The sequence below is a fragment of the Seriola dumerili genome, unplaced genomic scaffold (assembly GCF_002260705.1).
Source record: "Seriola dumerili isolate Sdu_G_001 unplaced genomic scaffold, Sdu_1.0 BDQW01000110.1, whole genome shotgun sequence".
Taxonomy (NCBI): Eukaryota; Metazoa; Chordata; class Actinopteri; order Carangiformes; family Carangidae; genus Seriola; species Seriola dumerili.
In genome coordinates this window covers 11568706-11712884 of record NW_019174365.1, presented here as the reverse complement: position 1 = coordinate 11712884, position 144179 = coordinate 11568706, and the positions used below count along the sequence as shown (strand labels likewise).

The 144179-nt window shown below is 40.7% G+C and overlaps 5 protein-coding genes across 5 annotated transcripts; 3 read left to right on the top strand and 2 right to left on the bottom strand.

Annotated features, from left to right (window-relative positions):
- The first annotated feature begins 10741 nt into the window (after nucleotides 1–10741).
- On the top strand, nucleotides 10742–31491 carry LOC111223135 (beta/gamma crystallin domain-containing protein 1-like). Its single transcript, XM_022747163.1, has 20 exons — nucleotides 10742–11542; nucleotides 12210–12992; nucleotides 18720–18767; nucleotides 20459–20577; nucleotides 22695–22893; nucleotides 24133–24272; nucleotides 24411–24537; nucleotides 24668–24703; nucleotides 24847–24986; nucleotides 25152–25278; nucleotides 26869–27023; nucleotides 27116–27242; nucleotides 27340–27372; nucleotides 27992–28104; nucleotides 28237–28366; nucleotides 28459–28598; nucleotides 28910–29033; nucleotides 29577–29735; nucleotides 29876–30035; nucleotides 30372–31491. The coding sequence occupies exons 1-20, from the start codon at nucleotides 10742–10744 to the stop codon at nucleotides 30458–30460; spliced, it is 3750 nt and encodes a 1249-aa protein (XP_022602884.1). The 3' UTR covers nucleotides 30461–31491.
- A 1975-nt stretch (nucleotides 31492–33466) lies between these two features.
- LOC111223392 (annexin A2-like) lies at nucleotides 33467–39901 on the top strand. Its single transcript, XM_022747514.1, has 13 exons — nucleotides 33467–33528; nucleotides 33864–33903; nucleotides 34748–34844; nucleotides 35014–35102; nucleotides 36220–36333; nucleotides 36466–36556; nucleotides 36692–36771; nucleotides 37034–37072; nucleotides 37741–37831; nucleotides 37939–38034; nucleotides 38130–38185; nucleotides 38977–39084; nucleotides 39202–39901. Exons 2-13 carry the CDS (start codon nucleotides 33877–33879, stop codon nucleotides 39259–39261), a joined length of 948 nt encoding a protein of 315 aa, XP_022603235.1. The 5' UTR covers nucleotides 33467–33528; nucleotides 33864–33876; the 3' UTR covers nucleotides 39262–39901.
- An 8351-nt stretch (nucleotides 39902–48252) lies between these two features.
- On the bottom strand, nucleotides 48253–51442 carry LOC111223405 (A-agglutinin anchorage subunit-like). The gene is made up of 2 exons (XM_022747532.1): nucleotides 51355–51442; nucleotides 48253–49128 (listed from the first exon to the last, which is right to left on the bottom strand). Exons 1-2 carry the CDS (start codon nucleotides 51418–51420, stop codon nucleotides 48613–48615), a joined length of 582 nt encoding a protein of 193 aa, XP_022603253.1. The 5' UTR covers nucleotides 51421–51442; the 3' UTR covers nucleotides 48253–48612.
- A 4698-nt stretch (nucleotides 51443–56140) lies between these two features.
- LOC111223349 (mediator of RNA polymerase II transcription subunit 30-like) lies at nucleotides 56141–61587 on the top strand. The gene is made up of 5 exons (XM_022747453.1): nucleotides 56141–56284; nucleotides 57395–57631; nucleotides 59153–59311; nucleotides 59558–59647; nucleotides 60560–61587. Exons 2-5 carry the CDS (start codon nucleotides 57407–57409, stop codon nucleotides 60653–60655), a joined length of 570 nt encoding a protein of 189 aa, XP_022603174.1. The 5' UTR covers nucleotides 56141–56284; nucleotides 57395–57406; the 3' UTR covers nucleotides 60656–61587.
- Nucleotides 61588–62763: 1176 nt separating this feature from the next.
- LOC111223271 (exostosin-1c) lies at nucleotides 62764–135209 on the bottom strand. Its single transcript, XM_022747359.1, has 11 exons — nucleotides 134204–135209; nucleotides 77393–77486; nucleotides 73751–73858; nucleotides 71545–71664; nucleotides 67760–67892; nucleotides 67133–67251; nucleotides 66351–66446; nucleotides 65820–65906; nucleotides 65541–65701; nucleotides 63540–63711; nucleotides 62764–63433 (listed from the first exon to the last, which is right to left on the bottom strand). The coding sequence occupies exons 1-11, from the start codon at nucleotides 135148–135150 to the stop codon at nucleotides 63248–63250; spliced, it is 2223 nt and encodes a 740-aa protein (XP_022603080.1). The 5' UTR covers nucleotides 135151–135209; the 3' UTR covers nucleotides 62764–63247.
- Between the last annotated feature and the right edge of the window lie 8970 nt (nucleotides 135210–144179).

Genomic DNA, 144179 nt, shown 5'->3' with positions numbered 1-144179 from the left:
AATTAACTTCCAACTGCCATCTTATTTTTGTATTATGAAATACAAAAGTTGCAATTTAGGAAACAGTTTAAAACCATTTTATTTTGATCAGTGGACAAAAGATTATCGTTATTGATCATCATTAGCAGAATGTTTCAGGATTTCGGAAAATACAAAACAACCTTCTGAGCGTTTCAAACACCAGCAGGGATTTATCTTTCAGAATAACACAATGCTCAGCTCTGTGGCTCAGATGAAATGATAATAAATGGGAGGCACACAGGGGGTAACTTATCTACATCTACAGATGATTATTGCTTCCATTATTGTCTTGACCGCATGTTCTCCATTATTTCATCATCATCTTCTTCTAGACTAATCTGGACCTCAGGCAGATGGAGCTGGATCAGGCCAAGACGAAGACGACGTTCAGTATGTCACAACCGGAGCTTGACACCAGTGACACATTTGACATCCCTTCTCCTCCCGCTGTGGGCAAAAACCAATCAGGATTTTACTTCACTATCCCTAACCAACCAGAGTCATTTGTCACTGTAAACACCCACCCGGAACCAAAGGAGCGTCAAATGAACGGCTCCGAACATTCGGATGTGCAGGAGGAAACGCCAAAGGCACCCATTGCTTCCATTCCAGAGCTCCAGCTGGATGATGAGAAATTCAACACTCCTGTTCATGACAACTCATCCGAAAGTGCTGCCAAATCTCCCGCTCCCATGACTCACACAGAAAGGATCTCTGCTCTTGATACCCAGACTGCACCGAGCCTTCCGGCTAGCCAGCCTCCAATCGTGCCTGACACCTCAGATCACAAAGCAGCAGCACTTGTCGACCCTTCTGGTAATGATATCCCCCGGCAGCCTTACACAATAACAGAGATCTCTCCTACCGAACCAACCAGTGTTACATTATCACATCATCAACCTGACGCCCCTGACATAGCTGACAGCACAGCTCCAAGTGGTGAGCCCTCCCTGACAAGTTTTGACTCCAGAACTGATGCCACAATTACAGAGTCAACCCCCGTTCCTCACAATGACAATGACAATGACATCCCTGCTCGTAGCGCAGACGCTGCCACCATCCACAAAAGGGTCTCAGATTCTCGCACCGTGAAATCTGTTCCCGAAACTGCCAAGGGTGTCACCGCAACCTCGGCTGTTAGCAGTGAAAAGAGTACTCCTCACGGTGAGGATGTAGTTTATGGAGCGTTGTACGAGTCGCTTTTCCCCCAGAGTTTTACCTCTGAGATAATGTCATCCCTCTCAACCCCTCCACCTCAAATCCGCACCGAGGTAAGACATCTGAACACCAAACCGGAGCCTGTTGTGGTTAAAACCCTCGACGAACGTCACGCAGAAACTAACGTTACATACTCTCGCCTGTCGTCCTCACATGACTCTGGCGCTCGCAGAGTGGCTGATGCAGAAAGCAGTTACGCCAACACGCATGCCAACTTCAAGGTCGCCTGGTCGAGTGAGAGATTTACCTCTTACCAAAGTTATACTGCAACTGATCTTCAAACTGATACAGACATCCAGCACAGATGTCTCCCTTCCTCTCTCACTTCAGCTTCTGAAGCAGCTGGTGAAGACATTCCTTATTCAGAGCTGACTCGCTCCCAGTCAGAGGTGAAATCAGGCGGTTTTAGCCTCATTCAAGACACTGTCAGGTCAGTCCCTGTGGTTCAAAACTCTGCCCCTCCCACTTCTGACGATGTAACATCCCGAGGGACGGATACTCGGGTTACTGACTCCAAACAGAGAGTGATCCTGGTCAAAGAGTTAGTGTCTGACGAAGCAAGCGCTGATTCTGGCTGTCCCTCTCCTGTGCCTGATAAAATGAGCTCAGTAAACGGTCTTGAGTTAAAAATCGAAACGAGGGACAGTTTTTACGCTGCGTTTGGTTCTGGACTGACGGAGGGGTGTGAGGGGCCCTTAAGCCCGGTGTATCTGAGCGTGGGATCAGACGATGGCAGTGCCATGGAGATGTACTACAGCGCTGAAGAGGACAACGCAGAGGAGAGTGGGGAGGACGAGATGTACACGATGGATGACAGAGAAGAAATTTGCACGGTAGATGCCATGAAAGAGATGGAGCAGGGGGAGATTGCAGAAAAAGGAAGTAGCAAGACAGATGAGGGAGATTGGAGGGAGGTGACTGTCAAAATACAGACTGAGGGAGGCAATATGGGTAATGAAGAAGAGATGAAAGATAGCCAAACTGAAGTCCAGCAACAACTGAGAGGTCAGAGTGCAGACCCTGGAAAGTCTGAGTTTCTTGTAAGCAGTGATGCAAAGAGTCAGGAGAAAGAAATGGCCACCACAGCGTTGCCACAGATGAAAGAAGAGGAGGAGGAGGAGGACGGGAGAAAAGAGGAGTTACTGGCCACACCGGTTCAGCAGGTGAACACACTGATGGTATGCGAGGTCGCTCCACCCTCCAGTGAGCCACATGTGCCGTGGGAGCGTTCAGAGGGAAACTGGACGGTGGACTTGGAAACAGAAGACCACCTGAATGGAGAGAAGCAACTCCCAAGCCAGGAAATACGATATCCGGCTGACAAAGACATCAGGAGCGCTGAATGTACACATGCTGATTCCAGTAACACTAGAGAGGAAGATGTGATCACACCCACATGTAGAGAGGCGGAGGAGCAAGTTTCACTGACTGCAGACCAGAGAGGAGAAGCCAGCAAAGAAGCCGGCGGTAACGCTACAACAAGCGCAGCCACTGATGCTTCCACTGGAGCGGAGGTTGTCACAGGCGTTTTAACACACTGCACTGAGCTGCAATCAGACGCCACAGAGATCGAACACAATAGGGCTCCGCAGAGTAGTGAGTGGGCGGATACTATTACTCAGAGCACAGAGAGAAAGGGGACGGAGCAAGAACAGGTGGCAGTCGAGCTGTCAAACTCCAGCAACACAGACACACACCCTCCCGATACCGAACCTGCAGAGGCGCTCTCGGAGAGACCCGAGCATCCGGCAGAAGCCCAGCCTGACCTGAATCAGGGGTAAGTGACAAGTCTTACAATGCTGGAAAAAAAGTGTGAGTGTGTGTTTGAGTCCAGGGCTGCAGGTGTACTGGATTCTAAGATCAGCATAAATGGGATAGATAGGTAGGTTCAGGTATGTTAAGTAGCTGTCAAGTCTGTGTATAACAGATGGTTTTCACTCCATAAAATTCAAGTTTAGGGAGCATCAGGGGAAAGTGAAGCAAGTGTGAGTTCAGGTGAGAATGCTGTCATTTAGGAAAATTGCAGCCTCTGTAGCTTCTGTGTAGGCATGTATGACATATCGCCTAAGGGGTTGTTGGACATACATAAGTATTGTTGATATCTTGTTTAAGTGAAGTGATACACACGTGCTTCCTAGACAACAGTTTATACATGGGTAAACTTAACATTCTCGCCTTACCATCTGATAAGGCCCAGAATTGTGTGATGGCTAAACATTTCCTCAGGTAAAAAGGTCAGCGGTGGATTATCTGCCTTGTTTACCAACAGACCTGTCCACATACCTGTGAGGCTTTGAACACACCCTTTTTAATTTACCATATGTTAAGCGTTAATTAAGGTCGCTAATTGTTTTAAACTCTCACTTTCACATACTCTCATCCTGATGAGCCGACTCGGATTGATCAATCCAACGAGCATTTAGTGTCCAGAGATCACATGTCACGATCCGTATACAGTGTTTAGCAAGAAGACAACCAGTCTAGTCCACTCTATGTTTTCAACTCTGAGCCGTCACTCGGTACAATAGGGGTGCAGCATTGATTTATGGGGGCGTAAACAACCTACCAGAGGAGATCAGACTTGAAGAGTCAGTTCCCTGTTTTATTTCACTTTTTAAGACACATTTTGTAAGAGGAGGAAGAAGGACGAAGCCAATATCTCAAAGAGCACGTTTGGCCTTCACAGCCCAGGCATTGAAGAGCAAGCGGAGGTAACATCATTCACTGAGTGTTGTTTTCCTCCAGTAGCTCTGTGATTATATTGTATATTATTCTGAATTATCAATAGCATCGACTTGTGCCCTTGATCATTTTTTGACCCTTTCATACTTAAAAACAAATGTGTATTTTTCCACATTGTACTGATTAAGGAAAAATTTAACTTCCAACTGCCATCTTATTTTTTTCATGTTTTGTATTTGACACATGTGAAGCACTTTTGTTATTTGTATTGAGAAGTGCTATACAAATAAACTATTATTATTATTATTATTATAAAGATACAGACAACTCTGACATTGGCCCTCACATTTCAATTAATCGATTAACCGTTTAGTGTGTATATGTCAAAAAATACTGGCAGATGTCTTCAGGTTTCTTGCTCCGTCTGAATAACAGCTGAAAATTCAAAGATTCATTTTATAACAATATGAAAAATTTGAGAAAATCTTTTAATATAAGGAGCTGGGACCAGCGAATATTTGGCATATTTGAATAATTAATTTATGAATCAATTATCAAAACTGTTGCTGAATAATTTTCCTGTTGATTTGAGTTTGTGACTGCATTTGTCACAGGAGCAGAGCCACACCCCAAAACTCACATATATATATATAAGGACCTAATTCATTTTTTGATCAAAAGAAAAATAATCAGTCAGTGTTTTGATGATCTAATAATAATTAAGATCATTTGTCAAGGTAAGATGCAAAATATTTTGTGATGGCAGCTTCTCATCTCTGTTTTATATGATTGTACATTGAACATCTTTTGGTTTTGGTTGAATACCACACGCCATTTGAAGGCTACTATTTTCTGACGTCATTTAGACTAAACAATTGATCAATGAATCATGAAAAAATTATCAACAGATTAATCCACAATGAAAATAACCATTAGTTGCCGCCCTATTTTTTTTGCACTAAATGGTTAAAGCTTGTCCTTACTCATCAAATCATGATCTATTCTGGTTCCACAACCTGTCCTGTCACATGTCGAACTGGGCCTCATGCCGGAATGTTCATTTGCATATAATGTTTATATGACACAGTTATGTTCTGGTGCTACAGCATCCCATTTTTAGATTTCGCATGACGCTGGCCCTTGATCAAGTATTTTAATTCGCAGGAACAGATAAGGCTGAAGGAAGAGCACGAGTGAGTTTTCAGGTCATGGCCACACCTTGACCTTATGGCTTACAAGAGAAAATAGCTCACAGCAGAATGAGCTCCGGTATTTGAGCATGTGTTATTGGTGTGTGGAGGTGTGTGTTTTCCTGGTCCATCTCTTCCTACTTGACTGTTTGGTTTGTGTTAAAAGTGTCAAACATTTGCAGGCAGAGAACAAGACCTCCCTTCTTTTTCTTTTTTCTTTTTTTTTTTTTTTGCTGTGAGGTGATGGGAGAGGTAGATTTTTTATTCTCAGGAGGACGATATTTTCCTGGACATGATGTGACAGGTGTGGATGTAATGTTGTAGCTACATTAGGTAAAGACGCAGAAAGGGCATGTTTTGGCTATATGTGTATCGCTTGTGTTTTTGATCTCACCGCTTAAACGTTGCTGATTTTTCAGTGTGATTTCCCATTTATTCAAGCTGTGTCAGATTATTGCACATCTATGCTGCTCTATAAAACCACTAGATGGCAGCAGAGACATGTTTTTACTTGGGTGGAGGACGCTGGCTGACAGATTACTACATTACAGAGACACAGAGGATTAGGAGATAAGGAAGGCTCGTCACATATGGCAGAAACGTGCAACTATTGTATATGTAGTATTACAAGAATAACTCAAACAACCCTCAAAACACATATGAATCAGAATGAAGAACCAGGTATAGTTACTTTTATGAAACATGGCCTATAAAAACAAGGTTTTTATATGAGGAACAGTTGTCGCCTTTGGTTAAGATAAATTTTGTGCAACTGTGTACATGTTGAGTCAAAGTGGTGAACTGGAATGTTCTGGTTACATCTTGCCAAACAGTGTCAGACTGATTGGCAGTAAAGAAGGAGTTGTTTTTCCAACAGTGTGTGTGTGTGTGTGTGTGTTTGTGTGTGTGTTTGTGTGTGTGTTTGTGTGTGTGTGTGTGTGTGTGTGTGTGTGTGTGTGTGTGTGTGTGTGTGTGTGTGTGTTTGAAATGCCTATCATTTATAGCTCAAGCTATGTTTTTTTTCCATAACCTGCCAAGAATCAAGTTGTGGCCTCCAACACCAACATTGATTCTGGTGAACAGGCACGCCAATGTTTACTGAAAGATAAGTAAGGCAGACAGGCTTCAGGAGTCAGGAGGAGTAAGACATGCATTTAAACCAAGGTTCCCAAAAGATGCCATTAGAATCACCTTCTTTTTCTTTTTTTTTCACTGTAAAAATGGTTGCAATATCTGCGACATCATTAATGCTTGGTGTTGTAAGTCTCTTAACTTGAAAAAACATCTGAAAGTGTATAGAGATATGTCTGGTAGGATTACAACTGAAGCCAGTTGAGCCACCTGCAGGTCTTTAGACAGAACTTGTGCTTTGTCCTTTGTTTTCCTTCCAAGTGTGACTGACTGGCTGTTGGCTGATAGATTACAGGAGACACAAGTGGAATGACAAACTTCTCTAGAATTCCCCACTGTTGTAAATGACCTTTTATCTGCAAAGCATCTGAAGGAAGTTTAGACCACACCTTAACCTGACTCAAGTCATCTTCAGGAAATCCTACCTCTTAACACCTACTGTTGACAAACCAAGGTCGTAGGCCTAGAGTCTTCTGAGGTGGCTGTTTGTTTGTTTTTTTTACATCATTTATCACTTTGTCACTAATCAGACGGACGTACTCCAGTCTTTCTGTGTCTCACACCAGAGTCATTTTAGGGCTGTTGTTGGAGTCTTGACGTTTGACCACAATTTAGGTGAACTGACGACCCAAATTCTCACTGGATGAATAATATATAACCAAAATAGACTAAAAAACAAATCACTTGCTCCAAGTCCCTGACCTCATTGACAACTGCTACAAACCCATAATTTACACTGTAACTCTATTTCAAATAGTCAGTCTGAATTAGACTAATATGAGCAGCAAGGGAATATTTTAATCTTCAAGAATTGCTGAATTCAATAGGAGAAATCCTACTGTATCATTATTTTATCTCTCATGAGTAGATACATATTGATGGTATGAGGACAATGTTTTACTGGTAGTCTCAAAAATGAAGTTAAACACAGGGCACTGGACTTGTGCATAATTGCCAGTCAGCAACTGAATAGTTGTGATGTTTTGTTGATTGCTGTTACCTTTAACAAAGTGATTGATGATGTGTAAGTTGAGCTTGGTAAAGCTTCAGGGCTTTCTGGTGTTTGACAGCGAGACAGATGGCAGCTCTTTGCAGAAGTGCTCAGCAGTAACACTACTGTAAACTCACTAAACCATCCTTTAATCCCCCTGCAGATGTGTAGAGAGAAGGCAGGCTAAACAAGTAGAACATGCTAATGGGATACACATGCACTCTTTTCTCGACTCGTAGTTTTCTACAAATCATATATTTCAATGGAAAGTTAACCCGATGTGAAAAGTTTCTTCTTCTTTTGTCCTGAAATCACGTTTTGCCCGGTGGCTTCTCATGTGAGCTCCATCTGTTTGCACAGAGCTCTAAGCAAACACTCAAAATCAATATTACGAAAAGGCTCCGCCCTGGATGCACTGTTTCTAGTCTGTGAAGTTTGTGTGTCTTATGTTAAAAGTTAAAAGCATTGTGTTTTGAATTTCCAGCAATGTTACCGTAGAATTTTTTTTTTTGTTGTTTTTTTTTAGGAAAGAGTAAAATATCCTAAACATCCAGCACACACATGGTTGTCATTCTCCAGAGACCACGATGCCTTTTTAAAAGGAATGCTTTTCACTATTGCTTTGCATGTGAGGCTTGGTCCACTATGTGGTGACCAAATTCCAACACATTCTTCACACCTATTATTAACAGCAGAGTATTTTTAAAGATGTTAATCAGTACAGAAAGATTAGTATTTGCTGTTAAAATGGGTTGACCATTTACTAAGAAATGACATGGAGGCAGATACAAATAATTTCATGAATAAACATAATTGTATGGGACGTCTTCCTTTCATGTGACGCTTTAACATTCCCCTAAACTGAAAGTCACTCTGTGTTCAGGTACATAAGGACTGCATGTCCCAGTTGAAGCTGTATGTCCAAGCACATATGTGTGCGTGGATCTTGTTTCACAGGAGTGCCTATGCCTGGAACATGTACATGTGCTGGTGTGTGTGGGTTGTCAATCTGCCCGTACCTGTCTCCTGGTCTTTTTTCTGTGTCAAACGTGACATAATTTAAATATTTCAGCCAACTCTCAGGAGGAGGTTTGGGATCACTGCCAGAATTTTGTGGGTGCCCTCAGGTGAAGGTGTGGTTTTGTGATTAGACCAGCAGTGTACTCACCATGTCCCAGGAGCTCTTTTGGTTGGGAAAAAAAAAAAACGTGCAAACGGCTTAGAGGGAAAAAAAAAGATGATGTCTGCCATTGTGAGATCCAGATTTGTATGAGATGAGATTTCAGCAAGGGGGGGTAGGCTGTATTGTAGAATAAATACAATAAAACGCCACATTAAAGACTGAATCAAACTCTGGTTTGTGGTTTAGCTACTATATAGTATCCTGTTGCAGCGAGAGACAATGAACCGCCATGTTCATCTTAATGTCTCTATTCATGAGCTTTTGGCCGGATCTACAGGAGCAACAGTTTGAGAGTGACTAATCCTGTGTGGTCAGTGTGTGGAGAGTCTGGTCAGGGACACTGATACTCAAATTGTTTGCACCCATTCACTTAATGACGTTTTGCATTGCTATTCACTGCAACTGAGAACATGTTTTTTCTTCTTGTCGGTATTTCACCTTTTTTTTATTTTTTTTTATGTGTGAACAAATATACATTTCTAAATCTAATAATTTTTCCCTAAAAAAAACATTTTAATTACATTGTCCTCATTTCTGTTCTGTGGGTGCAAATGACTATCTGACAAGAAAAAAAAATACCACACAGGTAGTGAGGCATGTCAAGTTTTATTAATTAACTGATATTCCAACTTGTGATGGTAAGCTACATGTTTGCAGGCTTTGTTATTCGCTGCAGGGATATTAGGATCCATTGTGTAAAACCCTTGAAGGGACACTTTGTACCTGTGGCATCAGTATTTTATCCACAAATTCAGCACTCTCTGACCTTTTATTCAATTATACACTGAGGCAATTATTAATGACCTTTGAATAATCCTCCCCTTGGCCTGTACGTTCACGTGTGTGTGTCACCTTGAAACTGTAAAGAGTAATAGCATCTTCTGTGCCAAATAGTTCTGAAGTGTAATGTCAGGGTTGTTGACAGTGAGTCACGATGTACATTCTATTGTCTTGTCTCAAAACTTTTCCACCATGTACTGGTAGTCACAAAGTCTATGAGAACAACACAAAACCTTTTGCCCTTTAAGTCAAAGAAATGTATGTAACTCCTCCTTGAGAGTGAAGAGATCCAAAGATCTATTAAAGGTCAAATGATTCACTGAGGGAGGATAAAGTCAGATTTAATGCTTGAAATTTCCTGGCATTCAGTTTAATAGCTATTACTGGTTCATCAAACAATACTGATGATGAGGAAGAAGTTTTTATTTTTGTTTTAGACACCTCAAATTAATGTAAACCAGATCCTGAATGCAGGGTTTCTGTTTTCAAACAATAATTAAAAACGAATCCACTTTACTTACATAATCAGATGTGCAGACTTTCATGTGTAGAACACAATTCATAAATTCAGTCTTTGCTTTCTTTTCTAGTCATTGAAGAGCTGTAAAAACGTCAATATCAAACAACCGCTGCAATGTGTGATCGTCTCCACCAGAACATTTCTGGATTTTGTGGAGCTATTTGATAAAAATTTTGATTCTTTATTGTAGGATGCGCAACAAAGAAGAACTTACTTCCAATTGTGACTGTGTGTTGACTTTGAGTAACTTCAGTTGTCAGCTGACAGCGTTTTGTTTATGTTGCACTTGATCCTTCCAGTAGAGACTTGTTGGTTTTATGTGTTTGTCTGTAGAATGAATCCAGCTGATTCTCCATTTTCTACTAGAAATTTCTTATTCTTTCAACCATCATACGTCAGAAAGGTAGATAAACTTAATTATGAGGCCTTTGTAAACTATACTTGGCATTGCATGCAAGTGGTAATATTCAAAGTGGCTCTGTGTAATTTGCATTGTTGGCATTATGTGACCATCACACCCTGGAGACACTGCAGCACTTTGTGCATTGTGGAACAGTTGCCATTATTAAATCAGACTCTTGCTTTGTCTTGTCTGTTTTTTAACAGACTTTTTGTCTCTTTTTCTTTTTCTCTAATTGTTCAGGTCTCTGACACTTTCAAGCACCAACGCTGCAGCTTCAGAAGTCTCTGATTCAGAAAGTCAGGAGACAAAAGCCGACCAGGGATCGGTTGACAAAATGAATTCAGGCTACAGCAGCCTGAGCACCAAACTGACCATAAAGAACTTGTCTCCTCCTCGAGAGGATGACTCCAAAAATCGATTCCATAAAGTATCTCTGATCACATACGATGATGGTCTCAGCCAGGATACAGTGGATTTCACTAAAACAATCTCGAGGGAGACTGAGTCAAATGGAACAGATCTCAGCTCAGACTACAGGTGGAGAAATAGATTTGAGGGGGTTTCCCAGTATACACCACACCAACCAGAGGATTCCTCTTTTTCTGACTCTCTGAGTCACAGAATGTCTGACACCTACTCCAGTACCTCTCTCCCGTCCTCCAAGGCTACAACATACAAACCCCACAGCAACACGTTTTCCTCCTCATTCTCCTCCCCCACTCCAGAAGAACACTTTACCCTTGGCAGCAGGCTTAGTGACAGGACCACAGTTTATGCGAGCCATGAGAGCGAGCCAGAGGCAAAACCAAAATATGAGTGGAGGAGGAGCTTGGTGGAGCAGGAGGAGCCTGCTGCACCTGCAGGTGAAAGAGAGGGACAGAGGGAGGGAGAGGCAGAGTCAGAGAGGATAAAGTCAAGCTGGGAGTCACAACAACTCTCTGTGTCCGGCTTCTCCTCGGCACTTCAAACCAGCTGCACCGACAGTTTCCTAGAAGAAAACAACGACGATTCATCTCGATTTACTGGATTGTTCAAGGCCACGCTTGTGGAGCTGGACCCTGGAGCTCCTCACTCCACTCCCCCTGCCTCCCCAGACATAGACTCCCCCAACCAGTTCGACATGGATAGCCTTGTGGATACCCTGAAGAGCATGGGACCTTCCCTGAGGCCCAGGAGCATGGGCCTACGTGCACCGCCCCAGGTCCTTGTCTCCTCTCTGCCTCCCATCGTCGAGGATGCTCCCAGCCCCGTTACCTCTCATACCCCTGCCTACCTCACCAGTCCCACAAAGAAGATGGAAACAATAGGCACCCCTGCCGAGTCCTTCAATGGAGTAAGCCTACTACCTGCTGACCTGGGACTGAAGAGGAGCTCCCCCAGAGACACTCGTTCACCCCTGGAATTGATGAAGCAGAGCCAGCAGGTATAGTACACTGATACCTAAATTAAGTAAATTGTCTTTGGAAACCTTATGTCCATAACTTGAGTTTGTGGTTTTCACAAAACAACAGTGAAATCTCATTCTCACATTTTGAGGTGTACCCTCAGGAAACAATGATACTACTTTACTTTATATACTTTATTTTACTTTATATTATATTGTTATGGTATTATTGTCTAATATAGGAGTTATATGTTTGACTTGTCTTTAAAGGTTCACCCAGATTACAAAAAGGTATATGTTCTACATATTCCTCTGTGGAAACTTGGCTGCTGATGCAGAAAAGAGATGATGATGAAACATTTTTTAAAGACCTCCTTCAATGAAAATCAAGGAGCTGCAAAAAACAAATTCAGACAGGTTTTATACATCAAAAATCTAAGGAACCAATCGCCTTCAACTTGCTTAGGAGGAGCAAAAGGAAAACGAAACCTTATCAGTACAAAAGGGCCAGAGTTTGCATTAGAACAACCACTAAACACTGTGTCAGCCACTACCAGTTACAAGCTAACAAACAACATAAATCATAGCAGAGTATTTTTGAGTATCTTGTAGAGGTACATGATAACATAGTTTTTTTTAGTAACGTGGGTGAACCAACATTTTAACTCATTGCTGTACTTAATGCATTATGTTCAATCACCTGCAGGATCAGCAGCCACAGTCTGGTGCAAGGGGCCTGAACTTGCCCATGAGAGCATCTGCTACCAACAGTATTGTAATTAGAAAATCCTCAGACTCCTCCCCCGACGACTTAAAATCCCCACTGCTTAATGGAAACGGACTATTGCCGTCTTCCAACACAGGCTCTCGCCTGGACAACAGTGTCATCTTTGGAGGCTACAGGTCATCATCCATGGATCAGACAGTGGAAAATGGAAAGTCCCCGCGCCCGCTCTACCGCAGTGGCTCGCTGCCAGAAACGGGGCTAACAGGTGATCGCATGAGCACTGGACTAAAAGAGGTCAGTGAACACAGCCCCGGGAAAGAACCAGTGGGTTCTCGCTTTGAGCGTTTCTCCTTCCTTTTGAATTCCACATCCTCTGCGTCAGGCTCCATGACCGGAGCTGAAGACCCCAACGCTCGTATAAGTCGGCCTCCACCACTTGGCATCAGTTCACCACCCTCCAGCAACAGCCCCACACGCCTCCTCAGCCCCACAGGCTCCATAGACCTTCACAGGCCTTTCACCACCCCAGACTCCCCCTTATCTTTGTTTAGCCAGACACAGGGGATGGGGATGGGGATGGGTGTAGGTACTGGGACACTGGGCACTCCCATCCTGCAGAGGAGCTTCAGTGGTGAGGGCACCATGGGGGTCCAGCAGACTTCATTGTTCAACAGCGTGCATGGAGGGTCTCAGTTCCAGAGCAAAGAACCTGAGCCTGATAGGAATTTAATGTCGAAATACAGAGCCTTCCCTGATGCTTATGTGAGTATTACTAGTATTGTCTATTATTAGTATTACTATATTGTCTACATGATCTACAAAAGCATAACATTGCTGAGGAGAATGAGGATGTTAAAAGATGTCAAAGGACTCTTGCATTTACACCTTTTGGTAAATAGGTTGTAGAACTAATTTATGTAGGAGCAGGCCTCAGGTCAGGGAAAACTCAGCACACTGTGTATGAATAATGCAGTTCCCTGCAGTCCAAGGCAAAGGTAAGTGTGAGAATGCAATTTTAAAGAAGCAGTTTTCTTTTTATTTCACATTTTGTTTAACTTTCCAGGTTTGGTTGCATGCAGTATGCATAGTTTGCAGCCAGTGGAATGATGAGTGAGAGTTGAAATGGTAGCTACATCTATATTAATCCATATTAGCCTTTCTACAGTATTTATATTTATTTATTGTGTAGGCAGCTCTTAGCCTCACTCTGAGATCCATTCCCCTCACTGTTGTAAAACAGACAAACAACAGATCAGTTTACAATAGGTGAGAGATGACTTCATATGTGGTTTGTTGTGCACACAGGAAATGGCCCTGTTTGTCTTTGGGTTTTGTTGGTGACTGCATACCCTCACATACTGTAACATTTACCATTTATGAGCTTCTTAATACAAGTATTAATAGAGCAACATCAGATGTTAAAAGTTGGAAGTGGTGGCTTATGGTTCCAGTAACAACCAGTGCACCACTGCTCTCAAACTGGTACTGCAGTAATCATAGGTTAGCAAAAAATAAAATGGTAGTCAGTGGGATCTCAACTCGTAATCGTTACCTGTCAGGTACATGTTATTCCTACTTAGCATCACAAAGTCACATAGAAAAGGGTGTGTATCCAGACTTATGTGCATGTATGCACTTGTTCTTCCATGCGAGCATTTGTGTGTTCATGCGGAGGTCTTAACTGCTTAGGACATGTCTTAAAATTATTTTTATTGGTAAGGATGAGAACACCTACTCACATGTGCACGCACTGCAGGACACATGCCCTCTGTCTCTCTCTCACACTGTCTCTTGTCTGTTAGTCAACAAACCGAACCTAATTCTGATGACACCACTGCTTTCAGTTGTTCTTCCTGTTTCACACCTCTGTTAAGAAACCATAAAATCTTTTAAGCAATTTTACACTCAAACCATTATAATTAAGCATTAGATGTTTCAGTTATATATGCCAAGAGTTGGAAAGCACAGAAGTGACCCCTGAGGGAAAGTTGGGGTGTTGGTGTGACAAGCAATAAAACCAGATCCCTGCAGTCTCCCGGTGTTCTCAGCAGTGCAGTATTTCATTTTGATGATCATTTTTCTCCATGCATAGGACATGTTAATGGAGTTATCTACTGTATGTCTATGCAAATACAAAAGGAGTGACAGATGCATACTGTAAGTGTAGCTAGTCATTAGTCTTCAGCTGCTTTGTGTAGGTTTTATCCAAATGTTTGCACAGGACAATCATTCACATTCAATCGATTCTAGAGATCTGCGGGGGGAGGGGGGGTCACTGCAGTAGATGTTATTCAGACAGGGGGAGTTTAAAACTGTAGAGAGACAGGTAATGTGACCACACTTGTGTTACAAATATATAGAGTTGCTTTCTGCCTAGACAGCTGATTACCTGCACACTAGTTTGTTTGAACTGAATGTGAGATCAATTTGAGTGAAGCAAAAAAGGCACATTCATTTCTAGCTTGTAGTTTTGATGCTCAAATTGTGCTATAATATAGACTTTTACATTCTATAGAAACTTTCACATATGCAACAGTTTAAAAAAATTTAGTTTAAACTATGCCGTCTATAGATTTTATTTATACAATTACATATATATTTGTATAAACTTGTGCCAAAGGACCAAAGGATGCAATGAACTGGCTCAGTAAAAGTAGCGTGCTAGTGTGCTGTTATGATGTGGGTGTCAACAGTGACATATTTTACATATTTATCCTGCTTCACGTCAGTCAGCTGAAAAAAACAAAAGAAAACTGATGGATTAGGCATTGTCTGTAAAAACGAACAACTACACAGAGACACTTGAACAAAAACACATGACATTCAGGAAGTTTTGAACACGATGCAGACTGATGTGTGCCTCTGTTTGTCCAAGTGTTAATAGGATTACATCCTGCAAACTCCCTCATGCAGTTAAACCATCAGTGACACTTTTGTCAGCAGGTGGGTGTGAGGCCTCTCGATCATTTAATCTTGGCAGAACACTATATGCTCCTCTCTCTTTTTTTTTTTTTTCTTAAGTCTTGACTGGGCTCCGCACCCATCCTAGTTATCTGTCTGTTCCTGCAGACACACAGCCACACCTCACCTTTTGTGTTTATCCTCATATTTCTGTTTGCTTGATATGTGATGAAGAAGAGTTGACAGAGAGAAATAAGCATGTGACAAAATGATTATCTGTTCCCTTCTATGAGTTTTCATTTGTTTTGTCCATCAGCATCCTGTAGCACATGTTCATGCATATTCTGATTATGCGATTTGCTGAAACTGCACATTCCATCTGCTGTACCTACTTTTATGGGAAGGCAGCTCTGGCTGCCAGGAGGGGAGGAAACGCAAGTTTCAATAAGGCATCAAGGCAGCTGTAAACACATCACTGCTCATGAATGATGCAGTTGTTTGACCTTGTTTTCTAGTAAAGGCAAGGAGAAGTTAAGGAAGTTAAAAAAAGAAATATTTAGCCTATGCCCCAAACAGACACCGACTACTTTTTTAAACATAAAAATAACATTTTGAAAGAGTCTGTTTCAAATTGCTAGAAATGCAAGTGTCTCAACAGGTTCTAGAAAGTGAAAGTTTAAGCCAAGCACCAATGATTTCACTAGCATTAACTTTTGCTCAAACAGCTGTGGTGCAGAGAGCTGTGAAAGTTAGGCATCATCAGATATTAAAACATTGTCAGAAATTAGCTACTTTTATAGCTAGTTTTGCTATTGCTACATGGCTAGCCGTCAGCATTAACAGCTGTTTATGTACCAGTCTAGAAGAAGCGTTGTAATGCAGCATGAAACATCATCCCACAAGCAGTAACACCAATGCTAACTCTTGTTTCTGTGGTGTCTTTCCTTCTGCTGAAGTTAGCACGCTAACCAGCTAGCCCCGGCCCGTATCGTCATTGTCTGATAGTGACTCACTGGAGCCTCCAATCTGCCCTAAAAACATAGCGCTGCTCAGAGGGCATATTATAACATCTTGAATTCAAAAGACTACGATGACTGAAGCTCTGGTCAAGCGACAATCACCACCACCCACTCCCAGCAAGAAACCACATTCCACTTTAACTAGAGCAGCTGTTACCAGCAGGCTAAATGTAACAAGATGTTTTGAGTGTCACGATTAAATTTTAATATTAGCTAAAATCAAGTGCCCTACAACAACAGTACTTTTGTATCTGATTGTATTCATGAAGAGGCTGGATTAATTTGTGAATATACTTGGTTAGTGGACAACCAATGAAGGTGTTGAGTTTAATTTATATACATTATATTAATTCAGTTGTGGTGTTCAGTGGTCCTTAGGTGATCTAAAGACGTGGTTTTCTAGCAACAGTTTGAAAAAATAATTTTAATGTTTGGAATTGGATACACATTATTAATTTTATGCTCAATAATTTTCATTACTTTAATCATCTTGCATAACACTTTGATTTCTTCTTTGCATTTAATGTCAGGCCCTTTGCAGCTATAACCATGATTTCAAGGCACTGTCTTATTCTTGCATATTTTACAGCTTCTAAGAGCCAGCAGTGTACTTTAGATCACCTGTGAGCCCAACTCGGGTGTTGCTGTCAGACAGTTTACAATGCCGTGTCAAACAATACTCCTGTATTGCTTAAGCAGTTGTCACTCAGTTTGGATCAGGGCTTTCTGCCATAAAGCATCTACATACAGTACATAACACACATTGCTATGACATGTTGACTTTGTTGATTATGCAATATGGCAGCATGTCCTGTGACAACACTGTTTTGTAGAAACAGTTCCACATATGGTTGCATTAGGACATAAAGATATGTGATTTTACTACATGGGGACCATTAGTAGTTCAGACATAGTGAGTGTTGTCAGGTTTACAGTAATATGCTGCAGGTTAAAGCTGAACTACCAACACAAAATGTTAACCAATGTGCAAAATTGTCTTGAGCAAATTTGGCAGTTCATTAAAACACGCATACACAAAAAGAAACACACAAATACTCCAGTTACTCATAAAATACAATAGACAAAAATTATGAAAAGACCATAACAAAGGGGAAAAAAGACTATTTGACCAAGTGCCTGTGGGATAAACAACCTTTACTATTTTAGGAATTGGTTGCATAAATGAGAATGTGCTCTGCTGGTAAAACTGATTTGTTTCTGTCATACAAGTAAAGCTAATGTTTCTTATGTGAAAAAAGAACTTTACATCTACACAATGTCAAAGCTTCAGCACTCAGAGTGCAAAAAAAAGAGAAATGCAGGAACTTGGCAGAAGGAAGGAAGGTCGAGCTTTTGTACTTGCTCTGTGGTGGGAAGCTGTTTTTGTTGAATGTCTGCGAACAGTAATGAGTCACTCTTTTATTTACTAGGTCAGTGTTGAAAAGGCACCAAAGGGCCTCTCAGCTCCTTGGCTCACTTTCGCTGAAAATGTAAAAAGGTGTTATGTTGCAGTTTAAAAAAAGTACAGCTGCTATTTCAGCCTGTAAGGTTGACTAAATTCAGCTGAGATTGGCTATTTTTTATGGATCTATTTCAAAACCTTTTCCAAATTCAATTAGAGCAGAGAGACCTGCTGAAATAATAGCTTGAGTAGCAGGCCCTCTTTGGTGGGTAACATGATCCAGATGATAACCTGTTTCCTACAGAGCTCCCAGAGACTAAGAGAGGCCAAGTGATACCTGAGACCAAACACACACACACACACACACACACACACACACACACACACACACACACCAATCTCTCTAGTAAATGTATATGCAAATTGCACAGTGCTAACCTGCCAGCACATTCCAAGTCCAACAGGTAAACATACCCAAAATACATCAATATCCAAACCGCGATTTTCACAGCAGGAAATGCATATTGTATTCAAGAAGTGAAACAGTGAGTTCATTCATTAGCTACTGGTTCCACTGGACGGTTTTCTAGAATAATTGTAGAACTGACCTCAGGTGAGCTCATACTGTTGTATTAGGAAGCATCAGGTTAAAAAGATACAAGGGAGGAATGTATTCCCACCTGTGAAAGAGGCACTTGTTCTGTCATGAAGGAAGTCCTCTCTCCTCACTTCTCCTCCCTGACGCCCCCACAACCTGTTGGACAGGGTGACATTAACATTGGATCGTGTGGCATGTGTAAATTCACCGGGTAGAGACTGGGTGTAATCTAAATGATTGCTGGGGTTGTTGCGTAATTACATTCTTACACATGATTCTATTGTATGCACGTTCTCAGTTAAACGGAATAGAGATATCAGGGTTGGATCTAACCTTAAAACTTGTATTGGTGAACTACATTCCTCATTTTCACATGTGTAGATAATGTTAATGACTATTCCTTTAATATTGGTCATATATAAATTTGTATACAACCTTGTGCTTTGTCTTGGCTTTTATCTTGACCTTTTATCGTATTAATGAATTGCTTCTGGATGAAAAGAAATAAAATGTGTTGCCAAATACCATATATTTTAGTTTACTAAAATACATTTTCTCTTTATCCATAGCTGACTAAAGAGAAGGAGCATGGGAAGCTCAATCCTCGTCCCGGAAAGGTGAGTCTTGACAACAAAACACACCCTTGAGTACAAGTAATCTTCAACCACATGCTGCTGAGATATATGTGCAAGTTTACATTCAAAGCTGACAGCTGACAGTAATATAATCACTGTGAAGGCTGTGTTACTGTGGAATTTGCTGCAACACAGGCTAGATAAACAGTCACTTTATTTTCTCGTGCCACAGGCAGCACACATTCATTTAAAGGTCCCATATTGTAAAAGTACAAATGTATTTTTTGATTACAAAGCAGGTCTAGGTTCTATATTAATACTGTGAAAGTATCAAAGTGCTCAGTCCACAGAGACATGCTCAGAGCCTCTCTTCTGATTGGTCCAGAGAGAAGCCTGAGAGAGGAGATGTACAACTACATCTGGATGGTTTTGTTGCTTAAAACCACAGATATATCTTTTCATGGATATCAAGACTTAAACACTGGGAAAGTGTAAAACATGGGACCTTTAAGAGTCTGACGTTAGCATTCAGCTCAAAGTACCGATGTGTCTAAATACAGCCTCAAAGACCCACTTGTGTGACTGCAAAACAATATACTAAAGAATACGAGTGGCACTTTTTAGTCATTATCTTTTACACAAACAGCAGCAGTATATCATAAATGTAGTTGTAAAGTAGTTTATACTAGCAACCTGCAAAGATGTTACCAGAGTTTTGTTGTGAATCTCAGTGTAATCCGACATGCTCTTACCCATCCATGCACAGAATACGTTTACTTAAGGGGGAAAAAGACATTGATACGAAGCTTTCACTTTACTGAGCTTTTCTTCGGGTTAGCACGTGGCCTCTTACATAACTGTGGTTTCATAACCATTTTTCAGTAGAAGTAGGAGACTTGTCTGGTTAAACCCTTTGTTTCCCACCAGATAACCAAAGACGTCACAAGACATTTTCATTAAAATTTCAGGCTGTGATTGATGGCAATAAAACAGCATACCTGCCACGTGTGTCTGTTCCAAGTTGGACACATATATTAACAACAATTAAATGTCAGGCCTGCTCCTGCATGCAGCAGCAGAGCTCTTCATTTTCTCACTGAGGTCGTCCACGAAGGATTTGGAGCACTGGAGGTGGAGCTGACATTTAGGTTTAGCTATTGGGTAATATTCCATGCTGCAGGGCCTCAAACCAGAATAGATGAAACAAATCTGTGCTGTAGATGTGAACAGGTTTCTTAAATAAGATAGTGTACTCAGATTGAACCCTAAGTAACAATGGAATAGTAAATAAAGATATGCTGGTATATATATATATTTTATTGTATTTGTGCAAAATTGACGATATTCAGGTACGAATGCTACTGTGCAATTCTGCTACCTTACCTGTTACCTTGTACTGTTCTTGTCTTTAGGGGATAAGCATTAAATATAAGAGTTATGCTTGAATATGAACCTGGATATATTGTTGTTGGATGATATTCGATCCATTTTTTAATTTCCCATAAAGGGTTTTTCAGTAGCACAGGTTGAGCTCTTGCCTGCTATCGTATCATTCTCACCACCCAAGTAATTGACTTCTTATATTAAGAGTGACTTTCTAATCAACATATTTAATTAGATGAACATTTCCCTTTGCAGACGTTTAGATCTGATGGTCTTAAAGGAATGGAAAATGTGTTATCACACCTGTGTTGTAAATGATCTACGCTGACATCTGTCTGTGTTTTCTTTAGATGTACATTTTTGATCGCCCGGGGATGTGCGGCCAGAGGATCGAGGTGCGCAGTGATGTCATCGATGCTACGCCCTGGGAGCTGCAGGAGACCATCTCCATCAGGGTCATCAGAGGAGGGTGAGTGTTTGACTTGCAAGCCCACTGTCCATGCTTACAACACATTTGCTATTCCAAATCTTCCCTTAAACAGTGTAGCTGTGTCCACACTAATTCAACATTTCATGTGTAAGCAGGAGAAAGCCTTGTTTCTTCTTTCGAAAGTTAGATAGTCTTGCTTCTGACTGTTTTGAGTATAATCACTGCATACTTAAGACCTTACTTAGACTTAGTATGTAATATGCATACACACATCTTGTCTGGAGTCAGTTTTAAGTGTAGCAGCACATTTAGATAATCGTGCTTCATACATGATCCACAACCACAAGCCACAATTAGTCCACAATTACAGATGTGAGGATGTTGAACATAAATTGCAACACAACAAACTGCAGCCTAACTATCTGCAACAACTATTTGTTTGTCACTTGTTTGTTTGTCACTTTCAGCTGGTAGTATGTAGAACTGTCACCATTTATAGCAGTAAACAAACAGGTCTGTTTTCCTCATGCCACCCCCACATACTTGGCACCACATTAAACCTGAAGCCTCCTAAAATCTACGCAATTGCAAAGGTAGATAGAGATAGATGAGATTTCCACACCTTTTCCTTCTAGAAATGTGAGGTGTGTAATTAAACAGTGTTTTTTCCAAATAAACCCCCCCCCTCTCTCTCTCTTGCTCTCGCTCTTGCTCTCTCTCTCTCTCTCTCCCTCTCTCCGGATATACTCGTATGTCGTGAAAACAAAACTGCTATTGATGCCGTGTTGACATGCAAATGCCATCAATAGCTGAAACACCCACTCGCAAGCTTAAACACACTCTTGCTCTCAGATGTGGAATGTTTTACCGAACGCAGCCAACACTGTGAACCAGCAGAGACGCTGATGGCACTGCTCTGACCTGTACACACAGCAGGCTTGACATATTACAATGAGTTAATTATAATGTCAGCTCATGCATCACATATTGAACCACTGCCCAAACCGCAGCTGTAATTAAAGCGTTATGCAAGTGGCATTTGTATCCCATTAATCCTTGATTTAAACTAAGATCTACTTTCTTTTATTAAGAGATTACTTCAGTCAAGCAGCACAACGAGTACTAAGAATGGTTTGAAGGTACTTGTACTTTACATATGAATACTTTCTACTCTGCCACAGTTCAGAATGAAATGTTGTACTTTTAATCCTCTACATTTATTTGACAGCTTCAGTTACTTCACAGGTTACCATTTTACATACAAAACAATGGATCAACTTATAAAATAGAAAGCATTATTAAAGCAAAATAATTCATTTTTTTCACATGAACCCTTAAAAATAATTCAAAAAAAGCATTATTTAGTTTGGGCCCAGTCATGTTCCAGATGTTCATGAGTTGTTAGTTTCATCAAAGAGGGATTTCTCCTGTAAACCTCTTAGATGTACTATCTTGCGGCCACTTTGCTCGCAGCCAAGTGACAGTTATGGGATCATCCTAACAGTTACACAGCTGGAGAAGAGCCACAAAGTCTGAACTAGCTGATGTTACACAACAATATGTGTCTTAAGTTTGCCAACATAAGCTAACCGCAAACTTTTGGTCATACAAGAACAAGTATGGTTACAGCTGCGAAGCCCTTGAGTGCATTGAACTGGTCAGTGGTGTGTTTTATTGTTTAGTAATTTCACTTTTAATTTTTTGAGATGGAGACAGTTTGAGTTTGACTTTAAGTTAATTGTTTGACACCCAATGAAGGAAAAATTTCCCATTTTAGAGATGAAAGGGAAGTCCAAAAAAAGAATACAAATTTGTTACTAGCTCATGTTAATAAGCTTTGACATTATAAATGCGGGAGTTTTACTTGTTACTGTGTCATTTTCAATTGTTGTATTAGTAGTTTTACGTGAGGAAAGGATGTGAGTACTTCCTCCACCCCTCAGCAGCACAAGCATGTTGCTTTGGCTAAGTTTCCTCCCTGTCTTCTGCATCTTTGCATGTGTTCTTTAACCTCCTCTCCTCTCCTCTCCTCTCCTCTCCTTTCCTCTCCTCTCCTCTCATTATTTGCATTGACAGGGTCTATGAATTCTGCATTCAAACACATGCCCAGAGCAATGTAACCTCTGTGTCTCTCATTGTCCTCCTCTCGTCCCTAGATGGGTGCTGTATGAGAAACCCAACTTCAAAGGGGAGAAAATCGCCTTGGATGAGGGAGACATCGAGCTCACCTACCCCTTCAACCCTCCAGAGGAGCAGCTGCAGAACGGACAGGAGGAGGGAGAAACAAAGGATGAGCAGACAGAGACCAAACCAGCTAGGAGGTTCATCATCGGATCTATACGGAGAGCTGTCAGGGTAAGACCAGTTCAGTTCACTCTGTTGTTTTTGGGTGTTGTCCTAAATTGTTGTCACACACTGTGAGCTAAGATCTGAGGGTGATGATAAAATACAGTGGAAATTTTTATTTTTAGGCTCTAGTGTAATGTCCTGGCTGAATAGTTCTCATAGATGTTCTGTATATCGTAGCCCTTCAATGACTGTCTGCTCCTGCACTCAATAGCTCCATCTAGTGTCACAAATAACTACGACAACCTGTTCATCCTTTTTTTTGCAAATGTATACCCAAATATACCCAAATTACCAAACACTAAATGTTCCAGTTGTCCGAAATGGTCAATACCTTTCCATCTACTTCAAAGACATTTGACAGCTCTTATGTATTAATGCAATGCAGAATTGATATATAATGCAAGACCTCTAAGAGCTCATACATTTCAATTAGGCTGCATTCATATGATCTTCAACTTTGGCTGAAATTGAAATGAGAACATTTTTTTGTGCGTTTTTTTTTTTATTTTTTTTTTTATCAAAATTGAATAAACAGATTTATTTCAATACTTTGTTTTACAACTGACGTAATCAGACCATCAGCCAGGGCAGTATACTGGCCAGCATTAGCTTATCGCAGATATGTCAGTAGGAAAACATCAAACACTAAAGTTGTAGACACACTTGAGATAGTTTAGAAATGATGATACCGTTATGTACAAATGTATTTTTTACAGCATACTGAAAAATATATTTTTACATACATATCTTGGTCACAATTCTTTAAAACGCAGAGATCCTAAAAAAAATAATCATGCTTATTTTTTAGTTTACTTGTATCATTTTACGACAAAAAGAAAAACAAACCAACTATTATATATATATATATATATATATCAACATATCTTCTTCTCAGCTCAATACAACAAATATCAGTATCAGCCTCAAAAATCTTGTTTGGGCCGTAGGACAAACTTTTAACAGTATCAGAATACATAATAACTTATTAGATTTAGTTGTTTTCTAAAACTATTCTGTGCATTATGGAGTGTAGTAGCAGGTTTTATTATCTGTTTAGAAATCTTGATGGTGACAGGATCATTTTTGTTCACATTTTTGATTATTATGTGTGGCGTTAACTGGGTATACAGTTCCCTCAGAGGCAGCTGCAGGACATGTTTTCTCAGTTCCTTCAGGACTGCAGCATTACAGCCTGTTGTCTCCTCCACCACATGACATTAATGGATGCTCTCTGTCCTCCCTCAGGACTACAGCGTCCCAGAAATCAGTCTTTTCCCAGAAGAAAACGCTGAGGGGAAGAAGGTCATCTTCAGAGACACTTCTGATGATGCCAGGATTTTTGGCTTCCCCGTTAAGGCCAACTCTATCATCATTAACGCCGGGCTGTGAGTTATGAATTATGAGTTATGCGTTGTGAGGAAATGCTGGCTTTTTCCGCCATTAAATAATTTATTTCAGCTGGTTTGAAAAACTACCTTTAGTCGTTTTCACTCACACATTAACTCTTTTTTTTCACCTCTCAGCTGGCTTGTATACGGACAGCCCTTCTTCCAGGGAGTACCACGTGTCCTGGAGGTGGGGGGGTACTCCAACCCTGCAGCGTGGGGGGTGGAACAAGCCTATGTGGGATCATTGCATCCGCTCAAAGTAGTAAGTGGCACAGCACACTGCGTTGCTTATGAGTATTGACAAGCTTCTCCACTTATGTTCTATGTAAAAAAAACATCACTTTATTGCTAACATTGTATAAATGTATTTGTTTGTTTGTTTTTTACCACAGGGTGAACCAAGAGTGGAAAACGTGAGTGAACCGAAGGTAAGAAAGTGTTGTTACACTATTATTATATATGTTTTCACTTTTATTGAGCTGGCTTATCTGACAGTGATATGAATGACACCTTTGACGCTTGAAAAGGTTATCAGTGTGTCCTGATTGTGATTGCCACTCTGTGTCTGCAGATGGTGATCTACGACAAGCCGTACTTCTCTGGGAAATCAAGGACTATAACGGCTAACATGAAAGACTTCATGACCAGGACAGACAGACAGCAGAGTGTCTTTATGTACAGTGTTGGTTCCCTTAAAGTACTGGGAGGAATGTAAGTGCTGCTTTCTAATGTTTGTATTCACCAGTAAATGAATAAACAACCTAAATAGTACTGATGCGCAATTTAGGTAGGGGCTTATACATGAGGCAGAAAGCTAATGACAACCAGCTCAGATATGAGTGCTTTTTAACCCTTTGCCTGCTTCTGTGACTGCAGCTGGGTGGGCTACGAGAAGGAGGGTTTCCGAGGCCACCAGTACTTGCTAGAGGAAGGAGAGTACCACGACTGGAGGGTGTGGGGCGGCCGTGACGCTGAGCTGCGCTCTGTTAGGGTGATACGAGCAGTAAGTTTGTGTGTTAATAAGTAAAAATCTAATCTTTTTAAATCCTCTATTAAATAGCAAACTACAGGAATAAGAGATTGTTTTGATGAGTCAATGGAGGCTGAATAAGAAACACTCCTGAAACACTAACTAAAACAACAACGCCACTGTTCTATGGGAAGTTGCTAATTTGAATTTGCTCCTGCATATCAGTTATTTTTGGTCAGACCTCTAATCTGATGGCAAAAATCCAACAACATGCCCTGTAACGTCACCCTCAGTCCAGCAAAGAAGTCACCACCTCAACAACTGCAAACTTCCTGGTTGCATGCTAAGCTGAATCTCTTTGTTGCTTAAGTTTTATTTTACTTTGTGAGCTCATGCATAAATTAATTATATTCATTATATTATTAAACTTTTGTTTGTCCTTTAGACTCCTCTCATATTGTATAAAGTGAGATTTCCATGTCTTCTTTGATTAAAAAGAAGTTCTATATTAATACTGTATCAAAGTATCAAAGTGCTCAGTCCACAGAGAAACACACATAGCTCATTTTCAGAAACTGAACCTTAAAACAAATAACTTCTGTTACTTTGTGATGTCACAACAACGCAGCCCCAAGCCCAGCCCACCTGCACCCACCATCCAACCTTTCAGGATTTGGTTTCTCTGAGTGTTTACCGGATATCTGCTATATTTTTATTCAATCACTCAGAAAGCAGTCAGCCAATCAGAAGAGACGCTCAGAGCCTCCTCTCTTCTGATTGCCTCACTGACCTGTTGTTACTAAAGCTCCAGAGAGAGATGTAAAACTACACTGAGATGGTTTTTGGTTCTTAAAACCACAAATATATCTTCTTATGGATATCAAAACTTCAAATAAAACACCAGAAAAGTGTAAAATATGGGACCTTTAATAACCTTGTTGTATAACACACTGGTACGTGCATCATTAAAGTCTTATCTAATCTAAAAAGTGACTTTGTTCTCCCCTCTGATGAATGAATGGCCTTTGTAATTCTGATACTGAGTGCCAGAAGTTTAATCGAGGCAAGCAGCAGATGTCTTTCTGGACGGTATCACAATGATCCCAGGACATCAGAGCATATTTCTAATTCCGATTTATTACCTCAGGACCATTTAAACTTTGCATAATGCAGTAATGAATGAATAATGGCAGGAATGACTTGCAACATCAATTATTTGAAGAAAGTTCAAACATTCTTAAAGAAGGCATCTGATTAATGTGTAAATTCTGTCTTAATATAGAGAATAGAATAGAATAGAATAGCAAAATCACCATACAGTACATATGTGGTTTAAGTAGTATTTTGGTGAGTGCACCCCCCCCCCCTTTCAACATACTTGCAAGTTAACATTGAAACAAAATGAGGCACATAAACACAGATGATTTTGGCATTGTCAAAAATATGACTCTCATCAGAATACATGATCTTACTTCAGCTGGAATTGCTTGGATTTTATTTTCTCCCTCCAGTTGCATTAAAGTTGAGGTAAAAGATAGATGTTCCCACACTGCCCCTTATTTTTCATTTACTGGGGGCTTTAGTGTAATTTGGGTAAACTCACCCATCTTCTTGCTCCTGCAGGACCTGACAGACCCGTTGATGGTGATGTTTGAACAGCTAGAAGAAGATCAAGAGGGAATGCAGGAGAACACATTCGAGGTGACCGAAGCCATTCCCGATGTCGAGCTGTTTGGGTACAAAACCTCCACGCGCTCCATCCACGTACTCAGCGGGGCGTAAGTACACTCCATTCACCACTGTTGTAACATCGGGGATTAAAGTGGCACTGTAATACAATAATCAGCTAACTGTCTGTTTTTCCTTCCAGATGGATAGCCTACTCTCATGTGGACTTCTCCGGGGACCAGTACATCTTAGAGAAAGGGTTTTACAATAACTGTGCTGACTGGGGCTCTCAGGACACTCGCATCTGCTCGGTGCAGCCCATCCTGCTGGTGAGGACCACTGTGAACAGGAGGACGACACAATCCTATCAGCAAGATCCGATGAGCGTTATACGTTACTCACATCCTTGTTTGTGTTTGTTTTTAGGCTCCAGGTGACAACACCAGGTCCAGGAGTGAGGTGAATATATTGTCTTTACATTCCCAGTTTCATGTTGTTTAATGCGCCTCAGTCAAGTTGTCCATTATGCTTTCCATCTAATATACGGTACATCTGATCCACAGTTTTATCTCACTTTTAGATAAGATATTTGGCATGCTGGACTTGTTACTGAGTTCAGAGAAAATGTGACAAGATTAAAGAGAGAAAAAAGGCAGGGTTTGCTAACACAGATACACACACACATCATCCAAAGCCCAAATGTTGAACTTGAAACTGTTGGCTCGAGCTGATTCTTCTGCACTTTCCTCATGAAGGGAAAACCCCATTTGCACAGAACACGTCATGAAACTGGACTTATTGTTTCCACCCGAAAGGGGCCTTAACCAAAGACATGCCAACATTTAACGTGTTATTTTTTCTCCCCTTGTTCCTTTTTTTTTTAATCTTGAATGTGAAATATTAATTAGTAAGTACAGCACACTGCATTGTAAAAAAAAAAGGAAAATAAAAACCCTCTAATCAGCGATTACAAGGCTGCAATAAAAAAATAAAGATAAAAATAGCTGGAAGAATCAAAGCTCTAAGGCATTAAATGTGCTGATCTCTCACTTCACTGTTCTTCCCTTCTTTCTGTCAGATAATACTTTACTCTGAGCCAGATTTTCAGGGCGAGTGCCACATCTTTGACCGCAACCAGGATGAAGTGTCAGAAAAATACATCATCAAGTCCTGCCGAGTGGTGGGAGGAAGGTAAGAAACCATAACCTAAGCGGGGAGACGGGGAATAAAGGGAAAAACAAGTCTGAAATACACAGAGGGATGTGGGAAAAGGTGATTGAATAAAAAACATAATAATAATAATTCAAATTCTCTGTGTTTCAGCTGGGTGGTCTACGACAATCAGCAGTACTCTGGGAACATGTATGTCCTATCTGAAGGGGACTACCCCAATTTAACCAGCATGGGATGCCCCCCCAACTACACTGTCCGTTCTGTCAAGGTCGTACCAACGGTGAGAAAGCTCCCATATACTTCAGAACAACGCTTTGTATTCTCTCCTTTGTCTTGCTCTAAACTTCCGTCTCCCCCTCCTTTCCCGTCTAGACATTCTCAGTTCCCTCCATCTCCCTGTTTGGCCTCGAGTGTCTGGAGGGCCGAGAGATCACCACAGAGAATGAGATCCTCAACATGGCCGAAGAGGGTTTGAACAACCACATCCTGTCTGTCAGAGTCAACAGCGGCTGGTTCGTGTTCGGCTCTTTGTCTCTGTGTGTTTTGGGGAGAGTGTTTGGCAACGTGCTGTTTGTGTGTTTGCATTTGGACAAGTGTATTTGCACTTGTCACACATGTCACAAAGTAACTTGTTTTCCTTATGAGCGGCAACTTTTCATGTTTTTATGACAGTAAGGTCGTTAAAACAAACTACATGGACAGTGGTCAGCTGATCCAACTAAGTTAAACAACACTAAAATGCTTGTTTTGGTCGCCTTCCTGTTTCATGTGACAGTCAAGCCACAAAACACAGTCTTTAAGTTTTGTTTCTCCTCCTTTGCAGTTGGGTGATATGTGAACACAACAACTACAGGGGGCGCCAGTTCCTTCTGGAATCGATTGAAATCACCAACTGGCCAAAGTTCAGCTCACTACAAACTATTGGCTCAATGTATCCAGTCAGACAGGTTTGTTAAGAAGTCTTCTTTACCACTACAGCACACAACTAAAAGGCCTGATTTGAACCATAACACTTGGTTATAACACCACAGTGTGAAATGCCGTCTATAGTAGTACAGCAGTAGATGACACTGAAAACCTGTAGAGTAAATTCTCCTTGTCCTTTTTGGGAGATATTAAGTTTTCTCATATATTTACATGATAGGATGTATCTATGGGTAGGGTGGTCCTGAGTCTCCCCTGGACAGAGTAGGTGGCTGGATAACCAAAAACGAAAGGCCATATCCATCCTTTCATCAGTAGAAAAACCTAATTTATAAACTTAATCAGAAGAGAATTTGTCAGTAAAACAGTGAAGGAGTTATCAGTTTCACACTTTTACAGCACTAAGTTAACATCTCTAAGCAAAACTGACATGATAACTGTACTTGTTTCCATAGCACCGCCTCCTTAAAGGGGTGGAAATGATTTAGATTTATAAAAAAAAAGAAAAAAACTACATTTCAACTACATTGTCTTTAACAACATTGTCGGTACTTTGCCTCCTGCAGAAGCGCCAGTTCTTCCACATCAAGAACAAAGAGAGCGGCCACTTCATGTCCGTGCAGGGCGGTGTGGAGGAGATGAAGTCAGGGCGAGTGGTGGCGACCGCAGAGGTGGAGCCGATGAGCGACATCTGGTTCTATCAGGACGGCCTCATCAAGAACAAGGTAATGCATCATCATCACCATGCAGCTTGTGATGATCTGATCATCATCTTGCAAAACACCAAAAACCTGAACTGGATTTTTCTAAGTCCTCTGGGCTTGTCTGATCATGCTCTGTCTGTGTGTGTGTGTGTCCTCTGTAGTTGTCCCCAACCATGAGTCTTCAGGTGATGGGCAACGTAGAGCCAGCAGCCAAGGTGGTTATGTGGACAGAGACTCGGCAGCCTGTCCAGACCTGGACAGCCAAGATGAGAGGCCTCATCACGAGCCTTACCTTCGCCGGCATGGTCCTGGATGTCAAAGGTATGAACAAGAGGGAGGAAAAATTAATTTTATCGCAGGCTTCCTTAGATATTCTTAATGTGAAAGCAAAGTTGTGAGATTAATTAAGTTGCCTTTTCAGAATAAGAGCTGGTATTTCATAGGTTTCCTCTTGTGAAAAATCTTTGTAGCTGCTCCACATATAGTCTCCTGATTCATGTTAACTGATATATCTTAAACTTGAGACTCTATTAAGATTTTCTTAAAATAATGTTGGGTTTTATGAATATTTATATTGCTTTTACTTCGTTGATGATTGCTGCAATTGTGCCATGATGGCTGTAACTCTTTTAACAACATTATTTTCCTTTTCTTTAGGTGGCAAAACGTACGACAAGGAGCACGTGGTGATAATGCCGGAGAATGACGAGAGGCCAAGCCAGCAGTGGGAGATAACGTTGCTATAAAAATCTCATCTTCTTCTTTACTCAGCTTTCCTAATTAGTAATAATATCCCTTCAACACTCTGAGAACTGCTGCCACTGCCTTATGATGTAACTTATTTCAGTGCCTGTAATATTTTCTCTACTCTGAACTCCATGATCGTATCACTGTAAACATTCAAGGCCTGAAAAAAGCTGCAGCAGACAGTTTGGTGCTTTGCAAACTTTTGTGTTTCTGTTCGTCTGTACTCTTGTAATCAAATGATTCCATTTTCTCCAAGTCAGTGAAAGACTTTATGTCTGCAAGGACTCCAACAAAGAGAACTGTAAGTGCCTTTACCTGCTACAGCGGCTGGTGTCATCACAGGAGTTGGATCACAAGCAAGATTCAATGTATTTCTGAGGATGTACTGAGCTACTGTATACAGTACACGCCCAGCATGGACAGACCCCTTCCATTGTATCCACTGATCAAAGGGATGGTTTGACCTACTCCACGACTTTGACCTTTATCTGACCCCTTGTCAACAATTTGGGTATTCAGACACGAGTTTCCTTGTTTGAATGATTCCAGGCTCATGCAAATTCTCTGACTGTAGAAGCAGCTGTAGTTTTATACCTTTGTTTACAATGGAGCAAACCAAGTTTTAATTGCTTCCTGGAGAGAACATCACATGGCTGCCAGTGCTTTATATAGACAGTGGAAGAATGAAGCCGAAAGAATGTGCAGTATGCAAGAAATGTGCATTATGCTTTTTTTTAGAAAAAATGATATATATATATATATGTATCACCGTTTGTTTTATGGGAAGTGTTGCAGTTGTGTAAACAGTCTATTACATTACATGCTGCAGTGCAATGAAAGGGGTTGTATGTGTACAGTGTCTGTTATGTTACTCTGTCTTGTTGTATTTTTGTTGTCAGAATCTGTTACCTGCATCAGCTGTATGTTTAATATTTGATACTAAAGATATAATGTCTATTGTGATGTAAAAGGGAGTGGTGTTAAGATATCGAAAACAAAAATAAATGATGTTAAATTAAAACAAAGCTTATTGATTGACTGCAAAATAGTCTAAATAATATTTTTGTATCATTATTGGAAAAAGATCTTGTTTCCACTCTTTCGAAAATCCACCCCCCAAAAATCCAACTTCGTGCAAATACAGCATCACAATGTTTCCTCTCAGTGCTGGAAAAAGGACGTGTATGTGTCTGAGTATCAGTTGTTGATGATATTCTGGCTTAAATGGACTATTTTCATCATTTATTTCAAATATTTACTCGGGCTGTGTTTCATTCATACCTCCCCTCACTGCATTCATCCATTCATACTCTCACCCATTCAGTTTCATGACTGTTTTGTTTGTCTTTATGGGCTACACCAAGCCATTTAACAAAGACACAGCATGCAAGATGGAAAACAACCACTCTTACTCTCTTATTTATATTCTTTTCTGTAATCAGAGTTTAAGTTTTCTTTTTTTTTTATCAAGTATCTTTTCAGACCTTCTCAGATTTTTACATCAGTGTGTATTGTTGAACTGGGATGTTCAGCACCTAGAATGGGTGACACCATCACACTGACAGAGATTCATCTGCCTCACTACTCACACTTTTATTTCAAGCACTTTACCTCTCTCGCTATCAGTTCACACTCTTTTTATTCTTCCTTTTTTACTTTGTCACCACACACTGGGCTACGTCCGCAGGCTTTCCCATCATCCAGTGCTTCTCTTAGCTGAAGAACAGGCAAACCATTGTACCTATTTGTGTTTTCTCTCTGCCGTCATTGCAGTCTGTGCTGGTTCACAGCTTCATCTCTTATTCTTCAACTGATGCTTTCACGACATCCACAGCACTTTCACGTTTTTAACTTCATCCAGTACCTGCATTTAAAACTTTTTTTTAGGGCATTTTTGCCTTTATTGTTATAGGACAGTCAGAGAGAGACAGGAAAGTCAGGAAAGACATGGTACTCTTAGTATTTGTGTTTTGTGTTTATAACTGTGACAGTATTTCATGTCAGCGAGCACATGTACTCTAGATTTTCTTCAGAAAATATTTCTTTTTCTAGTTAAAGATTGTATTTGTTGAGCATATAGTGGCAAATCTTAAGTTAATATGACCAAAAGCTAAAAGCTGCAGATCAGCTTTGTTTGTAATAACCACACAGGTCTCATATTTCACTGAGCTCTGCAGGTGAATGGCAGGTAGCAGCTGAGCAGCACAGAGGACAGATCAAAACTATGAGAGGAACATATTTGTTCAGTGGTTTCGTCATGCTCAGTTAGCACTGTGTTTTTTGTCCATCTTAAATTACTTTCTAAACAGATGTCTTGTGCTGTGTGTACTTTCTCTGTCTTTCAGAAAAAGGGCAGATGAGCGTTTTAGGAGTATCAGATTGTTATTGCTGTACAGCCACAAATGCAGGAGCTGAAAAGGCCTTTTGTTAACTCTTGTGACAGAAACTTGTTGGAGCCAAAAAACCATCAGGTTATGCATGAGCGCACCAGCCTCGAGGGAGGGCTATTTTACCCTAAAAAACCCGAGCTCCGCCCTCACCTACTGACAGAGATGACTGGCATGTTGTCTGGTGGGTTTGTTTATCGGATATCTGCCCCATCCGGCTAAAAAAAAGCTGTGAAAAGACAAAGCTGTAACTTGAGAATCTCAATACTAAACATTCTCCAATGACGGGGATAAATTGTCTGACCCAACACAACAGCAACCTCACTGATTATTATTTTTTGGTCAAATCAGCCACTAAATCTACAACTTGTGGTCACTTCACAGCAAAGGTCACCTGTAAACAAACCTGACTGTCTGGATTCCTCCTTTGCAAGGAATGACAGCATTTTACAGGTGGGCTGTCGTAGAGATGACACAGACCAATGGCTGTGAAGATACTGGGCAGTGATTGGTCAGGAGTTTGACTAACAGACAGTCAGGTGTGTGTAGTGGGAACAGGCGTGGCGTAGTAAGGGTGGGACTGAGATACAGTGCTGATTATAGGAAGCTGTAAAAGAAAAAAAAAGAAAAACTCCACTACCTCCACACCTTTCTACAGCTGCCACAGCTTTCTGCTACAGGTAAGAAAAATAAGCATTCCTTTTTTAAAGAAAAATGTAAGAAAATCTTGTATTATTGTGTCATTCTGTGAAGTGTCTGTTTTGGCTTGTTGTCTCTTATAGATAAGGGAATATAACTTAAAGAAATTTAACTGTTTTCTTAAGATAACTGCTGGTTTCATGAATTCATTAAATGATTCACTGAACAAAAAATCAGTTCACCTTTTTCCCTTTCCTACTGTTTACACCACCAAATTGGATTTACTGTACATTAATGTCCTTTACTGTACATGTGTGCTAATAGAGATAAATATTATGAACCATTTATCTCTATCTTCTCACATTCTTTGTTGCAGGTAAAACAAAACCATGGATCCTGATTACTTCAAATCATACGTGAGTAGACTTTTCCCACCCTGTCCTCCCTCTGTCATTGCATTATTTCTCTGTTTACTACGACTCCACATTTGTAGATAACATAGACAGGCGTCTTGCACTCTGATTATCTGCATACCTTCTAACCTTATCTACAAAAGTCACTACATACCTGTTGGAATGCTACAGTGTGATGTCATGTTTCCTTTATGAATTTAATGCAATCAATTCACCTCAGTTCTGCTCTGCCTAATTTTTCAATTCAATTCAATTTTATTTGTATAACCCAGCAATTTTGTCATAACCCAGCAGTGGGGAGGAAAATCTCCCTTTTAACAGGAAGAAAGCTCCAACAGAACCAGGATCAGAGTGGGTTGGGTTGAGAGTAGAAAGGGGGGTGGGGCAGCTGTATATACTGTTGATTGTTATGGTGAAAATAATGATAGCTAATACCATAGGTTTAATGGTGTTATCAATAATATTAGCAGCAATGATAATGTGTCTCCTCCTGGTGATGAGATTCAGTCCTTTTGCTTTCAACCCGCTTTTCCGATTACTTCACCAACCATGTCTATCTCTAACCTCCAGTCACTGTAGGACTAGAGAATATTTAACATTCTTTAAATTCAAGCACGATGAAAACTGACTTGTATCTTTGCTCGTCCTTTGTTGATGCATTCATGGTATGTCTCTCAGTCTATTATGATGTCGTTTCTTCTTCTCTTGTTACGAATTCCACTTGTTTCCTGCCACTCGTTTATCACACTTCTGATAGAATCAGACAGGATCTGTCAGAATTTTAGTTGTGTTTACCTTTACATTATTTATTGGTTTGTCTTTGTGTCTCTTCCTGTTCATCATATAGGAGATGTGTTGGGGTACCCTTGGAACAGTGCGACCATTCTCCAATTTCCACCCTGACAGAGATGCTACGGAGATCCAGGCGGCGTTGGAAAAGAAAGGTAGCCTACCTCTGCTAGTAGAGCAAAGCTGGTTTGGAAAGCCAGAGGAGAAGATTGGTGACGTTGGATAAATGTGTACACAGTCTCACCTCTTAACATTCCTCGCCCAATCGTTAAATACTGAATATTGCATCATAATTGAAATGCAAATATTGTGTCCCTGGCTCAGATGCGGTGACCCTGGTGAGAATCCTAACCAATCGCAGCAACGCTCAGAGACAAGTGATTGCCAGTACCTTTGAAGAGATAACACACAAGGTAAAGAAACAATTGAACAATTGAACATGTTTACAACAGCTGTTTTTAATGGAGAAGAATCTAAACCAGCATTTAGAAGCTAAGACATGAAACTCAGAAGAACTGTTTCAAAGCCACAGCAGCCTCCCACTTTAACATTTCTTAAATAGACAAAGTTATGCAACACAACAAAAATGTCTGTCTGTTTGTTTGCTCATCTGAAACTTCCAAGTGTTTGCTTATGTCAACTAAAGGGTTTGAACACACCTTTGTGTAGAGAGGGAGTTTATCAGCATACACCTATATAATGTAACAGTGTGTCAGGCTGAGGCAGAGCCTGAGTTAATGTGATGCTGAGCTACACACTGTTAAAGTTTTTAATACTTGAGGTATTCTCATTCTCACAAGAAGGTGACGGTGTCTGGCAGACATGTAGGACGGACATGTATCAGAGCATCAAAGTCCACAGAAGAGAAACGGAAGTTCAGTTGTGCTTATCCACTGAGTTTTAACAGGCCAGGTTTCAGGTAGTTTGTTTTAGATATCATTTCACTGAAATGAGTTTTATTTTAATACAGGGCTGCAGTAGTGGCGTAGCAGCTGTTCCATTATTCTCTCAAATCAAGTCATTTTCATTGGCATTAATGTTGATGTACATTACTGCCGAAGCTCAATTTTTGAACAATATTCACGTGGTGGTGGTGTAAAATATTTAAATTATAATAAAAGACCTGATGTTTAAAAAAAAAAAAAACATTCCATTTGTGCTCGTGCCACAGGCTATAAGAGAACTGGTGTAGAAATTGTGACCAATGTGTTTGCTGTTGTAAGGATCATAGGCTAAGTCCGTGAGAGTTAGCTGTTGACCGAACTGTTAGCAAGTAGCAGCTGGAGCATGTTATGTTACCTACAGGTTAAAACACCGTGAGAACTGATTTACAATAGCATAAAGAAATATTGTTTTTCATATCTTATTGCCATGTAAAGTATATTTTAGGATTGATTTTTCCTTTTAAACCCACCAAATAAGACTTAAGGTTTTCGTCTGATGCTCCTTCATCTATGTGCATCTATGTACAGAGACAACCAGAGACAATATCTGAAATATGAGAAAACGTCTTATTCTGTGCTGTCCCAGGACCTGGCAGGTGGTTTGAAGAAAGCTCTGTCTGGAGATCTGGAAGTTCTGCTGCTGGAGCTGCTGATGCCGCCTCTGCAGTATGAGGCTCAGCGCCTGCAGCAGGCCATGTCGGTGAGTGGGTGTTCGTCTGTTTGTTTGTATACATATTTTTGGGCGTGGGGGGTGGGCTTGGGATGGGTTTTCTGTCTGATGTCTATCTGTCATATCTCAGGACACAGTATGTGTGTGCTTGTGTGTGTGCAGGGTATAGGCACGGATGAGGAAACACTAATGGAGATCCTGTGCACACGATCTGGAAAGCAGCTTCAAGAAATCAGTGCCACATACAAACAATGTAAATCACAGAGCTTTACTTGTCTTCTCCCCAAACTTTGTGATTGATTGTTGTGGACATTTAAAATCCATAATCTCTCGTGTCCTGATACTTGCCTTATTATTTTGTTATTATTATTTTTTGTCACTTTTTCAGTGTACAAGAAGGACCTGGAGAAGGAGATGAAAGGAGAAACCAGTGGAGACTTTGCTAAGCTTGTCATGGCTTTGCTAAATGTAATTTTGAGTATTCGCTTCCTTTGGCCTCAGCTTTAATGACATAATTAAAACAACTGGCCTCAAAGCTACACTAAAGCTACAGTGGACATTGTTCCCCCACCATTCTTAATATTAACACATAATATTACCTATGATATGAAATAACAGTGACAGCTTTATCTAAAACACTACAGAATATTAATCATTTGTTCATGCTTTGTGTAGATATGACCTTGAAATTGCAATTAAGTATTTTATTTTTCACTCTCACCCCCAACAGAAAGAAAATGTTGCTGGTGGGGTTCAAAGAGACATTGAGGTATTATTTCCCACAACTTTTTCATGCATAAATTTTGTGATCTAGGTGTGTATGTAGTTTTAATTCTGTATTCAAAACATATGCAATCGCCAATATGGCAGTTAGGATACTAGCTATTGTTCTACATTACTGATGTGTATTAACAAGAAAAGACAGCTTTGAACTTATATTATAGCAAGCAAGAAAACATTTTTCCAATGATTTATTACTAATTCATGACCCTCTCACATATATTATTTATATTCAATATAACTGTGATAAACTTGGGATAAAATAAGGGGCATTACTTGCATTACTGTATGGGGAGATCTTTTATCTAAAGTTTGCAATATGATGCTAAGGTTTGCCAGGGTATCACTCACTGTTGGTGGCACTGCATGCAAAAGTGTGAATACTGCTTTTAAACTTCTAAAGAAGAAGTAATTTCCTATTTAAACCGCTGCTTTCGTGTCACATTGGCACTTTGCTTTCTGTGATTTTGTGGTTCCTAAACTTAGACTGTGTCCAAGGAAGTCTATCTACACAAATTTGTCTCACAGAAGAGGAAAGCTGGCATAATACACTTGTAGCCCGTACATGGAGCATGTAGCAGGTGTAAACAAGAGCTAAGTGAAATTTACCCCCTTTCTGACTGTGTTTTCTTGTTTTTTATTCCTCCATTCTTCCAGTCACTTTCTGCATCACTAAATGGGAAAAAAGCTGATGCAGGACCATGGATTGACATACTGACCTCTAGAGACTCAGACCATCTGAACAAAGGTGGGGCTCCTCTATATGTTTCTTGCATAAGAGTTTCTGTGAGTTAGTCTTCAGTGTTTTAAATGTAAACATGCTCATGCTCCCCTGGTCTTGAATTTTACTGACAGTGCTGATGGGACTGGAGCTGGAGAGCGGACAGATGGTGGGTGAGGCTGTGGAGAAGAAATTCTCAGGAGACATTCGACTGGGTTTGAAAGTCTTAGGTAAATATTGTTTGAGATAGTGCGCACACAGTGATCGGTACACACTGCTCATGTTGATTAGTCACTGACATTTCCTGATATCTGTGTCATGACAGTGCAGTGCATTCAAAGCCCTGACGTCTACCTGGCTAAAAGAATAACGACCATGAAGGTAAGATGCTGTCATCATCAGGTGTTTCTTTTTATCTGCTGATTGATTGTTAAAGTATGGTGACTATACGTATGATGATGTATCAACTGATTGATCATCATTCTTCATTCAGTTCAGTTCAGTTTAGTCCAGTCCAGTTATGGTTTATTAGTCATATATGTAGGTTAACAAAGGGTCAATGGTACATTGAAATGTGTTGGATGTGAAAATGGGTCAGCTCAGCAATAAGAGCATTAGTTGTATAAAATAGAATATATGATAAAAAAAGAAAATAAATATGAGAAGATGGGATGAGATATAAATAAAAAATAACACTATAGTATAGATTACAGTAGTTACTCTAATAATAGTTTGTTTCCAATCCAAACTTTAAATGTCTGAAAATCACTTTGAATGATGCTGCTATATAAATAAATTTGAATTTTGCTACTGCCTACTTCTACTGTATGATCCCAGCCTCTTAATTGGGCCTATAGGCTTAACAAATCATCTTTGTCTATCTGTGTGCTACAATTTTGTATTTACATTATAATGCTCAGTAAATCAGAGGGCAGTATTTTGGAAAGCTACCACCTTACTTGACCTTACTGTCACCATAGCAAAGTGTCATTCAGGTGAATTAGGAGAAAGCAGACAGACATAGGGTCAGACTGACAGATGTGCAAAGATGACTGGTTAAACCTATGTTCCCGTTGTAGGCAAACCTTTTATACATGCAGGAAACCCTCTAGTACCTGAGATCGTTAAATACACACATAACTGTTCACACACAAAACATTTCACTCTTGCAGACACCAGGTGTGCAAGGGATTATGGTGTCTCACTCTGAGGAAGATCTGCTGTGTATCCGAGCTGCCTACATTAAGTTAACAGGCACTTCTCTCTACACTGCTCTACAGGTGGGTGACACACATCATATTGTCATAAATACAACATACACATACTGTTTGCATTCTTTCAAGGGAAATTGCACAGACATTTTTACATGTTGCCTAAATCTCCTCTTTCTCACACAGAAACACTTCAAAGGAGACCATCTACAGGCTCTGCTGGCCATCTGTCGATCTGAAGACTAAACAAAAGCTACAAATTTTATGATGTGCAAAAATAAACTACTTGTCCCATTGCTGCTATTCATATTTTATGGAATCTTATTTAATAGCCTGCTCTGTGTATGCTTGCTTTAAAGACTTCTACAAATACATGCAACTAAATCTAAGAAGTTCTGTTGGATATTTTATGAGTGCAGTTTGTGCATTTGTTTTGATTACTTTTAATATCTACAAGTAATAGTTCCTGATCCTGATGTCATATCTACATACAGTATGTTTTCCAAATGGTGCTTATAAACAGAAAATAATGGCACCCTTTCTTTTAGTGATTTAATATTGAATTATTTTAGAATATTCATCATTTCTCTTTTTCGTTAATGTTATATGTCCAAATATGTAATGTTTATACAAATAGTATAACAATCACAGTTCAAAAATTTTATATGTTAATCTTAGCTAACTCTGGCTAACTTAAATCTCTCCTACTCTTTCAATTATTCCTGATACCACACAGAGTTCAGATCCATTACATACCATGTTTCTTTTAACATGACGATTTAACAAATACCTTAAGTTTATCAACACATTACTGAAGAACAACCAGCAAATGTTTAACACACTTAAAAAGTTCAGTACTTATCCTACTCCATCAGTCCCCTCAGTGGAGCACAACTGCATTCATTCGACTCAAGAACTCACAGAAGAACACAGACTTTTTTTTAAAGTGAGTTTTGCTATTTACTGCTCAGGAATAGAGCTTGTAGAGCAACAGTGGCACTAAAGAAAACAGCAGAGAAGCTTTGACTCTTGAGCCTCCATTTGGCGTTGTGGTGGCTTCAGTGGTTAACGTTGTTCTTGTAGGGGTGGTTGGGGCAACAGTTGTTGTAGTGGTTGGTCTCACAGTTGTAGTGGTGGTTGGGGAAAGAGTTGTTGTAGTGGTTGGTGTTGCAGTTGTAGTGGTGGTTGGGGCAGCAGTTGTTGTAGTGGTTGGTGTTGTAGTGGTTGGTGTCCCAGCTGTAGTGATGGTTGGCGCAACAGTTGTTGCTGTAGTCGGTGTCACAGTTGTCGTAATGGTTGCTGCATCAGTTGTTGTAGTGGTTGGTGTCACAGTTGTAGTGGTTGTCGGTGCACCAGTTGTTATAGTGATTGGTGTCGCAGCTGTAGTGGTGGTTGGCGCAACAGTTGTTGCTGTGGTCGGTGTCACAGTTGTCGTAATAGTTGCTGCATCACTTGTAGTGGTTGATGTCACAGTTGTAGTGGTGGTTGGCCCAACGGTTGTTGTAGTGTTTGGTGTCACAGTTGTCGTGGTAGTTGCTGCATCAGTTGTAGTGTTTGGTGTCGCCGTTGTCGTCGTGGTTGCTGCATCACTTGTTGTAGTGGTTGGTGTTGCAGTTGTCGTCGTGGTTGCTGCATCCCTTGTTGTAGTGTTTGGTGTCACAGTTGTCGTGGTAGTTGCTGCATCAGTTGTAGTGTTTGGTGTCGCCGTTGTCGTCGTGGTTGCTGCATCACTTGTTGTAGTGGTTGGTGTTGCAGTTGTCGTCGTGGTTGCTGCATCCCTTGTTGTAGTGTTTGGTGTCACAGTTGTCGTGGTAGTTGCTGCATCAGTTGTAGTGTTTGGTGTCGCCGTTGTCGTCGTGGTTGCTGCATCACTTGTTGTAGTGGTTGGTGTTGCAGTTGTCGTCGTGGTTGCTGCATCCCTTGTTGTAGTGTTTGGTGTCACAGTTGTCGTGGTAGTTGCTGCATCAGTTGTAGTGTTTGGTGTCGCCGTTGTCGTCGTGGTTGCTGCATCACTTGTTGTAGTGGTTGGTGTTGCAGTTGTCGTCGTGGTTGCTGCATCCCTTGTTGTAGTGTTTGGTGTCACAGTTGTCGTGGTAGTTGCTGCATCAGTTGTAGTGTTTGGTGTCGCCGTTGTCGTCGTGGTTGCTGCATCACTTGTTGTAGTGGTTGGTGTTGCAGTTGTCGTCGTGGTTGCTGCATCCCTTGTTGTAGTGTTTGGTGTCACAGTTGTCGTGGTAGTTGCTGCATCAGTTGTAGTGTTTGGTGTCGCCGTTGTCGTCGTGGTTGCTGCATCACTTGTTGTAGTGGTTGGTGTTGCAGTTGTCGTCGTGGTTGCTGCATCCCTTGTTGTAGTGTTTGGTGTCACAGTTGTCGTGGTAGTTGCTGCATCAGTTGTAGTGTTTGGTGTCGCCGTTGTCGTCGTGGTTGCTGCATCACTTGTTGTAGTGGTTGGTGTTGCAGTTGTCGTCGTGGTTGCTGCATCCCTTGTTGTAGTGTTTGGTGTCACAGTTGTCGTGGTAGTTGCTGCATCAGTTGTAGTGTTTGGTGTCGCCGTTGTCGTCGTGGTTGCTGCATCACTTGTTGTAGTGGTTGGTGTTGCAGTTGTCGTCGTGGTTGCTGCATCAGTTGTTGTTGTGTTTGGTGTAACAGTTGTAGTGGTGGTTGCGGCAGCAGTTGTTGTAGTGTTTGGTGTCGCAGTTGTCGTCGTGGTTGCTGCATCACTTGTTGTAGTAGTTGGTGTTGCAGTTGTAGTGGTGGTTGGAGAAGTAGATATAGTCGTTGCTCCAGGTGTCGTGACAGCAACAGAAGTCTAATTGGGAATAGGGTGGAAAAATCCTTTCAGTCAGTGTAAATCTAGTTCTTTGTTGACCAAAAAATACCATTGCAGCCAAAACTGCTGGATAGTACTGCACTAATGTGTAAAAATGGACAACAAATTGCCTCACCTGCAAGTAAATCCAAACAAATAAGTTTATCGTAAATTGTTGGTCTAGATACCATACCAAGCACAGGAGTCCTGCATTTACAGACTACTATGCACCTGCCAGATATAGTTATGGTTTAGAAATTAACTGCTGCAATAAAAGAAGAGGAACCGCTGGTTGTGATTATGATGTCAGACAAGGGACAAGTACAAAATGTCCCTGTTAACATTTTCATGTATTTGGATGATGATGATCAGAGTACAGAATAAGAAATGATAAAATTAAACTTTCTAAATAGTTCTGTACCTCCCTTGACACAATGTATTAAATCCTTTCCAAATGGCAAAACCAACAATACATATGTTACCGTACTTACCATCCATCTAAGGACATAACTTACTCAAGTCATTGTGGAAGAGAATACCTTTTTTTCCTAGTGTAACAATAGTGCATTGTTTTTTTTACTTTTCAAATGATTAAACATTAGCACTCTTTATATGTTGCAATGTATTAGAGATTCATTTCAGCTCTTTTGCTAACCTGTAATGTATTCCATCTGCACAAAGTGTTGTTACATAAATTAAGTCACAAAGACCAGTTTTAAAAACTGAGCCTTCATGATTATGTATTTATTTACTGAAAATCCTAAACAATTTATGCAGTTACAATAAACATTTTCCTATTTTACTGTTACAGCAATATGATACTGTGATACCATGACTTAAAAAAGAAAGACTTGATGCCTGTTCAAGACCTTTTAAATTACATGAAAAACTCATCTGACCTTTTCAGGACAATGGGGCAAGTCAGCAGACTGACTCAACCGCAATGACATTCCCATCTACAGTATGGTCATTTAAAAGGTTATGAGTATGTTACCTGTGCTAATGTCAGCAGAGCCAGTGTGCAAAATCCTAGAGCCAGTATCTTCATGGTGGAGAGCCAAGAGGAGGCCGAGATGTGCCTGAGATATGAAGGAAGAAGGAAGGCTGATGGGTTCTGTAATCCTGTGAAAGTCCTTCTATTATAATTCACCTCTGGGACCTTCCTCTGGTAGACTGAATGGAAACCTTTTGTTTTCTCTTTTATATGAAACTATGAATATATCAGGAGGGGTAGGTGCTAATTTATGACGTACAGTATGCCATAAAATCTGGATCCAGGTTGGTTGAGGAGGTGTGTAAGAAACATGCATGTGTTAGTATAGGGCATCCTTCTTTGTGAAGTTTCGATAACTCTCACCTTTGTCCTTTGCAGTGATTAGGAACTACTCACACTGACACCTTGTTCCTGTTACTAAAAATATTTAAGTTAAAAATTAATATAGAGTTAAAGTAATCAAATATATAAAGTTTTTATGACACTAGTCAATTATTAGTTGAACAATTCATTTTTATGATATTATAACAATCCCCTAGAGCTAACCCTACAGTGAGTGCTTGTCTTTCTCATCTGCTCACCTTCAATTTCAGGAAACTTTGTAGATTTAATAATTTCTATTTTTTATGGCTTAAACAATGATTGAAATTATTCTACTTTGTAACCATGATGTTGACACCCTGTTTAATTTTTAACGTTAATAAATATATATGGCATTCCATTAAAATTCCCTGCCCTGATGGAGCTGATTGAAAAATAGATGATTGAAAAATAATAAGTGATCTATTAGTAGTAGACAATAGTCACTAGTGCAGTTATGTCCAATGGACTGCGGCATTTAGATTAATCGTAAAGATAAAATGATTAATTTAGCCTTGTTCCTCAAGGTCGATAATTGACAAACAGATACAGGAAAAGGCTTCAATTTTGTTTCCTCATATGAGTTTGAGTCACAGGATAAAGGTCATTTTAATTCTAGAAAAATCCTGAGAGCCTGAATGTAGGTTTTAATCTGAGAAAAAAACATGATACTGGCTTATTATTTCCTGCTCTGATAGTGAGCTGATGATGCCAATAAAGTCTAAGCAACACACTACATACTGATTGAATGTTCACACACACTGGAATCAAGAATGGTTTCCTCATAACCCTACATAACAAGTGCAGCATCTTTGCTGTGGACCTTGTGAGGCTACTTTTCTTATTGGTGGGATTGTAAAAATATCTAGTCAGTTGTTTAGTGTTTATTTGAGAAGTATCATGTTGCTCAGTGAAATGAAAAAAAATGTGTTCACTTTAAAAAACAAAAACACAAAACTGTCTGTGTTTTTACCAACTTATTATTTTTAGTATAAATAAAAATTTGTCAAAAAAACTCTAAGTGTAAAGGTTGAGTACAATTACCATTTATTTATGTAATTTAAGATCTGTGAAGAGAGACAATTTTCAAGATGGCACTGCTGGAGTGGCAGCTAGCTACAGCAGCTTCAGCTTGGTACCAAGCTTTTTTATCCGTTTCTTTTTCTTTTTTTCTGCAACTATTGTGTTCCCTTTGTGTGCATATTTTGTTATTATATTACATCAAACAGACTCAGCAAAATGATCAAACTCATGGCTTGTCTTGCGTTCTGCCATGTAGCCATTGTCTGCAGCAGGGATTAGGATGAGCTGGCGACACCGACTCAACATTAGAGGGATTACTGGGAGTGAAGCAGAGACATGGCTAACCAGGCTAATAGATGTCCAGATCATAGAGGCAGACAAGACAAAGGAGAGTAGTAAGAGGAAAGGTGGGGGGCTAGCTGTGTTAATTATAGAGCCAGCTAGCTCGGAGGGAGGGAGCAGCTGCCTCCCTAGCTAGCTAGCTTGGTACTCAGCGCGCCAACTCATTTTTTAACAGCTACAACAGTGCAGATGTAGAGTTAATGCTCAAAACAGTTAAGAAAAAAAGTTTTGTCGAACTTCAGTCAGACAAAGGTTATTGTGTCAGGTTTACTCATAACTTTCATGTTGCTATAGCGGATTGGGATTTACAGTGATAGGCAACGCGTGAAGCAATGCAGCTTTCTCTGTCTGCACGTACTTCAACTCAGTTACACAACTCACATTTTACAACACATTCAACTTTTTTTACACCACAGTTTTCATTCTTCATCCTTTTTCCCTTTCTAATAACTGCTTCAACTGCTTCTCTATACATTCAAGAAATGCAATTTAGCTTCAGCTTTTGCAGAAGCCAACAATCCCAATGCCTTTTTCTTTTCAGAAATTGCACTTTCTAGTTTACATAATGTCTTTAACATTGCTTGAGGTTTGATTTATTTAAAAATCACCAGATCATTCTATCACAAGAGGGACACGTCATCGTTATGACTAAATCTGCTGACTCACTGAAGGGTCATTGTGCTTGTTTACCTTTTTATCCTGCTCCTCTTTCATGGACTTACTGTAATAGGCCATTCTACCATGTGGTGTGTGGTAATGGTATTTATGTTATGTGAGCTGATTCTGAAACTAGTCCTACAATATTTAAATTTTTATAACCTGAAGAATATAAAATGCATTTCTCATTTTAAGGAAAATATGATAAGAATTGTCATGTTAAAGATTAGCTATATAGTCCAGCATTTGGGTGTTGGCTCAGTATTGATGTCAAATCTTCCTTATACAGTAGCACAACAAAAGCCTCCCTCTTGAATAAGCTCTATCTCTCTGAGGTCTACCTCAGCCATTATTTTACCACACAATACAATACCTTGACTGACTACTGTCTGTAGAGTGTCGTGCCAATAAAAACCTGTTAGACAGAACAGAGGGAGCATATCCATGATTCATATCGGATGTTGAAGCTTTGTTTTTAATCTCTTTGCTTTAAAAAATGTGCAACGTGGAAAAGAAAAAAATGTTTTCGATTTTTATTTTCAAACATAATCATTGCTCTTTTTCATCTTGATAAATATATATTATTAAATAAATAACGACAAATATTACACGTTTGTAATAGAGTAATAACATATTTCACTGTTTATTCAATGTTTATTGTTTTTTTTAATATAACAATATAAAGCAAATACTCACATTACCACTTGTACTACTGTGTATGAATAATTATAGTAAGACACACACACACAAAAACAGTTGCTTCAAAAATCTACACAACTACTATACAGTGTGACATGTAGATAAAAATGACAATATGTTTATTAATTTATATTATATTCATATACTTGAAATATATTTGATTGAATAAATTATTGCACACGACAATTAATAGGCCTACAGTATATATAAAATGTAAATATGGTTAAGATATGTCATTCTCTAATACAAACAAACATGCCTAAACTCATTATGTTTCATGGGCTGCCGCTTTTTCCATCGCATATCAATGCAAGGTCTGATACCGACCTGTCTAAGTTGTTGTCTGTTGGTTAATTAATAAGCTGACTCTGTCACTGTGACTCGTTAATCATTTCATAATCTCGTAAACCACATTTTTTTTAAACACAAAACAACTGAAAATCTATTTCCTCTACAGCAAACACTCTACAGTAACATCAGATTTGCAAGGCAGTGTGAAGCAGGATTGTGCAGTGGAAGACTCACTCCATCTCTGAGCCTCAGGAGGGCGCTCACTGCCAAAGTGCTTGAAGAACAAAAGACCCAAACAGTAGACTGACAGAGGTGAAGACGTGGCTCTGTCCGCTCTTCGTTGTCATGATGGTCATGTAATTTGTGCCGCCATTGCCCGTCATCATTGTGGGTCTGGTCCCGGTCGTGGTGCTGGTGGTGGTATTGGACATGGTGGCATTGGCTCCTGAGGTGTTGCTGGTAGTGTTGTTCTTGTCGTTGTTGTTGTTGTTGTTGTTTGTCTTAGTCTTGGCCATGGGAGTGATGGTGGTGTAATGAGTGATGGATGCCTTTTCTGAGATCTGAGTGCATAAGGAGAGTGAGAGGAGACAGAAAAAGACATTAATGATATAACATTACATTGTAATTGATGCTACAGAGCATAAAATTTTGTATTGTATTGTAAAAATACTAACAAAACCAGGTTTCAGATTCAAAACTGGTAGTGATTTCACAAAAAAACATTATTAATGAATAATAAAAGCACAAAATATTAACTATGATGAATATGTCTTGTGACTTATTGGGGTGAATCTGTTCATTTATTAAAGATATTAGAACTTTTTATGTTACAATTTTTTTTTTTAGCTTCATGTTTATCTCCCTTTCTATCTACACTACATGAGTTTTACCTGTGCGCAGACAAATCCCAGAAGAGTCAGTGAAAACAGCCCAAGGACACTGGATTTCATATTGGATGAAAGATGATTTCCTCTTCAAGATAAACAGAAAGCTGGAGATAGCTTGTTAAAACCTCTTTCAGGTTCAGGCCAGTCATGCACTTGTGTGTCCTTGCTGAGAGTCCTAGTTTTGTAAAATGTGTATTTTTACAGAGGCTGGCCTTTTATAAGGTATTCAGATTATTCACCTGATACCTGTTTTCTTTCAGGAAGTCTGGCCTCAGTCTCCACCCCAGTGATGAACCACAAATGCAAAACCCCCAACTAAGCCAAGTGATATCAATCCAGATATGGATGTAAGAGATACCACTTCTCTGCTGTCTTTTGTTCTGCAAAGCTCCTCCAACTGCTTAACTGCAGCTATTTTTATCCTTTGGTGAATGTAAGATTGAGATCATTTGTTAATACTTCATCTTATTGAATGAGACGCAGTAAAAAGCAGAATTCTTCAGTAATGAGTTGGCTCTCTTTGACGCAGCCTTGTGGATCAGGATCCCAGTGAATTTCTTACTCTGAGGATAATGAAGTTAAATCAGATGGAAGTTAAGTCAAATATACAACTGATATCGATAATTGTGCACTGATTTATCCTCCTGTTACTGCATTTAAACCACACCCTACTCCTTTCATCATAACAATTCCCCTGTTGTTTCAAATCTATTCAACTGTAATACAAAGCCATGTTTAAGTTTGAACTTTTCCAGTAATATAATGCAACAAGACAACCTGAAACCTACATTTTACCAAAATGATTAGCTCATTCTTATTATACTCCACACAGTGCAAAAGTTATACAAATATATTTAAATGAATTGTCGTCATGTCCGAAATACGCTGAGGCAGAGCCATTAGAGAGAAGTGAAACTAAATCTTAAAGGTGGTTCGAACATCCTGAATTTAAATGCGCTGTTTGAATTAAATGGAATTTGTTTTTAATATCAAAGCCTAAATGCAAATGAGGTTGCAGCTGTGATTCTACCATGGCCATCAGTTTTAGTAAAACTGAGGATTAATCCAGTTCTATTGAAATTTTCTGAAAAATGTTTCCATCATTTCCCCCCCAATATGTGTCCTTTTATTTTTTTACTTTGAAGAATACATTTAGAGTCCAATGCCAGTTCAATTACCTTTTTATTTGCCACAAAAATCCAGAGAAGTTTCATAGCCACTGTTTACATTAAGTATTTTGTGAAACATAGTTTTAACATTTGAAGCATGGGGTTACACATCATTTATAGAGACTGTGTGGGGAAGCCTTGGTAAAAGTGGAAAAGAGCTCAGTGCAAACAAAGCACTTCATAGCATTAGTATGCTAAATGTGTGACAGTCATAGTATGAGCCATTAAATAAGAGGCTCCGAGAGTCAAAAATCAAAACATTTATATTGAGGAAAGGTGAATCTGTGAACTTTTCCCTTAATACATAGGAGGATTTATGGATTTAATATAAAGGACAAAAGTCCCTTAGGTGGAGGTTGTACACTTTCAGCCCTCTGCGCTGTAGATGAGAATGGAGATGACAGGCACCAGCAGTTGACTGTAGCACCCGAACAAAGCAGCAGACCCTGCTGTCGGACTTGAAGTTGAATTTGTTGAAGTGTTAGTGCCAACACTCCCAACACTCACAGTTGGAGAATCCTGCGTGGTGGATGATTTGGTTGTAGAGCTTTGAGTTGATCCAGAGGACGTTGTGGTCTGCTTTGACGTAGTAGTGGTAGCTGTGGAGGTTGAGGTGACGGCTAAGGTGGAGGTGGGGGTGGAGGACGAGGATGTGGTGGAGGAGGGGGAGGAGGTGGAGGAGGGAGAGGAGGGGGAGGAGGGGGAGGAGTAGGTGGTGGTGGGAGGTGAGCTTGTGGTTACAGCACTGCTGGTGGAGCTGCTGGAGGTCACATGGGTGGAGGGGCTGCTGGGCAGTAGCGTGGTTGATGTAGGTCTGGTGGTCGTTGAGTTTACTGTTATTGTTGTACTTGAACAGTTGCTGCAAACGGTTGACATGTTTCCCTGTGAAAGAAAACAACAGTTTGCAGTGCAGAAGAGATGCGATAAGTTCAGAGTCATAGTATATACAAACATAATATTTTCTCATGGGCAGGAGACAGATGAGATTTAATGTTTGTGGTTGTCGCAGCAATAAAAAATATATTTAAACATTAAAACAGCATCATGTCTTTCCAGCAACAATGTCCCAGCTTCTCTGGATAATCCACACACCTCATTGTTAGCAGCTTTTTTAATAATGATGAAATTTCAAGTAGTGAGCATTGTTTCTTAAAGGAATATCTCAATGAAGTGAAGCTATTTTTTTTTTTTAGCTCAGCTTAGCATAAAGACTGGAGGCTTGGGAAAACAGCTAAAGCCTGGTTCTGTCCAGAGTTTAAAACCACCCAAACGCTGTCTTGCACAATCTTAATTAGCCCGTAAAGGAGCGTGAATGTGAAAACATCAATATTTATGATTTTTTGAGGGAGTTACATGATGGATCTATTTCTTGACAAACAACAGCGTCAGCGTGGTATTGCTAAATAATCAGTGCACACAGTTTTAGATTTTGGTCTCCGGACAGCAGCGGTGATACCACACCTGGCCACCTGTCTGTGTCTACAAACTTTACGAAGCTGCAGTCACAGTCTATGCGTCCCGCTGGTAGCAACAAAACAGTTTCAGCGTGCAGTTTCCCTTGACATTTTTTTGTCTGTTAACTACTTCAATAAATGAGACACAAGGTGTTAGGGATCTTTAAAGGTGTTGGGGTTTTTTTTCGTTTTTTTTTTTTACTTTGGACAGAGCTAGCTGTTATCCCCCCTTTAAACTATGCTAGGCGAAATATTTCATTTCTCTTTCACAAATCAATTGCTTAACTATCCCCGTGAAAAACAAATGTTTTTAAATGTAGATTTCTTAGTGCTCTTAGCCCACATACGAAATTCCTCCACTGTATGGGGGAGGCAGTGGAAACATCTATCTGCATGGCGAGATACAACTACAAGTGAGTGAGAAAATATGTAATGTGTGTGATCAAGATGATGGTACCAGGCATGATAACTTTATAATAATATTATAACAGTAATGAGGAGATAAAATTAGATTCTTGTCTGTAGTGGCCTACTTATCACATCGCTCTGTTCGCTTCCTCACTCAACACCAGCTTATACTGTCCGCATTTCCTGTCTGTATCATGCTTTCAATCTATGCCACAGATAAAGACCTTCCTGCAGTACAGTGTGTCTCTATGTGACAAATCATTCAGAGCCACATCATGCAAAGGTCAGGCGATTGCTATTCCAGCTGAATACGTGGGTTATGAAGTAATTTACCATACTTTGCATATCAGTGTGTTTGATAGAGGCCTGCGGCGCATGTTTGCCCTGCACTCTTTGGCTTATAATTGTCCCCCTGACTACCTTCATTCTTTGTCGTATTTCATCTCCCCTCCAGTCTAGACCTGTGCTCTGGAAATGGGAGTGCTCCCGACACCAAGTGGCTCCCACCAGCAGCAAAAGAAAGGATTAGTGATGGCTGACAAAGTAAAGTAGGTCTAATATATTCAGTTTCACAGGATTGTAGCAGTGCGGGAACTATAAATAAATTTCCTAGTCATTGATACGCAGATGTGGGACAAGTGAAATAATAATTCAATATTACAAGACTAGCAACACTCAGTTTTCAGAGAAAATGGTAGAAAAGGAAATATGTTGACTAACTACTTTTTATTTTGCTTTTAATTTGTTTTATCCAATTTTATTAATTTTTTTTTTGCTATTGTTAAGGTTAAGAGTGAAAGGAAAGATCATGAGACATACTATTAAATGGACCTTGCGATGACTACTGTTTTTGAGGTCAAGAATTAATTTTCAATTACATTTTTTTTTTTATTCGTGTTCCTATTATTTTACTTTGAGAGAGATGGACTACGAACTTTTGTGTTCAGTAGTAAATACAATCCAAATGGAAAAATTAAAATTTACCTTGACTTTGAGATGCATTTAAATGTTTCATTTACCTCTCTGGCTAATTTGAATGTAACCACACTTAAGATAGAAAAACAAAGGGCAACTGAGCTTTAAGCTCAAAATCCACATAAATTAGCTGTTCAACCGGTGTTCACCAGTCAGAGAGGATGAACTGTTTGCCCGTCAGTGTTCCATCACAGTCCTCTGAATGTGGACTGAAACTCAGGTCATTTGTCCCATAATATGTTTTCCACCAGGTTTCCAAAGTGTCTCTTACCTCAGTGCTGCCCAGTAACATGAAGGTCAAATGCACACAGAGGACAAGCATCCCTGTCTTCTTCATCTTGGTTTTCAGCTATTCCCCTGGAGCTTTATGGCTGTCCCCACCTCTCTGTCTGTCCTTTTATACCTGCCGGCTCTCCATAACACTGATGCTGATAATGGTGTTAGTCTTCAGGGAGGGCTGTGCAGAAAAAAAAAATATCACACACACATCTACTCTGGAGCACTTCCAGCCTGACCTGTGTTAATAATTTTATAAGAGATGTATAAATTAGAATTAGGTGTGGATAAATCTACTCCCTGTATTCTGACTGAATGTCTAAAGCTAGGCTTACACTTACACTGTTTTTACCTTGACAAATACTGACTGGTTCAACCCTGGAGATTAAAGCACACTGCTGTAATTATGCTAGAGAATTTGGACATCCTGAACTTTCTCACATCACAGAGAAGTGCCATATTACAGGATATATTATATTACCACACTTTATTTTGTCTCTGATTGTTAAAATTTATATAAACAGGGCTGGGTGTGTTGTGTGCAACTTTATTTTTCAGTAGTTGTGATTTCCTGAAATATGTGTTATGTTTGTTATATAACTAACAAAATTTCTTCTGTGCCACAAGGTAAAAATAAAAAACACTTGAGAAAAGTCATATTTCAAAGGCAAAAAACGTTGAGTTAAAAGATGTAACTGAACCTTAATAATATGTTGGTACAATTTGCTGGTCTTATAATCAATATTTTATATATCTATTTGTTTATTATCAACAATCTATCTATGGATGACTACTTGAAAGGAGAACTATCACCAACTCTGCAGTTCCACGCAGCTATACAGAACTTTTTCGTGTCTTTCAGCAAATTCTTCTGGGTTTTCCAACCTGTAACTTTCCTTTCTCTGTTGATGCTTCTCACGGCATTTTTAGCCACAGCAGGAATCTGTTTTCAGCACGAAAGCTCTAAACTGTTTTGTTGTGGTCTTAAAACATTTAGTGAAGCGTTTAAGCACCAGATGATTTTCTCAGGGGTTGGTGGAGACCAACACAGGGCTAAAAGGAGAGTGCATATTAGACTTACATTCTCCAGGTGGCTAGAACTGTGACTCAAAATATGTGCTTATGTTGCTCAGTGTCTGCTGAATGTGTAAACAAGCCAATGTTTGCAAACAATTTTGCTATATCAACTAAAAAGTTGATATATACCAGTGTGGTGTTTGCAGCTTGTTTCCATAAAACTAATGTGGCTTGAAGTGGCACTATTATTTGACCTCTATTAGTCAGACTCGAGTCATAACATGATGATTACAGCTTCTACTGTCTTGTTAGTGACTAGAATCTCATCTCTAATAATTATTATACAATTACATAATACTGATCATTTATATTTCCATGTCCTAACAACTTCAAATCCTTATGTTTTGCCAAAAAGAATATAAGCTGGTACTTGTTCAGAGCATTTAAATAGAAATAGGAAGCTAATTTTTTTCCTCTTCATATTCAACTTTTCACTTTCGACCAAGCTCAGATACAGAAGGGAGAAACCTGAGAACAGAAAGTCAGCTAAGGGAAACTTGTGATCTGATAAGGTAATTCCCCTAAAAATGGAATGTAACCACAGAAACCCATCAGTAAAGACTTCCAGGGGTTACGTTGATAATACAAGAATCCTGCTGTATTTACTTTCATCTTTTTCCACTCCAGTGACGATTATTGTGATGGAGACTTGGTGAATAAGGCACGTTTGATTTCACCTTGTCTGTTGACTTGCAGCCAGAGGAGCTGTTAGTGCAACTGAAGCAAGCAGAAAGGAATGTGCCCCTGTGATATTTAGCTTTTGATATCAAGTTTGAACAAATACTTGAGGTAAAACTGGCATCTTATCACTTTATATGAAACAAAGCGATGATGTGAAAGCCTCAGCAGACTAACATTTTGGTTCTGTGAAAAATAATCAATTTTGGAATATCACTAGGTGCAAGTGCTGCAGTTTTAAGCGTAGAAGTGATTCACAAAACATATAGCAGCTTGTACCTTTTATTAGATCAAGTTCATTTTCCCATAAAACTTTGACTTGTGTATTCTTTAGTAAAAGTAAACAGACAGTCCCTCTCATTTTGATTTTATAAGCTTAAAGATGACAGAGGGAGGGGTGTGACAGGACAGCTTCAAGTGATAAGTTGCACAACTCTCACCAGAACTCAAAGTTAAGACTGATACTGTCGCACACAAATGCAACCTACAATCTATACAAAGCAGGTGATTAAAAAAGAGTGTATATGCAGCTATACGTTTTATCGACTTTAATTAAAAACAAAATCAAATCAAAAACCAAAGCACATAAAAAATTACACAGATGCCTTTAGTTTTCTCTCATGATCATCATCACCATCATTGTCATCATCATCATCGTCATCATCATCATCATCATACAATCTCAAGGCTAGAGAGGGAAGCAAACTTGTTCCTGTACCAGGTTCCTCTGGTTGCTACGACATCACAACCAGTCCTTTGTGGTGCTTTATCAGCAGTGTTATCACCATGCTGAATATTTCCTGGTATTGTGCATTTTAATGTCTCTTTTAGATAACCCAGTGCTCCGTGTCATCAGTGCTAAAGTCCTCAGACACTGCTGTAATAGATGCATATTTAGCGTGTGTGTGTGTGTGTGTGTGTTTTCCTACATTTCTGTTTGATGATGGGCTCCAAATGAATACCTGAAGGTCAATAATTAAGCTTTAAACATTGCATCGCACTCTTCCTCATTTTTTTGCTTTTTGTTTGGCATGTTTTATCTGACTTACTGATTGCATTAGGTCATGTTTTACTGTCTTGGCAGGTGCATAGAATTCAACCATAAAGGTGAGAGAATGCAGTTAAAAGGAGGAAGAGGGGTCTTGTAAACATTTCATTTGATGCTCAGAAGATAATCACGTTCATATGTACTCAAAATTGCCTAACTTTGGAGCATATTGTTACAACACTGAACAACCGATGATTTACAAAAGAGACAAATTAGAGCATTAAATGCTTAAGTCATGAAGGACCCATTTTATAAACCATGCCAAATTCCTCATGAATGTGTTGATTCTGAAGACAAAAGGATAAAACACTAAATGCAAATTTTTTACTCTGTAATATAAAAACAAAACAAGAGTAAACAAGTTATACTGGTACCTTTGTTCACCATCAACATCGGTACTCTCATGATATAACATGCAAATGTCTAGCAGGTATAATGTTCACTGTGTTCACAATCTTTGTTTAGCATGTTACCATACTAACATTTGCTGATTAGCACTACACAAAATATGGCTGATGTTGATGGGAACGTCATTAGTTGCAAAGGTATACAGCTATGAACCAAAGTATTGCACAAATTAATATTTTTGACCTGATGATGGTGCGAGAAGAAAAGTCAGGGGCTCACTAAAGTTATTACAATTCATCCTTTAGGTATCATGAACGTCAGTGCAAACTTTGATCATAATCCATCCAATAGCCTTAGTTGTTGTGACATTTCTCTGGCTTACTGGCTATAAATAGACATACTTTCTGTAAAGTAATATCAGTTATTGTCAGCTACAGCTACATAACATGTGATTCGATTTATGTCGACATATACAGTAAATCATGAACAAAATAAACTAAGGATATTCTTTAAGCCATACATACTTTGCAGCATTGTCTTTTGGGACACAAAAAAGTTAATTAACTAAAGTAACTTTACTATAATTTGTACAGTAAATTATGAAAAAAGTTCTCATCAGTTCAGAGTTAAAACAGGATACAAATGACTTACTGTTGTGACACAGAATGTAGGGAGTAAAATAGCTCAGCTTTCGCCTTTTCTTTTTCTTTTTTTTCTGTATACTTGCCAGTTTCTTTGCGCACTTTTTTCTTGGACACTTAGAAATAAAAATGATGAAATAATGAAACATTACTGCCATTTGTTTCATCAAATGCTGATGATATCTATGTGGCCATTACTCATTGTTCACGTTGACAAAGGCCCTATTAAACTCTAAACCACACCACATGAAAAAAACAAAATGCACTTCCTTAAAAATTCTGGACCATCACAATAAATGCAACCTTCAAAGAATGGATAAAGCCTGCTACATTGATTTAGCAAATAGAGAAAGCAGCTGAACACATAACTGACTAATGAATTGCCATCACTCAACCTCATTGGTCTGGCTTGGCTGAAAGGCAAGCAAGACTTATACAACCTTCATTTAACCCACAAATGTCTATTATTGTGTGCTATTTTTGGTTCTATGTGAAGATACCTCAATAAGTTAGTGGTTTTTTAACTGTTTGTGTATAAGCAAAAATGCATTGTCTACTACTGTATAGGACTGAATACATTGAGCAAACAGTATTTCCATAAATGCAGAGAAGTAGGTATATTTCATGTTATGATATCTTTAAATATAAGTAACAATGGCGTGTAACTATGTTCATTTGATAAATTACTGTACTTTGTAACTTGAAAGTAGTTGTACTCCTTTATACTTTTACTCTACTACATTTATCTAGTACTTTACAGCTTATGATTTAATAGTTAAAATTAAACGCCCCAACAGTACTTCACAGCCCCCTTTAAGCCCCAGCTCTTAGTGTAAGGTCAGCTGTGCTGTAGTGAGGTTGGTGTTCACTCCTTTGTGTTCACTATATTTACTCACAAATTACCCTCTCCAACCCATACTTTATGGTCTCCACCTGGTGGTGGGAAATGTGTCTTTCTCTGCCAGGAAGTGACGTCATGAAAACAATAACGCGCTGAGCTTTCTGAAACATCAGTGGAAAGGTCTCATTATGTCTTATTTAAAATAATAGATAAGCAAACGATATTTTTCGCAACAAGCAAGCAAGCTGGATATATTTGCACAGCATCCAGCCAAAGGACGTTATTTAATTAGGTAAGCGGTTTTCTGCACTCGCCACGCAGTTAGCTAGCTAGCGGCTAAGCTTTCCTCTATGGGTTCTTTTTTGTTCAGGCTAGGCTTGGTTAGCTACAAGGATTAGCTTCTGTCTTAGTCATTCAAAACGCTGTTCCATGAGTATCTTAAGTTTAGTGCATACAAGAATTAAATTTTCGGCCTTGTGGCTTTTGTTAACAACTCCAGTTTATGTGATGTAGATAGAGTGGAGTACATCGTATGCTGTATTATGGTTTTAAACACTTTCAGTTGAAAGTGGATAACGAGTTTAACAGTGATAGAATGTTACGAAGTACATTTACTCAAGTACTATAAATATTCATAAATATGCCTATGGTATTGAGGTATTTGCATTTTACTTGAGTATTTCTTTTTCATACTACTTAATTATTCTACCCCACTACATTTCAGAGAGAGATATTGAACGTTTTACTCCACCACAATTATTTGACAGCTTTAGCTAACTTTGCAGATACTTTGCAGTTTCTCAAATGTGACAATTTGCTACTTTGGTCTCAGGTATAATTGTGATGGACGTTTAATGAATTTACAAATCAATCAATCAATCAATCGATTTATCTAGAATGAAAATATTAATTTTGTAGTGTTATATAAAATAATTACAAAATGGCTACACCTCAACAGAAAAATCCCGTTTACACCTTACACATAATTGTATGAGTAATAATAATCCAAAGACAGATGATGCAGAAAAATGGCCTCTGAGTGTTGTACTGTTATTCTATATACATATAAACATATATATATATATATATATATATATATATATATGTATTAATGTATGAATGTGTGTGTGTGTGTGTGTGTGTGTGTGTGTGTTTCTGCATCAAGTACTATTTTCCTGGTTATACTTAAATACTTTATGTAACTAATGTGGACGTTTTACTTATAAGGGTGTATTTTCTAGTGTGATGTTAGTAGTTTAACATAAGTAAAGGATCTGAATACTTCCTCCACCACTGATTAACATGCGAGTAACGCCACTTGTGACATCAATGCAAATAACTCTGTAGATGTGCTTTATTGAGCTATCACCTTTATGTACTCAATCACATCCCTTTCCCACAGATTTGTGTAGTGATGGCAGCTTCCTTACCTCAGAAGCCGGGGATGGCAGGGATGCCTCCTCAGCAGCAGCCCCACCTGCCCCCCAGTGCTGCCTCAGCCCAAGGTCAGCAGCCCATACCCCCTCAGGGAGCCCTGAGAGAGATCTCCCCAGTGTTTCTCTGTCGGATTGGACAGGAGACCGTCCAGGACATTGTTACTCGCACCATGGAGATCTTCCAGATCACACGAGCCACGCAAGTAATGAACATTGCCATGTGTCAGCTAGCTGTAGATACTTCATCTCTAGTTCTGAAGCTTTCAACTATATCACACGATATTCTACTAATGAGTGATACTTGAAAGTATTGATGTTTAAACCTCAGATTCTGAGCACCGCTAGGACTTTTTGTTCATGCTGAATTAGAATTAAACTTAAAAGTAAAAATATTATGTTTTTGAATAAATAAAGAAATAATGATTTAGTTTAGATTATTTTTACAAAATGAAAGTTGTAAATTACTAAAGCCTAAGGTGTTGTTTTGCAGTTGCTTCATTTTTGTCAAAAACAAATTTGAAAAAAAAAAATACGGAACCATTTTTTAATCAAGCATCAAATTGTTGCAATAGAGAAACTGGAACCTTCAAATGTTAGGGTTCACAAATAGTTGACTAACTAGTAAACAATAGTTTTGTCCACCTCTATCTGCACAGATGAGCAGGCCAGAAGATTAAAATGACTTACCAGTTCTTCACTGTCATGATAGATCACAATTTTCATGTACAAAATGTCTTAATTTGCTTTCTGACATATTTTGCAATAGCTACTCAGAGAAAAATGTTAAAATGAGAAAGAGTGTATTTTTTACCGTCTCTTGTCAGAGGATAGAAGAACCCTGTAAGCTCGAAAAGCATCAGCTATTCAGTTAATGTCCACACACACCTGTCAGTATGTATTTGTCCTGTCCTTCCTTTCTGGTGTATCTACTTGGCATGCTTGTCAGCATCTGTCTTACTCATCCTTCCACCTCCACCTGACTGGTGTCTCTAATTGTCTCTTACTGTGTTTCTCAGTTTATCGCTGACCTCTTCCAGCTTGTCCTTGTCCATTAAACTGCGTTTTTTTTTCTGAGCTGAAAACTCAGAGCAAGTGAGCCACATCAGGACCAAGGACTGAATGCCATGAATAGGTGCTCATTTGGGTGCATATTTTCCCTCAGGTTGCTAGTGCTGGAATGGTAGGCTGCATCCCACAATTTTGCCATCTGTGAATCAAAATCCAAAGTATTTCCAAATGGCATTTTTTAAATTGCTCTGAGTGCAACTCACTCTCTCTACTGTAGAGTTGGGTTGAGAACTCTCTGCCATCATTACCAGACGGTTGTTGAATTATTTGCTCCTTTCAGCTTGACCTACATTTCATTTTCAATCAATGAAAATGACGTTGTGTGACTCCTGTTTGTCATGCAGTACATTCAGTGCAGGAGCCAACTGGCAAGCCAGGCAGCCGTGGTAGTTGTGGCTTTTTATTTATTTATTTATTTTTTAATACAGTCAAGTATTTATTTTCACAATCAAATGTCTGTGTTTGTTTTTTTTTTTTCTCACATTTCGATTATTTCACTGAATATAGACTATTCGTTTACAGCTCTAATACCGTCATATTAAAAATATCTCCTGTCTACCGACAACTCCTCTTTCTCTGCTCAATACACAACCATCTGAACCAAAAATGTAACCAAGACTTTAACTGATGAGAGACGTTGTGTGTCTTTGATGTAGCTTCCTAATGGTGTGACTCAGAGCCAGGCGATGTACCAGGACCGCTTTGGGAAGCTCCAGGAACACCTACGGCAGCTCGCCCTGCTCTTCCGAAAGCTTCGGCTCCTCTACGAACGCTGTGTGGAGATGACCACTGACCTGCAGGAGGGGCCAGCAGAGGTTAGGAAGAAGCCCTCATTTTCTGTTTAGATGTCAGTTTACTGTAAAAACTGCAATGGCCATGTAATATAACGCTGAAGATGGACTGTGCTTTTTATTTGGGCTTGATTGAGAACAAACTTGTCAGTGTATTTCTTGTGTATTTCTTATCTTGTCTTTGTTATGTATCAAAACCTGATGCATTCTTACCAAGAAAGAGGAGAGGAACCATTTTAAAACCTCTCCATGTGTCTTCTCTCTCTTCAGCTTGTGCCATATGTTGGAGAGGAGGTGGTTTCTGTCAGAGTGGAGCCCTGCAGTTCTGCTGTCAACCAGGAGAGAAAAGAAGTTCTAGAGGTGTGTTTCTGTTTTCTCTCTGTCTAAAGTCAGACTCGGAAGTGGTGGTTAATTAACAGCCAAATATTTAATATCAATCAATATCAATTTTTGCATCAGGGTAGTGTCATGCCCTACCTTAAGTGCTGTTCTCAGATTATAGAACAGTTAATAATAAGTGATAATTTTAATTTTTTTTTTTTTTACATTGGTGGGAAATTTTTTAAAATCCCAGACATTTTAAGAGCTACTGGATCAATCACAAAGTAAAGGTCCTACACTGCTGCCACTTGTTAAATAACACCAGTAGACTGGTAGACAGGCTGACATTTGTTTTGATATTAAAATTCAAAACAGACTTTGAAAACAAAAAAACCCACTCATTCCACATATTTTTATTAAGATGGAAAAAGGTTTAAATTACCAAATGAGGGAACAGTCAGTCAGCTGTTCTGAACTGAGCAAGAAAAAAAATCCCCTGCAAAAGCCTCTAGGTGGCAGTACTGACATAGGCCTAAGTGCCCACTTGGTACTATGGGAGAAATCCTTTGCAGCTTAAGTAAATTTTCAAACTCAGGGTGTTGTTTTCCTTTTTTTTTTGTTGTTTAGTTTTTTTTAACATTAAACTCAATATTCTGGTGTGATCAATTTTTCAGGCTTTTTCAGGAAACATTTTTTAGAGGAAAGGCTTACCTGAGGTTTGTTTATTTTACCAACAACCTCAGTACCAAGCCAGTTAAAAGTAACTTTTTTTTTACTCCCAAACTCCTCCAGCACATATAATCAAGTCTCAATTACTGATTAAGAAGATCAGTGATGTTTACAGAGAGTACACTAGGTTCTGTCCTGAAAGGATGATAAAATGCTAAAGCTGTGGCTCGTGCACTCTGAAGAGTTTGACTGAATGTCATATGTCTTGTGCTTCACCTGCAGAAGGTGCGGCAGAAGAACCAGGAGATGAAGGTTCTCATGGACCAGATGAGGAACCTGCTGTGGGACGTCAATGCCATGCTGACGCTCAGGAAATGATAATTCTTCACTGGATCCACTTTTTTTTTTTTTTTTTTTTTTTTTGAGAGAGAGCGAGACAAATCCCTCCACAGCTGTACAGACTGCGTTAATGGCAAACACCAGGTGAAATAAGGGAATTTCTGTTGGATTTTGGATGTGGGACTTTCCACTTAGGTGCAACCTCTTCTGTGTTGGCACTTCATCACTGAAACTGACACATTACTCACAACTTCATCCAGCATCTTTTTGGTTTATTATCTGTTCTATTGAAGCTGTTGAGGGGAAAACTGTTAATGAGATAGAATAAGGCTTAAATGAAAAATGATTAGCTTGTTTCAACCTGTAACACTCCAACAACAAGAATTGTTCCCTTTTTTTTGTACAGGGCAGCTGACATCCTATTTTGTGACTTCCAAGTGCTCTATAACTGTTACTTTGTCACGCTGTGTTTATTAAGTTATGGACCTTTGTTTTCGTACTTTTTAAGTAATGAGTTGAAACCTGTATGGCCTCAGGTAAAAACAACAAAAAAAGTTTTCCTAAAACACTACATTCATGGTGTTTTGCTCCCAGGTGCTGACTCAACACCAGACAGACTTGAATTCACTGCAGGTAATTCTTGCAGAAAGCACAGAAGCTGATCTGACAACTGTGTTTACAATAGGAACAATTGCCCTTATTATACTCTGCCGGTTGTAAAAACACTATGGTTCAGAATTCAAATTAGCCCCTTGGCAGCTATTGTATCTCAGGTGCTTTGTACATAAATGTGTGTGTGTGTGTGCATGTGCTTAATGAGATTTGCTTCTTGAGTGCTAGACAGCACACCTGTTTACCCTGAGGGTGTTAAGGCTTGCTTGCCTGTGAATTTATTTTTGTAAACTGTGGGACGAGAGGTAGGCCTACTGGGTCCATTTTGTTTTGTATAAAATAAATTGTTTTTTTTTAAACTACATTTCTAAATATATATACTTTAAAGTCCTGCTACTAAATACAGGACTGGCATACTTTGCTGGATGTGCTTCATTGTGGTAATTCCAACCCTGAGGGCCGATGTGGGAATGCATGTTTTCCGTCACAATTGAGATGATGCATAAGTAAATCAAGGCGTATCCACCGACACATAATGATGCATATTCTGACCCTGACCCTTTGTATTCATCTTTCTTTATACACCAGCAGCTTATCTATGTAGTGCTCCTACACTACAACAAGGCATCAAAGACCAAGAGAATCCCAGAGTCACAAAAACACAGCTTAAATGTAATTGAGTGCTTTGGATTGCTGTAATTATATTTAGGATAATTCATTCTGCCCAGAAAGGTTTCTCCATTTAAATTGCTTGGGAAAAAAGAGGATTTTAAAAGTGCAAGTAAGGGCACGGTACATGCCGAAAATTATCAGTCTAGCCAACAGATAGGAAAATATGCTTGTCTCAGCTGCATGTGTTTACACAATATGAACTGGGATCATGTTAATTGTTGATGAGCTGTGAAAATATGAAGCAGTAGTGCGCTTTGTTGAGAGTAAATTGGGATCTATTAGTCTTGCTGTGTAACTCAGTTTTTGAACAAATTGCAGTTTCTCATAAGTGACTCTCTGGTGGTTTGCTGTGTTTTTTTGTTTTGTTTTTTAAAAATATGATTGAATAGTTGGTCGGTCAAAAACAATTTCAATGTGTCACCTTGGTGAAGGACATTTTTTTTAACCATTTTCTGACATTTTATAGAACAAACGATTGATTGAATAATGAGAAAATAGATTAATTGGTAATGAAAAGTTGTTGGCTGCAGTACTGGTTTTTCACATTTTGAAGATGCAACCAGGATGAAATGCTCCTCTCATTGGAATAGGGACTATTTCCTGTTGCATTCCTTTTAGATGTGAAATTACAGGATACAAATGTGGCTAATAACTATTGGCCTCACTGATATGTTTACTATTTTACCTTGTTTCCTTCATGTCTGCTGAAAATATACATCCTGGACCTGTTTTGATAGATGGTGTGTGCCAAGTGAGGGGGAAACAAACTTGAATGGTCTGCAGCACCATGCCAGAGTTTGCATTTACAAATCATTTTATTGGTTTTACAGTTAGCATTTTGATGTGAAATGATCTGTTTCCTTGGCAACAGTCCCTGCACGGTAACGTTGAGACACATTGACAGCCGGAGTGCATGGCACCAATACCAGTCCCTTGGGTGCTTCTGGCATGAGATAGCTATTCCCGTCTTATTCTCACGACAATAGCACTGACATCAGAAGTGTTCCTTTATTTGCTGTCCAATAGAGATTGTCCTTTCTCAGTGAGAGGCCCAATTACAGGGACTCTTTCAAGGCCCCTGATTTTCCCTCCTTCGTTGTCCTGCCAGACTCGTGGAGGCGGGAGAACCACTTGAAGCTCCCTTCAAACTTTCCTCTTCATATTTATATGTATATAGTCCAGAACAGTCCACCAGGGTCTGTCTGATGATTGTACTTTGTCCATGATGCAAACTGACTTTGTCCACATCCCAGACAGTTGTCGGCTGTCCACCAGTGATTGGTCCAATTGTCTGTCCAAAAGGCCACTAGACCAGACCTGCCAGTTTCCCCAGTCTGGCTGTCAAGTTCATGCCCTCTCCAGGTCTTTGTACTTCTTCCGGAGGACGGACACTTGATCTTTGAAGAGCACAGGGTCCAAGCGGAATTGAGAGTGAACTAGAGGCATGTAGCCAAACCAGCTGGCGAAGGTGTTGACACACTCCTGCCGCTGGTTGAAGTGCTCCGGGTTGGCCCAGGGGACGCTCTTCGTACCCTGGGAGGAAAAAAACAAGACACCCTAATTAATCATCCGGTCCTGTCCTGGCATCTGAGTAAACAGCATCCTCAGAATAAATTGAATAAGACAAATGGCCGCCTACCTGTGGACTGGGCAACTCTTTGTACTGCTTCCTCTGAGCCACTTTGATTGGTGGCAGGTGAGTCACAGCAGAGACCAGGAAGTTCATCAGGATGTCCTCACAGTTGGAGGTGCGATCCACCAGAGTCCGCAGAGACTGGGGCAGGTAGTGGGAGAACAGGTAGTGGTAGTACCTGTGGGACAGGTGGAAGTGACATTTGTATTCTGGATATTCTTAATGAGAGCAAACGGGTTACGATACTCCAGATATAAAAGGAGTACTGATCAGAAATCAATTTCTATAACCAGGACAAAAATCACAGGTTCAATTTACCACAGCTGCTGATGTCAAAAATAAAAATGAAATTATGGGTAAAATATAAATTTTGCTGCCAGCCCGACAGACAAACACTTATCTGTTGAATAGAGAATCATTGATTTTTGCAGCAGACATTTACCAGCCTTTTTAGTGCATTTTCCTGTTTTAACAGCAAGAGAAGAAAACCCACACAAAAGATGCTTTTAAAAAAAAATCATGTTATTACTGTCAAAGGTTAACCTATTGTCTATTATAGTGCCCATGTTCTACCTCCTTTAACACTGATAAACTTTTCCAGAGGTTGAGCGGTGGCGTCTAAAATCAATATACGTTATCAGTCACATTTAGTTCGGAAATGGCTTCTTGGCACCAATTTAAAAATCAATTACAGGATCACTGGACATTTCAGCTGACAACCACATGCCTTGTAAATTCATCCTTATGTAAATACACTCAAAGATAAATTACTGAAATGTGTTTAAAAATAATAATATAGGGTTTGACAAGTTCATAAGCTTCTGTTTTCTCACCTTGCCACCCATTTTCTCTCCATGATACATTATGCAATTATTTCTCTTGCAGGATTATTTTGTCACATCTGTTGCCAGTGTGCAAACCTGATGTTCACTATTATTTGTATTTTATTACAAATTAAGGTTCCTGCACTTGCACTGACAGTAGAATAAATCACTTCAGACAAGCACATCTGCTAAAAAGCCTAAAATATATATATATAAAATGGAATCTCTACATAATTCATCACAGGTGGAGGGGTCAGGCAGCCAGCACCTTTATGGTAACAGGCATGGAAACGTCTCCAGGAAGGAGTAGATGGTGTGCTGTATGTTGATGATATGTATCTGGGACAATTTAACCATTTCACTGCCAGTGGGATTTGATATTTATAGTGCACAACAAACCAAACCCCTGTGGTACAATGCATATGTTTTCTATTCCTTCAGTTTTTAAGACTTGGGAAATTTTAGTGCAATGCTTTCTATTCAGCTGGTAATTTTGCATTACTTTTTTTTTTTTTTTTTTTTTTTTTTGCAAAGCAGTCCTATACTGGAAAAGCCATTTGGTATGCTGTCACATGACTTCACTAATTTTGCGTGTAAAAGACCAAATTAAGGTTCCCAGAATGAGAAAGGTACATTTTAACTCACTTGACTACTTGTTATTTCTCTGTTTAAGTGGTGAGAAAGGGGGTGTTTGAGGTAACGCTGATGAGTCTTAAAAATATCATTGGGCCTGACCAATGAGCTGTGAGGATTCAAATTAGCATGCATGAAATGTGTTTTCATTGAAACTGCTGACAAAAACGACCACATTGTCTTGAAATGTCACAGCTTTTAAAGCACCTTCTCTGTGGAACAGCTTGAAGTAATTCACCCTCTTCTTTTTCTCTCACATAATTATCCTTGATCCTATTTATTTCTGATCCCATATTGCTTCTCAGGTTGATATTCATGTCATTACCCGCCCTGCAAAGCTCTCTGAAAAGCAATCTGTTTTGATCTTCAATGCTTAATCAGTGTTGAGCTGGTATGTCTAAATTTAGGTATGTGCACAGTATATGAGTACATGCTTGTTATAAGTAAATAATGAAAGCATATTATTAAACCTTACAGTCCACTGTTTGTTAACTGTGCACATTAGGAAAGCTCTGAAAGGGTGGAAATGACCTCAACAGTGTTGGTGTACCTGTGGTAGAAGGCAGCTCCAGTCAGGACGATGGAGTAGTCGTTGGTCCATTTAGAGGTGTAGCCCCAGGCGCGCTTTAGGGGATCCCAGAAGTGGCTCCTGGGAGGGTAGCCCACAATCCGCTCAGGGAAGCTCCGCCACACCAAGAAGGCAAAGTTCACCTACAAGTGCAGACATGAGACACTTAGACTTTTTCAGGAGTATTGATTTTTTTTTTTTTTTATGTGTGTGTATGCGCAGGTCTGCTGTATATTTATTACTAAACACAGTGACGCATACCTCACTGGTCAGCAGGACCGTATCCTCGTCCAGACTCAGCACTGCTTCTGTCTCTATGGCAACGTGAGGTAGGAACCGACTGGTAGTCTGAAAGAGGAAAACAGTAATAAATCTTAGTTCTGGTACTGGAGGCTGTGTGTTGTCTGCCATGTGCTTTGAGAGATGATGAGAATGAGTGAGAGATGATCATGTGACAGTAAATCATGTTCAGTGACTGAGATGAGTGAGAATCACTACAGATTTCACCTTGGGAGGGGGTGGAGACAGTGATAGTGAGAGGGAGACTGAGAAGAAACGTTGAGAATAAGTGACATTTATGAAATCAAACGCCACACGGATCGGTGGACATGTCACATATACATGGGCAGGAAGAAGAGACGGAGAGAAACAGGCATCAAGGAGAGGGACCAGTGGAAAAGAGTAAGAGAGATATGGTGAGGAAGAAAGCGAGACACATAAACAAACTGAGCGACAGTTTGTCATGCTGTCACTCAGACGTCAGTGTGAGTTGTGAGTGGCGTTGGGCCTCACCTTCCTCCTGCCGTCTGTCACAGTGAGGGGGACGGGCATGGGAGGCCACTTGCTCCGACTGGGTGGCGGCTTCTCGCTGTTCCAGAGAATGATGATCTGCAGCAGCAGGGGGGAGGAAATTGTACATAACACATACAAAGATAGACGCCTTAGATCAATCAGAAATAACTGCTGACATCAATCAACCAGACGGGCTGGCAGAGGGTTGCTTCATCAAAATACCATACGAAGCTTATTGCTAAATCTTTAGTGTGGAAGACTGCATTTGTGCAGAAACTGTGTTTTCACCTTTTAAAATACACCGTCCCACCTGTGGAACACTTTGGCCTTAGTAGCGCTACTTCAGGTGTGTTTTGTGTGTCTGTACTGGACTCACTCTTCATACAACCTTGACAAATTCTACACTGTTTGAAAGTCTCCCGATTCATCTGTGCAAAGCATGGCTCCAATGTGTTTTCCACACAAAAGGTGCTACTACAGACCATATATTCCCTTTTTTATGGGAGGCAGAAAAACTGAAATTTCTACTGTGATTGTGCCTCTGTAACTTTGATTCACTATCTTTTTTATTCATCCTGACTTTTTGGTTGTAAAATTTAAAGAGTTGCCTTTCAAAAGAGACCAGGGTTACGACTGTAATAAAAAGGGTTAAAGAACAATAACCTTTTTATTTTTGGTTACATTATTTTCAGCCTTGTGGACAAAAACGGGGGTGTCTGCTAACAGTTACCCTTTGTGCTTACATTATATTTCATTTTGTCATAATGTCTTTAATCATTTACCTGCGAGCAGTACTTTGACTTAGAGACCACCTGAAGCAGCTTCATGATTGGCTGAGACTGGGAGACCAATGGGGAGACGGCATGTATGACAGCAGTGAACTCCTGACCCGGACTGACCCCTGAATGAGGTCATAAAAAATAATGAGTAAGAGGTGAATGTATTGTATTAGTCCATCAAGGATCAACAGAACAATTTAAAGCCACCATGTGTATATTTTGAAAATGTACATTTCTGGCACCCTCCAGTGGTGGTGTCAAAAAAGACACTGTGGTAGAAAGCAATACTTACACGCTGCTGAAAGCAACACATCTTACAAGGATTGTCACATTTTTCCCATCAGAATAATATGCAATATTTTATATATTTATATATAAATTATATATCTAATCTACACATAGTGGCTTTTAATAGTTAGAAATAATAACAAACCATATTTGTAACATAATACAAAATTAAAGCCAATACAGTCAAGGACTTTAGGAAATATTTGATTATGATTTGCTGATGGAGCGTCGATTACTCATGTCTGCCACCACAGCTCTGACATAAGAGTCTCATCCCCATTCTAAATGTGCAATCAAAATCTGCATGTTGAGCAGACTCATTTGAATCAAGTGTGTGTTTACCTAAACCCAGGTAGTAGAAAGGGAAATGCGCGAGGTGAGTCGAGTACTCTGGTAGCACCAGCAGACCTCCTGGCAGGGAGTTCCACATGTACTTGTTCCTCGATATGTGAGAAAACACACGGTCCTTAATGATCTGGGAAAAGACAGAAAAAACACAGATGAGCTTGGATGTGGATTGCAATGTGAGAAGTAGAGAGGAACATAGTGAAGTAGCTGTTGTGCTCATCTTGTATAAGCCTGCACTACATTCTTTTTTTCCCTCCCCCTAAGCCGGTGGATGAGAGTCTTGGAGCTTAATGTAAACGCCACTGCAATTCAAGTCCAGACACACTTGTGTTTGCATATTACAGCAATCCCTAATGATATGCTCTGTGTACTTCCCATTTTACACCAACAGGAGGTGTCCACGCACTAGCAACACCGGCATCCACTCTGAAGCCCTGTGCCTCACTGACCTCAGGCTGACTGCACAGCTGGCTCCCATGGGGAGAGGTTCCCCTCTACATGCTGTATGTATATAAGCAGCTTATCACCAACCTCCAGAACCTCTTCTTTATTATCTCTAGCACAAATCCCCAGCAGCAAATACACTAGGGGCTGCCAGACTTGCATTTATAAACATCAGAGTGTAAAGCCTACCACTCACTGGGTGATTTCTTCAGATTGCACTGGGGTTAAATCTGTTGTTTCCCCGCATTTTTTCATGTGCTGAAATTAACATTGGCAGTGTGCGCAAAAACTGCTCATGTAAGGAGGTTATTTTCTTTTCATGCATCGTCTAACCCTTGGGCTAACCTTCAAATGACTTTCTATTAACTGGAGCAGATAACTTTGGAGTACATTTCTTCTCAGCTTGTTCAAAGAAAAGAAAGGTAAAACAAAAGATGAACAGAGAAAGATAGCTGATGAGAGAAATGTGGACGCTAAACCTGTGAAATTTAGCGAAAATAAATCCAAGCAGTTCTCTGTTTCTTCTGTATATTGCAATGACTCTTTTCAAAGATGAATCTTGACCTGTAGCGTTGAAAAAGAGACATTTTCTCACAGTCTGATAATAGTGAGCAGCCGTGAGGCAGAAACTGGCAGGCTGAGACTGATATTTGCAATGTAATGATATATCATTTCTATACATCAGGGGATTTCTCTGAGACTTGAGGCAAATCGGATGTGGACTGCTTTGAAAATGTTCAATAGACATACAGTACAGCACAGAGCTGAGACAGTAAAAGAGTAGAAAGGTAGAGCACGGGCAAAGATCCAACCCCATAATCATAATGATAGAAGGTTGGTTTGACTCAAATGTGAAAACTCTGTTGGAGAGACTTTCTGAAAGGGGACTGATGATAGCACACAGGCGGTAAACTGCAGAGAGGTAGCAACTATGGCTGTGTGCTCAACAGAAAACCTGTGTTTACAGCAGTGGCTTCTTTTTCTAGATGTTTTCACTGGAACGGGCAGGGTGCTGCACATTCCTGAACAGAATTGTATGGTAGTGGAAACACTGAGTATTCAGTGTTATAAAACATTTCAATTAGGTTTTCTCGTCTATACACAGCGGGCCAAAAGCAACATTACCCTTAAGTGTTTGTGGGAGATAGACATAAGTCCTTTTGCTGGTGCTGGGGGTCAAGAAAAAGGAGAATTTTTTTTTTTTTTCCCATTGAGTTCAGCTTTACTGAACAAGCAAATGTTTGACCAATACCGAACCGTCTGAAAGGTGCTGGCCTTGGTGGGAACGGAGAGACAGAAAGTCTGAAATGAAAGAAGCTATTGTAGCTTATCCACTATCCCCGCTATTGTCAGGACATAAACTGCTCGACAACAGAGGAATGGTATTTTAGACAGGACAGGAATCAATGGCACAAATACGCCTATTGACCAAACTGTGTGAACTACACTCAAGTATTTGTATGTCAAGTATTTGGACAGTCCTTCGGGCTCTGAGCTTCAGCACATTGTGTGTGAAAGATGTAGATCTTTTAGCTCATGGGGCTCAATAGTAATTGGACAGATTCGTGTGAAGTCAAACAAAAGTGCAGCCACCTTCAGCTCTTGCTTGTTGTGGGGTCTCTCTGCCTTGAGTCTGCTCTTCATCAAGTGGAACGCAGCTCAGCTGAATTGAGATCAGGTGACTGACTGACGATGATCTTTCATCTCTTCATCCTGAAAAGATTTGGTTGCTCTGTAGCCGTATGTTAAGGGTCATTGTTCTGCTGAATGATGAAATGTCATCCAATGACTGAGGAGTGAATCTGAACACATTGAATGCTCCTGCATTCATCCTGTTGCTCCCATCAGCAGTGAAATAATCAATAAATGCCAGTTCCATTGGAGCCATAACACAGAACCACCACCATGTTTGACAGATGAGGTGGTGGCTTGGGTCATGAGCTGTTCCTTTATTTCTCCACACTTTCTTCTTTCCATCATTTCGATAGAGGTTGATTTTTGTTTCATCAGTCCATAGAGATTTGTTTCAGTACTCTACTGGTTTCTTTTAGTGTGTTGCTGTTGTGAACTGCAGCCTGGCTTTTCTGTCTTTTGAGGCTTACCAGGAGTTTGCATCTTGTGGTGGATCCACTGAGGTCATGGTCAGGAAGTCTTCTTCTTCTTCTTCTTCTTGACAAGAAAATATGTCCGCCTACATCCTGGAGAGCATCCTTCACTTGCTCTGCAGTCATAAAGGAGTTTTTCTTCACCATTATTTTCTGCTCATCCACAAGACTTGTGCTCATCAGTCTACCAGGTTGAAGATTTAGATTTTTGCAAACCAACTACCTTTGATATCTCGCTGATAGAATTTTTTTCTTTTTTTTTTTAAGCCTCATTATTGTCTTCTTCACTTGCATGCCCACCTCTTGACAGACAGCTCCACCTTAATCTAAATGGCAACTCTCAACTCTTAGTCAACTCTGAGCCACATTTGAGCTCTTTATTGTGCATGAACTAACACTGAAAGGACACACAACTGCCCAGAAAACATTTAACACATGTGTCTGTTTAATTTTAAATCATTGCAATTTGGGTGCAATGTGTTACAAGGGCCATATATTCCTCACAGTTCTTTGAATATTTATGTAAACTTTACTTAACTTACAAATTAAAGCTGAGACTTGTAACTTTATTGTAGCATCCATTGTTTTATTTCAAATTCAATGTGCTGAAACACAGAGCCTGAAGAACAAAGAAATGTGTATATGTCCAAATACTTATGGTCTGGAGTGTATGTCCTTTTAGCAACCGAGCTAACGAGTTTACTAAGGGCTGTTCCCTGTTCAGTAATTCTTTATTGAATTACATGACGTACAATCCTAAGAACAAAATGCCAGGTCAGAGTTTGTGGAGCTAATGTGACTGCCTGACTGTGCTAGCATGTTCCCATGTTAGCGCTTAACTCACCAGATGGCCTTGAATTTCACACAATTTAAGTATCCTAATTTAGTTAGTGTTTCGTTAGCAAGTGAAACCAGATACAAACAAGCCCAGTTCCTTTTAAATGAGCCAATCAATTGTATTAAAAGTAATATTTTAGCTTAGAATATATTTAGATGAAGCTGTTAACTCTTCCGTAGTTCTTTACATGAAATGGGAGATATTATAGCTGTCAGATATTGACAATCTCTAACTCAGAATTACAGGAAAGGCAAACATTTTTGCTGACTCAGTTGCTCTTAATTACGGTCTACACTAAATGATGCGAACACAGCACCGCACCAAATGATTTGTACTGTGTCACTTTCTGCTGCGACCGGGCCTTTATTCTGAGTGTGTTGAACCTGACTGACCTCCAGCGTGGTGAGGACTATCTTGTCCACAGAGGAAAAGTAGGCTTCCCACAACATCTGGGTCCTCTGCCGGAGGGCCAGGACTCTCTCATTCCCAACTGCTCTCACTGTGGACGGCACCTAAGGAAAAAAGATGAGAGATAAAAAATCAAAAAGAAAAACACAGAAAAAAAAAAAAACAACAAAAAAAAAAAACAAGTCACAAAGCATTTTTATTTGTGTTGTTTTTGTTAAGCGAATTGTGTCTCTTAAAATAGACTGGAAAAGAGAAAAAGGAGGAAATGGCGTTTAAATTATCAAAACTGCGTAAACCATATTGAGTGGTTGCTTAATCTGCCCCCCCTCCCAAAAAAACAAAAAACATTTGATATAGAGCTGATTTGAGGCCTGTTTTTCAGTTAATTAGACATTAATTAGAAAAGGACTAAATTGAGGGTTTTGAGTGAATCACTAAGATTGATTTAATCACTTAGAGAGTTAAGCTCGGCAGCTCAATCAAAGTAGAAGAAAGCCATGTTGAACTGAGAAAAGCAGGAGCAGTTGACTCCTTTTAGCTGTTCAGTCTTCACACAGCCAACACATTTTCAAAAGCTTTCTGTTTTTTTTTCCAAGTCTTGTGTAAATTGCCTTGTTCTTTCAACCTCTCAGTTTCTCCTTACACACATCGCTTCCTCTACATTTCACTACTTCAACCGCCTTTCTCATTCTCCCTGTCCTTCCTCCTTTCTCCTCTCCATTTTTCTTTCCCCCGACGTACATCTGAAGGACGGCTTCACTATAGAGTCGTCCTCAGTTTGTCTGAAGTGTCTGCCCACACTTTGCCTTTTTCTGTGAAACCCTCAAACTCCTTAACCTGAATATTTGTGTGTGTATTTCAGTGTGAGAGTTTTGCAGGTATGCAGAAACACCGCTGATGAGGTCAGCTCACTCAATCCAATCCTGGCCTAATTTGAAAATGTCTCCCCTTGCCTGAGCTCCCTGGGCTTGTTCCTGTTCATTAGTTGAATGCCAATTCATGTCCTCTATTGATCGGGATCGAAGCGCAGCGATGCAAAGCAAGACATGATGTAATTTGTGTGAGGGAGTGGGATAACTGTTGTAGCTGAAAGTGAGCCGGCTTTGCTTGCTCATTGTGTTTACTTGTGTGAATGTGTACGTGTGTGTGAGAAGAGAGACGGACACAGAGGATGAGTGCTTTTCAACTGAAGCTGGATTAAGGCCTCTCCACGGGCGTTTAATCTCAAAGTGTCCCAACCTGTAACCACACCGTTTGATACAGGTAATGCCCGCTTTGTAGCCCTGCGTGGTCGATGTTTCCCAGTGTCCATGATTATGTTCACCAACTGATCTCTTTGCCTAGCACTACCATAAAGATAATATTATTGGACTCGGAGGGTGTTGGTGGCGGCTGAGGGCTTTGTTGCATATCATACTTGTCCGTCTCTCCTCATGTGCCGTGTCGGTATCTGTACTGTACCACTGTCACAACTAGAATGAATCAATATGCTCACAATCTCCCCTTCTGTTCCTGAGTTACAGCTTTGAATAATGGTCAAAAGTGTCTTCACAGATCGTTATGATGTCACAGTGAAGTCGACCTTTGACTGATTGGATATAAAATAGCATCACTTACTTCATCATTTTGTCCTACTAAACATTGGTGTTAAATTGTGTCATAATTAGCGCATGAATTCTTGAGTTATGAACAAAAATGTCTTTTGAGAGGTTACAGTGACCTTGACCTTTGACCACCAAAATCTAATCAGTTCATCCTCGAGTCCAAGTGAATGTTTGAGCAAAATGAAGCAATTGAATGAATGAATGAATTGAAGCAGTTCCCTCAAGGCGTTGCTGAGATATCGCGTTCAGGAGAATGGGACAGACAGACAACCTGAAAACATAAAGGGAAACATCTCTGCGCTTTGTCCGATGCAAGCTGACCCTGAAGTGGTGAATGGTTTCTTCTCGCAACAGGGAAAAACAATCTTTGGGCATGTCTGTGAAGATTCTTAGTCATCAAGGTCATGGTATATATATTGATCAGAACCGAGGCAGCCTTTTGGATGAGTCCAGCTGCCTTTAGCTTAACCCTTCTGGATACATTTCAGGTATATGGTGACATAAAATCTCAGAGAAAAGTAGTTTAAATCGATCTGTATAAGTGTGTGTGTGTTTGGATGTGTGTGTTAATGCGTATTTGCGTTACCTGCAGCAGTAATCTCTCGTCTCCCTCAATGACCGCCTGGTTCCACTGTATGATGTCAGAAAACGGCAGCTCCCAACCGTTACTCAGCAACACGGGGATACATGCCGCCTGGGAACACGCACACACGCAAACACACACGCGCGCACACGCGCGCGCGCGCACACACACACACACACACACACACACACACACACACACACACACACACACACACACACACACACACACACACACACACACACACAGACTTTAGAGAGATACAGACAGTGATATTGTGCAGAACTTCCATATGCATAACTTAAACTCTGACCAGCTGCAGTTTGACTTCTAACTCAGCTTCTCTTTGGCAGTAAACAACATAACATGACATACTACAGCTGCATGAATATAATACAAGCTGTATGAGTTCAGTCCCAGCTGCTTGGCACTGTGATATCACCAGCTGAGCAGTTAATGTGATCAATGCTCCTGTGTGTAAATGTATGTGCAGCTAAGTGTTTGTGTGTGTGTGTGTGTGTGTGTGTGTGTGTGTGTGTGTGTGTGTGTGTGTGTGTGCGTGCGCGCATGCAAGATCCCTATAGGGTGGTTGGAATGAGCAGTAACTCCTATCTCTCCTTTCCCAGGGAGCCCAGGAGGTTTGTGGAAGATAGTAACTCATATACATGCAAACACAGATGTGGCTGACAGGGGCTGACTATGTGTACTAATTAGGTACAACAACCGAGGGACATGTGCAGGGGAGCAGGTAAACTGGAGGAAAAGAGAGAGGGATGCAGGGATGGGAGGAGAATGAGAAGGAACCGGTTGATACGTGGAGACATCATGCTTTATTGAAGTTGATTTTTGATGTTGCCTTATCCCCTCATTCACTGACAGGTTTTTGATGTTGTTCCACTTTTTTGCTCTCCGAGCCCTCCTTTGGTCTCCCCCCCCGCTCGCTGCGCGTCTATCGGTTTCTCTCTCTGTACTCCTTTTTCCACTTCTCTCCACTGCACTCTCATCCCATCCTGCTCTCTTCCTCTCTCTACTCAGTGTGGTCTGGAGTGTTGATGGGTCTGGGTGTTATCTTTTTTTTTTTTTTTTCTCCCCCTCCACTTTTTTTTTCTAATTAAACCACTAGAGAACAGCAGCAGCAGCCAAAATGGTGGAGATCAAACGTTCTCTCCGGCCCACCGGGGGCTTCCACGCTCCTGCATTTCATCTGAGAACAGACCTGCTGAAGGACACTCCAGCAAATAGGAGGACTTGTATGTGTGTGTGTGTGTGTGTGTGTGTGTGTGTGCGCGCGCGCTTGTGTCAGCCACAGGTTACAACGAGGTCACACGAAGAGTCCCAGAGTGATAATCCAAGGCCTCTAAATTTGAAATGCAGCCCGAGGCCTGGCTGAGTCTTCTTCCCGAGAGATGAGGAACGCTGAGGGTGAGTTTCAAACGTTTCAAGCGCCCCCCCTGCCTGGAGGAAGGGTAACATGAAAGCCTATGTGCTGTATAGTTGTTTTTAGTTTGTTTGCATTGGGAGATGGAGAAGGGGAGGTTTGGGGCGAATGTGTATGTGGAGGAGTGAGCACATGTGTGCCTGTGTGTATACTGGAAAGCTGGCAGTAAGTTTGCCACCACACTGGTAATTGCCAGTTCTTTTGTGGGCTCGGCTGGCATCGAAAAAAAAAAACCCCAAAAAAACATAAACAAGTGAAGAATCTTGAAAAGCGGCTTGAATGGAAAAGAGAGAGGCGAAAGCAGGGAGGAAAAGAGCGAGGGAGGGGAAAGAAAGGACACAGAGAGAAGACAGGAGGAGAAAGGGACCATGACTGCTGCCTGCTGCCAGGCCAAGTGGGTTGTGTGTGGATTTGTCCATTCAGCAGACATCAGCGGTGGGGCAGGCTGCCACTCCTATGGATGCTTCCGGACCATTCATGCACACACACACACACGACTCAGAAACACACACACACACACCACACACACACAGCCCCGGAGAGCAGTGTGGCCAGGGAACGTTGTAGCAGCCAGAGAGTTCAGTGTTCGGCAAATCTAAAAACAGCCACTACTGCTTCCTGCACTGGTGTGAGACTGTCGACTTGGGTGGCAGAGAGAGAGAGAGACAGAGAGAGAGAGAGAGAGAGGAGAGAGAGTTGCAGCAGACTGACTGGTTTAAACTGTTCTCTCACTCCTCTGCCGGCAGTTTCTTCATTGTTTGTGTAGTCGCACATTTCACTGATGGGCTTAAATGAACGATTCCAGAGTTTGCATAAGTGTGTGCGTGTCTCCGCGTGTGTTAATGGACCCATTTTAGTTTAAAAGGCCTAGCAAATAGCAAATAAAGCCTTTATGGCTAGATTTGCACTCGACACAAAACAATGGTCGAGGGAAAACACTTGCAGATGTGACCATTAAGGTGTCAATAACCAAAAGACTACATAAACCACGGCTCTGGAACATAAACATTCTGCATCCTGTGCACTTCCATGTTGACTTAACTGTATATGAGCTGGATCTCATTCAACCAGGGCTGTTTCCTGCGCAAATGTAATTTGGCCACTCTAAGTGTTGTTGTAGAGGGAAATGCTGCAGCTAATGTCTTGATGACTGTTGTGTTGGCATATAGCACGTTGAACGTAGCTGTTTGTTATGTGGGCCTGAATTACTCAGACAGGATGAATGCAGGATGTACAATATAACAGAATTACTTTATGTAGCAGCCTATATCTATGAATAAGGGAATTATTTCAACTTGTAAGCACATGCAGTATCACATAACACTGATGACTGTGTAGAATATGCTGTAGATTCTTTGATGGGTTAGTTAGTGCTGTCAAACTTAAAGCCCCTGAAACAAACATTTAGGTTTCAAAATGCAAAAATAATTTTTCAGGTTGTGGATTTAAAGTTAATCAATAAATGATATACATAATATGCATATATAACAAACACATAAGATTTATTTAAAATATTATATAATATATAATATAATTCATGTAATAATATTAACATTTATCATTACATAAACATTACATGAACATAACATTAACAAGTTTTGTTAAAATCACACACCGCTTGGGTTGTGGTAAAAGATGGGTTGAAATTGTATGTATCTGTGCGAATTGTGTGTGTAGTTTGTGTTTCATACACAATCTGACAACTTGGATAATGTCAGACAAACATACGAAACATATGGATCAGTGTATGATGATTATTATAATAAAGGTTGAGGGTTATGCAAGTTACAGGAGTTTCCCGGGAGAAACAACAAAACGGGAAGGCGCCGGGAGATTAGCTTGAAATACAGGAGTCTCCTGGGAAAAACAAGCGTGCGGGCAGGTGTGCTGAAAACTCAAGGTTAGCTTGATAACATTAAATATTCATGTCAGTTTTGAAGAAGAAAACACAACCTAATTGATGAAGAGTTTAGGTGTTGCTGTGGTTTGCCAAGATTTAACTTTGAGTTGACACAGACAAAAACGCAAATAAAGAAACCTCTCGTGGTATTTCTGCATTCATGTAGAACCCCTAATGCTCATAATAAGAAATTGATGGGCTTTAATGTTAAAGAATGCAGGTGTAAAGAGTGAAAGAAAAGAGTATGGCTAATGAATGATGAATATTGTTGATGGTACATAGTCTACAGAATAATAGAGATTTTTACCTGTAGTGACTCCAGGAAGCGGAAGGAGCCGAGGCGTCGACCTCGAGGCACCAAACAGAAGGTGGAGTTGTGGAGGAGCTCCTGGTAATCAAACCTAACAAAGAGAAGAGCAATTATAACATGTTAATATAATGTGTGTGTGTGTGTGTATATATATATATGCATATTCCATTTTATTTTAGCTTCAATTTATTTTGGCAGGGAGAAGCAAAGCATATATAGGGCAAAAAAAATAAAAAAAATTTTAAGTGAATACTCAATAAAAAATGATGTATACAGAATTCTAGAGGCTGATGTGAGAGTTTGGCTGTTTAAAGGATCTGCTAATTATTACAATTTTGATTCTGAAAGAGGAAATATTTGCCTGCCCAAGAGTTAGGTCCTTGTAAAACACAAAGACAGGAGAGGGTAATTGTCACATGCAAAATAAGATGAGTCCGGGGAGAATGTTTAAGATAAATATTTCAAATTACAGTGATGTCTAACAACTGGTTCAATAAGTGCTGTGGAGATAAGAGACTGAATTAGAGTGTAGAAGGGTTTTTAAAACGTATAACTGCATGAAGATACTCTGCGTGTTACCGTGCAAGACATAACCTGATCTGACTGTAAATATATCGTTCTTTTTTTTTTTTATTCAGCTCTGAAAATGATGAAAAATGAAAAATGCCTGCAGAAAAGTGCAGCTCTTGTTGACTAAAATCACCAAATGATAGCAAAGAAATCTAATAACCGGCCTGCCAGTGCGGCAACGCACACTCCCTCTGATATATGATATTTAACATCTGTCACACATAAAACAAGATTTTTGTGGCTTTTCATTTCTGATGTTTAGTCATAATGGCTCACATTACAGGGAGTCATTAATCTAGTCCCCCCCCCCACCCCCCAGACACGTTGGCACCACTACAGATAGCTACTGTACATTGGAAAATATATCCATCACTGAGCTCATAAATAAATATGCCCTAATCTCTGTTCTGTATTGATTTGTGTTGTAGACAAGATGGCCTGAACTTGTGCCAGAGTAAGAAATTTTGAGTGCGCTACTCCCACTGCCTCCTGCTCTACGTCAACCAGGCGAGCTCCTCCACTTTATTCTCATATTTCATACTTGCACTTTCTATAAAAAAAATAAATAAAAATAAAAAAAACAGCCAAATGGAAACCTCTGCATCAATGCTCTCCTTCATCTGCTGAGTGGAACAACAACGGACAAGTGGTCTAACGGTCTCGTGGTGAAGAACCGCACAGTGGAGTCAGATTAGAAAACAAACAGGCTCTTATGGGAGAGTTCAACTTTCCCCCTTCACTCTTTTCCTCCTCATCCCATCCCTCCACCCCACCTCTTCCTTGAGGTCTTCACCCCCCCTCCCACATTCCTGCATCCAGTTTTCTGCTTGTTTATTTGCAGCGGGAACGTCAGTGTGAAATATGCCTGCCATTAATCTTCTCAGTAGCTTTAGTCATTTATTTAACCCTCCACGAGTGACGAGACGCAGGCCTCCTGGATGAGAAAATTGGAATTTCATTGCTGATGTTGGCATCAATTAACACTGCTACGCTCATGTCCAGATCTGAGTGGAAGTCACTGGGAGTGTTGTATATTCAAAAAAACATGCATACACAAACGTTGGCATCGGTTTACTGAAAGGCAGCCTTGTTTGGCGTCAGCGATGGGCTCTGCTCTAATACCCCCCCCCCCCACCTGTTGATAGAGCTTTGCCATCACTGCTGCTGTGCATCTACATGTGTGCGTGGGCGTGCGATGGATCTTTGTGCATCTGCAGGAGTGTAAATCTCCAGCGTGGAGGGACGATGTACATTTGAGATGAATCTCCATGCGTCACGGCGGTTAAAGAGATTTACACAACGTATTTTCTGAGGGACTTTGTGTTTCAAATCTCGTCCTGAGCCTGGGATTTAGGTAAACACATGTGTTTAGCTATGCATGGGTAAATGAATTTGTAGATTGCATGCGTTAAGTTGTGGAACTCCACTGTGTATTCATGTGTTCAAAAGGGAGTAAATTAATGTGTAACTGAGAGTGTGTGTTGCTTTCAAAAGTAAATATATTTGCTCCTCCTAGAATAAATATTATTACACTTGGAAATACTGGTGTGAGAATATATTCATGTTTCTACTTGTATGTATGTGTGTGGTGTGTGTGGTGTCTGTGTGTGTGTGTGTGTGTGTGTGTGTCTCTCCGTACAAGCTCTACATGTTTATGTGTGTGTTTGCATGTGAAACAGTGGGACCCCTTGTATGTTGCAAATGTGGTGAGACTGAGCTGTCTAGTCTGACCCACTTCTTTCGCTGGGCCTGCTGTTTGTGTGTGTTTGTGCATGTGCATTTGTGTGTGTGTGTTTGATAAAGCATAACTGCAAGTCAGCTTGCGCATGAACTAGTGTATGTGTGTCTGCATGCAAGAGAGTCTGAAAACCCAGCAGTCTGGCTGTCCGGTCTGCCTGCTGCTGCTCTTTAATGAGGGAATGTACTTAAATGCAGGGAACAAGTAAATCATTTAACAGCACTTTGTTTCCAACAACAAACGACCAGTCCTGCTGTATCTCTCCTTCACTCTCCTCCTCTCTCTCTCTCCCTTTCTCCTTATTTTCTCCTCATCTGCCCTTTGTCTCAGCATTTTTCCTTTGAGTATGCAGGTTTGTGTTTATTTGCTCTGTCATACAGAATCCAGAGGAAAACAAAGCTGCACTGTAGGTTTGTGTAATGCACATGGATGTGCTTCAGGGCTGAAACCATTGGTCAGTTAATCGATAAGTCAATCAGAAGAAAATTGAAAACAGTTGAAGTAAGTGCCAAACATTTGCTGGTGAAGATTTCCTGCTTTTCTTGGTATTAATCTGTAGTAAACTAAATATCTTTGCATTTAGAAATGCTGTTCAGACATAACAAGCATCCTAAAGACATCACTTGGGCAATTATATTTTTCTATACGTTGATACAGAAGATTAAATGATTAGTCTTTGGCAGATTAATCTCTAATGAAAACAATCGTCTAGCAGTAACCCTGCAGATCATGTTGGTTTCATTTGTTAAAGTTTTGAGGCTCTCTCTCTTTTTCTGTTTGTTGTTTGCGGGGCTCACAGCTTTTTAAAGCAATTCTACAGACCCAGCTGTGAACTGTTTTCTTCAGGAAAATTTCACCCAAAGTGATATACAATCCAAGCCACAGTACATCAGGGAGAGGCCACTGAGAAAAAGTTGCCACACATTGAAGTAAGAAGGAAGAAAGATAGGCCTTTATATTGTGATGTACAGTAAATGAATGAAGAACCAGCCCTTTAAGTAGCTCTGCTGCTGGTAGACTGGTAGGTAGACCAGGCTAAATAACAATGACTCACTGTGTATTCATGTGTGTGATTGAATGCATGTCATTTCATATTGTGCATGGCAAGTATTGTGCCGCACTAACCCGCCTGCATGTTAATGTGGGTAAGCATGCATACAGTATCTGCAATGTACACGTACGGACGTGCACTTGAAGTATAATACAAAGGGGATTTGAATGACTGCCGTGTGCGCTGGGTGGCAGTTTGTGTGCGATTGTTATCGGGAAGCCCTCATTGTGGATGAGCTCAGATCTGTGTGTGCATGGGGATTACATTAGATTACATTACAAAGTTGATATACTGGTAGATTATTGAAGTGTCAGTGTGCATATTTGTATGAATACAGTGGATTTATGGAGTAAGCATGCAACTAAGAATGCAATATAATATATGTAGGGCTGCAACCAAGAAATATTTACAAGTTAGCTACTACCTGGTAAACACAGTGGAGCATTTAGCAGCTAAAGGCATAAAGCTAGAGAACAAAATGGAGCTGCTTTCAATTCCCATAAGTGGCCCAAAAATTCAGTTAATACATATTTAAGATTAATATATTTGGCATTTTTGCTTAACAAAAGTGTTAAATTCTATTATTCTTTAAAGCTTATAAGTCTGCTATTAATCAACTAATCGTTTCAGTACAGATGTAGTAATGTTTGGGCATGTGTACAGTCTGCAGAAACATGGCGTACTTCACGTCTTGACACTAGGTGTTGTCTGAATACATTTTCATCTCATTTGTATGCTCTTGATTGCACATTGTGTGTTTGAGTTTTCTGATGAAAAGTTCTGATTGTGTGTACACTTATATCTGTAGAAGTGAGCACTTCTCTGTATGCGTGTGCCTGTGTGCGGGGGTGTGTGTATGTGTGTATTTGTGTCTACATACACATTGCTTCCTCCTACCTTTTTTCCAATCTCCCAGTCTCCCGGGAGGACAGATATAGTTAAATATTAAACATCCAATATGGAGCCAATCTATGTAAAAGGATAAGAGAAGATGATTGTGTAGTTACAGCACAAACACACACCCACACACACACATGCATGCACACACAGATTTAGGCCTGATGTCTTCATACTGCTATCACTTTTCGTATTTTTGTCTCAGATAACCACAGTCTCATACAGAGGCATAAATAGAGACACAGGCCAAAGACTTGCTCACACCCACCCAATATCTCCCACAAACACACACACACACAGACACACAATACACAGCAGGCTGTCTCTCTTCATGTCAAGGCATTGGGCTCAGTGTGATACCACTATCATCAAAGCTGTGTTTTCTAAGATGGCACCACTCTGTGTCGCTGACAGTAAGCGCATGTGTGTTTATGTGTGTGTGAGTTTTGTGTTGTCTGATAAGCAAATCTGCCTTTCCTCAGCATCATCCCCTGCTCCCTTTCTCTCACTCATACACCCATCAGCTTTGCCCTCCCTGACTTGTTTCTCTTTCCTTTCACCCTCCATTTTGTCGGAGCCTGATTTTATGTTTTACTGCAATAAACACAACTGCTCTTCACTTAGTCTTTCCATCTTTCCTTTCCGCCTCATCCCGTCATGTACTCTCATCCCTCACGTATACTAAACATTGACTATTTAATGAATATTGACTGAGTGAAAGCGGAGAGGTTAAGGGATGGAGGGAAGCAGGGGTGGGGGTGGAGGCTCTTTGACTGACAGCAGCTTCTGGTCAGTTGATCTCCACTCTGCTTCCTGTAAAGGTCAGGTGTCAATAGAGCACGAGTGTGTTCCAGTATCTGTGTGCATGCATGTGTGTGCCTGTGCGCAAACACAAGTGTGTGGTTGACCAAGGTTATGGATTAGCCGCCACAGCGATAACAGGCCACTGTCAATACTTTTCATTCTCATGTACACCTCAGTGAGCACAATATGACCTGAATGACACAAGTGACTGTCTTGATAATGTCAACACACACACACACACACACACACACACACACACACACACACACACACACACACAAAAAATCAGAAATTATTGCCATAGTAATAATCCTGAACACAAACACACTGTTGTTTGATCACTGCCACTGTACAATGTAAAAAAACAGTTTTGTGCATCATGTGCTTCCATTTCTTTGCTATTAAACCTGTGAATAGAAGAACAGAAGAAGAAGAATAAACTGAAGTAGCTCGCATTAGCTGATTGCAATCAGTTGATTCATTCATGCTTCACAATAGCTGTCTCATTCATAAGCTGTTTGGCTACCAGCTGACTAGTGATGTGCATTGCTCCACCTTCAAATCCTTCTTATGTGCTAAGCTTAAACTATTGTTGTTTTAACTAAGATTTAATATCCTTGGACGTGTTGTTAAAGTGAGATTAGTGAATCTGTATGCTTGCTTGCTGTTAATCCTAAATTCCTTGACATAAATGTTGCTGATTGGAATATTATACAGTAAAAAATAAAGGAAAAAGAAAGGCAGCCTCCATAAGAAAATAAATAAAACATTTTATATAAATAAATTCGAGATTAATTAGAGTTATTTAGGACATTTTAAAGGTCCCATATTAACATACTTTCAGGTGTTTTATTTGCAGTTTTGATGTCCCAAAGAAAATATATTTGTGGTTTTAAGAAACACCATCTCAATGTAGTTTTACATCTCCTCTCTCAGGCTTCTCTCTAGAGCTCTAGTAACAACAGGTCAATGAGCCAATCAGAAGAGAGGAGACCCTGTGCCTCACTTCTGATTGGCTGACTGTTTTCTGAGTGATCTAATAAAAATATAGCAGATTTCAGGTAAACACCCCTGTAAGATTGGAATGGTGGGTCTGGATGGGTGGGGCTTGGTGGGGCGTGGCTGCTTTGTTGTGACATCACAATGTTTCGGAAGTCCTGACAGCTCATTTTAAGGCTCAGTTTCTGAATACAAGCTGTGTGTATTTCTCTGTAGACTGAGAACATTGGTACTTTCACAGTATTAACATAGAACCTAGACCTGCTCTATAATAAAGAAAGACATGAAAATCTACTTTTATACAATATGGGACCTTTAAAGTAGATACTGTATGGAGCGACAAGAACTACCTCCTTCTGAACACCTCCAAAACCAAGGAGATGGTCATCGACTTTCAGAGGTCTAGGCCCACCCTTCAGCCAGTCAACATTTGAGGGAAGGACATTGAGGTGGTGCACACTTATAAATACTTAGGTGTGCACCTGGACAGTAAACTGGACTGGTCCCTGAACATGGATGCCATCTACCGGAAGGGGCAGAGCTGGCTCTTTTTCCTCAGGGAGCTCAGGTCCTTTTACGTCTGCAGTGAAATGCTGCACATTTTATCAGTTAGTGGTGGCCAGCGTACTCTTTTATGCTGCAGTCTGCTGGGGCAGCAGCATGTCAGACACGAACACAAAGAGACTGGATAAACTGGTAAAAAAGGCTGGATCTGTGCTTGGCAGGAATCTGGACTCACTCAGGACTGTTGTGGAGAGATGCATGCAATGTAAGATGGAGGCCATCTTGGACAATACCAACCATCCTCTCCACAACATTCTGGCAGGACAGAGAAGCAGCTACAGCTGCAGCAAACGTCTCATCTCACTGCGCTGCAGAGCAGAGAGGTTCAGGAAATCCTTTGTTCCCACTGCCATCAGGCTATACAACACCTCAGCCAAAGGAAGTGGACTAATCTAATTATCATTGTTTATTTATTATTAACTGTTTTCATTATTATTATTATCATCAACAATGAGCTAATGGACACATGAATTTCCCCTAGGGGATAAATAAAGTATCTATCTATCTATTTATCTATAAGCTCCCCACATTTCCTGTCACCTCTCCATTGACCTCTTTTGAGTGATGGCAAAAATACCCTCAAAGTATACAATAACAGAACAACTTATACTGAGCCAGCACTCTCATACTTTATGCCAAATGTATGATAGCGAGGTAGTCTTATGAGAAGTATAAAATCTCCATATATCGTCCTCAGCTGTACAATAAAGGAACTGTACTGTCTGTATATGATGTGAATGTACACAATGTGTCACTGGACAAACTGTGGGAGGGAGTCATGGTATGTGACACAGTGAGATGGAGGGAGGACAAAGAATATTTGAGAGCAGAAAACGGTGAGGGAGTGAAGGATGGAGGGAGAAAAATCACAAAAAAGGGGGGGAAAGAGAAAGACATTCAGTAGATGAAGAGAAATATGTGTGCAGCCAGCTGCTCCAGCCTCTGGGACTCAGGAGGGTTGGGGGAGAGAAAGTCACAAAACTACAGCTCTGTCTGCAGGCAATGGGTCAGGGACTGGGCAACAACCTACATAAATATGCCACCAGACAGAAGTAGAAGCAGAGGGCTAATAGAAAGAAATTAATGCTGCAACAAGAGAATCATTATTTGGACAACAAACTATTATTCTAAATTGAATTTAGAGCATGAGACAAGTGAAGAATGTGAACAACTAATTGTAAAGATTAGAAAGTATGAAATGTGAAAGGGGAAAAAGATGCTGGGAGATAGAGAAGAGAGACAGACTGAAAGGCAGGAGGGTAAAGACACAGTTCAGGTTTCAGTGTGCAGAGGAATGAGGTCTTCTAGTATCCACTTACATTAAACTGAGAGAGTGCTGGTGCTCATCCTTGTATGGAGGACGTTTGGTGATGTCTTACAGAGGCAGCAAAGCCCATAATCTTCACTTTTTTTTGTCCTCATCATCCCTTCTCTATTTATCTTTTTTCCCTCATGTCAGTAATCAAATAAAGAATCAAATAAAGAATTAACTTAACATAATCTCCATGGCAAGGAAAGAAAATGGAGTGGTGTTTGAGTGTGTGTGTGTGTGTGTGTGTGTGTGTGTGTGTGTGTGTGTGTGTGTGTGAACAAGAGAACATAAAAGAGAAGGTGTATTCAGATGTTAAATCCTATCGTGCAGCTGTTACGTACACGTAAGGAACTGTCTCACACACACACACACACACACACACACACACACACACACACACACACACACGTGGTAGCAGATGGACAGATAAGCCATCTCTCTCAATCACTGCTTCTTATTCATCTTCTATTCTCTCACTCTGCTTCCATTTCTTCATCACCTTGATGGTGATCTATCACAAAAATGGAAATTTAACTGCAGCTTCAGTACTACTGTGAAACTCAGTTCAATTTAGAAACTGACAACACTTTCCAGCAAGCTGAAATGACATCTAAACAGGGCGTAGGATGCTGTTTGCAATAAATTTTAAATAAACTTCAGAGGAATCTGCATGGAGCGAGCTGCAGTCTGGATTTTGCAGCAGAGCCAGCATGAAATTTGGAAACGCTGAGCGGCTCGCCACATCTTGAATTGAATCTAGTGCACCTAAACTGGTAAATGGAATTTATATTTAGAAAGGAACATGGAGCTATGCTGCTTACAGATCCTGCAGAGATTTGAAAGACCATATCACAGGAAACCATAGCGAGACATTTCAGTTAGATCCGTCTGCAGTGCATTGACATGGTATCAGACTTTGAACCCTACCCGTCCTTACGCATGAATTGATACATAAATCTCACTGTCAGTCGTCCTATGAGTCCTTATGAGAAGGTTTCAACCCCTTCTTTGTGTGTTGCTATGGAGATCCGAGCAACATTTGCGCTTCAGGTTTGGTTCTGTCCTGCTCTCCTGAAGTAAAGGAAGCGGTTATACAGATGTCATTGTTGCTATACCGACTTGTGTTGCCTGTGTGTTTTATTGGTTATGATTCTGCTGTAAATACTGACATCTTTAACTGGATTTTTTAGGTAAGTAAAAGTAAGTAATCTATATTTCTATGAAAATAAAAGTCTTTGTTGTGGGGCACATTGGTTGATTAGAGGTTGAAACACCCTAAAGTTATAATCATAGAAGTTATTTTTGGTGAGAAATACATTATTAAACACTCAAAAATGTCTTTACATCTGCTTACAACTACATTATGGTGTGCAATAAACCATTTGTTAAATATTTGCTTATAAATGCTAAATGCAGCTAGTACAGTGTTTACAGAGATTTCATGTGTTTTTGTCTCTTAATAAAAATACCTAAAGATGTTTTCCTAACTTTGATTATTGCTTATTTAGTCATGAATATTTGATGTTATGGAGAAGGAAAAAAGTTTTTACTGGCTTTAAGGCTCAGCTCTCTTCTGTCTTCTGTCTATTGAATGTATAAAATGGCCCTCAACATAATCTATTAAAGAAAAAGTAATTGACAGCCACTGATGACATCAAATGTATCCTAATTTTCAAGTAGCTCTGCTTATCTTAAAAAATAAGATACAATATATTTATATTTGAAGCTAACAGGCGACTTTCAATGGTGGATAAACTGAAGCGATTCAAATATTTTTGGCCAGGGACTGACACTTGCTGGTATTTCTGTCAACACTCTGGTATTTGTGACAAGCGGCTCGGCTGAAATCCTCAATTTTTATTCAGCTGTGTGTCTTCACCCTCTTCCATCCCTGGCCCCTCCCATCATGCCCTGACCCGAGCACACACAGACACATGCACCTTATGGCTCCACAACAGTGTTTCAGATGTAAGTCATCCACCGGGGTTCAGACACACGGGCTAACTTCTGCCAGCCTTCTCAGGCTCTTTCAGAGAAAAAGAAAAAAAAAAAAGACAAGGCAGTTATTTCTGATGCCTCCGGTGCAGCCGGCCTCGCTGTATCAAAAGCCACCATTCCTCCGTGTCGCTTCGCTATCTAGCAGCGGACTCGCTAATGGATTTTCTGCCATGCAGCTTTGTCTTCCTCAGTTACCAAGAGTCATTACAGTTGAAGGCTCGAGTGCTGGGCTAAAAAGGAGTGATTTTTTTTTTTCTCCATTTGCATTTGGATGCAATTGTTTTCTCTATGTGACAGTGCACTGAGAGAGTCATTGTTTACTCAGGAGTGACAATTAAACTCCCCTGTTACAATACAAAATCTGTTTTATTTTCTTTTTCAAACCTGCTTTGAAATATGACATCCAGACTGACAGGGTTCTTCGACACATTTATCCTTAAGACACATGTAAAAACATTTCCTAATGTACATGTCTATTAATGGGAGAGCCATACATAATTCATTAGCAAAGAGCATGCAATTTGCTCATTGCACGTGGCTTTTAACAAGCAGATGGGGTGACATTAATGCAGCAAACCTCATGTGGCTGCCTGGTATAGTACTAACCAGTCAACAGTGTCATTTACGCTGGAATCAATTCGCATTGTCACCTTTTAAATTAACACTAATTACATTGACAGCCTGACACACAGCGCAAACAACACCAGAATCACTGGATGCACACCTGTTACCTGAGGTGAGGTTCATCTTTTGTCACATTAAACTTGAAATAATTTCCTCATAACTTATACCAGTCAGGTCAACATGCTGTGTTATCATCTGAAACTGCAGACTCGCAGCGGGGGTGCGATAAATCTCAGGGGGGGTCACAATGTGATTACAAGGATAGAAAAGAAGGAAGGAAAAAAAGACATTTCAGCAGCACAAGATGAGGTTTAAATCTTTTTTTTTTTTGCAAAATACTTATTTTTCTATGTATGTTTTCTTTCCTCCGGTATCTAAAATGATTTAAATGAAACTATTTGTGAATGTGAAATCACTCTCACTATTTATACCTTGCACTGCATTGTACCTTTTATTCTCCTCTTCAGTCTGTCATTTTTGCATATTTTCATATTCTATATTTTTATACGGCTTTGTGTTTGTAATATCTTGTCTTAATGCCTTTTATGCCTTAAAGCCCTTTGAATGGCCTTGCTGAGTTGAATGGTGTTATACAAGTAAACCTGCCTTTCCTGTTGCTCCATTTTAACGAGAAACTTTTCTTCATCATCATCATTTCATCATCATATAATTTTATCTTGTTACATCATCATTTTTGCGCTTATTACACAAAATCAGTGTATCTCATAAAAGCAAGAGACATTTCTCATTACAACGTGATCATGTGTGTTGTGGAAATGAGCCTCGTGCTGCTGAAATGTGCAACTGCTTGTGTTAAGAAAAGGTTTTGTAAAAAAAAAAGTAAGGCTACAGTAATTCAAAAAAAAAAAAAAAAAAAAGGGGAGTTTTGGTATCTTAATGAAAGTCAGGTTATTTTTCTTTGGGAAATTTTGAAAACAGTACCCAGCTGCCCCGGTTGCTTGTAGACACTGCTCAGGTCAAAGGCCAAAAGACTGGACACCACTGATCTAAAAGAGCAGCTGTTACAGAATAAACCGGGCCTGTCATCTCAAAACCACTGACATTGTACTGTTGTTACCAATGTGTGTGTTTGAGAACATGCAGATTTCTGTTTTTGCTGCATTTAAGGCTTCATACCACTGCATTCCTGCCATATCCTTCCTCTAGTTATTATCCCTGTTGACATTACAGAGGTCCTGAACTCTGGTAGACGAACCACATATCCAGACCAACCCTCTTATATCCTATCTGTTGTTGGTTCTGGACTCGGTGCTCGGCTGCATGTACGCTCATCACGTACACAAATACACTGACCACCGGGCACCCTGTCATTACACACAATCCCTCCTCTGCTGAGTGTGTTCCTGTGTATGTGTGTGTGTGTGTGTGTGTGTGTATGCTGGTTTCTTTTAATACCACTCTCCATACGCACTTACTCCCCTCTTTGCCTCTTTGTCTTTATCTGCTGTCTCTCGTTAATTACACAGAGACGGGAGGACTAAGCTCTCTAATCTGAACGGACATGACCCCACCACCGGCTGATCCCTTAACACTGTTACTTATACCTCAATCCCGCACTCTCACACACACATATGCAAATTCGCACACGAACAGAGCTGCAGCCAAACAGACATATGCATGTAAATATCAAAAATAAATAAAAGGGGGATTTACGTCCTCAATCATGAAGGGCAGAGAGAGTGAAGGTGCCATAACAGGATTCAGAATGTGTGTTTCTTAACTTTCAAGGCCTGTTATAGACTCTGAACTCAAGGATGCTGTAAGTTGTTCAGAGAAGAAAGAACCATGTCACCATTTTCTGCTGTTTTTTTCCTTGAATATAAAGTGAACAATCGGCTGAAACTAAACTGCTGAGACAGGAAAAGCTTTTTATTTTTACCTCAAATTTGTCCCGCATTCATTTAATAACAGAATTGTGGTTTTATGCAGATTAAGGCTACATTAAATACCGTATTTTAAGTAGTTCCAGCTAGGGCTTATCAAAAGTGCTTTTCACTAAATCTATTTAAGGTAGCTTTAATTTTACATAAATCCACGTTTTTCATGTTTAGCTGAAAACGATTAAATAAAAAGCAGCAAAATAAAAATAAATAAATAAATAAAAAAATGCAGGTTTTTAGCAAAAAGCCCCTGAAAATTGAGTACAAAAAGACAGCAGATTAAAATTTGGGTATTAAGGCCTTATCGCTACAAGCCCACATACACATACTCACAAATACAGTTTTCCTTGGGCATTAACACAGTGGTCAGCAACATGTTGTAACCAGAGATAGGGTGTGACAAACTTCATCATATGGGGTTGTTAGTTATATATAGAAATGGGAGCACAGCTGTCTGTCCATTAGGCTAAAAGCACAGCAGCCCAGGAACACGACTGTGAAGTCAGTGGCCTGCTCGTCTCTGTACGACAAGATGGAGACGAGGAGGAGAAAGACAGAAAAAGAGAGATCTCAACATAGCTGCTGAGAGAACTCCAGACTTCGGAGAGGGAGGGAGGGATGGAGGAAAGATGCATTTTAAGGACAGCGGACTGAAACAGGTTTGATTTACAGGATTGTAGGCATCTGTGTAACACGGTAAAGATTAGATGGAATGTAAAGGATCAAAGCGGAAGGGGAACAAAAGAGGGAAATACAACTTGATTCTTCATCAAGTGTTTTTGGCAAAGCTGGAAAACGATCTTCTTACGTGTGCCAAGACAGTGCTATGAAACCAACTCGAGCTGATGCTCTGCCTCTATCTTATCGACAGGACTGGATTAGCATTCAGGCAAAGTGGGGAACCGCAAGTCTCACTGCTTGTCGACTGATTTGTTGGTAATTTGATTAAACTGCTAATTTCTTAGAGAAACTGCACCATTATCAGCTAAGAACAGTGCTGCATCATAACTTAATCCTGTTTTCTAAAGGGGCTCTGTGTCTACATCTAGTTTTAAAAAGGAGCAGTTTGACATTTTTGGGAAACACACTTTCTTGATGAAAGTTAGATGAGTAAACTGATGTTGCATCACTGATTCTGCCAGGACAGTACATATATGTAGCTATAGCCAGCAGCAGGTCAGCTTAGCTAAGCACTTTATACTTGTTTTTGTACTGATTAACCAAACAAGATACAATGGATCAATTAGTGAGCATTAGAGGTGCCGGACGGAGCCAACTAGCTGCTTCTAGCCTTTGTGCTAAGCTAAGCTAACAGGCTGTAGCTTCTTATTTAACAAACTGAAAGTGAATAAGCATATTTCCAAAAATGTCAAAATTTTTCTTTTAAGAGCTTTATTACTTCAGTTGGTTTGCGGTGGGGGTTCAGCGGGGGTCCACCAGCAAAATCTTACCCCTGGGCCTCATGACAGGATGATCCAGCCATGCTTATGGAGTGATTTACTTCTATTATTGAACTCTTCAAAGAAGTGTAAAAATCTGCTGGTGAAGTGAACTTTTTCAGTCTGTTTCCAATGAAAATCAACGTTTCAAGAAGTTTTATAGAAAGAAAGTGTCAGTGTCTTGAAAGGAGACAGAATAAAGGAAATGTCTGTACTGGAGAGAGAAAAATGACAAGAAAATTCTTGAATCAAGTTGATTTGCACAGAAAACTGTCTGAAACTGAAACTGTCTTTTCAAACTTCGTCTATATTTTAAGAAAATAAGATGTAGAACTTAATATAATTGACTATAAGATTTCTGCAGTGAGGGGAAAGTGCACTGATGAGGAACATCAGGAGAGAAGGAGGCACATAAGGACAGAAACAGAGAGAGAGAAAGCAAAGGTATACAGGGAAGAGGAGAAAATAAAACAGCATGCACTCTTTGCAAGAGAGGATGGAAAGAAAGAACGAGAAAAAGCTCACTGTCTGTCTGCCTGCCCACCTCCCCCGGCGTGCAGAAGGTGTCTGCTGCAAGTCTAGCGTGACTGATCTGAAATCAGGTTTTCTGCCTATAAATATAGACCCGAGCAAGGCGAGGACGCTTCCACTTCTCCTGTTTTTTTTCACACCACGCGCACAGCGCGTAGGCCACAACCATGCTTTCATTTTCCATTACGGCCCGGATACTTTATCCAATGTGCCCGTCGCAGAGCGAGGGAGGGAGGACGGATGACGGAGGGTCTCGGAAAACACTGAAAATGAGAGTCTTTCATTACTGTGCTCCATAAGTAATGATGTTGGGAGGGATGGATACAGGAGGGAGGGAAAGAGAGATAGGCGTAAGCTGGAAGCAGGAGCATTGAACACGCGTCAAGACGGTCTTTTGGGCGAGACGAGAGAGGAATTATTTATAGTGAATTTACACATCAATGACAGTTTTTTTCCCCCTTGTGATTTCCCTGCTGCATGCTGAAAATAAAATGTGTTGGGAGCTCGTAGGAATGGCAAGAAACGCTGCGCTTGTGAGCCTGCACATGCGTATGTATGAGAGAGAGGGAGAGACATACGGTTTGTATTCATGTGTCGTTGTGTGTCTTTAATAGTTTAACCACAGGAAAGTGCCAACAAATGCTCTGTTTGTCTACTGCCGGCCTGAGAATTACCAGACTTTGGTTCCTGGTGATGAGACAAGCCTACTGCCAGCACACCGGGTAGTCTAGTAACAACAAAACATGACACACACATACCCAAACCCATATATATATATAGACACGCAGAAGCAGACAAGTCCCATCAGCTGCACCGTCGTCATTGCCGCACCACCTATGGTCCTTTAAGCCAAACAGACAACAACAGCCATTACATCAGGCACAATAGAGCTGCTTTTGAGAACACAGTGTCAAACACAGTCATTAAAGCTATTTTAGCTCTGAACAAATACTGCCACATATAGACAAGCAGCTGTACTAATAGCTATGGCTGAAACGCCCATACACAGGTGGGGCTACAATAGGTATGGCTGTCATGTGGCTGCTCCCTTTGAAGTCAAATGAGAGGGAAAGTTTTGTAGAGACGATGGGATCATTTGTGTGTGTGTATTTGTGTGTTTGTGTGTGTGTGTCTATTCAGCCGTCAGTCACATATAAAAAAACACACTCTCATGCCCTCACAAAGCCTCAAATAGCTCGTCTGTTAACATAAAGGCCACGACACAGTATGTTCTCTGCCCTACAGTGCGTGTGTAATGTTGAAACTCAACCACATAAGTTTCCAGACTCAGGTTAAAAACGATTACCCACTTATTTTCTACCTTAATGGACATTATGCCACAAGAGATTAACTGGCACCCTGTAAAAATAGAGAATGAATCTCATTTTGGACTTCAAATGGCACTGACTTTAGGTTTTATGATGAAACATAAAACAGGGGGCGGCTGCTTGGTTTATGGAGCCATCTCTAAATAGAGCCTCTATTCATAAAGTCTGTCCATTTATCATAAAACTTCACGGTCAAATAAGTGGGATTGACTCTCTCTCTCAGCTGGCCTGGCTAAACTTATGATTGAGCATCAATCGCTGGTGGGTGTCCGGGAAAGAAGTTTTTGTTTTCCAGCAAAAAACTTTTCTCCTACAAACTGAAATTGTCAAATTATTATTTTAGTACTGGAATCTAAACCCAACCCCAAAAATAGTTTAAAGCTGCACTACTCAATATTTTTATATTAACAATGGCTCAATAACTATGTGTAATGTGAGCGAGGTTGCTCTTAATGATGAACTCACACACATCTTCCAGCTCTCCAGTTTCCCACAGCTCGATGAACCTTTAAATTCATTGTTTTGGTTTTATGGTCCACAGCTGTCAACTGTAGTATTGCCATATTATCACCTTCTTTTTTTTCCACTTTATGTTTATTGGGCGAGATTAAACAAACACATTCCCGTTGTTACTTTTTTCCTTTTAAACTCTCATAAACGAAAATCCAAAACTTGCAATCTGTGTAAATTTCCTTCACTTCGCTTTCCTCATTTTCTGACACTTCCCCAACCTCATCAACTATTCCATTCTTTCAACATTTTTTATCATCATCATCTTGACCAACCAGTTTGCATGCCGCCTTCACCTCAACTTTCCCTCCATACACTCATTCTCACACACACACGCACGCACGCACGCACGCACGCACGCACACCTCTACGCATCCACATCTTTACCCTCATCCACTTTCCTGTTATCACCTTCTAAGTTGATATAAGGAAATCATGAGTTCCCAAATTTACAAATCAAGCAGATACAGAGCAACATTAGCATATATACACATGAATGAGCTGAAAGAAGCTGAAATGCTGAGTCATTAAAATGATCTCTGGTTTTATTACTGTCAATGACACCTTTCACATTCAAGTACTCGTGATCCACTCTTAATACAAAAATATTGATTATATCTATTATGTTTGTTTATTTGCTTTTTTTCTCCATTTATTTCATTTTATAAATGAGAAAAAGATTGTATTATTTTTTATTATTTTATTATTATCTATCAATCTAAATTGCTGTTGCTCTCTAAGGAAGTTTTGCATTTGGTTGTACATAGCAGCTAGCATGGATGCGTACCTTCGCTACACATCTTTTTAATATTCATCCTCAGTGATCCTCTAGTTCCAAAACACCAAAATGAAACATATGCACTATAATTGCATGATATTAACCCAGATTGTTGTTGGGGGGGGTGGGGGGGGGAGGGTGTTCGTTGTGCATTGTTGAGTGTGACTGCTAAAGATCGTTGAGGAATATTCTCTGCTGAGACTCCCTGGTGTGAACATAATCTGTCTCCATGATATTTCATCTTCTATTAATAGTTGCAGGGTTTAGGGGGGTTTTGCATATTTCAAGAAGCTGCATCCTGTACCAAATAACATTGAAAAAACTGAGTCATGATCAGGCCCAGCTTAACACCGATCTGTTATTTATATGCAATCTGGCTGACTAATGCATAAGTGTGAAGTCTGGATATAAAAGCATAAAATAACACAATATGTGACAAACCAAGGATGGTGAAAACTTTAAATGACCTTCCCCGGCTACCAAGAGACGTATTTCTGTTGAAAATGAACATTATCGTAGTCACTTTGGACAAAAGTGTCCATCAAATAAGCAAATGTAACGTCAATGTAAATGATATAACACACAAATCTGACAATTTTCTGCCTGGCAGTTTTCACCTGTGGAAGATATTCTCTAGATACACAAAGCCCCTATTTTAGAGAGGGTTTAGAGGATATTGGAGCTTGTGGTGACCCTTTCACCTGTGAAGGATATTGAATGGACAAAAGACAGTCTGAGGCGGGGTCGCTGCAGACGTGTGCAGACAAGTGGAGCAGAGAAGACTAACAACAGTGACACAGACAGTGAGGGCTGGGCAGAGAACAGATGTGTTCCTTCGTAAGGGTCATAAACATGAGTCATTCAACTTTGAAGATGGCTGAAGGGCACAGGCAATCATATAGAAAAGTGTGAAGACTGGAGGTATGGGGGGGGGATCACATCATGGCAACAGGAGGACTGCAAATGCAAAAGAAAAATAAAATGCTGTGCGATAGAGGACGAAAGAGAGCAAGGGAGAAGTGGAAGAATTAAGAGAGCAGGAAGGGAAGAAGAAAGAGGGGTAGGGAGACTAAATGGTCTGTTTTCAGCAGCAAATGTGCCAGCGGAGAAATCCATCACAGGAGGTACGGCTGGCAGCTCATCTACACTGCAGCCTTTGTTTTATGGCGTTGACACCGCCACCGCTGCTGTGTTTTCATCAGTCAGGGCCCTGACACCACCCTGGGGAGTCACACATGAACAGGCATACGTGTGGGCGAGGAGATCAGTGCATCTGCATATATGTGTGTGTGTGTGTGTGTGTGTGTGTGTGTGTGTGTGTGAGAGCTCGCACTTGTTTGTCTGCACCTGTATATCCCGGTGTAGTGAGTGATGCAATGTGTGTCGAGATCATACAGATTAGTGTGTTAGACACTACTGTGGAGAAAAAAAAGCGAGACACCGGAGCATTGTCGGCCCCTGATTAAATCCTTAAAGTACTCAAGTAATCTACATAAGAACCTCAGTGTGAGGCAACTGTGGATTTTTTTTTTTTCTTCTCCAGTGTGGCAGATTATATTTTTCTTTGTGCCGCATGCCTTGCAGCTCCTAGCAGTTTGTATTTCAAACACTAATTCTTCATGCTCTAAGGACAGCAGCAATATTTCCCAAAGAAACTCCCATGGGTGTTTATTTAGGCCGCAAACACAAGTAGTAGGATCAGCAGTTACAAAACTGTAGAGTTACAGTTTAAAAGAAAATGCCTTTCTATCATGTACTCGTGTGAAAAAAACAAATATGGCAACCTTTAATTGTTTGCAACAGCGGTGCCGATAAATCCTGTTGCCATAAAACAATCTCTCTCATGAAGCAGAAGCATGTTTCGGTTACAAGTTTAAAAACTACACATCACTGCTCCACTTTCTCCCCATCTTATTGGTCCAGAAACCTTCCAACAAGCAGTATGAAGGAGAAACATCATAAAATATAGATCCAAAAAAAGTCTGTAAGTTGCTGTATGTGCTCTCAATCCCTAGAAACAAACACAACAAATTCGATTTATATGAGGGCCACTGTTCAAAGTGCCACTGTCACGGTTCATATTCAGCCTCCGACTATGTCTTCCCCCCTTGGCCCTGCATTCATTATGAAACTTTCCAGATCACTGCATACATATATACTACTTGTATACATAATGTACGATGTAGTATAGTATATTCATAGGCTACTATTTCTGCAGTTAGAAGACTGAAAAATCAGCATAGTTTACCATTTTCTTCTAAAAGGAAACGATTCATTACTTAGCAATGACATAGCCGAATAAAGCAAAACATTTGAAATACTAACGTAGTTTTCCCATATGTTTTCACACATCCACAATTTCTTCAAACATTCTGCCCCTGTCCGTAGCTTCTTCATTACTTTGTGTATTGCTTTGTGGGACAGTAATGTACACCAACCACACTTTTTTTTGGAATGCAGTGAGCATGGGTATTCTTCTTTCGGTCACTTTCCCAGTGTGGCCACATACGAGATGGATGAATCTGATGGCAACTCAAGACCGCTGCGCTACTGCAGACCCGTGCGCACGATATAACACTGTATCCATTACATTTGTGCTTAATGATGGCTCACGTGCGGCATCCATGTCTGTTTGGTTTCTCAGGCATTTTGTGTTACTAAGCACCGAGTCAGATATACACTGCATGAGCTTTCATAAAAATCTGTGTGAACGCAAATTACAAGTCAGAAACTGGTAATTATGATACGTCTGATATGGCACCTGTGTATAGACAATATACCTGCAGCTTCCCTACTCTCACTGGCCAGATAGCCTGTGTTGCTTTGTTACCATAGTGTTCACCTGCCTTCCTGTTTTCACCCCCTGGAATTACCCTCCTAATTCTTACAGCTACCACGATTAACCTTAGATTCCAGTAAAGTAAAGCCTTTACTTAAACCCACTTCCTGGGTGACTGCATTTGGCTCTTGTTGCCTTTGGCCATGTGCCTGAATTGTGGCTTCTTCATCTTCGCCTCTTACCGTGTTCCATGTATTTGACACTCTTGCAATGTTAAGCAGAGCACAAATGAACGAAACTTAAATAATTGAAGAGCTCATGTGTGCGTGATCATTAGTCCATGCGTGTGCGTATGCTCACTGTATGCGTGTGCTTTCAGACCCACACAGCAGGTTGTGAGGTGATTACCTGTGGTCTTCAAGGGATGAGGGAGGCCATGGCCTTTAAGGAACGGCTCAGTGTGAGGTGAAGAGGGCTCGCTGACCTTCAGGTTTTTCAATAACTCCGACCGCTGCTGTGGACACTGTGTGTGTATGTGGGGTATGTGCGTGTAGTTCACACAGTGTAGAAGCCATCCAACGATGCGCACTGGTCTGGCACTGCATGCGTTTTTCAATAAAATAGATTTTCAGCAAAGATTAGAGGAATGTTCTGAAAATCTATACATATATTTTGCAGCATTATATATATTTTTTTCTACATTCCTGTCCTAGTGTGTGTTTTGTGACCCCTCTGATTTATCTTGTGACCCCTTAAGGGGGTCCTGACCACAGGCTGGAAACCACCGAACTATTTGATTGTCAGTAAGTGCAGTGAGACCAGTGATGCAGTTAATCTGAAAATCCTGCAGTTTATCTTCAGGCATATTTGTCTCTATGAAATGTAGGCGCTCTTTGGGAAGAGGCAAGGAGAGTCGAAATCCTTGTATGTGTGTGTGTGAGTTTATAAGTCTGTGTGCGCCATGTACAGTACATATGAGCATGAGCATGTGGAGTCTCTGTGACTGCGTGTGTGACACCTGCATAAACACAGATTGTTCAGATAAATAGCAGACACAAGAGGTCATGTCAACGGAGCCAGTTGCATTTTATATGTGTGTGTGTGTGTGTGTGTGTGTGTGTGTGTGTGTGTATCTGTTTTTGTTTGTGTGTGTGTGCTGTAGGGAAACAGTGACAGGTATGTGCATGTGTCTAACGGCACTCAGAATGCTTTACTGCTTCCAGGAACAAACACTATCAACTACAAACTCTTAAGGCGTCAGCAGCTTATCTACATCACAACAAAACACACACACACACACACACACGGAATGCTTTAGGGAATGCTGGGCATTTTGCCTGCAGTCTGCATTTCAGTGTAATTCCTATCAAAGCTCTGTGAATTTGTATGTGTGCATGTGCTTGTGTAGGTTGTGTGTCTGTGTGTGTCTGACACAATTAACACTTATTGTTTTGCGAGAGTTAGATGAGAAAATCGACACCACCCACATGTCTGTGCGATATATTTGAAGCTGGAGTTGGTTAGCTTAGCTTCGTATAAAGACTGGAAGTAGAGGGGAAACAACTAGCCTGCCTCTTCGCAAGGGTAAAACCAACAGGTTGCAGTTTTTACAGTGTTAATAAATAATAAATAAATACAAAGTTAATAAATATATAAAATGGAAAAAAAAGGTTCTGAACATAACTCCCTGTAATGTTTTTTTTCACTCTGGTTTTTGAACAGATTAAAGAAATTATGTTGTTTATTTTGGACAGAGACAGGCTGGCTGTTTCTCCCCATTTCCAGTCTTTATGTTGAGTTAAGCTATGTTAAGTTATTTCCAACTTCAGAGTGGTATCAATCTTCTCATCTAACTCTCTAAATAATATCCAAAATGTCAAACAAGTCCTTTAAACTTTTTTTTTCTGATGCAGACATTGTTCCTCTTCTCCAAAGCTATGTTTTCCCCTCTGTGTTCAAAAGAAGCAAAAAAACATGTATCAACCACAGAACTCAATCACATGGACAGGCATGACGACAATTTACAAAGTTGTGGTGGAGAAAGCACAGCAAGATTTAGTCCTATACTTTGCAAGGGAATGCTGAAATAAAATACACAAATGGATTGAGAAAAAATGTTCTCCCTGGCTCTCCCAAAAAGGCCATCTACTACTACCCTGAGCCAGTGCTTCCCTAAATGGGTCGTAAGATAAATCTGATCCAATAGTTCTGAAGTAGCTTTGCCCTAAGCAGTACCCTTTCTGCCTCCACCTACCCCCAATCATTTTCATGCAGTCCCTGATCTGTCCACACACATAACACATGGAAGATTCTGATACATGCGCTCTTTCCGGTCACATCACTTTCAGCTTAGGGTCACCTTCTGCCACCTGACTGAACGTCTGCTCCAGGGTCCATCTACACCCACGACCTACAGACAAAATCTCTCCTGAACACAGCAACAACGAGCCATCTGTGATCACAGGAGTAATGTAAATTTAATTTTATAATTGGGCTCAAGAATCACAGTCGGCATCAGTAGTCGGTGAGAAACATGCAGCAAAGGTTACGGCTCGTATAAGCTCCCTGGTGCGACACGATCACTCTGCCTTTGAAGTGTTGTACGAGCATGTTGTTCTCCTCGAGGAGAGCAGAAGGTCAGCTCCCTGGACTCTGAGTCTGGTGGCAACACAACCATATGCTCTCATTTCCACCTAAGGACCTCAGAGGGTAGCAACTACATTGGTTTCAAGTACACTCCATAAGTGATTTGTACAGTGCACTGTGTCACATAGAAAACTTAGTACGACTGGTCTGTTTAGAAAAGTTGAGTTCACGTCATGACAACATCTGATGATAATGACACAAATACTCTGCGTAATATTTTAGAAATGAAACATTTTCTGCTTTGAGGATGATGAGGTTCATCCCCGAGGTGGACACGTGTAACTGTAAAGTAAATGGTATTTTTCACATGAAGTTCAACACTAAAGCTGGCTTCTGAAAATCAAAAAAAACAAAACAAAACTCTTGTCACAGTGTAACAATTTGTGCTCCCAAACAGCAGGCCATTGTTTTCACCTGCACTCAAAGCCTGTGTTCATACAGAACATCTGCAGGCTCAGGCAGAGTCAGCCAGCGCTCGCTAAATGATGTCCAGGAATTCACAGGTTGCCAAAAACAGTCTCTACACATCGAGTTACCTCTAACAAGTATTTTCTCGTTATACATTTTGGCGCATGTAGCGGTGCAACTGACCGGACAGAAGTGCTATTACACAAACAGCTGCGTCATCATCCCTATGGTTTAAATATAATGTGTTGGCACTGTTAAGTGTGGACTGATACAAATGTACATACATTTTAAAATTCAAGAATAAAACAGCCTTTGATTCAATCTCATTTGGAATATGGATATGTAAAACTAATATAATTTAAAACTGATTACTTTTCTCACATCACTCTTAAATCACAATTGTGTGGATTCAGAAATATTTTCAATGGCTGTAACACTTCAGTACAACTTCTTTTTAAATTGCAGGGGCCACTTTTCTACATTAACTAATTTCACATTTGATACTTTAAGTACATTTTGCTTCTTTTAACTCAAGTAGCAACTTCAATGCAAGTACTTTTACAGTGTATTCCAACTTTTCTTTAAGTCAAGGATCTGAGTACTTCTTCCTCTAACTGGTAATCACATTCTACATGAACAGACGAGCACACACAATCTTATGACCAGTGGTTTTGAAAGAGCAACGGTTAAGTAAGCATGGACACTTCAGGGGTCCTACACACACACACACACACACACACACACACACACACACTCTCTCTCAGTCTTCCTTATTGGCCGTGCCATCCACAGCTTGAGCAGCTCTCAGTGCAGTGAGATGGGAGACAGTGGGCGCAGTGTGGAGGAACTGGCCTTGCTCCAGAGACTCTCCAGAACATTCCATTGAGAGACTGCTGGCTGGCAGGCTGGATGGTTGCTGGTAAACAAGCTAAACAACAAACAACAACACCGGCTCTATGTAATTCCTACAGAGAGGGAAAAAAAAAATCCATTCTGAAAGGGGATTAACCCATGTCATATTATTCCTGTGATCTCTGACAATTCTGCCTCAATGTGCAAATACAAAAAAAAAAGAAAAAGGCTTGATTATACTATCAGTGAAGAGCTGCTCCGCTGATTGTATTACAGTATTTGGTATCATTTTACAGGCATAAATGCTTATTTTACGGTCCCTGACCAAAAAACATAGTAATGAATGTTATGCCTGTTTCAGTACTGAAACTCTATCTTATGGTAGACTGTCAGTGTAGCAGCACAATATTTGGAAATGCAGAACTTGTCCGACAGCTGTATTCCTGTCAGAAAAGGCTGTTAAACACAGCCACTAACAAAATAAATTATCAGTGTTTTCTGCGAGTGCCAGCTGTTGACCAGACAGCATCCGATTTCGTTCCAGTCGGTTTCTTCTTTAATAGTACGTTTTTTTTGTCTTTTAACACAAGCAATTTTTGAAAATCTGTTTGATAACTTGATGATATAGCAGCAGGGGTTAAATGAGAAATCAGGGTCTGACTGCAGAGTTCACGGGAGTCTGCAGCAGTGACAGCTTTGGTGACAAATGCAGGTTCACACAGCGTTAAAAAGATCTAATGAGCACAACAGTGCAAGAAGACAATTCATTGACTTCAAGAAATAACTTGCCTGGAGTAATTAATGGCCTGTTATTTGCTGTGTAGTCAGCAGATTTGCTCAAAATCTCAATAGATTAGAACTAATCAGTAAACCAAACCCTAACAGGCTGAGACTCGCCCCTTTCATCTCTAGTTTAGCTGACCTCTGCACGGCTGACAGCGCCTGACTGACAGGAGCTGCACACCAACTGCTGCTAGTCCACACACATCAATCACGTCATTATGTGCTGAAAGAGCACAGAGTGGGTGGAGAGTGCTGACACTCATTTCAACCTGAAAAAAGTAATGTGGCTAAATATCTGTGCAGATTAGTAAGAAGCGTGTGGTAAAAGCGTGTTATGGCAAGGGCGGGGTTATACACAATTTCTAACACTGATGCATTGAGATTTTTATTGTTTCCTCATGTTTCCAGCCTATGTGCTAAACTAAGCTAATCTCTTTGCTATAGCTTCACATTTAGCATGCAGACACGAGTGTAGTATCCGTATGAAGATATATTTTTGGTTTTATAATAAATGTAATAAAAATATAGCAGATTTCAGGTCAACACTCAGAGAAACCAAATCCTGTAACTTTGGATGGGTTCGGCTTGGGGCATGGCTGAGAGCAGTGACTGCTTTGTTGTGACATCACAATGTTACGGAAGTCCCGGTGGCTCGTTTTAAGGATCAGTGTCTGAATACAGGCTGTGTGCATGTCTCTGTCGACTGAGTGCTTTGATACTTTCACAGTATTAATATAGAATGTAGATGTGTTCTATAATCAAAAAAGACATGGATATCTCAACTTTATACAATATGGGACCTTTAAGTAAATAAAGAAAAAATTGTCATGATTTCTACATGATTTATGTTTGCAAAGCATTTGTTGTTTTCAGAATGTACACAACTGCAGTAAAACGACTTTATATTGATAATTATAATCCAGAAAAGGCGATGGTAAACTGTGCAGAGTAATGCACATGTAGCTATAAGTGACTGCGTCTTATTGTACTATTTAGACGTGGCAACATGACGTCAGTGTACAGCCAGTATGTCGGGCACAGCTGCCGCAGCAACAGACATCTCCTGCAGAAAACACAGAAAGATTACACATCGACTGAAAGTTAAGAGCAACTGAATCTTACTTTTATTGATTCGCCAGCCTATCAGCAAGAGGAGGAGTGTGGTGCATGTGAATGTGCAGTTCTCTGGGTGTGAGTTTATACGTGTCAATGCATGCTTATATCTGTTGGTGTATGGCTGTATGTTTTTCTGTTGGTTCTTTTAAAGCTTGTGTGTGTTTCTCTTTATTTGTGTTTATATTGCATAAGTCCATATATTTGTGAGTACAAGCGCATGCAAGCGAGTGTGTCTCTTTATTTCTTTGTTTTTCCTGATGAATGCAAATGTGAGAATATGTTTGTATTCCAGTGTGTATCTATTTGAGTGTGTAATCATGTGCTCGTCTTCCTCTGTGTGTGTATTTCTGTCTGTTTTTGCTTGTGTGTGTCCATGAATGTGTGTGTGTGTGTGTGTGTGTGTGTGTGTGTGTGTGTGTGTGTGTGTCGTATGAGGAAGAGTCTGTGTTTGTATTCCCCAAAGTGGTGTTGTTGTAGGCACAAGGTTTGAGGTGAATTCATAATGGACGTGTGATTAATGAGTAAATACACCAGTGACAACAGGAGGCCCTTCAGAATGACTGAACCCCACTGAGTTTGCTGTTGTTAATGTATGGCACCTGTGTGTGTGTCTCAGTTAGTAACACTGTGGATATAATCCTACTCAGCGTGATCCTGCTATCGACCTGCACTGCCGCAAACGCACACACACACACACACACACACACACACACACACACACACACACTGCAATTAACACATTAACACTGCCTTTTTGTTATTGCAGTTGCCACCAAAACATCTGTCCCTGTCTGATGCCGGACAGTTTAGCTGTGACTCCACGATCACATTTGACATATGCACACATATGGGACTGCACATACAGCCAGCTATTATTCCAGAGCGGGTCTTGTTTTTGTAGTTTCACCACTGATTAACGATTATGACAGGGCTGTTAATTGGTGAGATCTGGGAACAGGGTGGTAATGTTAAATATAAGTCATGAAATGGGAGCAGTCAGACAATCAGACAGGTTGTAAACAAGTTTAGCTAGGTTATTTAAACCGCTTTACCAAAACCAAAACCAAAAGTGAGCACACAAAAATAATAATCCTTTATCGCACAAGACCTACAATGCACTGTGGCGTTCAGCAGGTCATACATTGAGCCAAAAAAACTGCTCTGTAGGCAGTCATGGATGTTTAAGTTTTGGAAGTAATTTCACCATTTCTCTTTGTTTTCTCTTCCACATGAGTGTGACTAATCTGAAGGTTTGTTTATAATCTGTTTTGTATTTTTTGCTCTTTGTGACTTTATTTGGACAATGATGCCGCTGTGAGTTAACTGTCGTAAAATACACTAAACACATGGTTCACACAGCTTTCGCCTGTATCCCATAATATCCCTCAGTGAATGAAACCGGCTCCGGTGTCATCACAGTCAATGAATTTGCCCTGATTCACTTCTCCCGACAATCAGAGGAGAAATCTGGTTTGGGACCTTGGTCGGTACCGATGTTCAGCCCAGATTATCTGATAGTGTGAGGGGTTCACAGATCCAGTCTTAAACCTCTCTAACTGCTCACAGACATATCGGAGCCGCCCTGATAACATCAAACATGTTTGATTTTGGGAGTTAAAACCAGAATGAATAATGATCAGTAATTACATTAGCACCAAAAGACCCACAGTAAACATTCTAGCCTTTGTGGTAATGTTAGCTAGCATAGTAGTGGGGGCAGCCATTAAAACTGACAGTTAAAATCTCACCTTAAGTTTTCTCTTAATAATATCCATATATATATATATTTTCAAATGGTGTACTGTGTGTGTGTTTGAGATTAAAGAGAAGAACATTTGTGAAATTTCTCCTTATGTGCGTGATGCAACTCGTTTCCATAATGGGCTGGGATTTCAAAACTCCTATAGTCTGAGACCGGCTTTAAAGCGATGACATGTGGGCAGGTTCAATTCAATCAAAAAGGCTGTGAGATGTGGTTGAAAGCTTAGAGAGTTTAAAATATATATCAGATATCAGTTTCCAAAGACACGAATGAATCTCCACTCTCAGCAACTGACAGTTCGCTAAACAGTCACTTGACACAGCAAAGCCTGTCAAGCTATCTGGCGCTTCTCTGCAGCACAAGAACAATGCTGCTCTTTATTTCAACGTCTAACATGAATCTTCAGTTGGTGAAAATGCTGACTTTTTGCATGGGGCACGCAGTTTTAGCCTCAGTCTTTTAGCAATATATCATGCATGTAGACAAGGCTCTTTTACAGCTAATATGAGTCAGCTGAAAGTTGATGACTGCAATTTCAACCCACTCACATAACATTAGTGTTAACATTAGCTTACATTAGCTAGCTGCGACTGATATAATCAACCAGCACTAGCCCTCATTACTGCTGACAAAATCCACCGTTGTCAGCTTGAAATCTGTGTAAAACTATATCGTTTTAAAAGTTACTAAAAAATTTTGAAAGATAAAAACTGCCACTGTCAGGTATATGTGCCATGCGGGAAGGGAAAGCTTGACAGGCATTGCAGCAGAAACTAAAGGGGGGCTTCGTCAGTGCAATGTTATTACTACTGCTACTGATGAGACCCAACTGGATGTATCCTTTAGCAAAGGTACACACATCTGTATGGCGGAGAAAAAATGATACACACTCACACACAGAGTGACAACAGCTGTCGCCGGTGACTCTCTGCACCGTCACTTTGAGATTTGCATCAGCATCCACGAAAATAACAACTCCTCAATTCCCCTCTCTCCCTCTCTGAACCCAGAGGATCACACAGTCGTCACAGCTCTCTCGCTCCTTTTCCGCTGAATCCTCCGCCTCCCACCTTCTGCGGCAACACCAGGCCAATATTTCAGTCTTCTCTTTAAATATTTCACATTCATTTTAAATAATTCGCTCTCATTTTTAGCGTTGGCAAAAGCCACAATACGCAGCCGAGCCCACACACGCGCATGTCACAAACACACACAAAATGAGGCGTAAAGTTAATTAGACACGGAGCTGAGAGAGAGCGTCTTCCTGCTGTGACACAATCATCTACACTGCACCTCTAGGGGAGAGAAGGGTTGGAGTGTATGTGTGTTTCTGCATTTCATATACACACACATACACCCACGCGCAAGCTTATATACATCTAAACACACACAGAAATGCATGCAGAAGCAGGAAGTATAAATCAGTATACACTCAGACAGATAGACAAACACACACAGAACAAACAGTGATTCACTGCTGTGAAACTACCTAAATTACAGCGACACACAGAGACGAATCATTATCCGACTTCATAAACCGCTCTCAGATAACACATACACAATGCAGGGCAGATAATGTCTTTCATTGAGTCTAGGTGAAGTGAGACTACATCAGCTTTGTCCAACAACTTCCTGGTTCTATCGAAGCACGAACACACACAGCTCCTCAAAAATGTTAGCTAGTCATCTTCCTCTGTTTACCCCGCTCTCCTCAGCTGGGCGCTGGCTTAGCTCAGCCATGCTTTGAATTCATAGCAGCTTCTTTACCTCCACCTACCCTACCTCCACCTACCCTTGTGTGTGTGTGTGTGTGTGTGTGTGTGTGTGTGTGTGTGCGCTCATGTGTGTGTATATTGTATATCCTCACAGTCAAAGAATAAGACAGGGAAATGGTGGTTTAAGGTTCTTCCTGGAGATTTCTGCCTCCACCCCAATATGATGGAGATGAATGGACTCTCGTTTGTGCTGCACATAGCACTGAAAAATTAGATTTTAAAAATTCAACAGCAATATACTGTATCTTTGTATAAACAATGTTGCTGTTACTCAGGATAACCCACAGTCTTCAATGCAATTGGTTTTCATCGTAATAGGTTACCATAGGAATAGTCCCTGAGCAGTTCTTCACTGTTAACTTTAAATCATACAAGTTAACAGTGAGTTCTTTAAAAACTTTACATACACAAAGCAACCTTTGAAAATAAGTGACAAAGTGCTTTACAAGGACACAAAAAGCCAAGAAGTTTAGAGTAGAATGAGGTTAAAAAAATAAATGCACTAAAATACAGACTATTTAAACTTTTCTATTTCTTTTTTCTAATAACAATAGTCTTTTAGCACAGCCTTAGGAGCACCACTTTGCCTTTCACTGTACCTTTTACCTCTGCAGTCCCCAACCAATTACATACTCCTCTTTGACTAATGTTTGCTAAAAAAAAAAAACTACAATATGCAGCTGTTTTAACAAATTGCTTAGCCTTTTTTAAAAGTGAAATTATACATTTGTGACCTATTTTTTCTTTGCGTCAGTGGGGCCAAAATGGCTTTAGGCTGAATTACCACAGACTGGCTGGGGAGGTTGGGAAGGTACTCAGTGACGGACACATGGTTGGGTTTTGGTCTTTTCATGGAATCTGCTGACAATAAAAAAAATATACAATAACGCCAGCCTCAAATTTTACATTTTATAGGCCTCTGACAAAAAAGTGCCATACATTGGAATGGAATGCACATCTAGCACAGGTAAGCACAAAGTCACTTGCAAACTTACATATGAATTTTAGGTTTACCTCACTGACAACAACAGATGTGGTTTATGTAACTACAGTATATAAAATATTTCAGACAAATAATAAAAGAAAGAAAAAACAACTCCAAACACATAAGTTGCCATCTGCTCCTGAGACAATGTTTCTGCTGACAAATCCCTCTCTCCCCTTTTAATCTCTCCGTCTCATACTTCACTCCGTCACTCCTAAAACTCTCCACCTATGTAAGGCTGCATGTTTTCCCTTATTCCACCTCTTTATTTTGTCTTCATCTTGCTCTCTTTGTCTTATACTCAGACAGTGAGGGTCACTGGGAACACTGATTTTAATGGAGACAGAAATGACGTCCTCGTGTGAGGAGAAGGGGAAGAATAAAGCAACGGGGAGGGAGCACAGGAGGGAGATGTCCAAATGTTTGTTTATGCCTAATTGGGCCACAGATGAGCCAGCGGCCATGTCAGATAGCAGTCTGTCCAGAAGGAAGGAGGAGAAATGCATGAAGGAAGGGGAGGAGATAGGGAATAGACATACCGCAGAAGAGAATTGAGGAGCGGTGGTGGGGTTTAAAAGGAGAATAGAGAGAGGAAGCAAAGAAGGGGGGAAGCAAGTGAGGGTGTTTGGCTGTGAGGAGAGAATATCAAGGACAGGACAGAGGAAGAGGGGTGAAAGAAGCAGTGTGAGGAATTAAAGGAGCGGCAGTGGAACCTCAGGGGAAGTGATATCCAGTAATTAAACAACAAGACTTGCGCAGCGTGTGTGGCCGCATTACAAAAGTCCTTATACTGCTCCCCGCTGAGCACATTCAAAACTACACATTGCATCTAATTAGAACAACATATTGGAGCTACCATTCTGAATGAATTTGCCCAGAGGGCTCATAGAGGTGCAGAAGTAATGTACAAGCATACATAAAAGGGCATATCCAACAAATATGCAAATATGTTTTAGTGCAATGCTGGTGAATTGCCCGAAGCAAGAAAGACTGAATGCCAAGATCAAAGTTGGTGATGAAATGGACAAAAAAGAAAAAAAAAAAAAAGAACGAAAAAGCCGACTGAGGAATTTTAAAAAGGAAGTAATAACATGAAATGAACGCATTCATACCCACCCACTGCAGATAAAGTCTGGAATGGAAACACCGCACTGGTCATTGCTGTGCACAGTAAATAAAAGTTATGGGAATGCCTTACTTTTAATGTGACCTCTGTGGTATGATCTCTTGTCCCGGTGACACCTGAATCAGTTTGAAACAGGTCATGTGAGCAAATTACTTTAGGCAAGATAATGAGTGTAAGTGACATTCTGAAATACAGAAGTCTGAATGAGGAAAAGATGTGAGTGGAAAAGAAAATTAAAGCTGCACTGCTCAATATTTTTTATATTTACAATAGATTAAACTATTATGTATAATGTGAAAGGTATCGCTCATGGTGACGTACCTACAAAGAATTATCACCCGACTCCGCAGTTACTCTCTCAGAGTATCTTTCAGCTCATTGTTTCAGTTTTAAGGCCTGCACCTTTAATGTGTAGGTCCAGTCTCACGGCTGTCATCAATGTTGTTTTCAGCCATAGCAGACAGCTCAAATAAACTGTCTGTATACTACCTACCCAGCACCAGAACAGCAGGTAGACAAAGTTAGCAATCAGCTTGTGATCATGGTGGAGCATTTAGCTGCTAAAGACCCAGATATTTCAGTTCATTTTCCGATTCAGCTCAATTCACAGCCTCGTTTTGCTTCAACTCAAAATTACGTAGTGCATCACCTTCATTTAGCTAGCAAAATCATCATTCATCTTCAAGTAAGTGGAAAATCTCCAAAAGAAACAGAAACTTTGAAGGAAAATAAAACATATGAATTACACTTGTCTTGTGCAAGAATTTCTGAGAGCAGCATGAAGTAGAGAAACAGGAAAGTCAAGTGGATTTCAGTTAACTTGTAGACTAACTTTTCTATGTAACCTAAAGGAGAGGGTAAAGACAGACTAGGTCATGAGTCTATAGAGACACAACCGCTGACATCAGTTTCCCTCCTCTTCATTCTATCGGAGAGAAATTCATTACATTCCTCCGTAGCTGTCCGTCAACCACTCCCTTTTAGCAGGGGTGACTTGTATTGCTTCTTTTTTTTTTTTTTACACATTAGCGAAAATTTTTCAATTTCCTGTGGGCGGTTCGCGTCTGCTGGCTGTCGAAGCGGGATGACACTGGGTATTTGATGTCGGCATTGTGTGGTTTGAGTGGGGCGGACTGGGTTGAGGTTTCTCTACAGGGACGCTAAAGCTCTTGGGAAAAAGTAGAGAGAAGAGCGGGAGATTGAAGTCACTCCAGCTCCCGCCTCAGAAGCTGACAGCTGAGAGATTAGTGGTTAATTAAGTCAGACGAGTTGACTGGCGTGCGGGGAACAGCCCTCGAGCCAATCAAAGTTTCTTTTGGTCGGAAAACAAGAGCAGAACTACCGCAGCCTCTGGGGAGAGCTCACTGGAAGAAACTAGACTGGAGCAAAAAGCAGCATGAATACTTCCTGACTCCCCAGTTTCTCATCCCTCTCACACATCTGGAGAGGCTAGATAAGGAACATGTAATGAAAACAAAATGGTGATTGACACCTAGTTTGCTATGTGCATATTTAAAGCCATGCAATTTTACATTTTCAGGTGCAGAAGGATGCAAAAGAAAAAGATAGAGAGGATGAGAAGTGAGGGGAGGAAAGGAAGATACAGTATGTGACACTTAAGAATGCTGAATGAAAGAGAGGACGAAAGACAGACTGAGAGGAAAAGAGATTTGCATGGAGCATTTTTAAAATGTCACGCCTCAGTAGGACCATAAACACCATTCTCCAACCTCGCCACCCAGCCACACACACACACACACACACACAGTGGATGGGGAAAGAAAAAGAAAACGTCAAACCACACACTGACCACTTCACATAAACACTACAGCTTTTCCCTTTGATAGCTCCTTCAAAGAGAACTTTCTGCTTTTGAAAGATGTAAATAGCTCTTTAATAACATCAAACAGGTCATGGAAATCACATCAAAAGCGTGGACAGGTTGAAGGTTCAGCTGGAGCGAGGTCATGGGGATGAAATTATTTTTCCAATTGTTCCATTTTTGTCTTTTCATGTTTTACTTCAAATATACTGAAATATTCTGACATTCATTTGGGGCAATACGATTATGTGCTTTCTTTCTGAAGGTTAGATGATAGGACCAGGATGATAGGATGACAGGCCGCTTTCATGGCTGTACAATAAAGATGTAGGTAACGCCAGCAAACAGTTAGCTTAGCTTCCTCCAAAGACTGAAAGCTGGGGGAAAACAGCTAGCACAGTGCTGTCTGAAGCAAAATTCTGCTTTTGCACTTCAGATTTTGTACAGAATGAACAAATGGGTTATAATGTGTTAACTATGAGCTTTAGAGGTGTTAGCAAGGCAGATTTTGTATGCTAGCTAGACAAGCTGTTTCCTCCTGTCTCCAGTCTTTGTGCTAACCAGCTTCCGGCTGTAGCACAGATACGAGAGTGGTATCAATCTTCTTGTCTAACTCTCGGCAAGAAAGTGAATGTGTATTCCTCAAACTTTTCCTTTCATGTCTTTCTTGAAAGACAGCAGCAGGAGAAAGAATTAAACATTTTCAAGCCATAACTTACTACAGTGATGCACACAAGATAGCCCATGTGCCTTAAATTGATTTTTTTTTCTGGTAAACAAGATCATTTCTTCATTTTGGTTTATTTGTATCCAACTGCTTTGTGTTCACAATTTAATTTTGTTTAAATGCAAATATAAATACACAAACTGGAACCAAACAAAGAATCATTCATACTGATTCATTATCCATACTGCTTGCCCTTATGGGGTCACGGGGGGAGTGGAGCCAATCCCAGCTGACATTGGCAGAGGGTGGGAACACCCTGGACAGTTGCCGGTCTATCACAGGGCTGATATATAGAAACAAAGAACCATTCACACTCACCATGCAAACTCCACACAGAAAGGCCCCAGCCGGCCATCAGGTTCGACACGGCGGCGCGGTGGCTAGCACTGTCGCCTCAAGGCAACTAGGTTCTACAGAGTCACTTCCTTTACATTTGATTAAAAGAATAAAAATGCAGAGCATTCAAGTATAAGTTCCTTTTTTAACACTGTGCCCTTGGCAAAGTTACCACAGGCACAATTCTAATGGGTTTAGTTTAATTGTAGCCACTGTGCTTCAGAGGTTGCCCCACCTGGCAGTGAGATGATGAATGAGGAGAGAAATGAGCATCCTTATGTTGCAGTGAGGGAGCAAGGGACAGGAGACATCTGAGAGGATGACAGAGCATCGTGGCCTAAGGTCTGTGCATGTGTGCGTGTCTGTGTGTTAGCGTGTGAGAGACAGAGATAAAGAAAACTCTTTGCAGAAAACTGCACACACATTCAAACCAGAAAACTAATATTTGACTTCAAAATAAAGGTTTTCCCCCTGTGGAAATTCATTATATCCTTTCTTTTATCTTTGCAGTATATTATTTTTCGTTGTTACTGTTCCTCTCACCCTAGTTATTGTCTAGTTGGCTGTTTTTCCATTTCATTGCGAGTTTCTGGAGCCAAATTTACTTGGCAATAATAACCTCCATTCTCTGCTTCTGTACATTTTCATGATTTGCTGCATCAATCACAGCTTTGTTGCAGCTGAAGGATTCTAATCAAGAGCTACCTATGACTTAATGAGCAGCTTCATGATTGAACCCAGACCTCATTTGATATTTATACGCTTACACAGAATGGTTTCCTGGATGAAAGAGTCTGAGAGTGAGGATGGGGGTACAAAAAAAAAGATGAATTTAGGAGTCATCGTTAAATTTAATTTGTCTGTAGTTTATCATTTCTGAAAGTTATACTGCTGCAGAAGTTTTCTCTACAACTTTCACAATGCACACACACTGCTGAGAGCGCTACTGATCAAATCATCACTTTTACCAACTCAGTTCACTTGGCACTCATACTCTTGGCGCTGTCATCATTAGCACCACTCGCTTGCCGAGCCGGGTCTGCCTCGCCATTAGCCGCCGGCCGCCCTGCAGCGCTGGAAGACTGAAGGGTTAAACATGTCCAGTTGGGACAATGGTTAAGGCTGAGGGAAGCGGAGTGAAAGCTTGGAGAGAAAAGGGAACATTACGGATGAACTAGAGCAATCAGCCCACGGCAGAGCAGAGGCTGAGCAGGGTTCAGTGAATTAGCAGTATCTTTTCCCAGCATAGATCAATGAAGCATTACCGTAAGAAAGAAAGGAAGGAGATGAAGAGAAGGAAGGATGGTGGAACAGAGAACGACAGAAAGGGAGACAGTAACAAACCAATAATTCGCCTCTGCCTTGAGCGCGCCTTCTCTCTCTGTGGTTCTCCCTTTCGAATCCCAGTGAAATCTCCAGTCAAACAGGGAGATCACATATCCAGGATGGCAGGCTTCCAGCCAACAATCAGGGAGCAAAACCATTTCAATACAAATGAAGGCCTGATTATAAGCTTAATAAATTAAGAGGCTACCACTGGCTATTAACACTATTGTACACCCAGTCAAATAGCCCCACATGCACACAAAAGCAAATGGATTTGTATTTCCAATGAAATCCACATATTGATATGGCCAAAAGCCTCTCAGGATATCACTGTTGTTTTACAGCTGAGCTTCAGGCGCATCACTGTACTGGCCTGCAGGTTAATAAAGTGCTAGTGTAACATTTTGAGATTACCAGACACAATTTATCCTTTAGGCTTGCGCCAATTCTGCTCACTTCCTTTCCAGTTTCCAGTTTGTCTGCACACAGTTTAAAACCGCCACTAAGTTTTCATTTTCGTCATTTCAGAATAAGAGGCCTACTGCCGACTTCCAAAATGACCAAGGAGGATAATCCAATACACAACGTATTAATTTGGTTTTTATTATAGCCTCTCTTGTAATTGTTATTCCATTGCACCTAGGATGAGAGGTTTCATATCAATGTGCGAATGTCATTACAGTCATTACTCACTGTCCGTCACTTCACAGCCAGACGGGGGAAATGAAACTTCACCAGACAATAATACCTCAAGAATGATTACAACCTCACAACCTGTCAATGGGTGACAAATTAAAGGAATAGCCTGGCTAAATTAGTGGAGATATATAATAACTGCAGACGCTTAAACACTGCAGGTATTCAAGAGGAAGAGATCTAAAGGGAAAATTGCAACTGGATGGTTTGATGAAAATGATATCAAAACTATGCTCTGGCTTCCACATCTAAGCCCAGTTTAACAGCTAAAGAAGATTTTCGACCTACTTGTCAGAAGGATTTCTCAACCAGCATACACATTCGCAAATGAGAGATAGGGCTGGAGTGGGGATTAAAATCGGGGCAGGACTTTTGACTCACACTGGTTCACCAAAACCCATCTGGAGAAACACCATCACATACGGCCTGTGTCACACTTGTCTCACTTGTCGATGATGATTTTTTATCATTACTGTAGTTTGTGAGGAAACACTGTATGGGAAACACCTCTTCATATCACAATCCAGCAAACAACAAGTAAATACATTCACGAAAATACAGTAACTCCATAACTACAGGTTAGTACAGAGAGAGAGAGAGAGAGAGAGAGAGAGAGAGAGAGAGAGAGAGAGAGACTAGAATTCAAACTGGACAGCACAGCAGTAAATACGGCACCACACATACTTGAATTTTAGTTGCTTTTTCTTCCTGCACTGGATGCTTCTGTAATAAAATTCTGGTGTTTATACCAGACTTACTGGGAGCTGTGGTCCTGAATCCACTCTGTTGCTCTGCTTCTCTTGTCAGTTGTCTGCAGAGCTACTACTGCTATATGCACAACTGTTTGAAGCATCTGGATTTTTAACTTCTCCTGTTTGGAGCATTTCAGTCAGACCTTTATGTTTTTTTTTTTTCGTCTTTGTTATTCATGTGAAACAAGTCGGCATCATCCTCCGCTGCCTCGGTGTTTAAACAATGATAAAGATACAAACACATCGACGGTAAGCGTGGGGGCGGAGCCGCGGCACGGCACGGAAAATAGTGAGACAGACAGTGAGGGAGAGATGACGGCCACAGTGAAGCAGAGCGGGCTGCGCAGCCTGCTCCACTGAGCCGATCACAACACCACAGCCACATGCGTCTCTCTCCCCTCTTGCTCGCTCCCCCGTCCCTCTCTTTCTCTGTGTCTCTCTGATGTTTTATTTTTCTCACATTGAGCCACTGGCCCAATTTGTGCAGGGGCCCATCAGGAAAAGTCCCAGTTCTCCCAATGGCCACTCCGGCATTGATGAAGTACATTTATGGGAAGAGCCCAGTAGAATTCAGAGACATGTTGAATCTATGTTTGAAGCTGTTCTGGAGGCTTGTCGGGGCCTGTACCCTACACTTGTTATTGTATTTGTTTTAATACTGGGCATCTTTGCTTGCTAACACAGCAGTTGTTAAGTTTGACACACATTTCCATTCATTTGAAGTAAAATCTATTCGTATAGCTTCAGTTGCACTTCTTGTATCTTCTACAGTAGATTTTGACAAAACAACCTCCCCAAGGGCCATATCATAGCTCTTCTAGTGCCTGTGATCATATCACATTACAATCATCAACAAATGGAGTTTGCCCAGTCTTCATGAAATGTTAGATATTAACATTTCCATTTTATCTCAGCACTTTAAGGGCTTCCTGTCCTTGCTGTTTTAAAAGTTGAGATTCAAAGTTTGTTCTTAATCTTGGGAGCAGCTGTTGACTAAACAAAACAGATTCTAAATGGACCTTGAAGCGAAACTGCTGTCTCCAAGGTCAAGAATGGACTCTGAAATTCAACTAGTAAGAGCAAAAATGAACCAGTTTCTCATCGAGAAGCTGCGTTGCTTAGCGAATACCAGTTTTATGAACTAAATAGAGGAACACCAAGTGCAGGGTGGCATAGTGGTCACTGCTGTCGCCCTGCTGAGGTGTCGCTGAGCCCCGACACCTGTCCTGTAGCTCCTCCAGACCTCTGAGTGAAGAGAATTGTTTCTACCGGGATCAATGAAGCACCACATGTTTAATCATCATTACATTAACCTAAGAGGCGACGTAGCAGTGAGGGCACTCTCATGGGAAGTTGCATTTTATGGGACACTAACATTGTTACTCTCTCTGGCTCATCTGCCGCAGTAGCCCTGTAGTAAACCGACAGCGGCAACAATGAGGGATCGGAGACTCATTACCTAATCCATTCTCTCTTTTTCTCTCTCTGACTCTGTCGCTTTCACTTAGTGGCTCTTTGTTACGCACACACACAAACATACAGTCAGAAAACTGCTAATGCATGCTCACATACACTAGACCTCCACTAAACCACTGGACCTTGTTCTCCATCGGACACACAAATAAGAAAATGACCACATTCAGACACTCAGCCTACACAGAAAACAGTCCGTGCCCCATGGAGTATGGATTGCATTCCAGGGAGGGTGCCTCAATAGATCACACCATGTTTATTGGCTCCATGGATTCCCCTGAGTTCATTAGGCTCCAGAGGAGGAGGAAGGAGTGCACAGACTGAATATAGATTCACTCTACCACTGTCTGCTGAGCAGGCCCGGCTGCTCCATCAGCCTCTACCCTATTAGAGGCCATGATGGAGTGTGACAGAGTGTGTGTAAGTGCATGTGCATAGTAAGTGGGCAGAGGCTGGGTGGGTGGGTGGGTGCGGGTAAAGGGAGGCGTAATGCGCTGGGAATGTACAAAATATTAGAGACAGCGTTTTGCTGTAACTGCTTCTGTGGAATTTTGAAATTCCTTCACTGGTTATTTCCCCCCTCTAATGATTGGAAATCAATATGGGATAAAGTTGACTGTATCACAAGGTTTAATTTCAGAGGGAAACATTGTACTTTTTGCTCCACAACCTTGATCGGACAGGTGTAGTTACTAGTTGCTTTACAAGAAGATTTTATACAAAACATGTGATAAGCTTATAAAATATAATACAAATTGTGTAGCAGAACTACCTGTGTGCACATTGACTACAACAATAAAAGCCTACTTACTCATTGATGCCTCAGTATCAATAATCTAATAATGTCTTACATAATAATATATCAGTTACATGGTACATTTTTCGGCAGAAAGAGTACTCTTACTTTTGATATTTGAGTAGGATTTTGAATACAGAACCTTTACTCGTAATGAAGTACATCTATATTGTAATACTGGTAGTTTTATTTTTGTAGTGTATCTGAATTCTTCTTCCATTGCTGGATCCTGCCTTTCCTAAAGCAATGGAAGAATTGAGGAGAGGAAGATAGAGGAAATCACATAAGGAAAAGAGAAAAATCAAAGGGGGAAAAGAGAGGAGCAAATAGAAGACACAGACATATTTGAAGTGAATATAACCAAGATTGTTCACACACTCACACACATTGCACCTGATCACATTACATCTTTATGGGCAGAAAGGCAAGGGGGGCTGGGGAAGCAGCAGAATGACAGACAACAGTGGAGCAAAAGAATAAATTCTAGAAATAAAAGTCAAGTAAGCAGAAACAGTAAATCCCTTTTCTGCAAGGATATAAAGCAGACATATAGAGAGTGGCAGGTAACACAACAAAGAGAAGGAAAGAAGGGAAGCATGCAAACCCTCATTTTACAGTAAGAGGGGGAAGGTCACTACACAGAGAAAGGGACAGAGACAGAGTGCTCTGGTTACTGGCAGCCAGTGGACAGAGAGACAAGGAGAGTGATAACCAGGGGACAGCTGGACACATAGAAGCAGGGCTGGGCGTGCAGGGCAGTGCCGGCTGGGCACACAGGGAGAAACATGAGCAGGGTGTGTGTGTGTGTGTGTGTGTGTGTGTGTGTGTGTGTGTGTGTGTGTGTGTGAGTGTGTGACTCCATGCATCTTGTGTTGAGAGAACGATCAAGTGAAAGAAATGGTGGCAGCAGCAGTAAAGACAGGAAAGAAAGAAAGAGTGTGCAAGGGCATAGGAGGGGTATGTATGTGTGTAATCTGGTGCTTGGCATTGGGTGAAAGGTTGGGAGTGACACTGAATGCTTCTACCGGACTGTTAGAGGTCATTATAGTAGATGCCAACAGCAAGCTTATAGTAAGAAAGGAAATAAATACACCAGGGTGAAGACAAACGACTCCAGGACATGCATTTCATTTGAGGTCCATTTCCTTTTTAGCCATATTGGATAAATTACTATGACATTCATGATTCCCGGGACATTCAAAAAAAAGTCGAGCCAGGGACATTGCGGTTATATCAAAATGCACCTCAACCACACAGGATGAAACTCTTCCTATTGTGTGACCATCAAGTCACAATTTTAATTTGTCAAAAATTTGCAAAACTAATAACATTTCCCATCTTCCCAAGCTAATTAGCTAATTAGCTATTTAGCTAATAAACGCCAGTAGTAGCGTTCCATGTGATTCCCAACCTTTCACCCAATGTCAATTAGCTAATAGCTGATTAGCAATGAATAACCTACATGCGAACATAGGATCCTAAACTAGGATGGCTAACATGCTAAACATTGTTCCTGCTACACATCAGCATATTAGCATTGTCCTTTTGAACATGTTAGCATGATAATGTTAGCAATGCTGCCTCACAGAGGTGCTAGCATGGCTGTAGATTGTAGCCTTGTTTAATTTATTTTAAATTCATCTCAATCACCTAAGTCATATTACATTTTTGACACATCCCTACATATGACGAAGCAGTTTTTCCCCCCCCTCTAACCTACTTTGAAGCACCTGCTTGCTGAGGAATGGCGGTGCACACAGATGGCTATGTCATTAAAGGCATGGGACAGCGCAACGGCTGGCTTTGAACTTAATATGCTTAATGGTGTGTATAATGTAAAGGAAATGAGGACTGAAATGAGCGGTGGATTGGAATGAGTCAGGGCCTGCTGTAGTGTGAAGGAGCTCAGTGTGCCGAGGTTTTAATCTACAGGAGAGACTTTTAGGTTGAGCAGGCAGAAGCAACATAAAGCTCATTTTTCACGCGACACGAAGACCTGACAAAGTGTGTGCGTGTATATTCGGTACACTGCCATTTGGAGGAAGGCTGTTGTGTGGTGTGCTGTAGGTGAGTGTTCAGTGTAGTAGGCCATCTGACAAGGAAGTGCAGCAGGCCATACATCATACGCTCTGGTGTGCAACTGTGGCTTGTAGAGTTTGTGTCTATGGTGCAGTTTCCGAGAGACTACAGTGCAAGAGACATTTTGAGAGCAACTGAGGGGAAGTTTTGACTCTCTCTCTCAACTTGTTTCTCATTCATCATAGGTGATGAGGAGGGAGACAGGCGAGAGGTACAGAGCAGTCCCAGCACGGCTATCATTAAATAAGAGTACAACACCAGAACTCATGAGTAATTCATGATCTTATACACATTCTTCATTTGCTAGGTAGCAGAATAAAAGCACTTATCTGGGACACACATACTGTATTGTCTCCTGCTGGGCTTGGCAACAGTAACAGGTACAAACACGCGCTCATGCACGTGTCGTCCAGCTCATGAAAAGTGTATGACATTGCATAAAAAACACAGGTGAGGCTCCTGAAAAGCTTAATTATTATTCCTTCCCTACCATGCACTTTAGAAAAACTCCATGAGAGAACAGTATAATAAGGATCTTATCATTTATAATCATGACTTTGAACAGTTTAAATAGTGGCACCCCCCTTTTATCTAAGCAACAGTGTTAGACAAAGAGGTGTGGGCTAAACAGCAGGAGTGCAGCAGGTCCGGGTTCAAAACCTCTATGACACTGCACAAGTCAAGAAGTTAAAAGAAAGACTGTGTGTACTTGTGCACAGGCTGCAATAAGAACAGATGCCCTTTCCACGCTGTTCACTTACTAATTAAAAAAGAACCCTGTGTACTCCTTTAATACTAGTATAAGAAGTACGATAGGTACTCCTCAGATAATGGCATGGAAGTCAGGTCAAGTTCCAGAAAAGTCTCTGAACAGTGTTATCCACCGCTAATGCCATCTCAAACACCTACAGTGACGATGAAGTGGAATTGAACTATTTGCTGAAGTGCACAGTGTGAGTGAGAAAGCAGAGGAGTCCGCGAGTTGTCAGTCCAAATAGATTCTGAATAAGTACACTATGAACTGAAGAGAAACACAAGCATGTCACTTGATGGGGGAAGAAAAAAAAGTTGAAAATAACTTGGCTTTGCTTACTGTGAGGTAGAGTGCAGAAAGTAGGTTTTGCTGTACAGGTTAGACAAACAGCGCTGCCCACATATACCTTTCCAAAGAGCTTAAGGGATAGTTAAGGAGCACATCTTGTACAGAGAAATTACTGTAAGTAGAAAGAAATACTTTTACTTATTCTGAGAGAACAGTACATTAGGAAAAAAACAGCAAGTTGTGTTGCCTTAACTGCCCACACACAATGATAACCTGTGTGCATCACAGAAAAGTAGCGTAAAACCTAATTGGAGAAAAGTTTTTCAGTGAATATTTGAAGTTTAGTTCTCCCTTACTGATACATCAATTGTAGCCTAAACGCTAATAAAGAGCCAGTTGCTACGAGTTCTCATAACATTATTTGGGTCTCGCCCTAGATCTTATTTCCCATAACGCTAATTCTAGTTAATGGCTCTAGCTTGGGGACTTTTTTGCTCTGTGTTCGTCTTTGCTGTCTTAGCTGATTAGCTAATAGCATACAGGCATTCCTTTCTGCAGATAGCGACAGTTGCTCTGCTAGCCAAAGAATCTCATGCTATTAGCTTGGAAGGGCATGTGTATTCAGAGTGTGTTCTTTAGCCACACTGTACTGAATGTCGCTTAAGAATTATCTCTAGCTAGGTTTCAATAGTTTGGTAGTTACTGCGATAATGAAGTAGTGTATGCTAGTTGCATTGTGGGTAGGTGACGTTAGAATATTGTTGCCTTTGTAGCAGGCTGGGACAGTTTGCAAATGTTAGCTTGCTAATGGTGATGTGCATTTCATGGTAGCACATCTAGCCTGTATGCATATATGCACTGATAGGGGGATAAAATCGTATGTCTCTTTGGTAAATAGTGTTTCATTAGTAGTAAGTTGTGCTTCTGCTGTTGCCCTTATGCAGGCTGTAGGTGTAGCCTATGCAGTATGCAAGCTTGGTCAGATAACTTGACTCTTATTGACGTGCTGAGTTACTGTTAGACTGTACTGTTAGGTGGATTACCACCATTATTGTTTTCTTTTTTGGACCAACTACAAACAACAAGAACGTCTTTGATAAATGCTGTTTGGGCTGGCTGCTCACAGTTGCTCACACAACCAACTGCCAGCCAGCTTTTCACTGTCTTTCCTTATTACTTTATTTTCCACACACACACACACACACTGTAGCCTTAACTGGCCGACTGCCAGTCATTCTTATAAAACTTATACACAACTGTTTCGTATGTTTTATTTAAAGGATTGGTATTTTAAAGCTGATATACTCTACTGTGTTTTGTTCTTCTCAGCCTGCTAGTGTTGTAGTTCTGCTCTCCTTTACTACAGCCTATAGACACATTTAGAGAGTGTGAATGTGGAGTCAAAACCTCCAAGTTAAACGTTCTTTCAGATCATCTCAATAATTTAAGATGATCATTTTAATAGTTTTGACCCAGGACCTCGAGTATTTGGATTAAGTAGCTTTTGAAAAATAAGCTGTGCCAAACCTAGAGGACTACAGCTGTTATTTCAATGTACCAGATACATATTCAATCATTACTGCATATCTGATGCTATGAAAATATAAATATCTGATTGGACTCAGTAATGCCCGATACACTATATTAAAAGGACTAGGATTGGGATCAGTATGAAAAAAAACAAACAAAAAAAAAACGGATTGGGACATCCCTAATAGAAATATGGATAAAAAGTCTTTGCCACACACATGAAAAAACACACATTTATTAAACAAGCAGTGCTGATGTGTGAGTGAAATAATTAAGCAATATACATGGAGGGCTGCTGAGACGCCCCCTCATCCAAATCCCAGTTTAACCCCAATATCCCACTGTGTTATTAAAAAACGGGGTACATAGATCATTTTAATGCTGATAGTGCAGCATATATTAGTGAGTCCTTTGAACCCTCCAGCGTTTGGGATTATCACTATGTATCAGTCATTCATCTCAAGACCAACCAATTGGAGCGCTCCACTCTACATCAAAGAAAGAAAAAAAGAAGCTGCCATTAAAAAGCCTTTTCATCTTATTGCAAACTTACACTACACAATATTTTCTGACCTAATTTTACACCAGACATCTCAGGCAATTTAGGAGTTTTGTGAGGAAGTGCTTGAAAAAAAATCCTTAGAATGAGTTTGGGACAGGCTAATTGCATCAAAATCTGGTGTGAATTGTGTGTCTGTAAGTAATGATTTGGCTGCTGGCTTCTTTCTCACATTGATGGTTTGAGGTTGAGTGGTTTTTACAAACATATTTTAAATGTTAATTTTCCATAAACAAATGTGACATCCTCTTTCCTCTTAAATTCATTATCTATTCTCCCTTGATATCACTGAGTTCCTCAGACATCAAGAAAAACACAGAGGTATTGCTAATCTCTTGTTTTCCTCGCCTCCACAATGATTAAACCGTAGACTCTCACAGCATGTGGTGGTGAGGTCAAAGGTCAAATAGATGCTATCAAAAAAACAAGTGAAATCCAGGGCACTCAGTGGAGGTTCGACTCTTTAACTGCATAAGCAATGAGAAATGTCTTCCTCCATGTCTCTTTCTCTTTTTTTCTCCCCACTGCATTGTCATTGTCAAAGCTCTTACGCTCCAGTTGGCCTGGACAAAAGCGAGCAAGGTTGCCAGAGGCTTTTCCTACTATGATCTCTGTGGTGTTAGCTGGGGTTGATAAAGGGCCCGATTAGGGAGCTGAATGGGTACCCATTAAGAGGACATCCACACTAGTGAGGGAGCCCCAGGGCCAAACGGTCTTCCTTAAGAAAACTGATAGGTACCTGACAGACTGGAGTCGCCCACTTGATAGACTACTATACTTGAGTTTTGAAGGGGAAGCAAAGCATGAGATGCAGTAATTGAGAAATAATGATCTGATAGTGAAAAAGCTGCATACTTTACTCGTTGTCAATATGAAACTCCAGAAAATGATCTCTAGCTCAGTTATTTCCTTGCAGTCTGCAAATAGTACAATACAACCTTATCCAAACCTCAGACACCAAAACAAGCAGACGGAATTACTGAACAATTGTTCATAGCGCAAGGTCTGTAAAATGATGAAAAATAAAGTTGAATACCGCTGGGACTGAAATTTCAGTCAAGACAGAAGCAGTACAGTGAAACAGAATACTATCCCACAATATCCACATGAAAATGCGCCCAAATCAGCCTGGGTCACAAATTGTGATTTTGGAATTTGTTTCCTCACAGTATCACAAACCAGATTTGAACTGTTGCAACTTCTCCACAAGATACAGAGTCAACCAGAGCCAAGTCCTCTCTAGAGAAGAAAGGGGTCCTATGAATTCATGTTAAAACAGTATCTCTAAATTTGATTCCCAAGCTTTGCAAAAACACAGATACCAGTCCCAAAGAGGCAAATATTTCAGTCTTCAAGCTATCATAAGTCCCTTGTCCAGCATGTTTCGTCTTTGGTTAGCCGTCCAGTCTGAACCATTTCTGGTGTACAATAGAGATATTCCAAAATACTGTCATAATAGTGTCACAACTTTGAGCCAACTCCCACATTATCAGTGAGACACAGAGCCCCTACTGTAACTGCGCAGCACCACTTATCCAGTCTACATGGATTAAATTTAGAACTCCTTGAAATCCCCAAAAAATAAATTGAGGCTAGGATTTCTCAGTAGTTATGGCTTTTACCTGAGTGACTTTTAAGCTACCATGGCTTCCAAATTCCCTGAGATGATCAGGCAAAAACAGATGTATTCTTTAAGTGATCACTGTTTTCACATATGTCTGTAATAATGAACACAGCGAGGTCAACCAACAGACAGAGGATATTACAGGTAAGGTGATTTCCTTTGACGCAGCTGGACTGTGTTAGCTGCACAATATGACTAGAATATATGATTTTCAAGATAGAAAGGCAGATCTGTTGCCTCTATTTCTGCTCTATTTCAAAATTAAATAAATACTAGCACATTCTTACAAAACTATTACCAGGATGTACGCATCAGTTGTAGAAATTGTTGAGCATAGTTTTAGCACTGAGGTATAACCCCCTTACAATAACGCAGCCTTTATACAGTGTTAACAAATAAATAACACCTAATAATGGTTAATAAAACTTTTTTTTTTTACAAAAAAAAAAAAAAAAGTTTTTTCTGATGTTTATCCCTTAATTTTGGTAATATTGGAGTCATACAGAGATTGGTAAATCATTCAGAAATCCCTAAAAAATTGTTAATAATTTTTCCGAGATCCTCTGCAACCCTTTTCCAGATGGTACGTGGTTCAATGATCCAATCAGAAATCAAAAAGGGGCATTTCACAACCTTGCAACCCAAAAGTTGTGTTTATTAAGAACTTATAACAGATCTATAAAGTTTTAGCAACTTAATAAACCCCCTATATAAAGGTCCCTTATTAGACAAGGGTACCATTTTATTACTAGACCTGAAATAACTGACTTTTTTTGGTCAGTTGGCCTGAGAAACAACCTTTTAAATTGATATGGTAAACTTGTTAGTTGCTTATTTACACATCACGTAGTTACGGAGCAACATCATAATCCATTAGGAGTTGTGTTTCTGGCCACATGATAAATGTAAGTACAATGTTCACTCGCATTTTAGCTCAGTTTTTGGTCTCTGCCAACCCCACAGGGAAATATCTGACTCCTTAGCTGCTACATGCTCTGCTATGTTCACCAGTTAGTCGCTATAACTGCAGTATGCAGTCAGAATCAACACTATAACAGTGGTATAAGTGAACCAGAAGAGTTAAGCTATGGGCCAGACAGTTAAAAATGAGCTGAAAGGAACTATAAATCTCTGTAGAACCCAGGGGTGTGGCTTGTGTGTGTGTGTGTGTGTGTGTGTGTGTGTTTATCACTACAAGCAACCCCTTTCATATTGTCACATTGTTTATTGTTACAATCCAGGGTGTGCTAAACTGAATCAGAAGTGTAGGTGATCAGCTGTATGGCTTGCCCATAGAGGGCAGCATGCTTTTGAGCACAGGTGGTGGTCAAGTCTCCTGAATGTCACTTCTATGGAAGTGGATTAAATGAAACCTCGTCTGACACTGAGGCTCATATACTATAAGAACTGTCCTCCTTTAACCTTTAACCTTTCACGTGCTGTCACACATGAAGGGTGGGGGGATATGGTGTCAGAACTGGAATGCGTAGATTAGCAAGTGAGAGAAAAGAGGGGACCTCTTCGTCAGTGTTTGTGGACATGCAAATGTGCACTCATGTGCATGTAACTAACACAATGGCGTGCAAGACGATTGTGTGTAACACCACCGACACAGCTGTGCTGTCAAAAAAAGTTTGGCCTTCATGGAGAAGCAGAGTCGGTTGATAAATCATGCATACCAGAGCTCAGAAAAATGGTAGGAGACTTGCAGTCAACTGTAGGAGGACCCTGTGCAGTACAGCATGAAAAAAAAAAAAAAAAAAAGGAGAGGCGGAAGACAAGATGCTGGGAGAAAAGTTACAGGGTTGTGCAGAGGATGCATTCAGAGAAGATGTGAGTGAGAGACAGAGAAAGAACAATTTGAAAGCTGCAAAAAAATATTCATGTGTGCGCGCACCCATTGCCACATTGTGTCTATCACAGCAATTAGATTTACAGTCGTTTTTAATGCAGGGATTAAAATCAAGACTTCTGAAATGTAAGTAAAGCCTGGGTGTGGGAGATACGCCTACCAGACAGTTTGTCACGCTACTTTTTCCTCATCTTGTTTGTGTATGAAAACCAGTGCTGAAATTTGCAGAAACTTGCACACCACAAAGCCTTTCAGAGCTTGATTGCCTCATGTTGTGGCTGTGGCTCCAGTGTCACTGGTTTTGCCGGTGTTACTTGTAAACAACAAGCTTTTTGTCAAATTAAATCCCTCCAGACTAGATGGATGGATTATAACCTTTGAGAGAAACAATGATGGCATGAAGACTGGACCACAAACAGGAGAAATGACAAGCAAGGTTGTGACTAGCTTGTGTTTGAGAATACAAAATTTCATTTTCTCAAGACTAAGGAATGAAAGCTGTGGTTTTTCTGCTTTTCAGATAAACAGTGTGGGGAGCTGCAGTAGAGGAATCAGAGTGCATGAGCGTCTGCCAACACTAAGAACTCTTCCAAGTTAATGTTACAGCCAAAGTCATCATTCTCATAAGTTGTAGTCAAGTTAAATTGATTTTGTGACCTTGCAAACATGACTTTTGGACCTGATATCATGTGTCTCCCTCTCTCATAGTTACAGCTAAAACATAATAATCATCTAGACGCTGGAATTTCAGATCAGGTCAGACCCAAAACCTTACAAATATTTCATGGCCAAAGATTTGTCTGTCCAACAAAATTCATGGATGTCTGGTCATCTGGTGGTTTGGATGTGATAACATAACAGAAATGTGCTCTAAGAGAAATGTATTCTCAGATATGGAGAAACATTATCAATCACTGTAAGTCCTGCTTCTGGTACCTGGATATTCACCCTACTTTTACCTCTGTTTTTGGTCTCTACCATCTCTCCAAGAATTACTGTATTGGCCTGAATAAAAGTGGTATGTTTTTATGGATATTAGGTTTGAAAAAGCTGGTGTCATCCATAGGCTAGTGAGTGTTTTCAAGTCTGTTTATAGTGTGTCTTTCAGTTATTCAGCCGTTAACCGAGTTTAACCCTGCACAAGTTTCGGAAGGTTGGTAACATGAAATAAATTCCTGACGACTGAAAACGAGTTTCTGGACAAATCTGTCAACGAGCCAATAATTACATCTGTCACAGAAAATGAGCTCAAAAAGCTGCGAAATAAAGAGAGACAATTATTTTGACCAAGTAATGGTCTTCAAGGGACCAATTGTTTTTTGAGGAACCGAGACCCGACCTGGGATACAAGCCTGCTCGGTCTAATCGGGTCAGCTCGTATCAGGTCTCGTTTCACTGAGATCTGTGTGTCAGTATGTCCAATGCCCAAGCAGACCTGAATGGACCTAGCGTACGCAGTATCAGCAATGATCAAGTGGTACGTCAATTCAGGTTGGATCTGGCTGTTCTAGGGTCCTCTTCGGATCATGTTTCTCTGTTTTTTTGAAAAGTAATTTATGCATGTCAGTATCAGGTAGGTTTTTTCATTGGTCTGTTTTGGATTAGGTCCAAGGATTTGGACCTGCAAAGACCTTTACTTCCAAGTGTCTGATGGGAGAGAGTGTGAGTATATGTGGCTGATTGACAAGATACACAAATGTTGCTTTCACATATGAATGTCTTTTGTGCTTCACTTATACAAGAGAAAGGACTTCCTGATGAGGACAAGTGTAAAAGTGTTCTCCATCCTTAAAAAACAAACAGAGGAAAAGAGATGGTCATCTTATAATCGGGGTCGTCTTATATTCGGGCCAGTATGGTATGTGGCTCAAGGTGCTAAAATGCTACTATGTTCACCTACTTGTCCCTTATTTTACCTGTCTGCCTTTTGGTGCTTCACAGGTAGCGTGCAGTGGATTAAAAAGCTGTTTCTGTGGCTGGAAACACACGCTGATGAGGGCAAACCAAAACATTGAACCTGTGGGCTGTAAAACCAAAACAATGAGCTGAAAGATGCTAAAACGCTGCATAGGACTGAGGGGAACTGCAGAGTCCAGAGATAATTCTCTGTGGGTTTGGCACTACGAGCGACCTCTTTCACATTACGCATTGTCATATGCTAATATGAAAATATGGATTATGGCAGCTTTAAAGAAAAACAAAGTACATCAGCAATAACGTTTAGTACGACAGGGGGGTCATTTCAAGCCCTGGGTCCAACTGTTTCTGCACTATGAAACACTTCATGACTTTATAAATGTATTTGACCAGACTTGACAAAAGAACAGAGACGGAGGAAAACTGATGTGTGTGGGATTAGAAAGACACGAGCTGGAGAGGAGGAAAAGAACGGAGGATGGAGTGAACAAGTGCCAGAGAATCACAAGGCTGCCTCTCATTTCCAAGTATTCTAAACAGAGACAGCAGACGTGGGCCACACAAGACCACAACACCGTGTGCACACGCGCGCGCGCACGCACACACACACACACACACACACACACACACACACACACACACACACACACACACACACACACACACACACAGAACCACAGCATCTTCAGAGGTACAATTTCACAGGCCCTAATTACAGTGGGCTACAGCGTTTCTTCTTTGGTTTGCCAAAATCTCAAATCGCACACACGCTGTTGCATACACTGTTTACAGATCCAGACACACACACACGCACACACGCACGACTGTGCATGTACACACCCACATATTAATTTAAATTTTCCAAGTACTGAAGTTGTAACAACACAGCTATGGGAGGCCTTCTTTTTTTTAATGTCTGCCAGCAGATAAGAGTGACGCTGTTTTCCTTTCCTTTGCTGATTCATTTTTCACGCACCACACTGAAATCCTTTGTGGGAATTATTACACTGCATTTACATGCACATGACAGCATAAAAGTTTGCAAATTTCCTGTTCAAATTACATATGCATGAGAGCATTTCTAAAGCATTTCCTTCCAACTTTCAGCGTGGCGAATATACTATTAAATCGCTGCTCTCACCATCCACCAGTTCTGCTTCGTCCGATTAGTATGCTGCATTCATCCCGAACTGTTAGCCAGGTTTTAAAGTCTGATTGCCCACTCTTTCTCTTGCAACCTTGAGCTGCTTTCAAGGAGGGTCGTGAATAATGACCCATCGGTTTCCAACACCAGCCCTTATATACACCGAGGCCATTTTAGCCAAATAGAGAGGTTGAGCATTTTGTCCATCTCAGTTCAACCACCATCAATTCTCCTTCACAAACACACTCACTTGGTTCTTACTCGGTCCAAACTGGAACCTGAGAACTTTGTGTTTTCTGTGGTACCTTTTGTATCTCCTAAACATCCCTCTCTTTCTTCCTGCCCCTCTCTCTTTTTCACACTCTTGCTCATTTACATTCACTGTACAATGCACGTTTCTCTTCCCTTTCTTAGAGAATTCTCTAAAGTGAGGGAAACTAGGCCATTAGGCTGCAGCACGGCTTCTCCCTTGCTTCAAGTATCCCCTTCTCTTCCAATTCCCCCTTTTTCTCTCCATCTCTGTCACCCTCCCTCTTGCCCTGTCTCATTCTCGCTTTTTCCTTAAGTTGCCTGCGGTATCCTTTCGTCTTTTTCCCATTTTTTTTGTAATCTCCCCACATGACATTCTCCTTTTCTTCCTTTCTCTCTTGCTTCTCTTATTGCCTTGGGTACCACTGTATCCTACCTCTGACTTGTCTCTCTCAGAACTTTGCTCTGTTTTCTCTCCTGCCATCCATAATCCATGCACACAAACATACAAACACACACAGACACGCAGACACACAAACACACACACACACGGTGTTACACACCAACTGAATAGACCCAAAAAGCATTTCCAGGCACCTTCTGTTTTTCCCTATGGCAGATTTTAATGGGATTTTCAGGTACCATTTACCAACCATTCAGCAGTTTAAAAGAGTAAAATTATGTTAATAGAAATGGCAGGGGCAGAGGTATTTAAACTGAATCTGATTTTAAGAACTATTTTGCTAACAACCAAGGAGATATTATTTCTTATAAAGTCAAAAAAATCTATTCTACACTCCAACAAAAAACATACATACCAAAAATACTTTAGTAAAGTAGGGAGGTGTTGAACTGCTGTCTTTGGGAGTGACTGGCACAGTGATGTATTAGTGGTTAGTATAAAAGGGTAAATGTGTGTCTTCCTACCAACCTGGGTTGAACACAGGTGGCACACTCCTTCTGTTTCTAGTGTGGATGACTGTTCCTGTGAAACCTGTTGATTATTTTTTTCAACAAACTCCATTGTATTAGGGTGGAGTCAGAAATCTCAGGTATCAGAACCCAGAGAAATAAATCTAGAGCGAATGAGAAGTGATGTCACTTGGGTAAATCTTTGGGCTCAAATAAGTGTCAGATTAAGATTATGATCTTGAAAAATGATGTTCAGAGGTTATTTCACAGGCTGTAGTTGTATATCACTCCATGAGAAACTCAAGTGCACACTGATGTACACACACAAACTGTGAGTTACTGTGTTTCACACAGCTCTGATTCTGAAGTCAGATGTACAGATGTGTTGCTACTGGTTTGCAAAAGATGATGTATAACCATCGGCATGATATGCATCATTTCTAATGCTCCAAATCCCACTGACCCATATAAACCTACCCTTTAATTTCATTTGGTGCTGGAACATACTGGAATGAACAGTATTGGAACGGTGATGACCAGATATTAGCATGTGTCAATAGTCTATCTCAAATTTGTGAGTTTGAATCAAGACCAACTGAACAAACTAAATCATGATATTTTTCCAGCTTTAGACATTTTAGCATTTCTTTGTTTGAAAAACTCATTAAAGTTAATGGAAAAACAATGAAAGTAATTTAAAGCCCTATTAATTTTCTCTTTAGTCTGAAAAGGTGGGTGGTACATTCAGGTTGTTATATGGGTAAAAAAAAAAAAATGTCATAATGGTCTATTGATCTCTTCGTCTGAGTTCCCCTCCCCCTCCCCCCAAGTGCTCCTCCTCCTCCTCCTCCTCCTCCACCTCCTCGTGCCCTTTGCCCGTTGGTTGCTGTCTTGTCCAGGTCCCTCAGGGCTAATCTGCTGTTGTACCAGATGCATGCGCTCATTAACCTGGTACCACCTTCTAAGAGCCTCATTGACCGTGAGACAATCTCACACACACACACACACACAACACAAGCTTATGCATACATAGCAGTGACAGCCACGCACAAAAAGACACGTGTTTGCTCAGTGACGTAGACTGTGGTTATTATTATTAGCACAGTCGCTGGATTATTGACAAAAAGATCTAAAAGACTAAAAAAAAAAAGACACAAATGGGGGAGAAAATGCCAGAGTAGCAGACAGATGGAGAGGCAAGGTTGTGTCATTACCTGGCGTGAACTTGGTTTTCACACAGAGACCTTGCTCACGGGTTTTCCTTTTTTTTTTCTTTCTTATATTGTCCTCTTTTCTTTTTCTTTCATTCATTTCGATTCCACAGTCTCCACGGTTCTCATGTTCTACCCTCAGAAATCCCCTTCTTCTCTCACCAATAAGAGATTCAAAGGATGCTAAAAGAGAGATGTGATCCCCTCTCCTCCTCCCACCACCCCACCCCGAGACCCTCCTTCACACCTCTCTCTCCAAGGCTAAAAGCCCCCCGTTTTCCAGAGAAAGAGACTTCATACAAAAGGCCAGAGAGGGAGAGCGAGAGAGAGAGAGAGAGAGAGAGAAAGAGAGAGGAAAAAAAATCATCCAGCTTTTTTTGTGTTTTTCTTACAAACGGCAGCTGTCTCTCACATCGCCTCCCCTATTCACACTCTCACACCCTCAGAGCTTTGCCGTATCCAAACTTACCACAAAAAATACCACATGGGTCCCCCCCCTCCGGCCACCCCCACCCCCCCCCCCCCCCGCTATCCTCTCCCCTCCTCCCCATCCACACACACACACAACCACCCCCTGCCCACCCAGGTGTCTGAGTAGTGGGCTGTGTGGAATAAATGAGCTCATTCATACAGTGTTGAGCAGCTACATCCCTTTGCTGCCCAGCCCAATGTAAACAAGCATAAGGTAGCCAGTTATAGGCCGCAGCATAGGAGCACGCTTGGATCAGAACCACCACCTCACTGCTGATCTCGGGTAAACAATATCTGAAAAGTCATATTGTATGCTTTTAAAGTGCTTTGCTTCGAGCGTTCATTTGAGAACACCTGAAAACAACTTGTGGCTTAGATTTAAATCAGGGTTTAGCAGTTGGCTTTTCTTATGCCAGAGAGGTTTGGTCCAGCAGAGGAGAAGCACTTCAGCAATGTAGATGCAGTTAAAAAAAAACCCCAAAAAAACACTGCACTGTGAAATATTGTACAGGACTTAATCGAAAAGGAACCAATCTTTTAAGTTTTGTTATAAGTAAATTGAACTTCATTTCACTTTTAAACATGAGTTTTTTTTTTCTGTATGAATGCACTTCTAAATTGAGCTAAACTAATTAGTCAATTAATCAATTAGTTGACTATTATTTTGACGATCCATTAATAGTTAAATTCTTTCCGCCACTTCTGGTATGAGCAGGCCTTTACAGTGCAGCACACAGTGAGGACGTGAGGGATATAAGTTTCACAAACACAAAGCTTTTTTTTGTGTGTGTGATCGAAAAACATTTCTGAACAGCTTTAGCTTCCCATAAGTCGGCCTCAATCCTGCGCTTGAGTTTTCTCTGCTTCTGTTTGTCAAAGTATAAATCAGTCTATCAAATTAATTCCAGCAAAACTTCTAAACACTTTAATTATCTTTGTTTATTCCCCTATTATGGAACAATGGCACTGTTCATAATTCTGCTTAAGTTATCCTGCGGTCTTATTCTTATTGCCACACGCTGCTATAGAGTCATGGTCGAACAGACAGACTGCTGTGGCTCTGACTCCTTTTTTTCCCCCCTCTCATTCTTTCATTATTCTGATTCTTACTTTTAGTAGAATCCATCTTCTCCTGTCTGTGAATGTTCTGCACTGTCAGACTATCCTGCTCTTGGTTCCTGTCTGTGAATGGACAGGCACAGACTTTATAATGAGGAGCTCTGTCAGCACTTCAACTTCTAACTTTCATTGCAAAGTGTAAGTTAAGCAAGTAGGAGTGAAGCACAGGGGCTGTGTTACAGGGGAGTATTGTTCCTCTGTATCACTATGTAATTACTATGGCGTAGAATATTAGAAGATAATGACATTTGCACAAAACTTCATTTAAGCAGACTCTAATCACAGTTTGGCTTGAATTACTGAGTATGTAGTGTGCAGTAATGGCTCAGGCAAAATGCTTCAAGCTGGTGCCAGGAAATAGAAAAATGTAATGATATAAATAAAGAACATTTGCAGTGCTTGCCATTACCAATGTGGTCTACTTCATCTTTTACAAGGTCCATGATACTGCAATTACCCAAATTTAGTATTTTGTAGTTGCAGTAAACACATATGAACAGTGTTAGCTTTGTTAACATGTTAACTTTAGGGAAAAAAGGTCTTTTATGTCAGTCCTTCAAAATAGTTTTAAAACCATTATATCAACCCTGTTGAATACAAAACTTATCCCTTTGCTCTCTGAGTAACCACCAGTGTACAGGACCTTGTGTCTCTGCATTCAGGGTCTCAACCTCTCTTCGAACTGCTAAATCCAACACATTTCAAGCAGTGTTTGGGTTTACACTGAGGCTCTTCTGCAATGAATAATAAATATAGTACTACATTGTGATTACAAAAGGAGGTCAGGTTTTACCTAAAAGATTAATCCCCAAAAGGTAATGATGATAATGACTAATGATTTTAATAAGTAAAAAAATAAAAAATATTATATTGTTTATTTTGAGTAGATGCATTTATTTCCATCTGTTTTTAAAATCACTGCCTGAGCTCTAATAAGCCAGTAGGAAGCTATGAAAAGTACTCGAAAGGATGAGACATATTTACCAAGCGGCTGCTACATTGTGTATTTGGCAGATGAAGTGTTTCCAAAAGCTTTTCATTATTAACTCAACAATGGTGCTCATATTCTTGAAACACTTCTCTCTGAAAAAGGCCCATACAGCACACACGGCTGAAGATTGGATTGTAAAATAATATATGTCTTTGTATGAATTGTTTTCAATCCATGGCAAAGGTCTTATGCTGAAATTAATTGGTTTTAATAATAAATCATCACGCTCAGCATTGCTGGAATCTCATTTCCCAGTGTCTTTCATCCGCGCCACCCACCATCTAATCAGTAAAAATATAATTTCAAGTAAAGTGGAAATGGCAGGGTTATTCCCTATGCTGCAACAACAACAGCAACAACAACAACAACAACAACAACAACAACAACAACAACGACGACGGCAACAAAACCATTCCAAAAATATGTGTCTGATTAGAAAGAGCTCAAGGTCAGTCACTGCATTCCTTTACAACCACTGTTTAACTGTACTTCTAATAATACTAACACAATTGCTGTAAATATTGACCTGAATCTAAATTTCCAGAGACTTGAGTCCGTGTCTAACATCTTTGATCTGAGAAGCGACTGCCAAACATCAAACTCGAACAGTGAAAAACCCGTGCAGCAATAAAAGAGAGACAAAAATAACTGGTGGTACGCAAAAGCTACCACTGACGCCGCTTTGTAGAAAATCTGACATCTAAAAGAGCAATAAAACAGCATGTAAAGTCCAAATAAGAAGGCGAACGGAGCAACACCACTGCGTATTTCCCAATAAAAGAATAACACTTGACTCTGTTTCCTATAAAACCCTGTATAGTGCCACACTGACTCACAGCTCGTTTCTCCTTTTAACATCACCTCATTACTGCCCTCCCCACTGGCCATGTGACCCCTGTCTTACCTCTCATATTCTAGGTTGTCGTGGTCACAGCGGGAGTCTTTGTGCTTCTCCCAGTCCTTGCCGTGGCGGCAGGTCGTCAACGACACGATGTCCTTCCCGTTGTGGATGTGATGGAGCGCGTTTCTGGTGTCTGAGCCGATGCCCGTCAGGTAACGCTTCCCTTTGAACATCAGCAGGTACTTCCTCCGTGGCGGGATGGTGTTCCTCACCAGCCAGCCCCGCTCTCCACCCTTCTGCGGGTGATCCTTGGAAAACAGAGGGATGGAGACGTCGAAGCCTGGCCTGAAATGTTCCGTGTTGAGGCTGGCTTTGGCTAAGATGGCCTGGCCGATGTTAAAGCCCAGGTCCTCTGTGTAGTTAGGCCAGGTGCCTGAGTACAGGTTGAAGATCAGGTGGTTCCTCCCGTCATTCCACAACGGGTAACCACGAATGCGTTCGTCCACATTGGGCACGAACTGTCCTGATAGCTGGTCGCGATCTAAGGTGTCTATCCCGAGCACGAACAGACATGCTTCACGGGGGTCTGAGGTGTAGTACCGTGACTCACCTATAGACGTCAGGATCTTCCTGTAGCTCTCTGACACACGGTCATTTTTCTCTGATGGATATATATACACCCTGAACCCTTCCCTTCCTCTGCGGCGACACCGAGAGAAGTCAAAACAGGTCTCCATGCGGCAGCGGCTGTCCTTATAGATGGCGGACCATGCCTGTCGCCGCTGGCGAGGAGACTCGGCTGTCCCCGGGTCCGTCTGGAGCTCGTCCAGGTGGGCATAGCGGGGCAGGAAGGCCCGGTCGGTCCAGTTGGGCCAGGGGCGCACCACCTCACCCCGCTGGCGTGTCAGCAGCCGGAGCAGACGTAGCTGGACTCCTCCACCCCAGTAAAAGAGGACCAGCCAGCAGCACGCACACAAGCCCAGCAGAACATACTTCTTACGCGCCTGCATGGGGGCCTGTCACAGTCTCTTTTTTCCGCTTGGTCTCTCTCTCTCTCTCTCTTCCTCTCTCTCGCTCTCTTGTCCTCTGTGTTGCTTTTCCTCTGCCCCTCAGCTCTGTAGCCTCACAGGGGTGGGGGACTGACTTGTGACTTCTAACAAGGAGCTTCTAACGGAGGACAATGTGTTAACAAGGACATCACTGCCTCTGAGTGTGGCCCGGGCCACTTTGCCATTTAGAATGATGCAATCTCAGTTACTGACTCCCCTCTCTCAGTCTCTTTCTGCCTTCCCCATTTGCTCTCCACTGCACTCTCAGTTGTGTGTATTAGCCTGTCTCTGCTGTGGCTTGTGTTGCTGCTGCTGCTGCCGCCGCTGCTGCTGCTGCTGCTTCTGCTGTGTGCATTTCTCCCGCTGCCCAGCCTGGTTGAGAGTGATGAAGGGTGATTTCTCCGCTCTCTCGGGCCAAGCTCGCTGCCTCATGGTGCCTGGCGCGACTGCTGTCTGCAGGGCCCCTCCTGGACAGAAGTAAACAAACAAGAATACAGATCAGTACACAGACAGAGTTGCCGTTCCACAACCAGCGCGGAGACACACTCTGGGATTAGCTGTGAAACTGCTATTTCAAGAGATGCCATAACTAACACTTATGATCGCCCGGTGGGTATAAGCTTTCATTTGGATAGCTTTTCATTTTGGAAAGACATATGTAATCTGCAACCTCAATCACATTTAATACACAAAAACACACATATAATCAAATGGCAATAAAGCAGCACAGCTGGGTAATGTTTCAGAGGCAGCAGAGGATTTTAAACTGTCACAATCCCTCTTCAGCCTGAGCTCATAAAGAGAAAAACTGAGAAAAAGTAAAACTCAGCGCTCTGTCAAAAAGTTATCCAACCCTGATTAGCCACAAATCAAAACCATGTCCTCATGAAGTCTACCTTCTCTCTATCTCTGCCCCACTCTGGCTTCCACATTCCTGTGAAAATAGGTGGATACAAAACCGTGCACCGACTTCTGGAGTAGTCTTTTTGCGATAGAATGTTAAACCTTGGAGCGGCAGAAGGGACGAGATATTATCATGCTCTTCAAGCTCCAGTTGAACGGAGCCAGATACAGTTGAAGTGCAGCAGAGGAGAAAATAAAAGAGCGTTTAGCATCTGAAATGGAGATTTGGAAACGCAGAAGGAAAACAAAGCCGTTTTATGGCTCTGAAACGTCCTTTCACCTTGGAGAGAGACGGGGGGTGAAGGCTTTTTCTTTCATTCGCAAAAATTGCAACGGTTTTTCAGCCTCATGTTTTTGCCAAACATCACCCCATGACACCCCTACATATACAGTATACTCGTGTGTGTGTGTGTGTGTGTGTGTGTGTGTGGAGAACACCTCACACTGAAGGGCAGTGTTCTAACTGCCAGCTGCCACACAAAGGCAGCTTTCAGGTCTCACCTGGCCGCTCTCTCTCTACCTCTCATTCACATTCCTCATTTCTGCCTCTTCTCCAGCCAAGCAGAAGTGATGCCTGCCTCCTCTGCTTTGCAATAAAACAAACAGCACACTGGTGGTGTGGGTAAACAATGCATCCTCAGATTTCTACACCTCAAAAGGGCACAGGAAAAAGATTTATGCATGAACTGAACAGCTTTTCATCGGGATTATGAATGTGTACTATATGTTATGTAGTGAAAACCTCAGCTTTGGAGAAAGTAATGAAAAACAGTGTTGTTTTAACTAGAACACCATATGTTTTCTGTTCATCTACTAAAACTGCTTTTCAATGGGATTTGTAAATGAAGTGATCCAACAATTTTCTCAATCCATACATCAGAACTAAATCCTTATGATGCAGACTTATGATCCATAGATGAACTAGAATGGTGGTTCCCAACCTTTTTCCGAATCATGGCCCACTTGTACATCTCTAAAATGTTGGCAGCCCACATCCGACCCCGTAACAATACGGAGGCCAAATAATGCCTTCTCAGAACACTTTTTATTTCAATAATGATCGAACATTCAGGACTGAACTGAAAGCGGGGGAAGCTCAATTTTTCTTTCCTGTCTGAAGTGGGAGAGATCACTTGCCGATTCACCATATGTCCCTTGACTATACTTTTAATTCTTCCTGCTATCCATTTTGATACTATACAGTTTTAGCCATGGATGCAATCTTTAAGTGCGCAATCAGACTGAGATAGCAAACAAGTATGCGATATATATGTATATATTTATAATTTATCAATCTTTTCAACAAAATTATCCCATTTTGATTTGTCGGCCCACTTGCAATACTTTTGTGACCCACCAGCGGGTCCCGGACCACAGGTTGGGAACAACTGAACTAGACTTTTGTTTTTCTCTTGGCTAATTCTACATGAACAAAACTTGGGGGCCACACTACACAGATAATTACTACACTAAAACATCAGAGAGATGACATGAGAAAACATTTCAGACTTGACACCACTGAGGGAAAAACTGTGGATAAAAGTAGCGCCGTTAGCCGAACGCTGTTTCAAATGAGGCAGCAGAGACTCTAACTTCACTCAGACTTGATTTTTGTGACAGCACTAGTCCTTAACAGAGTAGCTTGACTGTAGCAGCAGGACTTGGGCAGACTGAAGTCTTTATTTAAATGGATTTTAACTGTACGTGTGTGAACACAGCGGCTAGCGTCTGCCACACTGCACCAGATAATTCAGGCCGGCTGATCCGCCTGTGGAGACGTCAGTGGGTGGGTTTTTGGCACCGTCCTTGTTTCTACTTCTCTGGCTATGACTGTGGCCGCATAAGCAGCAAAAGCAATCCATGGTTGGGGGGAGAAATAGACACCTGGGATCCCATTGCATACTCCTCATCAATAATTCACTTGCTTCTTTAGTTAAGGCATTGATTTTCCTTTCTTGATTTTTTTCGTGCTTTATATCCCCTGCCACCAACGCATACAATTACACTTCAATCTTCTTCAGGATACACTCTGCTGAGAGATGTGTACCAGTGCTGTCCTTGTGATTTGTGGTCGTGGGGATAATTGATAGTGATGGCGGGAAGGTGTAATAGAAAAGTGATGGAGGGCATCATTATGATGATGGTAATGCTGATGGGCATGAAGAATTTATTCCGCCGCCTTATCAGATCTAATGCCAAGTAATTTCACGTGGGGACGCCATTGCTTTTGTCCATCTTCCTGCAGTTGTCTTGCTAAAATAACTGTCTACTAAGGATATTTACATTGATCTAAATGCGCCAAGGTCTCTCTCAAATACAGTTGGTTCAACAACAGGAGGAGGAGTTTCCATTTCCATGACTTAAACTGCCATTTCACAATAAGACACTATCATTAAAAACAACCTTTTACACTCTTCATTTCATGTAACTTATCAAACACTAGCAGCTCAAAGCTCATACTTGAAGTGACTTCAAAATTACAGTACATTAGAATATTTCTGAGGCAGTGAGATTTTATAGGTTTAGAGGATGGAGGATAAAATGTGAGGATAATATTACAGGCCATGAAACTGCCCATTTTTAAATAACTAAGCAGAAAAGAATTAATTCCTTCATCTTACTGCCTGAGAGCTCCAGGTGTGTGAAAGCGTCTGCTCAACACTGTTGATCTCTACCATACTTTTTTTTATGGGCAAGGACAAACTGTACAATGAAAGTGTGTGGCCATTAGCAAGGAGAAACAATGATGAAGGTAAACCAGTGAAACTCTAGGGCATGCCTGGACCTGACAACATCCGTGGAGCTGCAAATCAGCGAGAAGACACACATCTACGGACAGACACACATACACACGAAAAGTGGCTTTAAGTGGTGAGAGAAGTCCCTCTGTCATGGATCAATGATGGATCATTATGGTTGGGTGACTAGCACTGGAAAAAAGCCACAAGGCTCATTGAGTAGAGGGCCCTGAAGGTGGAAGGACATGGGTTCAAGGAAAGGTGAGGGCAGGACTCAGAGATCTACAATTCCACCTCGTCATTTGTTTCCCATCTATACCTCAATTCCTGCTTGTCCAACCTCCCGTCATTCCTTCCCTCAATTTTCCACTCTCTTTTCCGCTCCTTTCCCTAAACTGAGTGGAGGGTTCCATTGAAAAACAATACCACTTTTTCTCTGTTTTCCTTTTACAATTATTCCTGCTTTGTCCTCAAAAGGGGGTTGGGGTGGGGTAGGGTGGGGGGTGTGAAGAGCGGGGCACAGAACACTTAATCACATGCGCGAGGAATACACTCTGCAAGGCCAACAATTCTTTGATCATTTGCTCGCCTTGAGTGCAAAGAAACTTCCAGGAAGGTTCACTCGGAGTGTACTGAACAAGCAATTATGTCAACACTTGCAAAGAGAAAATTGTGTCAACACTGCAAATGGGGGGGGGGTTCTTATATGGACTACATCATCAGAGCAGGACAAACTAGCTCTTCTACACAATGTTCCAGATCCTATCAGTAAAGAAAGTACCTCTCACCTTACCATACCTTTCTGACATACCTACAGTTTTAAAAAAGGTACACTCCTACACTTCCTACAAAATAAGACAATGGTCATTTTAGGCATTTTTTTTCATCACTGATTCATTTTTAGTTTTTGCGAGGGAGTGATGGAACAAGAAGGAGCAACCACAGTGAGTGTTTAAACAGCTCCACATCTCCAACTTCTCAGCAAGGGAACTAGTGTTCCACTGTTGTGTGGGAAAAATCAGATCACAGTTACAATTATTATTGACTGACTTTATTGAAATAACAAGACTTTGTTTGGCTGGGGTGTAAACAGATACTCAAGTTGCTCCTCTGTTGTATTTTTTGAAAAAATATTGTATTAAATCACACTTGGTGACACTGCCAGTAACAACAGGAGTCTGCAAATCAAGCAGGACTGAAATGTTATCGATTACAGCTTTAAAAGACTGAACTTCTCTACTGAATGTAATTTAATTCAGAAGCTGAACTCATTGTTGAATACAGGTAGATATGGAGGACACAGGAAGGTCAGTACTTATAAGGAAAGCAACAAGTCTAGGGGAATAAAAGGTGAGGCTGAAGGACATTAAAGAGGCATGGAAGGAAAAGAACGACGACGGGGGAGAGGGACTTAATGATTGATATTTCATGGGTGACAGCTGTACCCAATCCCTACACTTCCTGCCCTCGAGCTCTTCCTCTCCGCAGGCCTTAAGGGCTTCCCTCAGCTGTTTCTACCTGCTGCGGTTTTTCACAGAACTACACTATTAAGTCATTCAGGGAAATGGAATTGAAATTTGTCATCCCATCTGGCTCCGTTGAATTGTGTTTACACAGCAGCTTATTCAACTGTGGCTGGCTTTGATAGAAAATGAGAACTGACATGCTCTGAAATGGATGTCACTGATGATGGCCTTCTACGGGAAATTCAGCTTTTGTCAGTTTGTGTTTTCCTTCCACCAAATGCTATACATAAAGAGATTTCTGTCTTTCAGGGACAGATTGACTTTTCCCTTATTTGTTCAATTTGCTGTTTTCTGGCCATATAGCACCAGCCCTGAGCACAAGTGGCATGGTAAATACTGAAGAATGAAATGCCCTACCATTACAGTCATTCTCCAGGTAGCTAGTGTAAGAGAAACAGCAGCAGCAGCATTATGAAGCTTGAAATGATTTGGTATCGTGACAGAGAGCAAATTGTAAATTGACACTGGATGGGCCAAATGCCTTATAAAATTATATTTCCATTCCTTCCCAAATGATATGGTTGTAAAGACAGTCCACCTGAATGATGGAGGCCTGCGATACTCTGACACAAATCCTGGATGATTGCACTGTACAACTGCCAGTGTGGCAGCAGGCCTTTCAGTGTCTTTTTCTGGCTGTATGTGCCAGTGTGTGTGTGAGTCTGTCTAAACTATACTTAAACACACATCTGGCATGTGTGTTTCTGCTGGCCTAAAGCTGCCGACAAATGGAGTGTTCTGAAGAAAACACAAATCTTGTGGTGAGGTGAAAGGTTCAGTCGCGCTAAAATTAAATCCTGGACTCTGTCATTTCAGGCCTGAGAGATGTGACAGTGAGACCGGGGACCAGAAGATAGCCCCACTGGGTTGGTTGTGTTGTTGCAGTGATTCCCAACTTTTTTGACTTGTGATCTCTTATAATGAAGCGATGTCGTATGTCTACCCCTTGCATATGTCACTGAACAGAGGGCAGTTTGAACGGTCATTTTATCTGTGAATAATTTATCCTTAAACGTCTGTGGTTACTGTGGTAACATCAAGTGTAGTCAGAAATAAACCAGAAGGGTGTATCTGTTACAGTGCAGCCAAACAAACTCACTCAATAAAGAAGTCACTCAATAATCTGCCTTTCCCATCATTCCATGAACAACTGCAATCTGATTTCATGCTGTGCAGGGTGAAAGTAGTTTCCCATCCAATGTAAAAGGAGCTGGGAGCTGTGGCTGCTGCTTCTTGTTCCATCACTCCTCCGTAAAAATTAAAAGTCATCGGGCAGTCACAAACTGAACTGCAGTCATGAAAAGACCGTTGTTTTGTAGATGCATTTTTGATGACCCATCACGGTCTGCACCAGCCGCAGTGATAAACACACTGTGGTTTGTGGTTTCTTCACTATAAAAGTCACCCCCTGTTTATTGTGAAGCACGCAGTAAGAAATGTTGGGTTTGTATTAACGTCATACATTCTCATACAGTGTAAACAGAGTGGAGAGTATAAAAATGAGATAAAATTATGCTACATTACATACACGCACTGTTTCCTGTGTGTGTGTGTGTGTGTGTGTGTGTGTGTGTGTGTGTGTGTGTGTGTATGTGTGTGTGTGTGTGTGTGTGTGTGAGAAAGCAACCTGAATCTAGCACAGTAATGGAAGACTGCACCAGTTACAATGAAATCTACTATATAGAAATAGTATCAGTATAGGGGTGTGGTTTCATGAACATCTTAAAGCATTGTATAATTATGCATAATAGATATAATTAGACATAATTTAAGGGCCTGAAGATATAAAATGATCTATATCACAAGCAAAAAGCAAATATTAGGGAAATATAAGTAGCTGAAGGTTACATACTCTAACCACTGTGTTAGTGTATGTTTCTTTCTTATAGTGACTGCAGGGAACAGGATGGCTAGGAATTTGCGTATGTGCCCATTAACTATGTATGTTTTTATTGGCGAGAGTGGTGGATGCCTGCATAATGGCAGGGTTGCATTTCCATCACTTTCTGGCTATCTACAACCTGAGCAGAAGTCAGGTTGAGTGTGTGAGGTTTGTCTGTTTGTGGCGAACCAAAGAAATCCTGCTGCGGTACAAAAAAGAAAAAGAAAAAAAAAGAAAAAAAATAGCGGCTGTCTCCCCTGACAGACCTGCATTAAAGGCTTACCACTGGGATGTGATCCATGCTCTATTTTCTGTCCTCACCTACTAGTTGCCCTTTGAAACTGAGGCGCTCTCACACTCCCACTCATACCATATGCATATGTAAGCAGACACATAACACAGACGCATATGCACAATTTAGTGAGTTGAACAAATGGCTTTTTACTGTATAAAAAATATTCTGTCCTGCCTTCTCCATGCAGTTACCAGAGTATTTTTCCATTAGCTCGACCACCTTGGAATCGTAATGGCCATAAACCTAAATCAAGCGCTGGTTCTTTTATGAGGCCATCTTCATAATATGGATAACAGCACGTTCTTCTCCACCTTAATAACACCGTACTTGCTCTGCATGGGTTGCAGGGCTCTGACACGGTTAATAAGATGTTTACCTCAAGCTGAATGCCCGGCAACGCAACCAGCCTCCCAACCGCGCTCACATTCCAAACCCAGCATAATTACAAGCCGGGTTGATTAATTATGTCTCAACAATATGCTGCACTCCAACGCCACAAGGGCTAATTAACAGAATGAACAAGATGGGTAGGAACAATTATTAGGAGGTTCAAGCTTGCGCTCTGAATTTGGCAGTGCTGTTTACAGTCCTAGGGACAGAAAATGTGCAGATCAGGCTCCATCGCCTAGACAGAGACAAAGATCATAGCTAAGACTGACACACAGCTCTGAGCATATAGAGTGCAAAAGCCTACTGAGGACTCTGATATTGCAATTACGCTGCTGTGTTCGGGGTGCCTGCCTGTGCGCCTGTGCACCTGACAACACGCACACACACACACACACACACACACACACACACACACACACACACACACACACACACACACACACACACACACACACACACACACACACACACACACACACTGAAGAAACAGCGTGCAGCAAAATCCATCTGCCTTACTAACTGGTCCTGCTTCGCAGTGCATCCTACCTGCAACTCATCTTATCTCTGCAGCTTGGGCCTGGAGGCAGTCCTATCGCAGAACTCATATCAGATCGGCCTATAAACAATCTGACCTTGACAACAGGGGGAAGATAAAGCATCTGACCCTGGGATAAGGAAGAAGACGCACATTCCAGACAAGGTTCAATTAGCAGAGTGTCCCTATCAATCTAAGATTTTAAAATATTCTTGTGGGAAAATGAGTTTCTCCTCTGATTCTATTATTTATAACAATACCACTGATTATAACACTATAAAGTTTTATTTTTAATACCACTCCTTTACTCCCAAACTTGATTATGAGCACAGCAGAAGCACAGTAAAAAGTGCATGAGAATCCATGAACACTATGCACAGTGACCCATCAGGGTTAATAGCTTATAAAGGCTCCATACTGATATTCTCAACCCCTGTAATGAATGCCTTGATTATGGAAATGCCAACCTCCTTTGGAATCTGAATATTGTCCGTCTTGGACAACGCCTCAACATGACAAGATTTGTGCTTCTCTTAATCACCAAGGGAGGGTATTACAGAACCATCATGAATGGAAAATCCCATTAAGACGAGGGGGTCTGCCATTATAATGCAGTCATTTCATAAATCAGACGAAATCCACATACAGCTTGCTGTCAGGATCCACCCTCCCCAGCGAGCCCTTTTTTGGTGCATCCGTGATAATGACAGCACTTTATTTG

What these genes read in the sequence shown, in the direction of transcription:
- LOC111223135 (XM_022747163.1), top strand. Translation starts at nt 10,742, where the DNA reads ATGTCTGACACCTACTCCAGTACCTCTCTCCCGTCCTCCAAGGCTACA. An exon ending in ATCAGGGTCATCAGAGGAGG is followed by an intron (nt 20,578 to 22,694) that starts GTGAGTGTTTGA and finishes TCTCGTCCCTAG; the next exon opens with ATGGGTGCTGTATGAGAAAC. An exon ending in GTCAGAGTCAACAGCGGCTG is followed by an intron (nt 28,599 to 28,909) that starts GTTCGTGTTCGG and finishes CCTCCTTTGCAG; the next exon opens with TTGGGTGATATGTGAACACA.
- LOC111223392 (XM_022747514.1), top strand. Translation starts at nt 33,877, where the DNA reads ATGGATCCTGATTACTTCAAATCATAC. An exon ending in GCCTGCAGCAGGCCATGTCG is followed by an intron (nt 36,334 to 36,465) that starts GTGAGTGGGTGT and finishes GTGTGTGTGCAG; the next exon opens with GGTATAGGCACGGATGAGGA. An exon ending in CTCTCTACACTGCTCTACAG is followed by an intron (nt 39,085 to 39,201) that starts GTGGGTGACACA and finishes TTTCTCACACAG; the next exon opens with AAACACTTCAAAGGAGACCA.
- LOC111223405 (XM_022747532.1), bottom strand. Translation starts at nt 51,420, where the DNA reads ATGAAGAAGACAGGGATGCTTGTCCTCTGTGTGCATTTGACCTTCATG. An exon ending in TGTTACTGGGCAGCACTGAG is followed by an intron (nt 49,129 to 51,354) that starts GTAAGAGACACT and finishes TTTCTTTCACAG; the next exon opens with GGAAACATGTCAACCGTTTG.
- LOC111223349 (XM_022747453.1), top strand. Translation starts at nt 57,407, where the DNA reads ATGGCAGCTTCCTTACCTCAGAAGCCGGGGATGGCAGGGATGCCTCCT. An exon ending in TGCAGGAGGGGCCAGCAGAG is followed by an intron (nt 59,312 to 59,557) that starts GTTAGGAAGAAG and finishes CTCTCTCTTCAG; the next exon opens with CTTGTGCCATATGTTGGAGA. An exon ending in AGAGAAAAGAAGTTCTAGAG is followed by an intron (nt 59,648 to 60,559) that starts GTGTGTTTCTGT and finishes CTTCACCTGCAG; the next exon opens with AAGGTGCGGCAGAAGAACCA.
- LOC111223271 (XM_022747359.1), bottom strand. Translation starts at nt 135,150, where the DNA reads ATGCAGGCGCGTAAGAAGTATGTTCTGCTGGGCTTGTGTGCGTGCTGC. An exon ending in ACGAGAGATTACTGCTGCAG is followed by an intron (nt 71,665 to 73,750) that starts GTAACGCAAATA and finishes TTTTTTCCTTAG; the next exon opens with GTGCCGTCCACAGTGAGAGC. An exon ending in TGACAGACGGCAGGAGGAAG is followed by an intron (nt 65,907 to 66,350) that starts GTGAGGCCCAAC and finishes TTCCTCTTTCAG; the next exon opens with ACTACCAGTCGGTTCCTACC.